The sequence below is a fragment of the Myotis nattereri genome, assembly GCF_964212035.1.
Source record: "Myotis nattereri genome assembly, chromosome: 3".
NCBI lineage: Eukaryota > Metazoa > Chordata > Mammalia > Chiroptera > Vespertilionidae > Myotis > Myotis nattereri.
In genome coordinates, this window is record NC_138077.1 from 11,426,961 (window position 1) to 11,571,139 (window position 144,179).

Sequence of the window (144,179 nt, forward strand, 5' to 3'; positions counted from 1 at the left end):
TACTGTATTCTTTTATCAGCTAAGAATCAAATTCAACCTTTTGAGGAATATTTAAATTTTAATTGTATTTACATTTCATGTTACAAAAAAATTAGATGTTCAAATTATTTCTTCACAATATAAAATTTAAAGAAAACATAAAACTACCAGGAATAACATTCGAGCTGAACTAAGATTCTATGAGAATTAAAGTGCTAACAACTGACATTGATTTTGATGTTCATTGAACACAATCTATTGCCTAATTCAAAATATACTAGATTATTTTTAAACCTGATTTTATCTAGAAGACTAAATACTTTGTAAACAATGTAAAAATATATATGACTTTGCCTGAAATTAAAATTGTATTCTATGTGGCATTACAGGGAAGAATTAAAAACAATAAATATAAATTAAATAAAAACAGATTATATATTAGCATGTCTCCTAATAATAGAATTCTATAAAAATGTAATAAACTGTCCCATAAAATAATGACCTTCCCGTCTCTACAGGTGTTAAAAGAGAATTTAGAAAACCACAGGTTAGAGAAATTCTGTCAAGCAGAAGCTGGATTAATTTATCTCTAATGATTCACAAATCTTCTGTTCAATAATACCACAAAATATTGTGTAGACTAACACAAAAATTATGAACTTATTATGTAAATAGAATACCTTTTATTTTAAGTCATTTCACTTTCATAAATTCTTTACATATGGGCATGCTGAATGCTATGCTCAGTCACAGATTTTGGTTGTAAATGAAACAGTAGGATAACAGGACACTTTCAGTCCAATTTTCCTTTTGGTTGCATCTCATGGGGTAGAGAAGTGCATTATAATGGCTCTCAGGATACTTATTCACATTCATATCACTGTGCTGCAGAGTCACTGAGGAGACTGCTAACCGTTCTACCATCAAACAAATATATTGCAGGCCAGCGATCCTTTCCACATCAAGTTCACTTGTAAAACATTACTGAGGAATGGTAAGGCCATTTTCCAGAATGTCATTGGTATAAAAGTCCAAAATGTCTGCGCTCGTGCAATTTGAGAAGGTGAGAAATTTGACACAAGGACTGGAATGCATTAGCACCATATCGAGATAGTCATACATCCTCATCTTCTAAATGTGAAAGAACCAGCTACAACATATCTCTTTTCTATTTTTTTTTCTTTTCTGTAGGTAATTACAATTCACTTTATGTGTTATTTTCCTTTTTTGTACTATTTTTTAAGTTGAAGCATAGCAGACACAAGCTGATATTGAAATATAGAAAAATATTACTTGATTGTGATTGCTTTACATTTATTATTTTGAGGACATAGTTGATGTATTTACAATAATGAGTCTTCCAGCTTATGAAAAGATCACGTTATTTATTTAGTCATTTTCCCATTTTTCTCCATAATCTTTATATTTAAGAATCTGAATAGAAGTTTTTCGCATCTTTCATTTGTTTTATTCATAAGCATCTGATTCTTCTTTATACTATTGTGAGTGGTATTATAAATACAATCAGCACTCCAGAAGAAACCTGGTACAAATTCTCAGTAATTAGCCAACCAAGGTAACTACTGTTATGATTTCCAGCATCATTGGATAGTGTTTTGTGTATGCGTGTGTGTGTATGTGTGTGTGTGTGTGTGTGTGTGTATGTTTGGGGGGGGGGGACTCTATGTAAATGGCATCAGAGAGTATAGCATATATTCTGTCATGATTGACTTTTCACAATCAAATTATAAAGCAACTCATTCAACCCTAACCAGTTTGGCTCAGTGGATATAGCATCAGACACAAGACTGAGGGTCCCAGGTTCAATTCCGGTCAAGGGCACATAGTTTGGTTACAGGTTCCCCAGCCCTGATTGGGGTGCATGCAGGAGGCAACCAATCGATGTGTCTCTCTCACATCGATGTTTCTCTCTGTCTCTCCCTCTCCCTTCCACTCTCTTTAAAAATTAATGAAAAAATATCCTCAGGTGAGGATTAACAAAAAATAAAAAAATAAATAAAACAACTCATTCAAGTTGTAGCCATAAAAGTAGTCTTTTTGGAGGGAAGCTTTATTACCTTACATTTCACATTTACCTTTTCAATGCATCTGGAATTAGTTTTCATATACAATGTAAGATGTGAGGAAAAAGTTGAACTCAATTTTTCTTCCATTTACATATCCAGTTGACCTGGCATCATCTACTGAAAATGAAAAGGTTTACTTTTTTCCTGTAGAAACACCCAATTTATCCCGCATCATATACTTAAAATATGAAGCTTTCTTCACTACATTTCAATGGCACTTTTGTTATAAATGATGTGATTGTTTATATGCATGTATCATTGTGGGTCCTTTGGGGGGTTCCACTGGACTATTTGATTGTATTAACAGCTTTTACTGTATCTTTATGGTAAAACATAATACCCAGTAATTTAAATTCTCCAGTTCATTCTTCTCTAAGATTATTGCTACTCTTGACTGTTTGAATTTCCATATATAGTTTTAATCTACACACACACACAAAAAAAAAAACCTTCAGGGATTTTGATTAGTATTGTATTTCATTTAATATCTTTAAATGATGAGTCTTCCAATCAATAATCATGTACATTAAGGCATTGATTTGTTCACTTTCCTTGCTTTAAGCAATGTTTCTTTTATAATTTTTTGTTTAGATGTTTTGTACATATTTCATACTATTTATTTCTAGATACTTCCTATGTTTGATGCTATTTTAAAGGATATTATTTGAATTCTTTATTTTATACTTATTAATTTCAAACGCATTGTAAATCATCTAACCAATACAATCAATAGCAAAAAATATGTATTATTTTAGTCATTGAGTGTTGAGGTGATTTATTAGGCTGCAATAACCAATGGATACATGCCTCTTAACAGTTTAATAAAATTCCCCTCTACTACCAGTTTGCCAATAGATTTTTTAAAAAGAAATAGGTGTTGATTTTTATCAATATTTTCTACATCTAAGCAGATGATTCTATGTTTCTTCATTTTTTATTAATGCAATAAGTTATAATGATTGATATACAAATGTTATACATTACTAGAACAAGTACTACTTTATACATTACTGGATTAATTTTGTTGGTATTTTATTTTAGATTTTCGTGTCTATGTTCTTGGAATAAAAAATGCTTGCAAATTTTTCTTACTTGAAATATCCATGCTTTGTTTTGGCATCAACGTATGTTTGTCATTAAAAGTTAGGGGAAATATTAAATTTATTTCTATCCCTAAAAGAGTTTTGTTTTGTTTTGTTTTAATGACATGGAGTTTTCCAGTGGGACAATGGGTGGAGGTGGAAAAAGGTATATGGGGGATAAATGATGATGGAAAAAATAATAATAAATAAAAACAGAAAAATATATAGAACAAATTTACATTTAACCTTCCATCTTGTGTCAGTTTCAGTAATGTAGTCTTTAAGATATTGGTTCACTTAATATGATTATAGTCTTCATGTATTTTCATATTTATAAGACATAGACATAGCCTTTGTATTTCTTTAACAAGTTGCATTATCTCTCTCTTCTTTAAGTCAAATACAGGTTTGTTAGATTACCAATTTTAATAGTATTTTCAAACAAGCAAATTTTGTCTTTATTTTGTTTCATTGATTTTTGTCATTTACTTTTTATTTCTTTGTTTCCACTTTATTAGCATTTTTCTTCAGCTTCTTTGCATGAAAGTGCTTATTGTTAACTTTCATGTTTTCTTATGAATGTATATGTAATAATTTTTCTTCTAAGTACACCTATAGCAGCATTCTAAAATTATGTAATATTGTCATTATATTTTAGCTCAAAAGGAATTTTTGTCTGCTTTATCTACTAGTTATTGAAGGAAGTGTATATAAATTTCAAATTATGATGGTGAATTTGTCTTACCATCTCTTTTCATCAGTTTTGAAAATATAGTATTAGCTATATACATTTTAATTCCATTTATTCTCCTCAACTTTTATACTACCTTATGGTAACTTTGAATTATGCACTTGTGTGATTTAAAAATCATACAAATATTATTATAATTATTAATTTATTATTATATTAAGTAGTCCATTTTAATTTATATTTACCCACTTATTTTTCATTTTTCATGTTCTTCATTTCTAACTAATTTGCTATGCTCCCATCAAGATCTATTGATGGGTCTATTGGAAGAAATTTACTATAAGGAATTGTCTCACATGTTCATGAAGGCTGAAAAGTCCAAGATCTGCACTTAGCAAGCTGGAGACCCAGGAGAGCCAATGGTATCATTCTAGTTCAAGTTTGAAGCACTGAACACCCAAAGAGCTGACGCTGTAAATTCTAGTCTTAGTACAAGTCCCCAAGTGAAGGTTGTGTTGGCTGAAAGACAGTCAGGCAGGCAGAGAATTCTTACTGAGTCTTTTGTTCTATTCAGGTCTTTAACAGATTAACACCCACACAGACGGGCCAGAAATAATATTCAATCAAATATCTGGCACCTGTGGTCCACTCAAATTGACATATAAAATGAACCATCAAACCAGGATTTTTCTCTTTTTTTTTTTTTTTTTGGTATAATTACCAAGGTTTTGTTTATTGGGGTGGAACTGGATCTGGAGAGCACAACTCTTTTATATTGCTTTGCTTTGTCATGTTTTGGGTTGTTTTCAGTGCAGGTTGTAAAATTGTTTGTTGTTCTGTTTGTTTTCCCTGAACAGAATGTGATGAGCGCATTGATCCATAATGCACTGTGACGGAGGTTTCAGTTTTGCTTCTACGTGTCATTTATGAGAGTACAGCTGGCCACCGATCAGGGCGTTCTGTGCACTGCTAATTGATTGCTACTCTTTCTGTTTTGCTACTAAGTTTTCATGTCACCTCAGGGAAATATTTGGGTTTTTCTGCAAAGCAAACTCTAAAGATCTGTTTTCAAAGACCTAATTAAGCAAAATGTTTACCAAAACAAAACAAAAGCAATGTTGTAGTAATGGTAGTCCATTTGCTAACATTATCTTGCCTTAGTAAAATAGCTAAATAAATTTGGTTAATTTAATTTAAAATAGACTAGTTAAATAAATTACTTTTATATAAATTATCAGTCTCAATATTGAAAGTATTTCATATACACATGAAATACTTTAGAATATATATCATATGTAACATATATATTTAAATTATGTTATACATATAAAATTCAGAATATTATTCTTCTACTGAAATTAAGCAAATTTCTACACTTGATAATGAAGATTCCTTAACTTATGAAAGGAGTTATATCTCAAGGCTGTCTCTTAAAAATATATTTGAAAGGATAAAATATTCCATGATGAAATCACATCAAACTTTGCACATTAGGAATGACAGATCCTATGTGAAACATTTCTGCAAAAATTCCAGACTCTACTAAAATGTCTGGTATTTCTAAAAACCCAAGTAGATATTTTTGGTATAACATAACATTATCTCAAGGCATTCCACAAGCTGTCCCTCCCCACATCTGTTAGCAAAGTTCTTGTCAAACATGGATCATGAAATGTGGCTCTGAGTCCTTTAACTCTTTCACTCAAAACTGGTGGTGTAAAGTTGTTATATAATATTACAATTGTGTCCCCAGGGAAATATTATTTCAATTCTTTTAAATTCCAGATGAAGAATTAGATTCAGGGAAGTGAGGAGATGTGTTCGGTTCAATCAACTAGTTAGTGGCAAAACTTGTCCCAAAACAAGGCTATTCATTAGCTCTAAAACAGTGGTTCTCAACTTTCCTAATGCTGTGACTCTTTAATACAGTTCCTCATGTTGTGGTGACACCCAACCATAAAATTATTTTTGTTGTTACTTCATAACTGTAGTTTTGCTACTGTTATGAATTGTAATGTAAATATCTGATGTGCAGGATGTATTTTCATTGTTACAAGTTGAACATAATTAAAGCATAGTGATTAATCACAAAAACAATATGTAATTATATGTTTTCTGATGGTCTTAGGCGACCCCTGTGAAAGGGTTGTTCAACCCCACCAAAGGGGTCGCGACCCACAGGGTGAGAACCGCTGCTCTAAAAGCAGCAAAGAGCGTGCCTTGTCCATCTCTAGGTCCATGATACCAAGTTTGTTGGAGCAATATGGCTGCCACTTGACACCACAATAGGATAGGTTGTGTAATCAGCAATGAGCCAGTTTTCAGAGCAACAAAACGAAGAAAACTTTCATAAAAAGCTTGAGCATAGAAGAAATTTGGCTGTATTATCAAAACCCTGGGAAGGATAAAAATAATGCTGAGTGAGTGGGATCAAAGTAGGGAGTGGGAGATGGGATCAGAATAATGTACACTGTACACAGGAGAATGAGGTGACTGACATCTCAGGAAAACAGAGAATGACAAGATCTGGCCATTTAGTCCTGTGGCCAGTGATGATGGCCTATCCTCTATTTGTTGGGAAGGGTAGTGTTTTCAGGCAAATGAAGCACATTGGTTGAGATGTGGAGGATGGCAGCTGGGCAGTCCTCTTTAGAAGACCTGAAGGCCCTCCCCTCTTACTAAAGTATGACCCCACCTCCACCCTAATATATTAATTGGTCCATGTTCTCAAAAGTAATTTCAGTCTGGTGTATTTTTCTGTAATTTTTACCAATTACCATATTACAGTAAAGTTAACAGACTGAGAATTGATATCTTTTCAGGTGACATTTTTATGTAAAATTAAATTTTATTCATTGTAAAGTTTTCTATTATGTTTAAAGTCAAACATGTTCTTGAAGAACAAACACATTTTCTGAATTTATTATAGTGGTTCTTAGTAAAAATTATACAGCAAAGCACTATATGTTTTCATATATGTAGAAGTATATGCTTTGTGGTAATTGAGTCTGTTTTATTTTGTACTAGAGGCCCAGTGCATGGAATTTGTGCACAGGTCGGGGGGAGTTCCTCTCAGCCCAGACTGCACCCTCTCACAATTTGGGACCACTGGCTCCTAACTGCTCACCTGCCTGCCTGCCTGATTGCCCCACGCAGCCTGCTGTTCAGTCATTTGGTTGTCCCTCACTAACCCCCCTGCCGGCCTGGTCACCCCATGCAGCCTGCTGTTCAGTCATTTGGTTGTCCCTCACTAACCCCTTGCTGGCCTGGTCACCCCACGCAGCCTGCTGTTCAGTCATTTGGTTGTCCCTCACTAACCCCTTGCTGGCCTGGTCACCCCACGCAGCCTGCTGTTCAGTTGTCCATCTGGTTGTTTTGGTCATGACGGCCCTTGGCTTTTTATATATTAAGATTGTATTTTTTAAAATCGTTAAAGCTCTTATGTTTTAATCTAAGAAATAATTTTAAAAATGTTTACCATGCTCAGTGATTGAGCATAGACCAATGAACCAGGAGGTCACAGTTTGATTCCCGGTCAGAGCACATGCCAGAGTTGTGAGCTCCAGTAGGGGGTGTGCAGGAGGCAGCAGATCAATGATTCTCTGTCTGCATTGATGTTTCTATTTCTCTCTCCCTCTCCCTTCCTCTCTCTGAACAAAAAAAAAAAAGTTTAACTTTGGGCAACATTATTTATTTAAATATGTTAGTAAATGTAATACTATTAAAAACATTTTAATTAGCATATATTTGAATAACTATTCATTAACCTGCACCACTACATAATAAATTTTTTAATTAAAAACTCTACCAGCACTTAATAGTTTAAGTTACCTCTTTTAGCATATTGAAAGCTACTTAGACTAAAACCCTAACTCAATGAGAACGCAAATATTTGGATGGCTAATAACAGCAGAGGAAAAATTCGGTTTGGATACCTCCGTTTTTTCATTTATTTAGACAAACAGAATGACAAAAATAAAGTTCTGTCTGTGCAAATGTATGGTTATTAACTCATTTTTAGATACTCTTTGAAATAACTGATTTATTTATTTATTTTTTATTTTCTCTTTCCCATCACCATTTATCCCCTTTATGCCCTCTCTCTTCTACCTCCACTTCCCCCTCCCTGAAACCACCACACTGTTGTCCATGAGTCCTCTCTCTCTCTCTCTTTCTCTCTCTCTCTCTCTCTCTCTCTCTCTCTCTCTTTTCTTTTCTGCTCAATCCCTCAACACCTCCCCTCCCCCCGCAGCCCCTCGACCAGAGCCATCTGCCTGCTCTCTATCTATGAGTCTGTCTCTATTTTGCTTGGTAATTCAGTTTGTTCATTAAGTGAATAACTGATATTTTTTTCTTTCTTGAAGGGGAAAAAGAAGAAAGAATTTCACGTTATGTAAATTAACAAAGCAAAGTTCACATATTTTTGTAAAAGGAAAATAAATGAATTTTTGCTTTGGATAGGTAGTCTTGTCTCCAGTCAGTGGCTGGAACCAGTGATTCTGAATCTTCCTATGCCTCCCCCTTTGGCACTGTTGTACTTGATCCTACACATACCATATTATTCTACCTTTGCTATTTTCATAGATCTTGTTAATAACATAAGAGTTGCATCAGAACCTAGTTCCAAAATTAGGGTGGTAATTGAATATCTATTTCAATAAAAAATGAATGTGAAAATAGCATGATCATAAACGTTCTTATTGCATTCCGAAGCACAAACTCCCTGCCTTAACTAGTTAAGTGGAAGTTATTTTGAAGTATTCAGGAATGAGTAAGCTCTTTTTTAAATTTGTGTTTTCTTACACTTTGAAGGGTAGAAGGATCTTCTTAGATGCTGCTTTAGTATGAATGCCAACAGGAATTGCTTGTGGCTGAGGCATTCCTTCCCACACAAGCCCCAAATGCTAGGGCAGCTGTCTCCATAACAGGTTAACATGTCCCTACAAATGTTCCCTTGCTCTGAATGGCCAACATGAAGTTTAAATAGTCAGAATAGGATGTGGGAAAGCGACTGTACCAAAAAAATTTTTAAAGTCCTGTAAACAGCTTCCAGTCTCCACCTAATTTCAAATGCCCCATTCGGGTTCACTGCTTCTTTTCCAATCTTTGATGAGAAGAAAAGCTGACTATCAATGGGGTTCTTTCAAGGAAACATGGAAAAATTCCCTCCTCAACCATGGGCATGTGCTGTATTGTTTTATGTATATTTTATAGATAGGGCATCAAAGACCCAACTATATCAGCTAAAATAAATTTTGTTGTAGAAATTTCCTATAGAAGGCAACATAAAAATATTTTGCCTTCTATTTTTTGCTTGTGTGTCAGGATGGAGTTTGTGCTGGACTAAGTCTCCTAAGGGGTACTCCATGGTAAGTTCCCAATCCTATCTTCTGATTGCCCCCCTGGAGAAAAGCATGAAGATAAGAGAATAAGTATTCCCAACAGTCAGCATAGCCTTTGTCTTTTAGGTAAGATTCAGCAGTAAAATTTCCCCCATTTGTTAAGGTTCTCAGGCCCTTTGCCTTTTTTTTTTTTTTAAATCCTCACTCGAGGATATGTTTTTATTGATTTAAGAGAGAGAGGAAGGAATAGAGGGAGAGAGAGAAAAATAAACATTAATGCAAGAGAGAAACATCAAAATATCAGTTGCCTCCTGTATGTGCCCTGACCAGGGATCAAACCCACAACCTGGGCTTGTGCCCCAAAAAGGAATGGAACCCACGACCCTTCGGTGCATGGGACAATGCTCCAACCAACTGAGTCACACTAGCCAGGGCTCAGACCCCTACTCTTTTTTTAAAATTATTTTATTGATTTTTTTACAGAGAGGAAGGGAGAGGGATAGAGAGTTAGAAACATCAATGAGAGAGAAACATCGACCAGCTGCCTCCTGTGCACCCGCTACTGGGGATGTGCCCGCAAGCAAGGTACATGCCCTTCACCGGAATCGAACCTGGGACCCTTTAGTCCGCAGGCTGATGCTCTATCCACTGAGCCAAACCAGTTTGAGCGAGACCCCTACTCTTAATTTAGGTCTGAATGTTCCTGGGTACCCACTGCATTTACTAAGATCCCTCAATTTAAAATTAGGCAAGTGGATTGGGTACCAAAAAACATGTCTTTGTACCATAACTTAATCATGGGAAACCTTTGCATAGTAACTATTAGGCTCTAGCAATTGGTACCTTCAAAATAGAAACATTTCATGAACTCAACCAGCTTTTTTTTGTTTTCTCTACACCACCCCCTAGTCTTTCAGTAATAAACCAGCCACCACTTAGATTTTTCAAATTGCATGTCGAAAAAAGTCTCTTCCCTGAGTTAGTTGATTCTGAGTAAGAAGGGTAACTGTTGTCTAGGCTACGGACTTTGGCCCAGCCTCTGTCAGCCTTTAAAAATAAGATCACTATTACTGACTGCTCTGGTTTTCTAAGGATGCCATGACAAGCGCCTCAAACTAGGTCACTTAAACAGCAGGTATTTTAGAGGCTAGAAGCCCCAAATGAAGATGTTGGGAAGGTTGGTTCCTTTGAGAACAGTGAGGAAAAATACATTCCATGCCTCTCCCTTAGTTTCTGGTGGTTTGCCAGAAATCTTAGACCTTCCTTAACTTATGGCAGCATATCTCCAATCTTCACATGGTGTTCTCCTCGTGTGCCTGACTGTGTCCAATCTTTTTCTTTTCATTAGATCATCAGTCACATTAGCTTAGGGGCCCACTGTACTCCAATAGAACCATATCTAAAATCATTGCATCTGCAGTGACCTTCCTTCCAAGTGACGTCATCTTCTGAAATAGTGAGGGTTAGGAGTTCAACACATGAACTTGAATTTATGGGGGATAAGATTCAGCCCATAAAACTGACCCGACCTAGCCAGTTTGGCTCCATGGATAATGTGTTAGCCTATGGACTGAAGGGCCCTGGGTTCTATTCCAGTCCAGGGCAGTAGCTAGGTGACAGGCTTGATCCCTGTCCCTGGTCGGGGCACATGTGAGGGACAACTAATTGATGTGTCTCTCTCACATCAATGTTTCTCTCCCTCTGTCTCTCCCCCTCCCTTCCACTCTCTCTAACAATCAATGGGAAAATATCCTTGGGTGAGGATTAACAAAACAAAACAATAGAACTGACTAATAAGTCCTTCGGGGTACCAACTCCTTGATTCATCATTTAATATTTCTAGTATCCTAAATTCAAGTTTTTCCATTTCTGTTTTTTCTTTATATTTTGGATATTCAGAGCTCTAATGAATTTTTATCTTCTTTTTGAAACCAGAGAATTTATTTGGTAATTCAATAAGCATATATTTATTAAGCACATATTATCTTTTAGCCACAGGAACACAGTGTAAAACAGAATGTAGACAACTCCAGCTCAAATGGACTTACAGTCAAATTAGAAAGAAACAGGCAAAAGAAAATACAGAAATTTATAATCAAGAAATTGTAGATATTAAATGAAATAAACTATTCTTCAGGTATAGAACACTAAAGAAGTTAAGAATTTGTTTACTTTTATTTATATGGCTCTCCAAAGCTTAATTTTTCATATTTAATGATCAGTTTAAGCGACAACCTGACATTCCAAAGGAATTAGCTCCTAGCATGAGGAAAGAGACTTCACAAAAGTTTATTTCAAGGGCTCAATGAGCATCTTTGGGCCAGCAACCACAGATATTTTTTTTATTATATCCTTAAGACTTTGAGCAAATATTGCTCAGAAATATGAATGGAAAAGATTCATTCTAGAAATGACTTTCGCTTTAAGCTTTGTTCTTTGCCTCAAGCAACTTAAGCAAATGATTCTTCAAGAGGCACAGTTGGATGAGATGTACATGGACCACAGAGTAGATGGGAATCATGCAGATGGGAAGAAAGGGGAGGAACCCATTAAGTACCAAAAATAGCAACAAGATTACAGAGGAGCTAGATAAAATTCTCTCCCTTCATGGTCAGTGTCACCCAGGTGAGCAGAAAGATCCCATTCTTAAACCAAGAGTAGGTAGTTTAAGACTACTACTTGTCATGTATTATTCATGTATTGTGCAGGAACATCTACACAAGAGATATGCTTCATTTTAATTTTTGTTGTTATTTTATTTAAAAAATGACACCTTTTAAACAATTTTTATTCCTTAAGAAAGATCCAGGAAGATCCAGGTGTCTGACTGCAGTGGAATTGGTAGTTCCAACGCAAAGATATCTTTCCAATTTTTAAAAAGGTCTAGTGCAGTAAAGGGCATTCTAGGAAGTGACACCTAAAGCCTACAGCAACCGAGGCTCAGAGCATTGGAGAAGTGATTGTCCTCAGTGCTGTCCTCTTGTTGAAAAGTCAACACTGGGAAGAGATAAAGCCATAGCTTAACTTGACAAGGAATGGCCATGTTGCTCTGAAGAATCAGTATAGCAGTCTTCACTTCCAACAGAAATGCATGAAGGTTCCTTTAATTCCATGTGGTTGGGGACATATGGATACTTCCGGGCAATGAATTGTGGGTAGTGCTGTCATATGTCATTTATCTGCCAATACAAAGACCCAGGCCCCATCCCAACTCCATCCCCTCCCTTACTCTCTGCCCAAGCTGGGTCCCTGAGTGTGTTTAACAAAGGACTGCTGCTGACACTATAACATACCTAAACAGAAGTGACGAATAAACTTTCAGTATATTTAGCCACTAAGTTTTTGGTGTCATTCATCTTCATAGCTTACCCTAGCCCAGTGGTCGGCAAATTCATTAGTCAACAGAGCCAAATATCAACAGTACAACGATTGAAATTTCTTTTGAGAGCCAAATTTTTTAAACTTAAACTACATAGGTAGGTACATTGTTATTAACTTAATTAGGGTACTCCTAAGGCTTAGGAAGAGCCACACTCAAGGGACCAAAGAGCCCCATGTGGCTTGTGAGCTGCAGTTTGCCAACCACAGCCCTAGCCCATTCAGACAGATGAACTCCATAATCATAACCTTAGACATTAGCTATATTTGCTATTTTTTACAGTATTAGATATATAAATTTATATTTCAATATTGTTTTAATGTGCATTTTTCTAATATCAAATATCCTGCATATCTTATCATATGATTGTCAGACTTTTGTGTTTCCTCTTCTACGTTCCTATTCATAGATACTGCCTATTTTAAATAGAGGTAGGCAAAAGTAGGTTTACAGTTGTGATACAAATAAATAACACAATAATTAATCCTATATAATAAATAGGTAATATGCAAATTGACCGTCATGCCCTCACACAAGATGGCCGCCCCCATGTGGTCAAAGATGGCCGCCACAAGATGGCTGGCAGAGGAGGGAAGTTGTGGGCGATCTGGCTTACAGGGGAGGAAGGGAAGTTGGAGAGGACCCGGCTTGCAGGGGAGGGCAGTTAGGGGCAATCGGGCTGGCAGGGGAGCAGTTAGGCATAGATCAGGCTGTCAGGGGAGTGGTTAGGGGGTGATCAGGCTGGCAGGCAGAAGAGGTTAAGGGCAATCAGGCAGGCAGGCAGGTGACCGGTTGGGAGCCAGCAGTCCTGGATTGTGAGAGGGATGTCTGACTGCCGGTTTAGGCCCGATTCCTAACCTGGCAGTTGGACATCCCCCGAGGGGTCCCAGATTGAAGAGGGTGCAGTCCGAACTTAGGGGCACCACCACCCCCCATGCACAAATTTCATGCACTGGACTCTAGTTAATAATAATACAAGAATAAACTCTTTCACACACTCACAACTATAAACCCACTTTTGCTTACCCCTGTATTGCTGTCTCCATACTATTGATTTTCATGAGTTTTATTCATGTGTTTGTTAATCCTTCTTCAGTTTTACATATTACAAATATTTGTTCCATTCTGGCAATTTGTCTTTAACATCATCTGCGGTGTCCTTTTTGAAAAAGAAATCCTTCATTCTTATATTATCAAAGTATCAGTAATTTTGCCATTGATGTTTTAAGAAATCCTTCCCAACCTCTAGGTCAAAAAGATAAATTTCTACTTTTTCTTTTAATAACTCATAGTTTTTTTTTAATATTAAGTTGTTTTGCTATTTTACTTTTAAATAGAGCACCTTATTATCACCCAACATGTATTCCATGTTGTAGACTTTTACAAAAAAAGAAAATTGAGGTAACTATCTCAGAATCAAAGAAAACTAGTAATTGCCTGACGTCTAAGTTGAATTCATGTCTGCTGACTCTAATATTAATGTAACATTAGTATTGATTCCTATAAGTCATGTGTCAAGGCTGTGTTTCCAGTAAAGCATGAAACACTATAACTTAACATCCAACTTGTATATACAGTCTCACAGAAGTTCCTTATAAGGCCTGTAAGTGATCTTTAGTTTCTGTGTATTCGCTCCTCAAATACTTCTGCCAAGTGAGCCATGAGATAATACTCAACAAAATGGGATGTTTGTTTAATAATTACCACAAAGAATCTCTCCTAGCGATTCTAACTAATAAGGAGAAACAGAAAAAAAAAATGTGCCATATGTTTGCCAGCTGAAGAATATGTTGTAAAATTGCCTGCTTTCAAAGAGTAAGTGATATTGGGGGTGAATTGTGAGACTAATATTTCTCTTATTAAAATGTTTTTATTTATTTTTTAGAGAGAGAATAAGGGAGAGGGAGAGAAACATCTATAAGAGAGAAACATTGATTGGCTGTCTCCTGCATGCCCTACTGGGAATGAAGCCCACAACTCCGCAATATGCCCTGACCAGGAATTAAACCAGTGACCTTTTGGTGCATGAGATGACACTCAACCAATGGAGCCACACCGGCCAAGGCTCAGTAATATTTCTTGTGTATTGCTCTTACTTATGTATTGCTTTAAGCCATACTCTGTTTTGCTGCCAAATATATATGAATGGCTAAAATACATTATCTTTGGTATCTAGAAACACACACATGCATATGCACACACACACACAATCACTGATTATTAGTGTATAATTGGTGGTAATACATCAGATTCTAAGAATGAGATTCCTGGAAGCACACCAGAAATGTAACATGGGTTCTTGCTATTTCTATCCAAAAGATTTATTTGTAAGTGATTCAGAAAGCCCCAAATTCTTAACTAAGGAAGGGTGAGACAAACAAAATCTGCCAGAAACATTGTTTAATAACAAGTCTTTACTTCATGCTGACTACTCTTGAAATCCAAGGACAGAATGCTGACAGGGCCATTAAAGAAAAGACTTAGGATCATCTGATAATATTGCAGAAGCCTGTAGTTATTCCAATGACTTGTGTTAAAGGAACAAGGTCATCATTTTAAGGGGTAGAAATGAAATAATTCTAACCCATTGAAAGTTTATGTGTAATTTCCAGGTGGTATTCACTTAATAGCAATTAGAACTCTACTTTTCATTTCGCTTCTCCTTTTTTAACTAAACAACAACAACAACAAAACACACACAGGTATTTTAGTGAAAATAAAATACTTTACTCAAACCAAACAATATCATTTCTATCCTTTGTTTTATATATCCAAATTTGGTGGGAGTAGAATATACTAAAGCCCAAATGGGTATTATTCAGGAACTATATATTATATATTCTTCTGTTTTATATTTTTGGATTAATCTCAGCTATATTAAAGTGACTTTCTAAATTTCTTTTTCTCTTGTCAAAACTTCTTAGATTGGTTGCTTGCACTCTCTGAATCAAAAGCAGTTTTAAAAATAAGTTAAATATTTCATTATCTAAACAAATTAATCCAGATTTTTCCCAGCAAAGCTCATTAAATATTCACCAGCTTTGAAAAAAGTTAAATCTTCTTTCTTTGTAAGAAAATAAATGATTCTTTTTCACTGTATACAGGATATGTATCCTGAACAAGTTATATTATTTGTTCTGGGCAAACTTTATTCAAAGTCCACTAATGTGTTTCACAAACAGTCATTGGTTACTAAGTATGTATTTCATATTCTAATAGGAATAGTGGACAAAAGGTAAAGTCCTTGTCACCATGGAATTTACAGTATAGGAAATTAGTCAAATATATAACTCATTTTCTATGATCAACAAAAATGTTTGCTTTTATAGTATAACTAGAGGCCCTGTGCATGAGATTCGTGCATTGGGGGCAGAGGGGTGTGCCTCAGCCCAGACTGCACCCTCTTGTTGTCTAGGACCCTTCAGGGGATGTCCGCCTGCAGGTTTAGGCCCAATTCCCCCAGATACCAGGCCTAAGCTGACAGTCAGACATCCCTCTCGCAGCCCGGGGCTCTCACAGTCTGGAACCCCTTGCTCCTTACTGCCTGTCTGCAGCAGAGGTGAGAGAGGTGAGCCTGGCTTCTGGCTGAGTAGCACTCCCCCTGTGGGAGTGCACTGACCACCAGGGGGCAGCTCCTGCATTGAGCATCTGCCCCCTGATGGTCAGTGTGTGTCATAGCGACCGGTCATTCCACCATTCGGTCTATTTGCATATTACGCTTTTATTATATAGGATCATTTACTATACTTTAAATCAATGTGACATAAATCATTATGACAACAAGATAACATAAATCATTATGTCAAAGTAAGACACAGAATCTCACAGTGATTAAAGCCTTATCAATGGCACAACCACCTTATACTTCATAAACTGCTATCTCATGGCCAACTCCTGCATTCTGTCCTCCCTATTGAGTCAGCAGGCACTGGGCGTTAGAGCTGAGAAGCACTGGTTAACAAACTTATGCAGGCTTCAGGTACACTATTTCATAATACATAATCTGTACACTGTAGTGTGTGTTCACCACCCCAAGTCACATCTCCTCTGTCACCATTTATCCCCCTTACACCCTTCTTCATATCCTCCCACTCCCTTCCCTGGCAGTCACCACACTTGTGTCCATGTCAACATGTTTTGCTACGTGTGAAAGTTTTTATCACCATCCATCATGAGATCTGATAATTCACTTGAAAAGCAATTCATGGAGTCCATGTACGGCAAATGTCTACATATGAAAGTATTTGTAATTAAAGCAAGTAACCCTTTACTTAGAAATAACTGTATGTTTGAAGTGAAGGTATCACTTTAACTTGAATCATCCAAATAATTAGTTTATGTTTCCATTCGCCTCTGTTTTGCCAGTGCATACAGAAAATTTGTAAATAAAACCATTTATTCAGATTCCAAACACACACCGATGTACACACACAAATACATACATTCATATATATCCATGACCCCTACAATTATAACAAGACTCTTCCTTTTAAAATAATTGTAGCCTTTACTGTAACCCAGCAGAGCAGTAGTAATGTGTGTGCATGAGGTAGAGATAGAGCTGATTTCCAGATTTGTGTGGTTTTTATAAGCCAGTGCCATCTGTTTACCACTGAACATTTCCTAAGGCCTACTTCCCACCACTTTTAAGACACTCCATCAAAGCCAATATCCAACGGCTCTTCTAAAATGCGAATGTTACAAATCATTCCCTTAGCAAAATATTTTGTTCTTCAAATTCCATGTTTTAAAAGCTGCATAGCAAGGGCAGAAACAACAACCCAAAAGGCATAATTTCTAAGTAGCGAAAGTAACAAGTTTTCATTATTGCTCTCATTTGCCCATTCAGCATAATTCTTTCCCCTCTACTTCACTAAAGCTCTGGCATTTTAACCTTGAGCACAAGGTTCGGATTTTAGTGGGAGATTAAATGGATTAAAATCCCTTAAGACTCACAGAAATAAATATCCTCTGGAGAAATTTCAAGCATCGTAGTCATTGGTGAAAGAATATTTGGATCAGGAACTTTCCCAGAAACCACATTCTCAAAACATTCCCTTGCTTGACTCCATCTCACTGAGCTGGAGGGAGAGCCTTGTTTTAGCATCAGAAGGAATTGGGTTCCAACAGCAATTCCCATCTTCACTACAACTATGACGATGGGCAAATCAATTTAGCTGAATGCATAATGGGGATAAGAATATTTCTTCCTTAGAGATATTATTACAGTTGAATGTTAGAATGCATAGCAAGTCTCAGGCAGGTAGGTACTTAATGAATGATAGTAATTAGCCGTAGAGTTTGCCCATTTCATTTTCATAGTAGAATGTCAAAATATGTTCTATTTTCTCATAATTTTGGTTCTCTCAATAAAGTTATGACCTCAGTTTAATATTCTACTCTTTAAAAAAAAATGAGGTATTCATAAACTAACGGGAAACTTGTAGCTTTGTTAATGTGGAAATTTTTCTCAATAGTAAAAACACATTCATTGCTAAGTGCTTTCAATTTCTACTCTGTAGTGGCACTTTTTATTGAAATGGAACAATTTCATTTACTACTTATATTTGAGCAGGAGTGACATGGTAATTCTACATGGTTCTAAAATCCAGTGTTTTGGGTATAATGTGAGAAGAAAGTGAGAGAGGGACTGCACACATATAGGATATGTTGTCAAAAATTCAATAGCATAAAATCGTGCTCCCTAGTCCATAAATACACATGCTAAATACTTGAAAATCACTTCTTTTGTCTAAGTAGGAAATAAAAAACGGAGAGAATAGGTTGAGTAAATGATTTTTGTTTGTTTTTTAAAAGTCTTCTTGGAAATAGCAGTGTCACACAAAAAAGAAATTACTTACTATTTTTGAAATACATTCTTAGGAATTGTTTCATACAGCATTTACCCATAAACTATGGATATCTGACTATATTAGAATATGAGCCCAATTTAGATAACTATTAAGTTATACTTCAAAGTGATGGTAAAACTAATATTTGTTGATATTAAAACTTTGTTTTATATTTCTATTAAGTCATATTTTGAAGATCCTAAAGTTATGGAAGTCAGGTTGATCTAATTTCTGCGAATTGATTTTTTATGCATTTTCAGCAAGAACACACATAGCTACCTCTTTTCTTCTGCGTGCCTGATATTGCTCTGAGAACCTCATTTAATCCTTAGAACGACCTGTAGGATAAGCATTGAGGTCCTTATTTTAAAAAAGAGAAAATTGACTGTTTTTAGAAGTGAAGAACCTCCATTTTTCTAACTTTGCAAATAGAAAGCCAGGACCCAAACCCAGTCACAGTGCTGCCAAAGCCTCCATTCTCAGTTCCTCGGACAGCCATGAGTGTATGCCCAGGGGATCACATTCATCTTTCAGGTATGACAGCTTTTAGCAGGGCTCTCACCGTCTCCGGGGAACTGATGGTAGGTAGAACTGCCTGCATCAGTTCTGATGAGAGTGGCCAAAGGTGCTTAATCACCCAAAACAGCTTCATAAAAGCCTGCCATGGCTCTCTGTGTGAAAACTATTAGAAAGTTGGGAAACAAGGTAAGGACAGTATATTAAAGCCAGAAAGGAAAAGGAAAAGAAAAGGAAGGGAAGGGAAGGGAAGGGAAGGGAAGGGAAGGGAAGGGAAGGGAAGGGAAGGGAAGGGAAGGGAAGGGAAGGGAAGGGAAGGGGAGGGAAAAAAGTAATAAATATTTCTAGTGCATATTCTTTTATCAGGTTAACTAGTCGGCATCATGGAGAGGGGACTTCCTATTGGAAAGACATTTCCACCAAGGGAAAGGGTAGCAGTAATGAGACCTTTCATCTCAGAAAACACCATAGTGGCCTAACTATCAGGAGGAGCAGACCTAAGACAGTAAAGTTGGGTGCTATAGCAACTGAAAGAAAAGGTGATACAAGTAAAGCTTGACCCCCTTATGTCGTTATTAGGATCATCTCTACTCACAAGGAACATCCTTGCGAGCTGACAGATTGTGTCAATGGTTATATAGGTTTAGTTTTTATGAGAGACTTTGGTGTGGGTGTCAGAACTCAGGAAATTAGGTAAACATAATGAAGACATGTTGATTTTTTCAATAATTATGGTTTACACTGGCATAGGCTTGAACTCTCACAGTCATCCTGCAATGCAGATAGAGCCAGAATGACCCCTAAATGATGGCATACATAGCAGACATGAATTAATCAATTGACTTAACCAAGTGTACCTTGATTGCATTTGATCATGTTGATAGAATAAAGGAGAGGTTCTCAAATTTTTAATGTGAATAAAACTTAACAAGGGATCTGTTAAAATTTAAATTTCTACGTACAACCCTAGAGTTTCAGTTTTCTAGAGTGAGGCTCTGGGATCTACATTTTTAACAATACTCAACTGGTTTTGTGGCAAATGATTCAGAGAAAAATTAGCTGACGAATTTCTTGGTTCACAAATGTTAAGTTGATTACAGACAAGCTTGAGGAATAATTGTGGCCTGGAGTCTCCTGGAGTGTTGGTCTCCCCTGTGGAAATATTACAGGATCTAACAAACTTTATAATGGCTTAAATCAAGCCATCTGCCAAGGAAATAGCTATCCAGGCCAGGGCAGTGAACAAAGGAAGGAGCCTCAGATACTAGTTCCCAGGAACACCACAAGGAAGCTCAACCACAGAGAGAAAAGCACTAATTGATCATATTACCAACTAGTCTAGACAGGCAAGACCACCTGCTTGGGCATTATCAGGTTGTGGGTGTATCTAGGGCCAAGTCCTGGGTTTGTGGTCTTTTCCATTTTTCTATCTTAAAGATTGCTTCCTCTTTAATAAAAATTGTGCTAAGGGAATGACTTTGGTGTTCATAAGAAATGCTTAGAGGAGAATTAGACCAAAAAAAATTTTTTTAAACATTTGATATCTTCACTTATAATGCCTTTCTTGATCCTGCCAGCTAACACAATCATCCCTTCCACTTATTTCCCTTTGCACTGCATGCTCACCTCCAATTGACACTGTGATTAATCTGTGGGGCATGTGCTTTATGTGCCCTTCCCATCTGTGGGCTCATTAGGGACAAGGTCCATTGTCAATTTACTGTTTTATCCCCACACTGCGTGTGGCACATAACTGGCACTCCTAAGCTACTGTTTCCTGGGGAGTTGGTTAGTGAGCTTGTCATTTGCTAGGGAGTGACTTCTTTCAGAACTGCTATTAATATCTATGAACAGATCATTTGGGAAGCTTGCCAAGCAGGTACCATTCCAGAACCCATCTCTGCCATAGAAAAAAATAGAATGAAAAATTACCTGTATCAGATATGTTTTTCCTCTGATCTGAGACTTGTGATACAATTTGTGGAAACTGAATCCAAACTTAAGTACTTAGGAAGGAAGTCATTATCATTAGGGAGACTAGGATTCCAGAATCTTAATTCCCTTAAGGGGAAGAGTCAGCAGAGTTTCCTTGGACATGGGCTTGGCAAGAACTTGGTCAAAGGTCTTGAGTTCTTGCCAAACCTTAACCTGAGCCTGGTTAGAGGGGAAGGCAGTGCACAGACCATTGCAAGGCTAAGTGCATCCATTTAATCTAAAGGTATGTTGCCAGGAGAAGCTGAAAGAGATCTCTTTTGGGTATTGCCAATAGTAAAGGCTTGTGGATTGGGCCCAGTGGTTTGAACTTATTTATCCCTTTGCACATTTATTGAAGATTTATGGCATCTAGCGCTGTTGTTGCGCAACTAGTCAGGCGTCTGACTTCTGTTTGTGGCCTGTTTGGCATAGAAATGGCATGTGGATGTGGTTTGGTCTCAGTGGCACCTTGGTCCAATAGTGTATCTTGGCCCGATGTGATGTATTTTGGACAATTTGGTTAATCCCTTTAATATGTTGTTCCAGAGGCAAGAGTTCATGGTGTCTTAGCAGTATTAGAACCTAGTAACAGTTTGTTCTTCAAAATTTAGTCTTGATAGAGTTTTTGCTGGTTAGTCAGGGCATGGTGGAAGCATATAAATATCTAACTGAACTTGTTCTAATGTTCCACATGTGAACTATTGATTTGGGCCAATAGATAGGCTTTGGAGATGATTCTGTAACATTATGTATTTGGGAGGCAACATTAGCATTCTGGTGTTTATACTGTTTGTAGCCTCAGTTCTATGGCCCATACTGTATGAGGGTTCAGCTTGGTAATTAGATAATAGTGGAATGGTGAATTTAGGTCTTCAAGTTAATGGATAAAGCCTGTGGAGTCATAAGAAAGCTTTCAATTCTTAGAGAATTCTTGGTGTCTACTACTGTATGCACATGTGAACTTGTATTTGAAATGTGGGAAGAGATACCAAAAACTCTCTCCATGTTTAGGGCTGCTGTTCCATCACAGACTGTAACAATGTGTGGATTGCCATGGTAATTCCATTATTCTCTTATCATTACTGGGGTCTGATGGTAGAGCAATGTGGGTGCTGCACTTGGGGTCTGGTAATGATACCCCAATAATTACATACCACATTGTTGTGTGGGATGGAGTAATGGTAGACCTTATAGCCCTGGACACATGAGTCACTTTGGCGCTATAATTATACAATTCCATGGTAAAAACAGAGTACTGTATTGGCCCTATTTTATATGGATGATAATTTTTTAGGAGGAAACTGATCATGGGGAGCTGATGTTTTCCTAGGATAATATTTACCTGGGAGCCTGAATTCCAAGTGCTGTTACATGATGTGTGTCCTTAGGCCTCTACCTATCCTTTTCAAAAATCATATTCCTAGTATAGAATGAAATATATCCACTTCCAAAAATATTTGCAACATAAGTTCTGGGTGCTCTATTCAAACTCCTCTTACTGAGCCACTGTATTCTGCTGCTAACAGTTTATACCATCACCCTTCTCCAGAAGATGAGCATTGGATAATGGGAACTGACTCACCCGAACATAAATGGAAGGTAAACCTCTAGGCCCATGGGGTTGCTGCATAGACAGTGACTAATGAAATAGGGCCTAAGGGTTCACCCCCTTTGCCTCTGGCTGAACAGCCCCTGTGATATAATTCACACGTCAGAGTTTCATGTGGATCAACCTAGACTTTTTCTGAGCAATATGCTTGCCTAGGTTCTCCTCTGGTCCATTCTAGTTTCCTTGTTCCTTTAAAAATCCTTTCTGAGACCACTCTGTCAATAAGTCACTTTCATAGGAATCCAAGTTTCAGTTCTCTTTCTAAAGAAATATTATTAGATGACTTAGGAAAGTAATGTAGATTGTATACCTTGAAGGGACATTAAGAGAGAAAGAAAAGAACAATAAAGTAGCAATGACAACAACAAAAACCTAAAAGGCTATTCGCAGAGAAGGATATTAACCACTGACATATAATGATTGAACACAAAAATCTCTACAAGTTTTTTATAGCCAATACCTAGAACAGCACTTGGCTTATAATAATTATTGAATGAATAAATTAGTAATTTAGTGAACCAGACATCCACCTTCTCTATTGAGAAACTAGTTGCCTGAAAAAATAAATGGAGAAACTGCATCACAAATGGGGAAACAAATACAAAATAAAATTTAAAAAAAGAATAGAGGTAGTTAGACAGCCCTGATACAGAAATTGGAAAATAAAAACTTTATTTTGGAATAAAATAATGCAATCATGGTCACCAAGGCTCAGCCAGCCAGCTCATGCTATATATTTATCCTTTTTTTTTCCTATTAGACATGTTCTCTGTAGACATAGACCTACAAGATGGATAATTAGCAAAAGTTGTATTTTTTAGCAAGTTTTACAGAACACAATTCGAAATGTTTAGTAAATTAGACCTCACCCATACAGTTACTAGAATTATTAATCAGATAAAAGTAGTATTTATTGGTATGAGTTTGTTTGGCAAGTTAAAATTTATGGCAGAGTCAATCAATGAGAAAATAAAGCTGTGTTGAGTAACAAAATAATTTAAGTGTGGGTTATTCCTGTGTCTGTTTCCATTTTATACGAACCTTGGTATTTTATTTCTCTGTCGTGTTTTGAGAAAATATGTATACACACAGTTTTTGAGACAATATGGGACACACATAAACAATTGAAACATCACCAGTTTTTTAAGCGCCTTACTTTGTAAATCTCAGAACACTCTAAACCAACTCAAATTCATGAAAAACCTCATAGTGACAAATTTATGATTCAAAGCTGAATCACTTAAGGTCTCATATTGGCCTGGTATATCTATAACAAATGCTTGCAGTCACTACCAAATTGTCACATTGAGAGGCTATGAGATTAATATGTGAAATTAAGCTGTGATCCAATTGTCCATTGAATAGATGCTCCTGATTTTCTCTCTGATTATAAATATCAAAAGAGTATTTTTCCATATTATTTTACTTTAGTCCATATGCATCAGACTAATTTATTTAAAAAAATAGTGCAAAACTAAACCATCTTAAACAATAATAAATTTATTAGATATTTAAGTATGTATAAAGGTGAAATCTGCAGCAACATTCATAGATAGCTGAATTAAGGGTAATGGTACTTTTTATTGGGGGGGCTTGAATCATTTAAAAATATATATAAATTAAATCAAACACTGATAGAAGTCAGAATCAATTTTGTTGAAACCTAGAGTTTTACAGAACACAATTTAAAAACCATGATGTAGGGGTAAGAGTATATCTGACCTTTAAATCTGCCCAGGGCTTGTTGCCTTCCTTATTTCTTCAGCAGTGCATAGCTCTAACAAAAACTCAGGAAGGTGATTGAGGGCATATAATATTTAGAAACAGAGATGCAGGGACTAAGAGGCAGAGAGAAGTGGGTGTTGTGTAGCCCCAGAAGCAATCACTTCAACTTGATAATACTGTATCTCAACTGCCCCACCACACACCAACATCACTTATGGAACTTTATAAACACACAGCACCAGCAATCATCCTGTACCTACTAAGTCAGAGTTTTTGTAATTGGAACCCAGACATCTATATTGTTTTTTAGGGGTTTTTTTTGTTTGTTTGTTGTGTGTGTATGTGTGTGTGTGTGTGTGTGTGTGTGTGTGTGTGTTTAACTGCATGGATGGTTAGAATGAGCCAGGATTGAGAAGCAATGTGCAATTGGCTTAGCTTTCAAATCACATTTACCTCTAACATATTTTAGTTCCAAAAATAAAAATTAAAAATATATGAACTTTGCCCTAGCTGGTTTGGCTCACTGGATAGACCGTCGGCCTGAGGCCTGAAGAGTCCCAGGTTTGATTCTGCTCAAGGGCATACACCTTGGTTGCAGGCACATCCCCAGTAGGGGGTGTGCAGGCGGCAGCTGATCGATGCTTCTCTCTCATCGATGTTTCTAACACTCTATCCCTCTCCCTTCTCTCTAAAAAATCAATAAAATATATTTTTTAAAAAATATATATATATGAACTTTGAGTGATTAAAAAAAATAAAAGAATGGATGACAAGGTAACACTTAAGCATTCATGAAGCTTAAGAAAGGTTAAATGGCTTTTCTAAGAACCAACCCCAAATTTGCACTTGAGTATTGAACTTCTTAGCCTGTGCTCTTTCACCAGAGGTTCTCTTAATGGGTATGTACGAACAGGGGATGAGTGATGCCTGTAATAATTAGATCTGAGGATTGTGATCCAAAGAGATTTGGACGATAACTGAATCTATTCTCCGAAGGCTGTTTCCTGGCAGGATAGTCCTTCTCAGGCTGATACACTGAGCATTCTGTTCCCCATACTCGATCAGGGGCATGAGATTACCCTGATGTTACAGTACGTCCATCGACCTCATGCAATAGGAAATATCAACCAGCAAGACCTGAGAGAGGTAGTAGGAGTAAGTGAACTACCTAAGCGCTGAAGTCACCTAGAACCATCCAGCCCAATAAGTTTGGTCAGCGCCGTGTCCCCTTTGTACCTTTGCTAAGCAGGAGTCTTCGATGGTCCTTTCGATATGTCCCAGACAATCTTCTATCAAAAAAGAAGAGGTAAGTAAATTTAAAGTATTTACTTCTGTAGCCTTCTTGTAGGGTTGCCTAAGGCTGGCTACATTGATCACTGCTCCTCTTCTTTAGGTGACACTCTATAGACTCTCTCCTTCCCAGACTGTGGAAGTTGATCCCACTTCTTTCCCTGCCACGCATGCCCTACTGTTACCATGCCAATTACCCCAAGTTACCATGCACCATCCCTTGATTCCCACACCTTGCCCACTCATTTGCAAACAATCTCTTTACTAAAGCTTCCCTGGATCATCATCATCAAATGTGTTGTTTCTTGCTGGCTGGCTGATTCACGAACAATACCACGCTCACTTTCTACGGACTTTTAAAAGGTAACTGAGGTGGATCCCTGAGCTCAACTTCCAGGGTTATATTGGTGCATTGTCACAGTTAAATGGATTTGATTGTGTTCATTAGAAATTTGAAAGCAAAAATTGAGCTGTGACCGCTGGATACCGATTATTTTTAATCTTGTGGAGATTTAAGTCTCTGTCTTTGGGATAAAGACAAGTTAACTGGGGCTCATGAAGCACACAGCACAATTCTTCCATCTCTCAGGTAGCTGTGTGGAGGCTGGATGGGGGCAGAGAGAGATGGATACAGAGAGTCCTGTTAAAAGAGACACAGCGTGAGGGCTGGAGTGTGACCACAGTGTGCTGATGGTGGCAGAGGGACACTCAGGGAAACACACCCTGTACAAGAGTTCAATTGAATGATGATCGGATAAATTAAGTTGAAAGGGAGAACACCATTAAAACTTAGAGCAAGCGCTAGTAACTTCAGACATCAAGATTTAACTTCAAGTCAGAATGTGTAGTGTATGTGAAAAAATGAAAAGAATCCCCATGAATTGTACTTGAGGACTAGCATTGTGTTTATTTCTGGAAAAAGTCTCTCTCTCGAGGAGTGGAAAAGGAGGCAAATTCCAAAATAAGTGGGTCTAAGCAATTAGGAACACAATATAAAGAACTTGTTCCTGATTGCTTTTTAACAGACTATGACATGTGTTACTTGTTAGTTGTTTGAATGGACCTAACTTTTTGTTGAAATGGGCAAAAGGGCGACATTCATTTCTATTAAAGGGTAATAAGAAAAATATATGTTGCCAACCTTTCAATTTTCTGGCCCATCTGTGTTTCAAATCTGATTCAAAATTTTTTAGCAAAGTTAAAATACAAAAGGGGAAACATTTCTGGATTGACAAAGCACAGGTTAACCAATAGCATACAGATATTGTGAATACAAAATAATTATTAGAAACTATTTTTATGAGTTATATACAAGTAAATAAGAAACATATGGGCTGCATTTCCCTGGAAATACACTCGGATTTTAAAATTAAAAAGAAAAAATAACCATCTTGGCAAAAAGCTCACCAGAGTGTGCCAAACCTCAACAGTTGGAAAAATAGCTTTGAAACATTTGAGGAACCCAAACACGGATGGGTTTGCCCTAGTTAGAAGGCCTTTTACGGTCAGATGAATATGGGTAACAGTGGAGGAGGTAGGGTGGAAAAACAAATCATGAACAACACATGGTTGGTTTGGCATTTTTCCAGTCAATTTAACGGAAACTCAGATTAAAATATTCCACAGAATGTACTTTACTCAAATGTTCACACCAAACAAGATCAAGATTTCCCTGAGTAGTTGACCCAATTTGAAGTTGTAAGTTTTAATAGCTTAGAATATCTATATTGCCTGGTATCTTATCCTTTCAAACATCTATCCTACATTTAATGACCAGAATTTCAAACAGTGCAGAAAAGAGTATAAGAATGACCACATGAATAGGAACTCTGGAAGGGAGGAAGTATTAAGAGAGCAGATGACATAAAGAAGTGAAATTCTAAGTAATTAAAAATTATGTCCATGAAGAAAAAAAAATGCTGATGTGCTTAAGGCAATTTATAAATCTGAGCTAAATGCTTTTAGGTCCATGAATATTTGCCAAACAGCAACATAAAAGAGATAAGCAGTGGTTCCTAGGGGAAAATTACAATTGAAAAGTTACTGAAGAAAGTGAATGGAAAATGAAGGCTTTTGAGAAATGTTAAGAACAACAAAACTTATTTAATAACTATTTATACTCTGAGTAAGATCCAAACAGATGACATACATAATCAATTTGTATAAGATTAGAAGCTGGGGTTCAAAGAGCAGAATAAACAACTCATCTAATATATTACTTTCATTTTCTCTATCAAAGACAATAATTTTCAAAGTTAAATAATTCATTTAGTTAAAATTGAAGCCTGAAATAAGGAAAAAAATAGGGAAGGGCATTAACTTTTCAGTGTATTACAGTGTCTAGTCCTGGTGAATTGTAGGGACTCAAATGAAATGTCAGAGAACAAGCCAAGTCCCCATAAGTAATCTTTGATAATTCATGGCAAACAGGAAAACTAAAAGAGATCATATATATATATATATATATATATATATATATATATATATATATATAAATTTTTATTTTCAAAGTGGTTGAGAATAAAGATTTCAAATTTGATTGGATGGTAAAGGTATGTGGGGTACATGCAATATATTAAAATATTAATTTAAGATTAGTTCATATACTGAATAATTTGAGGATTTAACTTGATTTGACTTATTGGAAGTTTTTTAGGAGAACCTGAAAAACTGTGCATAGGAAGTTATCACTGGATAACTTCTCAGATTCATGATTCTCAGAGGGAGTTAAAAAAAAAAAAAAGAACAAATGTGGAAAAGATGTTAAATAGTGATAACTAAGATGAGATAATTCAAGTAAATAATTTTCTAATGTGCAAAAAATAAAAGAATCCATTTCAAAATTTCATGTCTTTATACTTATTAAATACTTGAGACTCAGTATGAGCCCCTCTCTTCTCTTAATCATGATTTTCTATACCGATGCTCAAGGCATCATGACTATAAATCAAGATTAGGAAAGGGAAAATGATACAGTAGTGCTGATCTAAGATTGGAAAATGGCATGCATGATCATAGAGACTGAAATATGTTAGTGATGACATTAGGTAAGAAACTAACCACAGAATTTAAGATTCACAGAAAGTCAACTATTGCAGAAGGCTCATCAACTGAGACATCGTCATTTGTTTATTCAGCATATTTGAACTGAGAGCCCATTGTGTGTTAGAACCTGTCATAACTACTAGAGCACTATGAGGGTCCGTTTTGTGTATCAGCTCGACTAGGCTATCATCTCCAGTCATTCAATCAAACAGTGATGTAGGTGTTTCTGTGAAGAATAATTTGTAGGTGTGGTTAAAGTCTATAATCAGTTGAACTGGGTAAAGGAGAGTATCCTTAATAATCAGGGTGGACCGGATTCAATCAGTTGAAAGGCCTTAATCTTACCAGACCTGAGGCCCTGAACCTAACTGTCCCTATACCTGGGCTCCTGAGCATTAAAGAGAAAAACCAACATGATATAGAAAAATGTTAGTTACATGCAAACAAGTGGTTAGAATAAGATGGAACTTGGAGACATTGTAGAAAATAGGTCTACCTTTCATCTACCTTTCATCTAGCACCAATATTCCACCTTTGTGTGGAAATTACCAAAAAATCGGTACAGCAGTCTGGTAGGGTTAAGAGTAGAACTGAGGTATTCCTGAAGAATAAATTCTGCCTGTGAACTAGTTTCAGATTGTGCTTGAGAGTTCCAGCCTGCACTTCCGGAAAGCCTGCCTTATGGATTTTAAATTGACAAAGCCAATCCCCATAATTGCATAAACTAGTTCCTTGCAATAAATCCTATATAATAAAGAGCTAATATGCAAATGGTTATCACACCCTCATGTCCTCACGCCCTCGTGCCCTTGTGCCCTCGTGTCCTCGTGCCCTCATGCCCTCATGCAGGAACTGCTCAGACACTCAACACTGGGGAGAGAGGAATGGGGACCAGCCAGGCTGTGGCCCAGGAGAGGTTCAAGCCACCCTCCCCGCAGTCCTGGGCGGCTGCAGCCCGGGCAAAGCCACCTGCCCATGGTCCCCTGCAGCTGTGGCTGGCCCAGGTGAAGCCGGCCCAGGTCCTGGGTGCCTGTGGCCAGCCAGAGGGAGGGAAGCCTGTGTCCCAGTTGCCTGCAACTTGTCAGAGGAGGGAATCCTGGGTCCCAGGTGCGGTGCAAGTCAGAGGCAGTTAGGGGAGATCAGGCCAGCAGGGGAGTAGTTATGGGTGTTCAGGCTGGTAGGGGAGCAGTTAGGGGTGATCAGGCAGGCAGAGGTGGTTAGGGGCTATCAGGCAGACAGGCAGGTGAGCGGTTAGGATCCAGGGGACCCAGATTGTGAGAGGCAGTCAGGCATCCTCCGAGGGGTCCCAGATTGGAGGGTGTGCAGGCCAGGCTGAGGGACACCGCCCCCTCCCCCCCCCCCCCCACCCTGCCATGCACAAATTTCGTGCACTGGGCCTCTAGTATCTTAATATATGTATATTTTATTTATTCTGTTTCTCTGGTGGAAATTTCACCATTACAGATTTTGTTACCAGGAAGTGGGATACTTCTGTAACAAATAAGTAAATACATGGAAGTGACTTTGAAATTGGATAATGGGTAAAAGGTGAAAGAATTTTGAGACACGTGATAGGAAAAGTCTAAATTGCCTTAAACAAACTGCTGGTAGAAATATAGATGTTAAAAGCAGTTCTGCTGAGTTTGGAAGGAAATGAGACACATGTTATTGGAAACTAGAGAAAATGCAATTTTTGTTATATAATGGCAGTAAATTTAGATGAATTGTGCCTATAGTTCTGTGGAAAGCAGAACTTGTAAGCTATTAACTTGGATTTTTAGCTGAGGAGATTTCAAGCAAAGTGTTGAGATGCAACATGTGTGTGTGTGTGTGTGTGTGTGTGTTTTACTTTATTTATAATAAAATCTGAGTTAATTAAGGAAAGAACTATTAAACAAAAAGAAACCAGTATTTGATAATGGAGACATTCTCAGCCTATCCAGATTGGGGAAAAAAAATAAATAAAAGCTAAAATTTAGAGATTCACCGTTAGAAAAGTATGTTCTGGGGGCAAAGGTCAAATGGACAATGTTTTGCTAGTGCTGAAGAGAGTAGGCATGTGGCTGGTGGATCTCCTCAGCTATCTCAGCGGAAGGCAGGACTAGACATGGAATCACACAGGAGAGGTCTTCGCAGGCCACCTTTGTCTAATGGAGTGAATCCCCATGACACACTGGAGAGCCAGGGCATTTTTTAAAGAACGTTATATCTGTCAGCTTGCACTGAACTTGAAAGAGGCGGGAGAAAATGAAAGAAGGTTGTCAGAGTCCCAAAATTCTAGAATCAAGAAACAGATGGATGAAACCACTCAGCTGCAATCACGTGCTGCCATTCAAGACAAAGTGTAACCCCAAAGCCGGGACTTGGTCCTGGAGGCCAGAGCCCTGGGCGCAGTGGCTAAGAGAGTAGACACAGGGCGGGCACCATAGGCTCAGAGGGTGGAGCCACAGAGGCCACAGCCTCTAACCCCCAGAGGATTACTCCCAGGCCCTGAAACCAAATGGAATTTGTCCACAGGATTTTGAATTTGCATAAGACCAGTGACCTCTGTCTCCCCTCCATATTCTCCTTTTGGGATGGGAATTGCTATAACTATAATACTATGTCTGCCCCATCATTATATTTTATGAAGAGGTAAATTGTTTTCTATTTTATTAGTCCACAGATAGAAAGGAATTTTGCTTCAGGATGGCTTAGAAGATTTAGGTGATGAGATTTGGAACTTTTAATCTAGTGATAATTAAATGAGATTTTGGACTTGTCGCTGTAATGTGTTGAGACTTCGGGAAATGATGGGATGGTGTGAGTGTATTTTGTGTGTGGTGTGGACATGAAACTTTGGGGGCCAGAGTGGATTGTCCTGAATTAAACAGTGGTCCCCAAAGATAACAGGCTCTAAACCCTAGAAACTATTAATGTTACCTTATTTAGGGGGGAAAGGTATACGCAGATGTGACTAAATTAAGGGTTATTTAAATCCCATCACATTTTTCCTTATTACAAGCGGGAAATGGAGAGAGATTTGACACAAACAGAGGAGAAAGCAAGGTAACTACTAATAAGAAGGCAAGAGATGGGGTGATGCAGCTACAAAACAAGAAATGCTGACAACCACCAGAAGCTGGAGGAGACAATGACAGATCACCTCCTCATGTCCCCTGGGGAAGCACAGCCTCACTGACACTTGGATTTTGGCCTAGTTATACTAATTTTGGACTTTCCTCCTTTAGAACTGGGAGGAAACAAGTTCATTTGTTTTAAGCTATCAAGTTTGTGATTATTTCTTAAAGAAGCCACAGGAAACTAGTGTAGGTAGAGAGAAGAATAAAATGAGGATTCGTCCGGAGAGATTGTCACAGTCTCAAGGAGGAGGCAGAGACCTGTCAAGAGTAAGGACAAGCCTTTGCAATGACAGTTTATCTGAATAAGAAACGTCCAACCCTGTAGTTTATTTGAGCCACAATGATGACATATGTCAGGGAACAAGATCTCCAATGCTCTGGATAATAACAATTTGCAGTTTCTTTTAGGCATTTATAATGAAGGAGGTAATGTAAGAAAGTTTATGAGAAAGTGGGAGAAGGTAAGGCGGGGATTGGGTTACAGGATGGTTAAGATTACTGCTCCCTTGAGGGTGGTCATCCTTTCAAAGGAAGTCTCTGAAAAGGGACATTTCAAAGGTGCATTAACCTAGATACACAAGAACAATGGACAGGGCTGGCTTACAAGCCTTTCACTAAGGCCTGGGTGTAACTATCCACCATGGCCTACCCAGTGAGGAATGTCTGATTTATTAAAGCACCTCTTTATTGTCACAGTAAGTAGGTACACAAAAGAAGAAAGGTCAGTTTCTCCTTGAGTCAAGGTACACACCACAAGGTGTTTGCTATAATTACAGGTTACATGCATATTGTCCAGATAAATAAGAGAATGGAGGTCATTAAACTAGCAGGGATAAGAAATAAAGGGTGTTTGGGAAAAGACAATAGTGTGGTGAGGGCCTGGAAGAGGCCGGTGCAGGGTGGAGGGGGTCAATGTGGAAAGAAAACGGGGCGGGGGGTGACATTTGCAACGCTTTCAACAATAAAGATAAATTTATAAAAAACGAATGGAAGGAAATTCTATTTGACCGGCATCTGGAATGAATGAAAGGCTAGGAATGAAGTAGGAAGTGATGTGGGACCTTATTGTGTGGCCTAAAGATTATCGATTTATTCATGTAAGAAATGGGAGCTCTCAATAGTTAATGTAGTAAATGATCAAGGGTTCATGAGACACATATTTGTTTTTTAGTTTTTGTTTTTTATATGTATGTATTTTAATGTGTTCACCCTAGAAGCTATGGAGAAAACTAGGGTGGGGTGAGACAGAAAAGAGATCAGTTAAAAAAACAATGGCAACACCCCGGTGAGATAACATGACAAAAGTGAACAGGAAGGAGGAGATGGATTTAGAATTATTTTTTAGGTCCAGTTGCCAGGACTTGCTGACCAAATAAATGTCAGGAATGAGGAAGAATCCACAGGTTTTTTTCTGCAACAGATGAACGAATGCCAATGCCATTAACTGAAAACAAATGATAGGGGGGACTCGTGGGCTGTTGACACAATTCATTCATTCACCTAATAAATATTTACTCATCCACCTACTTTGTCCAGGCTCTTGGCTAGTGATGTTCAGCTTGGAGCAATTCCAGGACCTTAAGAAGGTCAAATAATACAAGAAGGATGAGGAGGGAAGTAAGTCGCACAGGGAGTGTTTAACTCTGTGTTTATTTTATTTTGTTTTGTGTTTTTAGTGTCTTGGCAGAGTGGCAAAGGAAGATAGGCGAAGAGGTGTGGTTTGGGAGGGTGGAACTTGTGGAAGTGAGGAATGTGAAGAGTCGTTAAAATAAGGAGTAAATCAGCTGTCAATAAGAATGTTCTTTCTCCTTGAATACAAACGAAAGCTGGAAACTTTTCAATGATTGGTTGACTTTGGCATGTTTTGGCTTTAAGCATAAATGATATGCCATATGCATCTCCTCCTCCTGCTATATATGCATATTTTGGACTTTATCAATGTGTGAAAATGTACAGTGGTTTATTGACATGTACATTTCATTATATTTACAGCTATAAGATAACCACTCAGTACTGTACTTCATTTAAATGCCACGCTCAAACTTAACCTAGAAGTTAAAAAAAACAACAGCCGAAACCAGTTTGGCTCAGTGGATAGAGCGTCGGCATGCGGACTGAAGGGTCCCAGGTTCGATTCCGGTCAAGGGCATGTACATGGGTTGCGGGCACATCCCTAGTAGGAGGTGTGCAGGAGGCAGCTGGTCAATGTTTCTCTCTCATCGATGTTTCTCTCTATCCCTCTCCCTTCCTCTCTGTAAAAAATCAATAAAATATATTTAAAAAAAAAACACAACAACAACTGCATTTGTAATTCAGTGATTCTTATACAGGAAAAGCATCGCTATCTTTGTATACTATGAGATACTTATTACATTTATATGTGATCCAAACACAATTAAAAAAAATAACGGCCGAGGAAATAAACCAGAATAGTCTTCTTTTTATTCCCACCTATGCTGCAATTGTATGAAAAGGCAGATACAAAAAACAATGATTATTTTTCTTTTTTGCTTGAAAGCCAGCATCATTCTTAGTTCACAGGCATAGTGATTCCTTTATCTCCATTACTAGGCACCCAGTGCACGAATTCATGCACCTTTAAAGGAACTGTGGGTCGCGAGGCTGCAGTGGGTAAAGGGGCGGGTGGGCCTCGGCCCATCATCTGCACCCCCTTCTAACCCCTCCTGCTGCGGCCCCTGGTCTCCTGTCTGCTGGCAGCCCCACTCCCGCTGCCACGGCTCCCACGTGCTGACGGTGCTGGCCCCGCTCACACCCGCTGATAGCGCAGAGTGATTGGGGCCAGTGCTGTCAGCGGGTGCAAGCAATGGCTGTTGCCCTGATTGCCCCTCAGGAGTAGGGGGAGGTGGAGCGATTAGGACCAGCGCTGGGCGCCAGTAGTGGGTGCGAGCAGCAGCTCCGGTGCCAGCAGCAGGTGGGACCACGGCATGTGGGAGCAAAGAATTTTCAGTAACCACCAGAGGCTTGCCCCATTGACGGCAACCCGCCTTGGTCTGGCACCCCACTCACCTGCTCCACCAACCCACTGCAGCCAATGCCCACCATGTTCTGCGCTCTGCCACCTGCTGCGGATGCCCGCCATGTTCCACGCGCACCCCTGGTGGTCAGCACATGCCATAGCAACCAATTATTCAGTTGTTCGGTTGTTCCACCGTTCGATCTATTTGCATATTAGGTGTTTTATATATATAGAAGATTAATGAACATCCAATGCTTCACAGGCCAATAAAGGTAGTGGCCACATGCAAAGACCTCACAAACTTGATACCTTAGTTTAAAAGAAGATAAACCAAAATAATGGAGAAACTTTTCATAGCAAGAGTTACATGGTATTTGGCCTCCTGTATGCACTGAGAATGCTGCATTTCATGGGTGTAAAATGTTCCTATCCTTAACCTGAGCAGAGTTTAAACTTCACCATAACATCCTGGAGAAGATTCCGCCACATGGCTAATCTGTAATTCTGCAGCAAAGCTATTTCTAATAATTAAAGGCCTCCAAAGTACCTGGTGCTATATAAAAATGACTTCTACTCCTCCCAACATTGCCGAAACGGAAATGTTATTGTAATAGATGTGGAAACTGGTCATTTTCTCAGTTTAATAGATGAGGAAAATATTATTTGGGATATTTTATTGGATGAGGAAATTTACCTGGCAGAGTTGAGATTCAAGCTAAACACGTGAGTCTTCAACCCAAAAGCCATGCTATTCCTAGCACAGTCAACTACCTCATAAAAATACTACTTAAGATCCCTAACTATTCAAAATATTTATTTTGGGGATGTGGGTTTGAGCCAAATTTAGTTCTTTGGAGAAAACATAATTTTTCTATTATAAGTTGGCTTTAGCATACTTATGGGTACTGCCTATAGTTGGCTAGAAGGAGGTAAGTAGAGAACATGTTTACTTTAACTAGAGGTGCCCCCACATCTTTGGAATTCAATATACTAGTATATTTATTTATTTTAAACCAAGGTATACAATTTTCCCAAATATTTAAGCTAAATGAAAGCTCATTGCATAGTCATAAGCATTTTTTTTTATATATTTTATTGATTTTTTACAGAGAAGAAGGGAGAGGGATAGAAAGTCAGAAACATCGATGAGAGAGATCGATCAGCTGCCTCCTGCACGCAGTGGGGACGTGCCCGCAACCGCGGTACATGCCCTTGACCGGAATCGAACCCGGGACCCTTGAGTCCGCAGGCCGACGCTCTATCCACTGAGCCAAACCGGTTCGGCTGCATTTTTAATATAATAGACTCTATCCTCTTAAAAATTATTTCTGTTGTTCTTATAAGCATGCAAAATTGACAGCAAGAATTGTTATCTTCACCTTACCTTCTCAAGAACACACTGAAATGGAATGATTAACCAATTTATTCTCCTAATCTCTAGTTTACTCTCTCATATTCTCTCTCCTCTAACTTCCAACATCTTCTTCTCCTTCTTTAATCTCAGCCAACAAATTTGCTTCCTATATATTGGGGAAATAAAACCTTCACAACCTACTGGTTTCATCTAAAAATTTTGTTTAACCTTATTGGGTACATATAGGGGAAAAAATGGGTAAGAGGGCTATATAAAAGATCAATCTTTAGCTAGCATATGACGTTATTGGGTGGTGATTAAGATTGGTAAATCAAAAAAATAACATTGTCCTGGCCAGATTGCTCAGATGGTTGAGTGTAGTCCCATACACCGAAAGGTTGCGGGTTTGATTCCCAGTCAGGGCACATACCTAGATTGCAGATTTGGTTGGGTTGGGTACAGGAGGCAACTGATCAGTGTTTCTCCCTCACATCAATGTTTCTCTCTCTCTTTCTCTCTGTTTCTCCATTACTCTTTATAAAATCAATAAACATATAATCAGGTGAGGATTAAAAATATAATAATAATAAAGGAGACATATGTACTACTCTGTAATATTTTAAGCAATAAAACAAAAATTTTAAAAAATTTTAAAAATATATAATAATAATATTAACATACTATCTAGCAATATGGAAGTAAATATCAAAAGCAACAGCTAAACATTTTGAAATAGTTGCTTCTGAGGACAAGAACTAATGGGTCTGAAATCATAGGCATACTATTTTTAACTCTAAGGCTTTTTGCATTTAAAAAAAATCTATGTGATAAAAAATATAATTCATAAAATTATGTAATTAAAGACTGGAATAAGATGCACAAAAATTATAATTGCCTGACTGTTAAGATATTTTTTGGGGTGATAATTTCATCATGCTTTTCTCAACATTTTTAAATGTTTCATAATTCAAATAATTTACCATTACATCTTTATGAAGAATAATTTGGGGTTTTTTTGCTTGTTTGTTTTTAAATATGTTTTTATTGATTTCAGAGAGGAAGGGAGAGGGAGAGAGAGATAGAAACATCAATGATGATAGAGAATCATTGATCAGCTGCCTCCTGCATGCCCTGCCCTGGGGAATCAAACCCAAAACCAGGACTTATGCTCTAACTGGGGGCCTAAGCCATTAGTTGGACATCCCCCGAGGACTCCCAGGCTGCCAAAGGGATACCTGACTGCCAGCTTAGGCCTGATCCCTCAGGGAGCGGGCCTAAACCAGCAGGTGGACATACCCTGAGGGGACCCGGACTGTGAGAAGGTGAAGGCCTGGCTGAAGGATGCCCCCCCGCACCCCCCGCCCAAGTGCATGAATTTTTGTGCACCAGGCCTCTAGTATTTTATAAGTAGGAATGAGATATGGATCAGAAAACTTGGATTAGTGCCAGCTCTGCCACATACTAGCTCTTTGGTTTTAGCTAAATTACACATTATTTTCAAAATTTTAATGTATGTATAAGCAAACTACAACTTATATACAACTTATAATGTCCTTGTCATAAGATTGTTAAAGGATGAAATACAATCATCTATCCAAAGAGACTACACTAGTGACTGTCACATAGTAAGTGCTCAGTAAATATTTGGTTATTGGCCTCAACTGGTACAAAATGAAAGAATATATGCAGAAACAGGAATAACAAGGACTTATGTATGTATCCTACATTATTATTATTATTATTATTATTATTATTATTATTAATTTTTGACAGGGAATGTTTGAGACTGAGAACCCTAGGCAGAGAGAGCTGTACAGGCTGCCAGGAAGCCATCTGAAGTCAAGGACCCCAGTGACAGGGTCCAAGTATGCATGCATCTCTGAAAGTAGGGCCAATGTGTGGCCTCCTGCCAGGACCCTGAGTAATTGGCAGAGCACTGAGCAAGTGAATCATTATAAGTCAAAGTGCTGTAAGTGAGGAAACCACCTGTAGTTAAAACAAGTGCCTCATTGAATTTTTTTAGAGCATAAGAAAACTTAGGGAAAGAGTGATGTCTTTGATACAAAATATGTAGGCCTCAACTCTGACTTGCAGTGCTTTCTAGGAATTCCCTCTTGCCACACCTATATCTGGTCAAAGCATCTCTTCTAAGCTTCCTTTTTGAAGCTGAAGTCCCCATGTCATTCATATATATAGTATATATGGGGAGGGGAGGGAGGGAGGGAGGGAGAGAGAGAGAGAGAGAGAGAGAGAGAGATTTTAAAAGGGAGTTATTTCCTTTTAGCATCATGTTTAAATCTTCCTAGAAACCCCCGTGTTACTTACTCTGAGTTCTGGTCCACATAAACACACTCAAATTTTAATTCAGTTTCCTAAAGCAAAACATCATCACCATTCACAAAAGCTGTTTATTTTCTCTTTCCCTTCAGCTTTCCCAGATCAATTTTCTCTTTTTAACATTAAAGTTAAGTTCTACCTGGATATTGCCACACATTACCTAATGTTCCGTCTCTTCTCTCTTCACTATTAAAGCTTCAGAAACTCACTAGCCCTCTTCATCCCTCTAACTGAGCCTGAATCAACCTTCATTTTCTCTCATTTTTATTTTTCTATACTTACATTTCTGTTTCACTACTAAGCTTCTGGGCTCCTTAGAACTCCCCTTTCTTTCCTGTCCTCTCTATGCTCTTAGCAATATTAGTCCCCCATTTTCCAAATGTGTTTTTCTTGTGGTTCACTGAAGTTGTAGGTGTTTGGAAAAAAGACTACGGAAATAAAAGATTAAACGTCATTCCCATCACATCACATCAAGGGTACATGTTATCAACATTACTTATCATTGGCATTGCTAACCTTGATCATCTGGTAGGGTAGTAGTGTTTGTAAGATTTCTCCACTATCAAGGTATTTTCCCCCTCTCTAAACTCTATTCATTGGATTCAAGTCACAAAGAGCAACCCAACTCAAGGGATACAGAGCTAAGCTTCATCTTTTTAAGAGAGAAAATATTGACACTTTATGTGAAATTCTATATGGAAATTTGCTCCATTGTATTTATTTATTCAATAATCCTATATAATAAAGATGTAATATGCAAATAGTCGTTATGCTGTGGAGCGTAACAACTGACCGCATAACGACCGGATCACGGATCAGCAGGAGGGTGGAGCAGCGAGCTACAAGTGCGTGGTGGAGAGCTACAGGATGGGGCAGGGCAGCAAGCTATGAGAGGGGGTTGGGGGGGAGGGCAGGGCAGTGGGCGGAGAGCTACTGGAGGGTGGCAGCGAGCAACTGGTGAGCTACTGGCACACAGATTCGTGCACAGGGCTACCAGTATAATTAATTAGTATATACTCTTAGATAATTATTATGTTCTTTGGGTTATAATCCAATAATACTTTATTTATTTTGTTGCTCAAATTATTCCATCTTTGGCCACTGAGCACTCTTTCAGGTTGGCTTCTAAATTAAAGTTATAGTAATCTCCCCCACTGTGTTATTTTAGATAAATGCTTTAACAGAAAGCATGCAAAATGTTGTTTTTCATTTATGTTGAAATTCGAAATATTGATCAGCATATCATATCAACCTTGCATTCATCATTTTACCTTGTATCCTATGCCTTTCCTCAGTGTTGACCTTCCTTCTTGCTTATTTTCATCTTTTAACAGTTTCTATTTAAGGGCCTGTTGGTTGATGGTAAAATTTCTTAGTCTTGGAAATTTTGTTTAAATATCTATTTTGCCCTCATTCTTGGAAAATAATATAGCTGGGAATAAAATTCCAGGCTTACAATGATTTTCCCTAAGTCCTTTAAAAATATTAATCCAATATTTTCTGTTAAAAAATTTTTTTTTTTTGCTGACAAAGTTTACTAAATCTGGGTTTGCCCCACTCTGGTGATCATTAAGATAAACTAATATTAGAAAGGTTCAGCCTGATTAGTCTAAATAGAAATTATTTAGAGTAAACTTTTGATCTGATGAAGTCTGAAAACATATCAAATATTTTCTATTCGTTGATTTCTTTACCATTTTTTCTATTCCCTATTCTGTTAGACCTTCCCTGACTAAAGCCCACAACTCTTACCATCTCTTTTATTTTGCTCTCTGTGATGCTTCTATGGTCTGCATGAATGTGTCCTCCCCAAATTCATATGTTGAAGTCCTAATGCCACATGATGATATTAGGAGATGGGGGTCTTTGGGAAGTGATTAGGTCATGAGGATGGGGCTCTAATAAATGGGATGTGCCCTAGTAGAGGATACCCCACAGAGCTCCCTAGCCCCTTCCAGCATATGAGGACACAATAAAAAGTCAGTGACTCAGAAGAGGGCCTTATTCACCTATGCTGGCATGCTGATCTTGGGTCAGCAGATCTGTGAGAAATAAGTGTTTGGTGTTTATAAGCCACCCAGTTCATGGTATCTATAATAATAAAAGGGTAATATGCTAATTAGACTCGACGTCTTCCAGACATCATTCTGGACATCCTTCCTGATGAAGCCCGGGCTGGAGGGAAGCCAGCCCAGGTCCCGGGTGCCTGCAGGTGGCCCAAGGGAAGCCAGCCTGAGTCCCAGGTGCCTGCAGGAGGCCTGAGGGAAGCAGCCTGGGTCCTGGGTGCCAGAGGGAAGTCGGTGCCGGCAGCTAGGGGAAGGAAGGCCTATTCTTGCACAAATTTTCGTGCATCAGGCCTCTAGTTCTGTTATAATAGCCCAAATGAACTAAGACAGATGCTCTCTATATAAATTCTTCAATACTTTCTTCCAAGTTACTATCTCCAACTGTACGCAGTTTATTGGATGTATTTCCTATATTTTTCATTTACTATATATTATGATGTTTTGACACCTTTAAAAACCTTTCCGGTTGGGGAAAAACTGCTCCTTCCAGGGCTAGCCAATTCTTAGAGATATAAAGAGATTCAGTTGGGGAACATGCCCTGACATGCAAACATGCAACCCAAAGCCATACCGCCTCTATCCGGCTTGCGCACCACAGATGACAATATTCCTCTCCCTTACTCATTCCAGGGCTGGGTGCGAGGCAACTAGGAACCACATCTACATCCCTAGAGTCCACCACAATTATTCCAACTAGACAATCCTAGGCTATTTACCCCACACTGCCTCGCCTCTTTCCTGTAAACAGCCCAATAAAAGCCAGGGCCTACGCACTCCCCAGCTTGTGCTCTGCCTTCCTGATTGGAACCTATGTCTCTCTGTGGACCCACGATGCTAGCTGTGTCTGGCATTTCTAGGGGACTTGTGAGTGAATCAAACATTTTTGTTCAATGGCAGTGACCTTTCTGTGACATCACTTAGTCCCCTTCATTCATTAAGACCTCAGCCTAGAACAACAGAATTAATTAAAATAGTTTTATATTTTAAAAATAGTTTTATTTTCATGATTTCTAATTTCTCAGTAACATATTGCCTACATTAGCATGTAAAAGGTTATTATTACTAAATACATAAATATTTATTTTTTGAGTTCTATTTTCTATTAGGGTAGCTATCAATATATATGGTCACGGATTGAGGACCGCACATAAACCAGAGTTTTTTGGCATCCTCAATAATTGTTAAAGGGATAAGCGGACCGCAACATATTTGAGATCCACTTCTGTCTAGAGGACGCAAGTTTATTTTTCCTGTTTCAGCAGAAACATGAAGAAAAAGTATAAAGTGTTCTACCCTCTATAGATGTCAAGAAAACATTGACAACCCACACATTTTAAAATATCATCTTAGCACAAAGTATTTGTGAACATTTTTTAAAGAAAAAATAAAAGAATTGGCCATGCCTCATATTCTTTTTAATGGAATGTCAATAAACATTAAAGGAGTTCTCATTCAGGTTCCTTAATGTTCGGAAATGACAGAACAGAAAAACAAGTGAGTCTTAATCCCAAAATGTGCTACCCTGCCACAAAAGTGGATGAGTCAGTCTATCCTTGGCCTCCTTAAATCCTCATGTTTGCTTACCCATCTCATGGATGAATGAATATTTTGGAAGGCATTTTCACTTATTGAACATGTTATTCCCCCTCTATATAAACTCCATTTCTTCAAAAGAACGCTTCTGGAGCAATGATCCAAAGAATGCATTTGTTGACTTCCCTTGTGTCAAAAAATAAAATGCTTCTGGATGTTCCAAACCAGCATTTGCTCCAGGCACGCTCAGTCCAATTGCCTCTTCTTGCCTTCAGTGCCTATAGCTTGGTAGGAGTGTTTGCACTCTTGACTTTCTCTTCAACCTAATTTCCATGGAAATTCACAGTTGGTGCTCTTTGTGTGTTAACGGCACATTTCATGATCTTGCAACTTTTCCAAATGTTTATCTCTTCGGTGAGCAAGCTCTGCATTGCATGAACCACTTGGGGTCGCCATCCCTTTTACCTCCTTTTCTTATATAATGGGACCTTGACTTACGAGTTTAATTCGTCCAGAGACCAAGCTCATTAAGGAGCTCATTAACTCAAATTACTCTATCAACTCAATGCAAAAGATCGGCGGAGAGATAGCTGGTATCTCAAAAAACTCGTTAGTCGGGACACTCGTAAGTCAAGGCCCCACTGTACCTCTGGGCAGCATAAGTAAAATGGTTTGCATGGTAGATCTGAGCCATACTGAGTTCCCTTTTGAAATATATTCAATTTCTGTTCTGCCTTAAAATACAAGTGTCATACACTTTCACTTCTACACCAACAAAATACTTACCTCCTCTGAAGAAATGTCCCTTTTAAAAAAGAAGAAGAAGAAAAAAACTTTAGCTTTATGGGGTTTTATTTTATGGCTCAAAACCACAGAAATTTATTCTCTCATATCTTGGAGGCCAAAAGCAACGTGTCACTAAGGTTGCACTCCCTCTGAGGACGCCAGGGAAGAAGCCTTTCTTGTCTCTTCTAGCTTCTGGTGGCTGTCAGCAATCCTTGGCCTTCCTTGGTTTACAGCTGCTGCATCGCTCAGAACTCCATCTTCACATGCCCATCTTCTGTGTGTGTGTGTGTGTCTGTCTGTCTGTCTTATAAGGACACCAGTCATTGAATTTAGGGCCCACCCTAATCCTGGATGACCTCATCTTAACTAATCACATCTGCAACAACTCTATTTTCAAATAAGGTCATATTCTGTGGTTTGGGATGGTCTCTTTTAAAGAAACAAAGAATTGTGGTTTTAGGTTTTGCTTAATTCTTTACCTTAGCTGTTTGTTATGTGACAATGGGTATTCAAAACAAAACAAAGCAAAGCAAACAAAACCCAGAACCAGAAATGCCAGGCAACTGCACAGGCAGACACATTTCAAATTACACATTGCTATATATCTACTAGTAAGTTTTTCAGGAGCCACCCAGCGACTGGAAATGGGAATTGGACCATATCCACTAATCCTAAGGGTTGAATATCTTACATCATGTGGATAGAAAGATAAGAGTTACTGAGTCTACAAGTGCCAAAAGCCAATATCTTATCACCACCTGAATTCTCTTCTTGACATGGGCCTCTAGAATGCACAAGTTTCTATCCAACAGTTACAGATAGCATGATTACTGTCATAAGCCAGAATTCCTTCTCTTTTTCTTCAATTCAGACCAAGATCATAAAAAATAAACAGAAATTGAATAGCTTTTGTTTTGTCTCTCCTCACCCAAAACTTCTGAGATTAGAGGAAATTGATTTAATTAGAATTAAGCAAAGTTTTGTTGCGAGGCAGTGCCCTTTGTGGTCCCGGATCTGTCTCCTGCTTTAACAGTGTTTGGATGGAACAGACCCAGGGACGCCCCTTCTCCCAGCCTCTGGCCTCCCTCCTGCGTCTCATCCAGTCACCACCTTCAGAACCACCTCCAGGACCAGCCAACACACCGATTTCTTTTCTACCTTAACTCCTTATTGCCAAACAACCACCAACCACGAGCTCCCAAATTCGTCAGAATAATTCCACCGAGGTGGAGGCTGCTGCCCACCACCCTTCCTCCCTGCCTCTGCGGGCCTCCCACTCCTACCTCTCTTGGGGCTTCTATTGCAGTTGTGAAGATGTGGCTCTGGAGGGCGTGGCCACTTCTTCCGTGAGCTGGCGGAGAAGAAGCCGAGGGCGCTGAGCTTCTCTTAAAGTTGCAAAACCAGCATGATGGCCGCATTCCCTTCCAGGACGTGCTGAAGCCTCCCAAGGTGAGTGGGCAAAACTCAGGGCCCATGGAAGCCACCCTGGCCTTGGAGAGGAGCCTGACCCAGGCCCTTTGGAGCTGCAGGCCCTGGGTTCTACCCCAGACCCTCAGCTCTGTGACTTCCTGGAGAACCACTTCCGGGGTGAGGAGGTGAAGCTCATCAAGAAGATGGGCGACACCTGAGTCACCTCCGCAGGCTGCGGCCCCCCAGGCTGGGCTGGGCGAATCTCCCTTTGAAAGGCTCAGCCTCAAGCACAACTAGGAGCCTTTGGAGCCCAGAGGCCTTTGAGGGGCCCCTCTGCACCCCCTGGTGTCTGGCTTTTACCTGAGCCTTTCCCCCAAACTAATAGCCATTCTTTTAACCACCCTGAAGCCCTCTCCCATGCATTGGACTAAATGAAACAATAAAGCTTTTTGCAGAAAAAAATTTTTTTGTTGTTGCAAGACCATAAGATCTGATGTGCTAGATGCTGGAGGCCTGTGTAGAAGCGGGTAGCAGTTCTCACACTCTGCGATGGCAGGAGGGAGAGAAAGACAAGCACATAAATGACTTTACTTCTACCCAGGAGTTTAAGCACCAGAGGACATGACTGGGACAAATAAAATGGTTTTGAACACTCCTCTTTACCGTTCACATAGACATCAGAGATGATGAGCATTAGAAGGTGCATCTCTCTAAAACCTTTTGAGGTTTCTACTTTGCATCAAGCTTTTCTCCAACTTTAGCACCAGGAATGTCTCAAATATCTTTATTCTTCACAGCCGGAGTGATTCTCTTTCTAAACCTCCTATCAGAACGAAGTCTGAGATACATTCTTTCAGCCAAAATATAAACGGACATGAAAGAGTTAAAACGAAGTCCTCAGCTGCTAACATGGAATCATCATCATCATCATCATCATCATCATCATCATCATCACCATTGTAATAACACATTCATTATTTCTTTGCTATGAACCAAGTACTTCATACATATTTAAACTCTTAATCTTAATAAAAACCCTACTGGGTATGAGAGGCCAACCCTCCTAACCTGACCAGTAAGGTAGGTGTTACAATTGTCGCACTTTGCAGATGAGGAATCAGGTGCACAAAGGGTCTACATAACTTCCCCAGGATCACAAACAGTACTAGGTTGGCATATAAACTTGGGCATTTTGACTTGTTGCCATGGTTGTTCTTGGATGGGTGTGCCCAACCATATAGGAAGTTAGCACAGTGTACATCTTTTGCTACTTCCATGCCTTACTGTTTGGTGGTGGTGCGGGGGTGGGGTGGGAGGTTGTCATAATGTTCAGCTCTGGCTTTCTGCTTTAGCTACTAAGAGCTATGTGATCAGTGCCTTTGTGCCCCCACTGGGTTAGGCACAGAGAAGAGGCAGGTGAGCTACTTTTCTCTTCAGAGCACCCTGGAAAGTTGTTATGTTCCAGAATTTCACATATTTGCAGTATTTAATAAGATTAAACAAACTCAGAATAACAGAAATACAATGAAAATCTCCATTTTAACTAATCATAAATATAAAAATTCTGTAATTAGTATATCAACCCAGATAAAATGTGTTGGCAATTTTGATATAAACCAACATGAGACATGCACAGCTGAGGCACACAGAACAAAATAACAGGATATGCAATAATAGAATATTTGGTGTGCATTTATTAATTACTTGAGATGACAACTTTTAGGAACAATGTATGAGATAAGTTTGATAGCTAACATATTAACAATGAGTATTTATTTTTATAATCTTTGATTCAAAAAAATTATTTAGCCTGGCCAGCGTGGCTTAGTTGGTTGAGCATTGTCCCATGCATCAGGAGGTTGCTGGTTCAATTCTGGGTCAGGACACATGCCCAAGTTGTGGACTCTATCCCCAGTGGGGACCATGCAGGTGGCAGCTCATTGATGTTTCTCCCTCAAAGATGTTTCTCTCTCTGACCCTTCCTCTCTCTGAAATCAACATTTAAAAAAAATTATTTAAACTGTCTACCATATGCAAAGCATTGGGCTTGAGACTAGACAATATGGCAAGCATAACAGGAATGTGCTCATCCAAATCCTATCCGTTTTTGCTGACAAAACTAATTAAACCAGCATAAACAAAAATGAGTATTTTATTGACATTGCTGACTCAAGGGTTTTAATGGTGTTCTCTCTCTTTATTTGTTCTTTTTTTTCTTTCTCCCTCTTCCTTACTTTCTCCCTCTTGTTCTCTTTCTCACCACTGCTTGGCTTTACTCTTAGTCTTGTTTCTATTTGGCAACATCCTTAAGGTAAATAAATGGTAATCAGCAGAGACTAATGAGGTGGGGTTTTTTTAATCCCCCTTTCTTCTTGAGCTAACATCTGTTCTATATTCCCCTGATGCCTTCCTACACCTGGCATCTTGGTGGGGCCATTTGGCTAGTTTAGCCAATGGACTGCAAACAGAAATGAAGTATGCCACTTGTAGAATGAGGCAAGTAAGAGAAGGTGACTTGTCGACTTTCCCTTTCCAAGTCTGCCTTCGAGGAAACAGGTAGGGGATGGAGTAGGATCACAGAATGAAACAAGCTTGAATTCCTGAATGATTGCATAGACTGCTATCACCCCACAAAGAACTGTACTATGAGCAAAGAATAAAATTTGATTATGTAAAACCACTGAGAATTTCATGGTGTTTATTACAGCAATTAACAAAACTTCAGTTGTGTGAGATCATTGAGGATTTATGGGTTTTATTATTGCAGTTAGATTTCTGTTGTAATGCATGGTCTTATATCTGCCGATCATGGAGAAAGAGTACATTTGGCTACTGACTTGGGGAAATGTCCCAAGTGGGACTCCAGTGGGCAGAGCTTTTCCTGGAAACAACAGCCATGGCCAAATCGGTGGGACACTCAGAGTTGCCAGGTTTGGTATCAAGTGACCAGACCTATAGGAAGGGGGCAGGAATGGGATCAGCTTTATTCAAATATGTGGATTGGATTTCCCTGAAGAGGTATGACTGTATTATTAGAGAAAGAGTGGTTAAGTGTGATAGACAAATATCAACAAACCTTTAAAAAATAATTAACCTAAATGTTTTACCTTCTATTTGCCAATTACTGAGCTGGAAACTGGAGCTACAATGGTGACAAAGGCAAGCATTGTTGCTGTTCTCCTGGGGCATGCATTCTGGTGGGAAGAACAGATACAGAAGAAAGGGAGAGGGAGGAGAATAAAAAAAGAGTGTGGAAAGAAGGAAGAGAGGAAGGCCAAGAATAATTCTGAAACATTATTTTGAGCATGCAAAACGTTTACCTGTGTGGGAGGAACCCAACCATTGGACTAGTCAATGACCAAAACAAAAACAAGGTCTATGATGAAGAGAGAAGAGGGAACACAAAAACACCTCATCATCCCAAGACATTGTTTTGCATTTGGGGGATGGTAAATTGTTTGACTGGAAGCTAGTAAAGAGGCCAATTGGGATAGTCTTCCCTTTCATCCTCTGACTACCAATATTTTTTAAAAAGTTCTGTAGAGTTAGCTGTGTGATACACGTGAGAGTATCCCTGACAGTTTCCCTCTGTTAATGCCCCCACCTTCTTTAGTGTCAATCTGCGCCTCATTTGATTTTTCTAAAAGAAAGGCATCTCTTCAGCAAACAGATGAATAAAATAATGACCTGTTTGGTTAATGCTATGGCAGGAATGAGTTGGGATCTGAGATGCTTAAAAACAGGCTAAAGATGATCTAGTTCATTATGTTTAGTAATTCACAACTAGCTATAGGCAATTAATTCTAAAGTCACGAGTTAAAAGAATTCTTCCAGATCTCATTCAACATTCACCTAAAACATCTGGGCCCTAACTGACATGGGCCGACAAGGGCCTGATCACCTTTGTGGGCAGATGCAGTGAGGGAGGGCTCCTTCTGCAATAGAACCACGTCCTCATGCTTTCCTACCCCCCTCTGTTCTTGAAAGAATTTGTAGCCCCCTATCCCATGCCTGAAGGACCAGGGGAAATCTTGTTTCATCGCTAACATAGACTGGAAAGGGTGTTGCTGAGTTGGAAGGGTTTCCCAAAATGAGAAAGAGAGGTGCAAAATCGAGAGTCTGGCTTCTGAGCAGAATAGAGGAAACTGGACCAAGGTTAGTACCTTGAACTGTACATCGGTCAAGTCCCACATCCTACTGGCTTCCTGCTGCCTCACGCTCATCTTCCCCTATCTTCAAGGGTCAGAGGTGGCAACCTCGTTGGGACTTGGAAGCACTTCAGCTAGTGGTGAAAGGGGAGTTCATGATGATTGCCCCACAAGGGGTTCCTTTCTGGGATTTAGAATCAAATCTTCCTTCATTCCACCTGCAATGGTGGCCTTGTCCCTTCCTGTTTCCAATATGATTCAGCGGTAGGGAGGAGGATGATAAGAGGAGTGACACCACCTAAATAAAAGAAAAAAAACCTGCAATGCCTTTCCCTGAACCTCCATCCTCATGTAGGAACATAACCTGGATGACTGCTTTTCCACCTGCTAGTACCTGATCAGGGAGGTGTGTATTCGAGAGATATAATAGTCTACGGGTAGTCATGGGAAAAGAATACTGTGTATCTTTTTCTTGAACCATGTAAGCAACTTGCAGTGACCCCAGCGTCATGGGTGGGAGGCAGCCTTATTGATTAGGCCGATACTGTTTTCATTTTCTTACCTGCAGGGGTAAATGAGGTAGTCGCCAATGAGGTTACTTTACTATCAGAATAAGGGAAATGCAGTTCATAGGGAAAGATTGGATAGTTTCAAGGAAGACTGTGATACTCCTGAGTTAAGCACCTAATTGCAGGGCTGCGAACCAAGAGTTCTTACCTGCTACAATTATAACTACGACTACTACTCATTCAGTAATCTGAAATCTTTGCTTGAATTTGCCATCATGTAGGAAAAAATAAAAACCTCAAACGTTTCGAATTACTCTAGGCTGGAAATTCCTGATTTTCCATGTGTTTCCAGTAAGGTTTGATTTTGAGATGATTTCCGGAAAATAAAGGGAAAAAGCAGAACTGGGGGAACTCATAAAAGCAAGTAATATGCACATAATTGCGTGAGAAAAGCTAAAACAACATTTCACAGCTGGTCAGCATAAAACTGACTTGTCGGTTTGGCTTTACCAAGAGCACCTGTATGTCTTAAATAATACACATGTACATTATTCATTCGAAGACTTTTAGACAGTATAAAATTCCTGTGTATAAAAAAATGAAAATGTAGCTTTTCCAAAATTTTCTTTTCTTTTATTAGGTAAAACTGATTCCGAAGCATATGTTATCCATCACCACAGAGGGCCTGCTTCTAAGCAGATAGCAGGTAAAATGTTGAGAGTTTTATCAGGAATGCAGGAACGGTCCCTGGAAAAATAAAATGTCCACACTGCAGGTCCCAAGGAAGTTTTGTTTGCAAGGGGCAAGGTAGAGTTGGTAGAACCCCCTTTCCTTTTATCTCAGCTTTGATCAGGACTTTCTACTCACCATCTGTGCAGCCTAGAGGGGAAACTGAGTTTGGATGAGTGTGTGTGAGCACACCCATACTGACATGCCTGGTGTGTCTAATGTGTGGGAGATTGTGGGCGTGTACCAGTGTGTCAAGATCAAGATGCATGTTAGGCCCAGTCAGTGTGGCTTAGTGGTTGAGCATTGATCTATGAACCAGGGGGCAATGGTCTGATTCCCAGTCAGGGCACATGCCCCATTTGTGGGCTCAGTCCCCAGTGTGGGGCATGCAGGAGGCAGCCAATTAATGATTCTCTCTCATCATTGATGTTTCTATCTTGCTCTCCCTCTCCCTTCCTCTCTGAAATCAATATATATTAAAGATGCATGTTGGACCACTGAGGAACATTAGAGGAGATACAGATGGAGGTAAAAGGCTGGAAAAGAAGAGAAGGACTGTTCAGATATAGTTTCACCTTTTACAACATCAGGATTCCTATCAAAGCTAGCATAGTTCATCCATTTCCTTTTCTTATTCCCAAAGTGTTATGTTCCGTTTGGTTTGGTTTTGTAGTAAGAACCAACACAAAATCTACCCTTAGGAGTGTTTGAAGTGTACAATATAGTGCTGTTAACTGCAGGCGCGATGTTGTACAGATCTTGACAACTTATTCTTCTGGCAAGACTCAAACTTTATACTCATTGAGTAACAACTCCCCACTTCCCCTGCCCTGGCCCCTGGCAACCATCATTCTACTCTCTGCCTCTGTGAGTTTGACTATTTTGTGTGTGATGACATGGTGGCCCTGCAAGATATTATAAGTGAAAAATAAGCCAGTCACAGAACAAACACTGCTTGATTGCATTTATATGAGGTCCCTAAAATAACCTGTGGTTTTGAGGAAAGTCTTATGAAAACTAGAATTGGCAAAGCTAAGTGACAGTGGAGGAAAAGGCTGGCCCAAGGTCTCTCGGGCGGCTTGCATGGCCTCAAGCCCTGGTGGAGTGCTCGGCTCCCAGCTTCTACCATCCTCCCACTGAGGAAGATGATGGTCACGAGCTGAAAATACTGCAAGATCTATGGAAGAGAAAAAAAAACAACAGGTAGAGATCTTGAGAGACTGCAGCTCTCCTACATGGGAGGTAAGGAGCAGGTGTTGTTTGGAGGGGAATGTTTTATTGTCTGTTACTTCCTCACTCTTCCTGTTAAAATCATAGATGCAAGAGAGGAAGGAAATGATACTTTGGCAAATGGAAATTGGAGAAAATACAACCTACAAGGATGCACAAATCCTGTGGAGTGAAGCTGTACTGGAGACACAAATCTTGGAGGACCTGCAGGAGCCATTCTCTTGCTTTCTTCCCTCTATACTTGTAGCTTTCGGCTCAAATTCCAAGTCTCTCTTGGGAAATTGGCTCCATTTCTGAACCATGAGCTGCTCTGAACATTAATCATGGCTTATTCATCTTTACACGCCTTCAGAGACCCTCACGGCGCACTTTGCAACGGTCCCTCGAAGGATATTTGTTGAACCGGATAAGTTTTAAGAGGTGTTGTAGACTGAGCACCAATCAAGGAGGGAAGAGATTTAGGTTCGGAGGAGCTGGCCACTTGTGGGCTCTTTAAGCACTTCGGTCTCTACTCTCAGTTTCTCACTGGTAAGTGGAGGCAGTTGCCTTAAATAGCCTCCAAGATAACTTGCCACTGTAACAGTCGGCAGCAAAAGTCTCTCCTCCTTTTGGAAAATGTAAACTTATGTCTCAGGTTTGATCAGACACTCTGTAAACCCAGTGGGAATTCCTCATTAAATATGCACAAGTAAAACTGCTACCCGGAATAATGAAATAACCTAGCCATTAGTCCACTTGAACGTGATTGCTAATAGATTTTGTCGTTCTACTGTCAAATAAATAAATAAATAAATAAATAATTGCAAGCTACTTTCATTCAGTGCAAATTACTTCCTTGGACTGAAAGGCATGAATTCTTTTTGGAACATAGCAGTTCATCCTAACCCACTAGGGTTATATTTTAAAAGTATCACCAAATGTACTTCATAAAGTATCCAAATTACTTTTACAAAAAATAAAGTTAAATCCAAGTAGAAATTATCTGAATATGTAAGAATTTCTCATTATATTTATAAACTGGAAGAATTCCTTACCTTGTGGATATATGGTTCTATAAATATTTAGTTCTTGATGTTCACATTTGGAGCTCTATCTGCTTCTATCATTTTCTTCAATGTATTTCTAAACATTTAAATAATCTGTATGAGTACAAATGCATTATTAAATTAAATTTAGAGTTAGGCATAAAATTCAGAGACATGATTCATGTGAGAAATGTAGTGTTTTAGAAAGAACAGAAAAACGTTCACTAAGAAGAAAATTCAGTTAGAATTTCTTTACATGCTAAATAATCTCTTATATAATAAAAGCCTAATATACTAAGTGTCCCATCATCTGGGCCTCTGTTCAACCAATCAAAGTGTAAGATGCTAATGATATGCTAAGGCTGCTCAACCACTCACTATGACATGCACTGACCACCAGGGGGCAGATGCTCCAACTGGTAGGTTAGCTTGCTGCTGGGGTCTGGCTGATCGGGACTGAGCGGGATGGGCTGGACATGCCCTGGAGCCCTCCTGCAGTCCCTACCTGGCTGGCCCTCCCTGGCCCTGATAGTGCACTGGTGGGGTCCCTTGGCCTGGCCTATGCCCTCTCGCAATCTGGGTTGAGGGACACCCCCCCCCCCCAGTGCACAAATTTTGTGCACTGGGCCTCTAGTTGTAATTAATAAATGTAAACCACTGTCATTTAAGCTGCCTATCAAAGTGCTCCCTTGAGTAACAATGATGAAATTGTTAAAATGACTGAAATTGTTTTAGAGATGGTGTTTAGTGTCAAATATTGGACTACTTTTCACTGGCATTGGCAGGAGAGACATTGCTTTCTCTAGGCACAAACCCACAACACTTGAAGGCTATTGGCGGCACAGAGAAGCCTGCAGAAACCTAGGTTCTCCTTTCTATACTTATCCTGAATGTCTGTTTCCTCAAAATATTCAACTGGTAGTATTGGCCTTGGGCAACTCGCTGACTGAGGAGACACTGAGGGGGTGGTTGATTAAAAGACAATGGCCTTCAGCAACAGCAACTTCCTCCCAGTTCTAGAGGTATTTCAGAATCCACTGGGGGTTGTTGGGTAAACCCCCACCTCGGTGATCACTTCAATTATAAACGTGAACTAAACTCAGGACATGTTTCACTCCCATGCCACCCAGATGCTCCAGAGGCTGCACCAGGCACAGGCCATGGGAACCATCGCTGGGCACTTCCAGGATTCCATCCTGGGGTTCATTCCCACTCGGAGGACCTCACATCAGCCCAGGACTCCTGATCCTCTCCGTGAAAAGCGATCAGCTCGCTTACCAAGGATCTAGGAATACCACCAGCAGGTTGGGGGTCCATTGAGACCTCCACATCCCTGTAAGTTAAACACACAAGGAAAGACAGAAGTGTGCTAATAATGCCGGATCCATTTTTCACCCGTTTATTCATTTATTTGTGTGAGGAATAATGGCGGGAGGAGGATGTTCCTGCGCCTACAGTAGGCCTTCTGACAGTTACCAGGTAATGGCTACAAAGTCATTGGATATTTTTTTCTTCCTATTAGAGTGGACAATCAGAAGCAACAAAGAAGGGACAACCAAGGCACAGTGACAGTACCACTGAGGTACTAAGAAGCACTAATCTGCATCACCCTACAGCCCACCCCAACCAAGTCTTCTTTTTCTCCTGAAAGGAATTTCTGAGAATGATAGCAAGTCAGAGCCTAGGGCGATAACTAGTTGTTTTAGGAGAGATAAATGCCAATAGCAGTATTGATCATTTTATTATCACTTAGGCTGAAAGAAGAAAAGTGTGGGTACACATATTTAAAAAATGAGCGCAATTCCCTTCAAGAGTTAACTCCTTCTGGCCCAGCCTTCTTAAAGCAAAGCAAAAGAAGTTCCAGACATCCGGGATTAGGTGACAGATTGTGGGCACTGATGCAAAGCACGCTTGAGAAAGGGGGGAGCCCAGGGCTCGCACACAAAGGCGTGGAGTTCCCAGGCCGAGGGCGGCCCAGCTGGGGGCACAGAAGCGCTCTGGGCGCAGCGACGCGCCAGGAAGCGCCTGCGGCACTCGGGCGGTCCGGCCCCTCTGCTGGTGGCTGGGAGAAGTTAGTCACCCGGAGCCCTAACCCGGAGACTGGCGACTGTCGGGAGCCTCAGACCCGGGAATGGGGGTGGGAGGTGGGGGGTGGGAGAGGGGGGAGAAATTCGGTCCCGGGACGGCTGGGAGGAGGCGAGTGGCGCGCGGGACCAGGGGGCGCACGGGAAGCTGGACGCGGGGGGCGCATGGGAAGCCGAAAGCCATTTGCTGGTGGATGGAGTGGCAACGTTTAAGAGGCCGGAGCGCGCGGGTGTGCAAAGGGGAAAAACTTTCGGCAGGAATTTCCTACCCAAGGAAAGAAAAGCCGGAGAGAAGGAGGCAGGGAGAGACTTGAAATGTCTCAGTAACTTTCAAAACACACCAAACACCCCTTCAGGAGATGAGGTAAGCCGAGGTTAGCCAACCCCAATTCGTTGTGAAATATCAGACGAATCCGGAGCTGCTGTGGCTTTAAATGAGGCCAAGGAAATCTTCTGTTTTTCTTACCCAAATACTTGCTCTCCCCCCGCCCCCCACCCCCCGTCCTTGCTCCCTCCTTCCACCTCGCCGGGTTCCTTCCTCCTTCCTGGTCTCCCTTTCCTCGATCACCCCCCTCGCCCGCCCTCCCCCATCTGATTAGGCGCGGACCGGGAAGGGTGGGAGTGGTGGGGGAAGCTCTCCCTTTAAGAGGCAGCTTGCAGTGACGAATTGTTGAAATTGCCATTGCAGGATGGCATGCCGCTATAAATTCATTGTTCCACCTCCTCGCATCTTCACAGCGCTCGCGCTGCTCTCGGCGCTCGCAGCGGCCGACTGGGGATGACCGCGGCCAGGAGGACACCGCACCCGAGGGGACACGAACGCGCCGCTTCGCTGGCTCGCTGCAGGCCGCCCCCGGCGTTTTTGTTTTAATTTTTTTATGGCCTTTTTCTCTTTCTTGCTTCCTTTCCTCTTGGTTTCCTTCGAGTCGAAGAAAGCCACCCAAAAAGCAAGAAAGTGAGCTCCGGAGCGTGGAGCCCCCGCTGCCCACGGGTCCCGGGGGCGGGAGGCGGCGCACATCACCTTCCTTACTTTTCGTGGCTGCATTTGGGGAGGATTTGGGTTCCCCCTCCTTCCCCCTTTTTTCTCATATTTGCTGAATCTCCACCATCCGGCTTTTCTCCTTTTTATTATTTCCCCCCCCCCTCTTTCCGGAGCACGAATCCAAACATTTTACAAACCAACAAAGAAAAGTTCGCACGCTGGCACGGCAGCCCGGACGGACGGGCCGGCGCTGCTGCTGGGTCCCCCTCCCAGGACACTTGACTCAACTTGCAAGCGAGTGTGTGCCCCCCCCCCCCCAACCCCTCCCGCCCCGGCACCTTCCAGAGCGAATAACAAATACCCATAAAGTCCCCGCGCGCAGCCCCTCCCCGCGGGCAGCGCACTATGCTGCTCAGGTGGGCGTCCCTGCTGCTGTGCGCGCTCCGCCTGCCCCTGCTCGCCGCCGGCCCCGCCGCCGCACCTGCCCAGGATAAAGCCGGGCAGCCTCGGGCTGCGGCAGCGGCTGCGGCCGCCCAGCCCCGCCGGCGGCAGGGGGAGGAGGCGCGGGAGCGGGCCGAGTCTCCCGGCCACCCGCACCCCCTGGCGCCGCAGCGCAGGAGCCGCGGGCTGGTGCAGAACATCGACCAGATCTACTCCGGCGGCGGCAAGGTGGGCTACCTCGTCTACGCGGGCGGCCGGAGGTTCCTCCTGGACCTGGAGCGGGATGGATCGGTGGGCGCCGCTGGCTTGGTGCCCTCGGGAGGCGGGCCGAGCGCCACCGCGCGCCACCGGGGCCACTGCTTCTACCGGGGCACGGTGGACGGCAGCCCCCGGTCCCTGGCCGTCTTTGACCTCTGCGGCGGCCTGGACGGCTTCTTCGCCGTCAAGCACGCACGCTACACCCTGAAGCCCCTGCTGCGCGGGCCCCGGGCCGAGGCGGAGGTCGGGCGCGTGTACGGAGACGGGTCCACGCGGGTCCTGCACGCCTACACCCGCGAGGGCTTCAGCTTCGAGGCCCTGCCGCCGCGCGCGAGCTGCGAGACCCCCGCGTCCCCGACGGGACCCCTCGAGCGCCCCTCGCGGCGCAGCAGCCCGGACCCGGACCGACGCTGGACGCTGGCGCCGCAGCTCCTGGACCGGTCGGCTCCGCCGTCGGACGGGGACCAGGGACCACAGACCTGGTGGCGGCGGCGGCGCCGCTCCATCTCCCGGGCCCGCCAGGTGGAGCTGCTGCTGGTGGCCGACGCGTCCATGGCGCGGCTGTACGGCCGGGGCCTGCAGCATTACTTGCTGACCTTGGCCTCCATCGCCAACCGGCTGTACAGCCACGCCAGCATCGAGAACCACATCCGCCTGGCCGTGGTGAAGGTGGTGGTGCTGGGCGACAAGGACAAGAGCCTGGAGGTGAGCAAGAACGCGGCCACCACGCTCAAGAACTTCTGCAAGTGGCAGCACCAGCACAACCAGCTGGGGGACGACCACGAGGAGCACTACGATGCCGCCATCCTCTTCACTCGCCAGGTAGGTCCAGCCGGGTGGACGGAGCTCGGGCCGTGGGACAGCCATACTGGTTGCTGGCGTCTTCCATAAACCACCTGCCCCTCTGGACATGCTGACCTGCTTCTTGCAGGACACCCACTCTGCTCCTGTATTCAGGGTAACCCCAGCAGCCGCCCCAGCCTTAAAGAACCAGAGCTGCTTAGACAATCAATCAATCAATCAATCAATCAATCAGGCAGTCAGGCAGGCAGGATGTCTCTAGTCCAAGATATGGTGTCATGGATGCATCAATAGGATAAGAAGGGACTAGAATGCTGGGGGAAATGAAGATAGCTAAGTGGGAAAGGGGAAAAGCAAGTGTGTCTTGGAAATCAGGGAAAATAGAACTTTGTCCAACTCCATGGAATGGGCTTGATGGGCCATCCACTGTAGTCATTTTTATCCATCACCTTCCTTTGTGATGTTTATACATTCGTACTTAAGCCTCTTCCACATTCAGTTGAGGGAAGAGTTTCCGAAGCAAGGACTCTTTAGTCAGTCTGGCTTCCGGATGAGGTTCTTGCATGTCCACCCTGTTGGAATCTCATTCCTGGGAAGGAAAGAATGCAGGAGGATGAGGAGGATGTAGAAACCCAATTTTGTGAGGTTCCTTGGTTAGAAACCCAATCTTGTGAGGTTTCTTGGTAACGCCTTTGGCTTGGATGCCCAGTGCACCGCCAGCATTGCCTGCTCAGTGAAAGGTCACACTCAGCTTACATTTTTTGTGTTTGGGATGAATGTTTCTGAAGCTCCAGTGTGGAAAGATCTGGGCAGAGTTAAGACATGGGGCAGAATGTTTTCTCATGTTTTCCTCCTTTAAGGAAGACGGTTACAGAAAGGGAAAGACATTGATCTTTATAGGCCCAGAGGTTCTATTTGCACAATCTCTATTTGCACAATCATCAGACACCATGTGAGTGTGACATGCAGACACCAAAGTCTGGGCTGGTTCTGAGCCTGGCTTGCTCAGCTCTGAGCCTCAATTTGCACAACTCTTTTCTAACTGGTAGTTTTAAGTTGTGCCTCTCAGATACCTGGCTAGAAGCGACTTTTAAAGCTCATTCTTTAAGTGTTTGCGATCCACCCAGTATAGATGAAGGATTAGAAACTTTGAAGGAGTATGCAAAACCTTGGGACGAAATGGAGCAACCAGAGCTAGGATAGGACATTCAATGGTGGCTTGCAGGAGGTTTTAGAATCACAGAGCTCCACTACCAAATTCCCCCCCTCCCCTTTTTTTTTTTTTCACTAAGGTACCCTTGGCATGAAGAAAACGTGTTGATAAATTTGGAGTGGAGAAAAACTTGTGGTTTCTGGGGTAGACATAAATGTAAACCACAAGTAAACAAAGACAGCAGAGGGCAGCAGCTTAGGGAGAACCCAGCAGGACACAGTGCTATGCACCATGGAAAATCTGTCTCCTCATGAACTGATCTCCTGGAAACATCCTTTCATTTCTCTGCACAACATTCACCTTTGAAACGGAAGAACATTTGTTTTGCATCCTTCAGTGTGAAGTTCTGTAAAACTATTTCTTTCTTCTTTGGTTTCCAAGTTCTTTCTTTTCTTTCTTTCTTTTTTTTTTTGAGCAACTTTCCATGTCTGGATTTCTTGCTTTGCTACATCACAAGAGGCTGCCAAGAAGGAGGCTCCAGAGAGTTTATGGAAGGAAGTTCTGTAAAGACAAAGGGAAAAATACTTTTGTAGGCAAACTGCTCCAAAGAGTAGGTCATTTTAATGCTTCACTTTCCTTTTTAAATGCAAATGCACATTCCATACTTTTTAAAAAATTAATAGAAGACTGTTACTTCTTACCTCTTGTCCCACAGTTTTCCTAATTGCTTCCCTGGAAAAGGGAAAACCAGTCAGTGATTCTAAATGATGTCTGTTGCTTTTTCTGGATTTGTTTTTAGTTTGGGTAGCTAACATTTCCTATTTCCCAAGCTCTGAAACCTACCAGTATATTTTAAATAGATGAACGCAAGGGAGAAATAAATGAACAGTCTATCTTATTGCTCATAAGTATCATAGTAACACTTATTTCTTATTTGGTCCACACATGGAAAGCATTTTGCATGGGCCCTCTCTGGCCTCCTCACCAAGCAGAATCACACTTTTAGTGAAACAGTTGCCATTTAGTTTGGGGCTGGCCTTCTGGTATATACATCAAACTGGATGAGAACCAAATATCTGAAAAGCATGTGTGTTATGCATACATGCACCTAATTTAAAAGAGTGCTATTAATTAAGGAGCTGAGAAAAATACTCTGAGACCCTTATGCAGCATGCACTTGAGTGTACTTCAAAAATGCAAAGTTAATCTCCACCTAATGCTTCAGAATGTGGAAAACTAGAGGAGAAATGATCTGAGCTCTCCTATCCCAGGGAAATCAGATCTCTTAAGACCTAGAGAAATGTGTTCGCAGCTATTTCTTTTCAATGGGAACTACCCAGAGTTGGCACCAGGATCCTACTTTTACAACTCTGTTTTGATGTCATAAATCCGTTGCTTAGCAGCCAGACGCCAAGCCATGAAATCCATGTTTTGATGGGCTCTGAGCTCTGTTCAAATTTTGTGTCCAGCTGTCTTCTGCTAAATTACTTGTTTTTTGGGCATGAAGCAACTGTGTGAGGATGTGTTTTCCACCCCTGTTTACTAGCCGAGGCCACCTTGAGCGTTGTGTCCGGGAGTCAGCAGAATAGCGCTAGTAATTCATTTATCAAACTGACACGCTTCATTGTCAGGACTGTCCCCCAGCACTCAGTACTGTACTAATTAGAGAAACTTTAGCACCAGTCAGTTTTCTGGCCCAAGAGTCGTTTTTCATTCTGGAATGGCACTTATGCTGGAATTCACACCACTTGTGCCATCAAGCAGCCGAAATCCAATCTCCCCAGGATTTAATTGTACTTTCCAGAGTTCTTTCCTTATTCCTAGCTTCTTCTTTTATTTGAAAGTAGTTTCTTTAAAGATAAACTCTTAAGCCCATTTTGGAGACCATGCACTCTTCTTTAGAAGCAAAACCCCTACCTGCTTGATGAGAAAATTGGCAGTTGTTTAACATCCCCCAACTGGGACAACACCAATGAAAGCTTCACTCATTCGTGGATGGAAAGCATTGGATTGCCATTGAACCAGCTACGAGACTATGCAATATAAAAGGTTCATTCACTTTCATTATTAATTATCAGTGTGGCAGTCAATAGGCAGTTGCCTCTCAGCTAACACCTCTTTATGTTGTGTGTTATAATGCTGTGGTGGGGTCTCCACTGATAGCGTTTCTTCTTTCCCATCTGGCTTCTTGTTAGGTTCAGACAATAGGGGGCCCTACAAGGAGGCCAGATGCTTGAAGGAGGCAGAAGGATGTGCTTTTTCTTATTTGCTTGCTGACTAGACTGGCAAAATCAATCTCATATTTGAGTTCAAATCCCACTTAAAACCAAAATGAACCCTTAGCAAGGATTTATAGCCTATAATTGGGTCAACCCCAATTAATTAAAGGCAAAATAACTCAGAAATGGGAAGATTGGGGCAGATTGAGCAGCTCTAGTTGACATTTGAAAAATGATTGATGAATTGAAAGTTGCTAAGAGAGTAGACCTTAAAAATTTTCATCACAAGAAAAAAACTGTCATTGTGTGGAAATGGATGTTAACTAGACTTACCGTGGTAATAATTTCACGATAAGTACATTTGTCGAATCATTATGTTGTATACTTGAAACTAATATAACATTATAAGTCAATTATATAACAATTAAAAATAAAGACATTGTGAAGAATATTCTGAAAAATCTAAAATCTATTAGAGACAATATAGCACAATACACAGAACCTATTTCATTGTCTTTCTCATAGAGTACATGCCAATACTGCAGATTGAAAATACCGGTTCCTTCCCACCAGGTCTTATAACCAGGGGAGATGAAGCAGATAAATGTATAAGTCACTCTAATGTTAGGAAACTCTAATCAATGCTACAACTGAGCTAAAAACAAAGTCTGCAAAAGGAGAGGAGAGGGAACAATCAATTTTATCTATGGATCTTTATACAGGCTTCATTGCACATGTACAATTGAATTGACCATTGAAGGATGGTTAGATATTTTTTGGAACCACCCAGCTTTCAATGAGCATTTTTTACATACTATCCATAATCATTAACAGTTTTACAATGAATCTCTCAACAATCTGCAACCTAGTATCATTGTTGTGGTTTGACAGAGAAGGACCCTTATACAAAGAGAAATAGAGATCATCTTTTAAGAGCTACAGATGACAAATGACAGAGAAGATTGTCTGGTCTATATCTAGTGTTCTCTAACCTAAAACTGTTATAATTAAAATATGCAGATATTCAATATGTTCTTAATAGGCAGAGAGGGATTCAGAGGCTTAAAAAGTGGCCACTTTCCTAAGAATCCTTTAAGGAAAGAGATAAGGAAATGGGTCATTGCTGTGCAGCATGATAACTTTTATGATAGATGAGGTCATTAGATATCATGCAAGTACATAAGGAGGTTGACTGACCCATTTGGTTCAATTTGGAAGAAAGAGTAGGAGTTAGCCAGACTCATAAGGAGGAGACAGGCATTGCAGACACACCAAACGATCATGGCCCAGAGGTAATATGGTGATTTTGTGAAATGGAGGGGGTGATATGTGATAGGACAGACAATATCAGAGTGGACGGGTGATAGGTTAATCTAGAGAAGACAATAACAATCAAATTATAGAGGGAGAATGAGAAGGAGAACTATAGTATCTCTTCCTTTAGGACACTAATCCTAATGGATCAGGGCCCCACCCTTATGTTCTCATTTATTCTTAATTCTTAATTACCTCCTTATGGGCCCTATCTCCAAATACAATCACACTGGGGATTTAAGGATTCAACATACAAATTTGGGGCTGGGGGAACCCAAGTCAGTTTATAGCATTGTGCTAAAGAGCTCAAATTGTAAACTAAATTCAAAGAATATCTATGGAAGGAAGCAACAGTGACCAGAGGTGTGTTCTGGAAAAAACCTTCTGGCCTATATGGTTGTGTGGATCCAGTAATCTTCAAGAAGAGACTTGGAGTGGTCTAAATGAAAGCAATGGCACCAGGAAATAGAGAAGCAGAGATCAAATTAAGAAGTGTAAATTAAGGTGGATGTGAGTTAATTCATCCTTTTTGGCAGAAGGAATATTGAGGTTAAGATTTGGGGCCAAAATTGATGAGATATGAAAGGAATAATGGATCATGAAAGTGCAGCTGAGGCTGACAGGAAGCTTGGGTTGCATTGTGCATGGATGAATGGAGGCTAAGATTGTGTCTTTTAAATTTTGGAGGAATGGAGGAATCTTATAAGATCCGGGGTCTATTGTATATATGTACCACAACCTTTTTATACACTCCTCTGCTGATGGGCACTTGGATTGCTTTCATATCTTGGCTATTGTAAATAGCGCTGCAATGAACATAGGGGTGCATATATTCTTTTGAATTAGAGTTTTGGAAATATCAGAGAACACTTAGTAAAGTATGTGATTGTCTAACCACTATGGTGTATGTACATATGAAACTAGTACAAAAGAATATTGAATGTAAATTGTAATTGAAAAATAAAATATATTAAAAAAAGATCTGGGGTCTAAACATATAGGTAGGGAAGTTACAAGAGGCAATGGGACCAGCCTTGGGTGATAGTCTAGTCAGGAAGGAATAATAGAATGAATGAGAAAGAGAGGACAGTTACAGGAGACTTTTGGTAGATGGAGTCAGTGACTTACAGTGACCTATCAGATATGGCAGGTGAGAGAGAGAGGAACGTTAATGATGTCACTGCTTTCTTATCCTGCACTTCTATATTCTTTCCTGGAACAACTTTGTGCACTTTGTATATTTAGTATGCCTCTAAATTGTTGAATTATACCAAACAGAACATAGAGATAAAGACTATGCTGTATTATCTGTTGCAAAAAAGGAATTTGCTTGACCAAGCACAATTTATGAATGCAAAAAATAAGAGTAATGTCAAGAATAACATATATGGTGATCTAACAGTACCATGGCAAAATAGGTTCAGGAATTGGAGTCTGTAGACATAGGTTGAATGTCAGCTTCACTAGTCTCAAGCTTCCCACTTTGAACACTTATTGCCCCTGAGCTTTAATTTCTCCATCTATAAATTGAATGTTTTCATTGCATACTAACATATGTATAGTTGGAAAGCCATATAGATCACCTGGTCCAAATTCCTTATGTTAATGATGAAGGAACTTTGTCTGAAAGCATATAAATGACTTACATAATGATTCTTAATAATAGAGTTAGTATTAAAAAGCAGTGACCTTCCATTTGTTACCTCCAATTAGCTTTCATTCTGTTCTCCAAAATGACTCCTCCAAGCATCTACTCCCTCAGTCCCCAACTTGCTCCATTCCTCTCCCCCTTCTTCTTACTACACATTTATCAGGGAAAATTTCCTATCATGGAACTCTGGGTGGACCCAGACTATTTTTCCAGCTTCCCCAAGTCCCCTGAATCTAACAAATCCTGTCTACTCCATCCCCAACAAACTTTCTGTCATTTCCAAAACAGACCCTGCCATTCACCATCTCCTGATGGATTCACCAATCTTTCCTTGTTAGAGTACCCTTCCTCTGAGACTGTCAGCCTTCTGTTTATCCCTCAAGATCCAATTACCTCCTTCCAGATACCTTTATTGATTCCCCCAAATCCTCTTCTGCGCTCCCTCAACAATCTATTCATAACAGCATGTCACAATCTGCTCCTCTCATAGCGTATCTGTTTTGCCACCAGATCCTCATGTTTCTTAAGGGTCAGGATCAGCCCTTATTTTATTGTGTACCACAGTGTCAGCACCTAGCACAGTGTCTGGCAGATTGTGGGCACACCATAATTGTTTGAGGAATAAATGCACTTGGATCTCTTGGCTCCTAATCCAGCTGGGCTCTGTGTGTGTGTGTGTGTGTGGCGGGGGGGGGGGGGGGGGGTATTACTTAGTTGCATCAGAAGCATGGATAGGGATTGTATAAACATGGGTTATTGTAATGGGTGGACCAACAGACACAATTAATGTAGTCTCTACCGAGATCCAAATCGAGGCCTTTATAATTGGGATAGCCAGAAAGCCAAATGACACATCAAGAGTTGGATTCACAGGTATGGGGGATTGTGGTGTGTAAATGTATGTTTGTGTAATACTATGGCTAAAATATGTTCCACATCAGACTAATCTTCTATCAATCCCTCTTCCTAGGAATTGGGTAGAGAGATAGATAGACATCTGAGGCTAGTTGAACTTTTCTTTATGCCCTCCCCTTGAGCTCCACACTTGCCCTTCCCAGGTGGTGATTTACAGAGAAACAGAAGCTGCTGTTATTTTTCTCTTCTACAAGGTATTCTTCCTTCATCCTGGCTGCTGTTACTGCAGTTGTGATGATCTGTGCTCTTATCAGCATGTGTTTCCTTTAGCTCCTTTTCTTAGCGGTACAGAGAGACCTGTCTCCTGAGCAAGGCAAGAAATCCTACATCTCCTGTCATTTGTTTCACTTTGCATGTTCACACACCGGCTTGGTTCATTTTTCTCACCCAGTCCTGACCACCACGATTCCCCAAGTTGTACTGTCTTCTCGGCATCTGCTTGTTAAGGTTTTATACTTTGCTGGCTCCCAGTCCCCAACTCCAACTGCAGGAATAGGTCTGGGGAACAAGTAGTTCTTCTAAATTCCATAAGTCACAGATATTGCCATATTCATAATGGCCAAACCATTGAATGGTCGCCATGCCAATGACCTCCCTGTCAAGTCTTCATCAGTCTTGCTGACTATTTCAGCTCTATTTTTGAGTTAGATACAATGTCCCGGTCTTATCTCCTGGCCAATGCCACACCACAAGCCCACTTGTTAAATCTCTGCATACTCTTGCAACCCTCACTTTTTAGTTTTTACTAAATCTCCCATTGCATTACTGTCTGTTTACACCATGGTGATAAAATATTGATCCTGTATGAAAAGAACCCCTTTAACATAACAAAGATGTAATTTACCTTCATATCTACACTAATCAATCAGAAAAACTCTTGTCAGCACTTTTAATTCATTTATCTCTTGGGTGAATACTGTATGTGACTCACATTTCTTCATTATCCCCTCCCCAAATCCAGATAGATGGATAGATAAATGCTATTGCCCCAACAGTATTCTTCTGTGAATAATAACACACATTCCTATAAATTTCAAATAAGATTCTCACCTATAAATATTGCTATAAATCACCACAAAAAATAGACGTGAGTGTGATGTGCTATACTCTTACTAATTTGATGCACAAGTTGAGTTTTAATACATTGGAATGAACCTTGGATCACAAAGAAACACATGCATTTACTGTGAATCTTGAGGATGAAATCATAACGGGGCTGCCAGTGTTTGAAACTGTGTGAATTAAATGGAAAGACTGCCAGTTTACATAATTATAGTTACAGAAATATAGTGTGACTATGTCATCAAGGGGTTTAATCAGTGTGTTTTAAAAAAATAGCTGCTTCTGTTCATTATTTTGTCACATGCACACATTTCCATGGCAAAGGGCCAAATGCATTTAATGCAATTCAAGGATGACAAGGAGGACTGATGGCCTCTAATGAGCAATTGATTACCAGCACACATATAGAAATTAAAAATCCAGATTAAACTTTGTTCAGAACAGGAGGACCATTTCCATTTGCTGTGGCTCTTCAAACTTGTTAATGAAGTAAGGGGCAAGAAGGGGAAACAATATTGAATTTTAACATTCTACTTGAAGATAAGGAATCTCCGTTGTGGAGATAAACATAAGTCTTGGTTTTAAAAAGTATGTGTGTGCAGAAATAAACTTAACCTGGACTTTTGGTCTTAAAGCTACTAAAAGGATGGGGGGGGGTGGATTAAAAAATGTATTGTACTATATTATTAAATCTAAGACTTATTATTATGCAAAAGTGTGTTCCAGTTTCAATTTTAAAAACTACTAATTTGTTTTCAACAGCTGTAATTTGAGATCCCACAGGATGACATATAAGGTTACACAGGAAACTTTGGTAGGCTACTGTTGGTTTGGTGATTTGATTCACCAAGCCTCCTTGGCCGAGATTTCCACTGTCTGGAACTATAATAAGATGGCAGCCACAGTGTAATTCATCACAGTTGGGATTTCATAATGCATGGAACACAGTAAAAAATGAAAATGTACTAGAAAATGTACTAGAGAGATCATAGGCTATATCATTTAAATATTTTTCACGGTGGTTGGATTTTTATGCAGCAAAATAGAGAAGAGTTAGAAGAATATGTTGACAATGAGGAGGTGGCATTAGTTATGCAGTAATAACATCTTGTGCTGGCTTCCAGAAGTCCATTGAGGTCTTACTAGCTTAGCTAGCGTATAGCTTGTTAAAGGTGTGTGAGGTCTACATTGCGTCTGACTGTACATCATAATTCACCTCAATTCAGAAAATGTTTGTTGAGCTCCTATCATAAGCCAGATATTGTGGTAGTGGGGATACTAAGATGATAGCTGTACTAGAAACTGTGCATGTTATTTCAACTAGTACATTGTCATCTTTCATAGTAATTAATAATTTTATAAAAAATCTTTTCTCCAGTTATTTACCTATGGCTTACTAGGGTACTATCTTGCTTTTTTGGATATAAATGTGCACACTGTCAATTAATTTTTATTGACAACCATAGGCAAGCACAAGAAATTCTAATGTATATTAATACTCAAATAGCATTTAAGGGAAGGTTCATCATGATACATCTATCAGGCAAAAAAAATTGGCTTCTATTTTCTCTTTACACTTCTCCATTTTCAATTGTCTATTGATGTCTCTTTTATCTAAATCTATAACTTGTAACCATTAGTGGGGGATGATCATGTTCCCCTTTAAGAATCTCTTAATATACAACTTCCCACCAGAAAAATGCATATGCTCACTTATATAAACACAATATATAACATGTATTTTCCGAGTACGGATCTGGTTGAGAAATGCTTCATTAAATGCATACATTTCTGAAGACATGAAATTACAACTCAATTTGGAAATTAAGAGTTGCTCTTTCAAGGAATCATGCTTTTAGATTAAAATTTAGTTTCCTATCCAAATTACTGATATATTGATATTCTGCCACAAATATGTGGTTGTAATTTGCCCCTGTGATGGAAAATACATTATTAGGCGGGGCTTCTGATAAAGTTAGCATGCATCTAGGTCAGACTATTAAGGCTTTCCTAAGCATGACTGTATGTGAAAGTGGTCCATGACATATGTGTCTGCATACATGGGCTCCCGCTCGGTGAAGGCTCCAGCTGTTACTATAATGGACAAGCTACCATCCTCCGATATCTTTTTAAATGTAATTGAGTCCCCTCATCCTTCTGTGCCTCTGGGGCTCAGAGAAGCTTAGAAGAGTCGATGCCATTAGTTTGTCTTTGGCTCATTTCCAGAGCCGAACAGGTGATACCATAAACATACCCCCGTGCTGCCTTTTGCAGTGAGCAAGTGGTTCTCCAAGGTGGACCCTTCTGGCTGGTAATTGATTTTAATGATTTCTTTCTTTCTCCTGGGAAGGATTTATGTGGGCATCATTCATGTGACACCCTGGGAATGGCAGACGTTGGGACCATATGTTCTCCGGAGCGCAGCTGTGCTGTGATTGAAGACGATGGCCTCCACGCAGCTTTCACTGTGGCTCACGAAATTGGTATGCAGCGCCCTTTCTCTTCCCTCGCCAAATCAAACACTTGTAACAGCTGCAGCAGGAACTGAAATACTTGGCAATGAATTCCAGATTTCTCCTGGTTCAGATGCGGCCTTAGGGATTAAATTTGTTTATATTTGCACTTTCGGGGTTAACTAATAAGGGAGACGGAAGGCAAAGTCAGGCACACGGTAGATGTTTCCTGTCTGACACTTGTCATTTAAAAGCATAAGAGAAATTTGCTACTGCCACTGTCTTTTAAGCATCCTTAAATGACTCGTAGAGGAGATTTGTCACAGTTGGCTAGGAATGCAGAGATGTTCCTCTTAGGAGTTACTCAAGACTCTACTGACTCATCCAGGGCTAAGCGGTTTGCACACAAATTTATCATGTTTTCTTCCACTGTGGCTGATAAAAGCTTGGTCCTGTCAAAGGTAATCAATAGCTTATGGTAAACATGCCTGTCTTGTTTTTAATAGCAAAGCCAAGCTCAGTGGTCAACAGAGTTTGTTTTAAAATGTCACTTAGCTGGTGTGTTTGTCATACGAAACACACCTAAATCCTAAAACTAGAAGTTTAGGGTTGAGTTAGTTGTTGAAAAATATCCCAGCAGTTAGGAATATGTGTTTTCTAACATTGATATAGGCTACTAGGTAGGTAAATGAGAGGTTAGTTAAGTACTTAGGATTAGATGTTAGAATTAGACACGTCTGGGCTCACTTCTTGCTAAAGTACTTTCTATCTCTGTCACATTGGTCTTACTATTTAAACTTTCTAAGCTTCAGTTTTTATATCTGAAGTATAGGAACAACATTGCCTATTTCATGGAGTTATTTTCAGGACCAAATTGGGTAAATTATAGATATCAGCTGTTATCGTTATCCACATAATCATCTGTTTGGCTTTTTAGTTAAATAGTTCATTTCCATTTTTAAATGCATGTATCACCTTTTAGCATCATTTTTTTTTTTTTTTGGAAGGGCAGAGTATGATTTGATAATTGTTATTTTTTGCTGTATTTTATTAAATAGATTTCATTTTTTAAGCTGAAACTCTAATTTTTAAATAGAAATTAAAAAATTTTTTTCACATTCCCCGTAGGGAAAGAATATTCCACAAGGTGTTGATTTCTTGCTTCTATGTGTTCTTTAAATACTTCAAATCAAAGGTGTAATTAATTGCATGCATCAGTGTATCGCAGCAGTAAAATAGAGATCTGTAGTCAAATTTCAATTCTTGTGTGTTAATCATGACTTTAATTTTCTTAACTGACACTCTTCTTATCATCTAAACAAAAAAAGGAACAAACATAAAGTATTTGTTGCCTAAATAACCACTCAGAGGCACTGCTGATAATAATTCAATATAACATCTCATGAATTGAGCATCTTTAGCTTAAGGAACCCATGATCTGAGATGAAATCCCAGTTCTGTCTTAGTATTCTGTGTTTTACGTCAGGTGCGTCATTTAGACACTCTCAGAATCCATGGCTTTCTGTTGTGCTGGGCTAGAAGAGTTGAAAGTATTTTTAAGATCCATATGCCATTTGAGCTTCAGGGATGGGATTATGTCTTCACCTGTCTCTCACTCATGCGTATTAAAGTAATTAAAACTACAGCCTCGTCTTGGCTGGGTGACTTGGTTGGTTGGAGTGTTGTCCTATGCACCAAAAGTTTGCAGGTTCAAGCCCCAGTAGGGTCGGGTATATGAGGCAGTCTCTCTCTCTCTCTCTCTCTCTCTCTCTCTCTCTCTCTCTCTCTCTCTTTCTCTCTCTCTCTTTCTCTTCCCCTTACTCTCTCTCTCTCCTTCCCTCCCTATCTCCCTCTCTCTCTTCCTCTTTCTCTCTCTCTAAAATCAATGAAAATATGTCCTTGGGTGAGGATTAAAAAAAGAAAAACAAAACTATAACCTCATATAGATCCTAACTCAATATTTATTACATGTCTCTGTGTCCATGAGTGAGTAAGAGGCAGAAACATGAAAGCTGCCCAAGAATTGGCAACCTTCCAATTCTGCATCAGAACCTAAGAGAGATTAGTCCAAATACTCAAGAGGATTGTAATTAAACAGAAGATTTAAAAAGCAACACCAGTAATTAATCACCATTATTCAGAGTGAGAGAAGCCCCATAAGATTCTAAATCCCTGGGAAGGCAGGGGGTGGTTCTTCTCTGTCTGGGTAGAGGGATGGTGAGGAATAAGGAACAGAGCTGAATTTTGGCATCACCCATCTATAAGACTATGAGCCAAATCCTGATCTTCTAAAGAAGAGATTAGAAACTTCTTGAAGGAAGGGCTATTACTTCCTTCAATCCTGTACTGATCCCTTTTCACACTTGGACAGCATCTGGGAGACTTCCCTGGAAGAGCACCCTGCAGCAGTAAGTGTATCTTCTTTGGGGCTGCATTGACTCTCAAGCCAACTGGGCTGGGATGAAAAGGCGCCCAGCATCACCTTTCCCAGCCCTCCTGAATCCTAAACCAAGGGTCTGGGGTCACACAGACAGATGCAACCGTCTGAAAGGGGAGCAGCCAGATACCAATGAAAACAGATGTTTTATTAAAACTAAATGTGTACAATACAAACTTTTCTTAATGGGACAAGAATATTGAACATCGTTTTACAAGACAACGATGTAGGAGAAATGTGGGTTTCTATGTGAAAAATCAAACCTGAATTGTTGACATATGACTACACCTGTCCGTCCCCCCTTTCATTTCTTGGTTGAATCACCTCTATTTACTTCTTTAAACTTCTCTATAATTCATTCTCCAATCAAACTCTGCCTACTTAATTTTCCTTTTTGCACGACATATGGCCCCATCTGAGACATATAAGATCTGGGCATGGAGGAATATGGATTTAATTCCCATTTCATAAAGAGATCTGGCTTTCATTCATTTTCTAATTGCTTTATTATTCTTTAATTTCACTTTTTGCCTAAAAAATTGTGAACATGTGTTATAAAGTCTGAGCCTTACAAAACTTAGAGAAGATAACCTTACAAAATATTTCCTAATCATCTGTATGTGATTACAGTCGCCCCTCCACAGCCAGTGTGTTCTTGGGTCTGTTTCCAGTGCTTTATTTTTAGGTTGTTGCATGAGGCCATGTAACGAGCTATTCATGCTCTGGATTCTAATTCTACTCCATCCTTCTCATGTAATTTCCTCCCTTCCCTTTTATTAGACATATACTACCTCCCAGATTTGGAGGTTAACGATACGGGCTATGTCTGGTGATGAAAAACCTTGTGAATCCCCGGGTTCGCTAAGAGTGTTTTGAATTTCCTTGAGCCCATTTCAGAATGTGCAGTTTGCTTCATGTACACAGACTGTGAATATGTTACTAGCTTAAAACATAAGCTGTGGAGAAAATGTCCAGGCTGTTTCCATATGTTTTCTTTTTTATTTCTTCTATAAGCTCTAAAGCAGTGGTTCTCAACCTTCTGGCCCTTTAAATACAGTTCCTCATGCTGTGGTGACCCCCAACCATAAAATTATTTTCGTTGCTACTACATAACTGTAATGTTGCTACTGTTATGAATCGTAATGTAAATATCTGATATGCAGGATGGTCTTAGGCGACCCCTGTGAAAGGGTTGTTCGACCGCCAGAGGGGTCGCGACCCACAGGTTGAGAACCACTGCTCTAAAGGATATATTTGGTTCAGAATAACACTTTCATGAACCGACTTAAATTTTCTCATGGAGTGCCCCACTGCATCCTCTTTTATACATAGTGGTTTAAAACACAAAGCCATTGTACTTGAATCAGAATTTTCTCTGTTCTTTTCCCTCCTCCATCTGAAACATGTTTGTATTGAGAATTAACAGGAAAGATAAAGAGGCCAGCCTGAAGTGCCTTCTGGCACCTGTTCTATCCATGGTGTTAAAGTCAGAAAGAAGTGGGTTAAGTGAACAATTGGGAAAGTGACTCTTTTCATGCCCCGCATGTTAACTGGAATACTTTTCTTTCCCTGCTAATTCTTTCTAAGAAAGAGCTAGATGTTGGAGGTACCTACTCAACTGGTGCCCATACAGGCTTCTGGAAAGTAAATTTTGATGACCTTAGATTCTCCATAGGCAGCAAGTCTTTGCCTTCCTCCTGTCGATGTTATGTGCATGTAAACACTGACTAAATTTTGAGAACATTTATGAAAGTTGCTTTAAACCATCAAGAACCCAGTCCCCATCTCTGTTCCTTGAGTGGAGGCAGGAATGTGGTTACAGCCATTTTACAATCCAAATGTGAACTGGAGAAAGTTCCAAGTGAATGTAGGTTTATATTTTGAGTTTATATTTTTAACTTGTCAAACTTTTATTATCGGCTTGTAATAATAAAGATTTCACCTGCTGCACACATGCTTGCTCAAAATAATAATTTTATTGATGTTGGGCCAGCTTCTAATACAGCATGGGGGACAATCTGACTTTATTTAGACTGATGAAATCCATGATTTGCAAACTTGCCGAAGCTTTGCTTTATGGTAGTTAATTATAAAATGTGCTAAGTGACTCTCTTCACCATGAAAGATTCCAAAATGCTTCCTCAGCTGAAAGCAGGCAACTGAAAAAGCTGAAGCCAAATGTTTGGCTGGAGACCTAGGAAGTGGTTGAGACACAACAGCATAGCTGCCCGCGTTTTGCTGTGGTTAGAGTGCGTTCTCTGGTTGTGCTGATCTGCGTGGGACTGTGCTCCCATGGATGATTAGATTAAACAAGGCCGTGTTTTGAAAAGCTGCAGAGACCCTGGAAACACCATAGACCAACGCCAAGTGCACAGAATCAGATGTCAGGACTGGCTGTGAGATGTGAAATGAAAGGAAGCTAGGATTAAACTTGGTATTTCCCCCCAAAACCATAGCTTTAATCAACACAAACTGAGCATTTTTTCAATCCAGTTTGGGCCAGTGCCACACTGTGTCTTTCTTGGCCCCCAGATGAAAGGTGGGAATAGGACTTTGTTGTAGGTCTGGCAGCATTGAGAGATTTAGTGTTTAGCATCAGTTGTTTGTTTTATAAATCAAATCCCAATTAATATTTCTTTAAGGGAGGCCTATAGATTGTCTGCCATATGTGGAAACCCAACTAGTTGAAGGTGGCCTAAGAAGTAAATATCTCACATACTTAATGCATGATTTTTTTCTCCTTATGATAAGAAATGTCCTTTTCTCTCCCAAATCAAGAGTGTCTAGAAATGTCAAAATTCATCAAAATGACTGAGTATTGGAATACTCATAAGTAAAAGTATAATAAGCCCAGGATGTCAATGAGAACAACAAAATAGCTAACAATTACTGGGCAATAGATATTTGTCAGGCCTGTATATTGAGCACTTTGCATCTTTAATATCATTGAGTCCTCACAAAACACCATGAAGTAAGCACTTTTAATGAGTCACCCAAGAGACAGGAAACTGACATACAGAGAAATTTCTAAACTTGTCTAAGGTCAACAACTAGTAAACTGGTAAAATTCTAACCCATTTCATCTGACCACAGACCCCAAGATTTTGATACTATCCTCTAATGGTTTGTTGGTGCTCATTTTGAAGGCGATAATCTTGAATTTGATTCAGAAGGATATTGACACAGCTAGTTATAAGGTAAAAAAAAAAATTAAGTTTTGTTCCTTCCAATTGATGCAGTATTTGCCATTTATGTTTACTGTTTTGAAATGGGAGTTCTAGAGTTTTATTATTTTTACATAAAACTGCATTTGAATGCACATGAGCTCTCCTGCTATTGGAGCTCCTAGATGTCTTCCTCAAGGATTCTAGATTCTGATCCCATTTGAGCTATTGACTCACTTTTCAACCCCTTGGCATGACCTTCTTGCACCTCAATAATCCAAGCTGGAAAATTAGGTAAAATAAAAACATGATTTCATGAAGAGACAGATGCTTCATTTGACCAATGCTTTCTTAAGTAAACACATTACAGAGTTTTGTGACACATTTTAGGAGCTTGCTGTGTCCCCTTGTCCATTGGTCACTCTGGGGTCAAGAGCCTGAAATTCTGTTTAACTTGCAGACCAAAGTTTAGAAAAACAACCAATTTCCTTCCTGAGGTTAATGTTATAAGTCAGCCCTGGTTGTACAGTAATACCTGAGCTGAATAAGAAGCTGAACTAACATTTTCCTTTAAAGTAGCATGTCTTTACCCAGGTGAACATTGTCTCAGGTTTTCTAACAGCAGATTCACTTGTGAATTTAGAAAGGCAAGGTGGTTTAAAAATCTATATTTTGAACATTAGAGATGAAATTTATTTAATACAATCACATCCACTTGCCAATTTTAAAAGACGGTTATCATACTAGAAAAAGTATCATGTGACTAATTGTTTGCTATCTGAACTAACAGTATAACTCAAACTCTTACCCCATAGTCTTTGCTTTGACATAATCTACCATGAAATGCATTCCCTTAGCATAATTGAAATAAACTCCTTCTTGATGGGTGATGGGCACTTCATAGCATGACTTTTGTATTTATGATGCGCTTTAGTGTCTCTTAAGAATAAATAGATCAGTATTTTCTCCAAAAGCACTTACAAATTACACCTTGATTTTAAACAGCAAGATACAGTTCTGGTGGCTGCCTCATTTGAGCAAATACCGGATCAGACAGTTACATGATTCTCTAAATTTTACTCTGACCTCTCTAATACCTTTTCTTCCTTATTTAGTGTATAAATGCAAATACCATTAGCAAGTGCACCCACTACGCAAGTGTATTTGGTCCTTAATTGCCTCAGGATTTTAGGTGAGAAGTTTGCAATTACATCAATTGAGAATTAGAGATTCACTAATAAAAATAGTAATGTAAACAAGATTGCTTAACTTAGTTCAAGCAAATGAACTTCTTCAATCTTTTACAATATACTAATTATAAATGGTTGCGAATACAAATACTAATTTTTCCATAAATCAAGACTCCGGAACCTCTACTCGAAACCCTAATAGTGAATTGTTGCCCTAAATCCACTAGGAGTTTTCACTTCCTGTTTTACTGAGGGAACTTGGTTAAACTTTCTCTAATATCTTCTTTTACCCTCCAAAATTGCTTTGAGACCTCTTTCTCTTTCTTTTCCTATACTTTGACTTGAGAAAGATGTATCTCTCTCTCTTTCCCAGGGTAACAATGGCTTTTCTGTGACTTTCTGGAACCCATGCCCCTGCCCCCTCCAAGACTTCACCCCTCAAATAACTTCGCTCTGTTCTAAAAACTCATCATAAAATACATATTTGATGAAAACAACAATGAATCACTTTAAAGAGCTGTAAACAATTTCTCCAACATTTTCTTACATTGGCTGTTTTATTCTCTGGGGCACATGGATGAATATCAGCCATGCTAAGCCTGCTGGAGGCAGCTCGTCAGAGAAATGCTTAATCTCCCATTCACATCTGTAATTTAAAAAATCTCTGTGAGTGATTTATGAGCAAACTCTCACTGGAAAAGGCAATGTCCTAGGCAGTCAATGACATCATGATATATTCTGATTCCCCTTCACATCATGTACTTGAAATATATTGTTTTCAGCTGGGACATTGCTTTTTAAATTTCCTAGATTCTGGATTTTACTCTTTGAGTCAGCTTTTAGTATTCTTGTGTGTTGTCTTTACTGAGAATGTCCTTTTAAAATAGGTAATGCTGCCCTGGCAGGTTTTGTTCAATGGTTAGACTAGAGCATCAGCCCACGACTGAAGGGTCTGGGTTTGATTCTGGGAAAGGGCACGTACCTCAGGTGCAGGCTCAATCCTGGTAGGAATGTGTGCAGGAGGCAACCGATCAATGTGTCTCTCTCACATCGATGTTTCTCTCTCTCTCTTTCTTTCCCCCTCCCTTTCACTCTGTCTGAAAAAAAAAATCTATGGAAAAAATATCCTCAGCTGAGGATGAACAACAACAAAATTTAAAATAGCTTATGCTTTTATATGTACCTTGCCATTTTAGGGCTCAAAGGTATTGGCAAATATCATGCCTGGCATTGGATGTCTTAGCATAATGATTGGAGGGTCCCATTTGCAAATCGCCACTTTTCCTGCTCACAGCCTTTGCTATGTGTGTCACGTCTTTCCTGACGGGGATCCAACATCTCTCACATTGATCTTCCATTTTCATTCCTGTCCAGCTCCTGCGGGGAAGTCACATGGGTTTCTCTCACTGTGCCCTGGCTCCAGCTACTGTGGAACTGGCTGCCCGTTTCTCTGGGCGCTTAAAAGGTCTTCAGATTGCCCATGACTCTCATTGCCCTTGAGAGATCGTGCCTGTCCCAGCCAGCTGACATACTTTTTCATGGAGGAGGGACCATTCCTCTGCCCTCCGAAGAGTCCGCCCCTCTTTCAATGGATGCTCAAGCAAGTCCGCTCCTGACCGACTCTTGAGGATCTTACAAAATTCCCATCTCCTTTTAGCTCTCGCTGAAGTGGGACTCAGATTCGTTCATGCTCAGAATGGCAATGTTCTCTGAGGGCCAAATAAGAATTTCTTATCTGTATCTTCAGCAGAAATGAAGTTGCAGTGCTAAATTAGTAAATGTAGGGAGTGCACAAGTCACAATAGTATGCCAAGTAGCATGCCAAAATACTCATAAAATTATACCAAAGAATTTTAAAATCAACTGCTTTGCTTATATAACTGAAATCTTTAAAATGATATGCCTTACCACTATATGAAAGAAAAAAAATTGAGGTACTCTCCCAGGCCCCTCAAAGTTAAATTGGTATTTGCCACATGGCCTGCATTTTAAATCCGAAACCTAATACCTACCCTCCATATGAAGTGACAATCCCTTAATAAAAATGCACATGGCAAGTGCTATTTATGTATGTAGATTTGGAGGGGGGAAAAAAGCTCTTAGTCCTTTAAATAAATATGACTATGAAATAGAATGCAAAAGGTACATGCTTTTTTTAAAATATAAAATAAATATTATGTTGCAGAGGTCACTTTAAGCCATTTCCCCTCTCATTTATGCCAGGGGGAAAAACTCAAGTGTGAAATTTCCCTACAAATCCCAGTGTTCGCTGAGAAACATTGTGCCTTGGAAAAATTCAGGCAGTACAGAGTGTATTCTCAACCCGTGTTTGATGTACTAAGTAACTTTAAGCCACGTTCAATAGGGCATGAATGACAGATTCTGTTTTTCTGTGAGCTGAGCTGTGGGTTCCCTGGAAAACTCAACATTCCCCCCCCAAAAAAACTGGAAGAACCCCTCCAATCTCCTGTTGCATGTGATTTGGGGTGCACTTTGCAGACCGTGATGGGCTTTCATGTTCCTTACCAAATAAAACGTGACTGCTGGTGGGAGGTTTTCCCTAAGAAAACTTGCTAGCCTAGTAAATGCTATTGAAGTAAATAACTGCTTAAATAGCATGAACATGTTGAGCCTCGGAAGGTCACCAAGTCCTAGCTACTTCATTTCAGCCACAACAGCAACCAGCTGCTCAGTGGACAACTTTGTTTTGAGGTGTTGGTGATTTAACAAGTTGGCCAAAAGTAGTTGGAATGCGTGAAAGACTTCATCTCTGTTGGGTTTTACTGGTACACACTGGACTCTTTTGGTGGAATGATCCAAGTTCTTGCCTTTGGCATTCAGAAACCCACAGAAAAAGCAGCCATCATTTTTCTATAGGATGTCCTGCATTCCTGTGTAGTGGTTTGCGTATGATTCTATAAACTTTTGCAAAAAATGCTACCAGGAGTATCTATTTCCTACTTTTCAGAGTTTCTTCACTGCTGCCCCGAATTTATTTTTGCAGAACATTTTAGATTTATTGGACAATGACTCTTTATCTGTAGACTATGTAAAAATTAATCTGATGTGATAAATAATTCAGTGGGATTACAAGACCGTGGTTATGAACTCTGTGATATAATATCTGTCTTGTAGAATGGAGATGGCAATGACTGGGAGCCAGGGAAACATGGCTGAGAGGGATAAGTACAAACATCACCTAGCTGAGTGGCTTTAGACAATCACTTACCTTCCCAATATTTTTCTTTTCTCTTCAAGCTCTAACACTCCATGATGAGCATCTTGGTATTTTGGGCTTTTCTTAAATGTAAATGAAACTGCCATTTATGTGTGAGATTAGTAAACATTCATAACTCCCTAAATAACAAAGAGAAATGAAAGGGTGAGACAAGCTTACATTTGCATGCAAGCAGAAAGTTACTCATTTCACTTCTCTTTCTTTCCCACTCCACCCCCACTCATCTCATACAGCTACTTGGCTAAGGAAATAGAAGCCATCTACTAAGTGTTTACAACTTGCAGAACATTGAGTTAAATACGGAGGATTCAACAGTCAATGGAGGGAAATGTTCTCTGATCTCATGGGGATTTTGATTGACCAGAGAAGATGGAAAATTAGACAAATAATCACAATAATATGTAGTGAGGGCTATGACATAATCCCACAGTTGTCTTGCAAATTCTTGATTCTAAATAAGGCCTCATTTCTGCATATCATTGAGCATGTGTGATCCAGATGCATTATGGGAACATCTACTCCTTAGTGTCATTTTCATATTTCCCCTAAATGTTTACCCAAAGTGACTGCTTCTAACTATATGCAGCTTTGATTTCCCCGGGGGTCCGGTCTCTGTGTGAGACAGGCAGTTACAATGAACTCATGTACAATTGTTGGGGAGGGGGAGGAAATCGAGTGCTAGTGTAATTGACACAGAAAAGTAGAGTCGCAAAGTCACTCTGATCCGCACTTCCTGTAATCTCTCCGGTAGGACATCTCCTTGGCCTCTCCCATGACGATTCCAAATTCTGTGAAGAGAACTTTGGCTCCACAGAAGATAAGCGCTTAATGTCTTCCATCCTAACCAGCATCGATGCATCCAAGCCCTGGTCCAAATGTGCCTCAGCCACCATCACAGAATTCCTGGACGATGGCCACGGTAGGTATTGTCCAGGACAACAGAGGCTCAGAAACAAAACTTAGGATTATTACGAGTTTTCCTTCATGATATCCTCATGACATTCACCTTGCCGTCTAAGACAATGGATGTTTAGATAGTGTGAAGAAAAAAAGAAGCAAGAGAACTGACTGTCTGTTGGGCTATAATGCCAACATCCTTGGTGGCATTATAGCAATGATATTTTTGCTTTTGAATTGAAAAGTTCAAAAGAGAAGCCATGTGGGAGACCACACAGAAGGCCAAGCTCGTGGCCTGAAAGCCTGGCTTTTATTCCTTCTTTCACCACTGGCTTCCTGTGAGAATGCTGGCAGACATCTTATATCCCTGCTATTAATACGACTCGCAGGATTACTTGTTACATGCCTATTATAGGGGTGTGGTTCAGGTGTAGGTGACAATTCTGTCAGATTCTCTTTATGGCAACAGAAAGGCAGGAAAGGTTTACATTCACTGGATGAATTTGATTTCATCGTAATGGCAGATTCTCCTGAAAGTGGAGTAAAAACTGAAGAACAGAAATAGAAAATCCATCTGAATGGTGGGAAAATACTTCAAGAACTTCAAACGAAAATCTTTGGCTTTCTCATTCAGACACAGTTCAAGAGCACAGCATGCTTTATTAAATTGTGTAAACCTAGGATTAGTGAATTTTATGAAAACGCTAAGGAAGTAACAGTTTTTAGAAGTAAGTTCTGACCCATAAGTAATCTGAAACAAGAAGTTGCAAATTTCCTAGCATTCCTTATTATTTTAAAATACTAGAAACACTGGAGAACAGGTCCATTAGAGCTGAAAGAGAACTTCAGAGACCACTTAGTTCAAGTTTCTCATATTACAGAAAAGGACATATTCTCATTTCTTGTGGCTTTTTTCTCTCTTAAAATTTGTCTCTTTGTAAAACTCATGGTTGAATTGAATATGACAGACATTGTTGAGCATAATGATTGTCCATAAATTTAACTTATAATGATTGCTTCAAAGTTGGATAAAGAGAATCTGTAATAACTGCTTTTTCCTAGTTCCACAAAGTTAGGGTTTAATATTTTTGTAATTTCTTAGTGAGATCACCATCTTCAACATTGACTCCATAATGTCAAAACAATTAAAAATTTAATTTTTTTTCAGACAAAAATAAAATCTGTTCCATGTCTTTTGGTGGCTTATAGGCAAAATCTGTTCATTAACTCATTTTTCTTGCTCTGTTAGTGGAAATGCTTTATCCACTTGGGAATTTTAAAATTTCCTATTTCTGAATATAGTCCATGCCCAACTTGGTTTAAAATTTTCCTCAATACAAAATACATGTTCTTTGTTCATTGAAAGGACATCTCAATATCTCAAAGATTTGAGATAATACTGAGACTCAAAGAACTAGGCTTTTCCTTTAGATTAATAATAAAGTGGTAATTTTCTGTTTAGCTCAGTTTACAATGTTGATTAAATATTGATAAACTCCCAAAATTAATGTTTATTTAATTATCTGCCTGTCTACATGGATCAAGTGAATGTCTAGTAAAGTCCCCCTTGGGTGGAATCATATTCTCCTTTCTTTCTTTCTTTTTTTCTTTCTTTCTTTCTTTCTTTCTTTCTTTCTTTCTTTCTTTCTTTCTTCTTTCTTTCTCTCTTTTTTCTTTCTTTCTTCCAAATGCCTTAAAAAAAAATATAACATAGATATATTATTGATTTCAGAGAGGAAGGGAGAGGAAGAGAGAGATAGAAATATCAATGATGAAAGAGAATCATTGATTGGCTGCCTCCTGCACGCCCCACACTGGGGTTGGAGCCTGCAACCCAGGCCTGTGGCCTGACTGGGAATCTATCTGTGTGACCTCTTGGTTCATAGCTCGACACTCAACCTCTGAGCCACGCCAGCCAAGCATGTATTCTCTACTCTTACTATTGCTTTTGCTGGGATTTTTTTTTCTCAGGCTTTCTGAAAATGAAATCACATTAATATTTTATTTCAGCATCACACGTTACACATTCCAAAATGTTGAGTTAAACTTTGAATCACTAAATGGGTGGATTTAGTTGCTAAGGCAGCAAATACTTATGGCTAAAAAGGGACCAAATTTTTTTCCCTGTGCAAGTATTAGGTCAGTTAATTACAATGCTGTGCAGAATTTTATTTCTTATTGCCATAATTTTGGAATGATTCATTTATTTCACATTTGTGGAATCCATGATCTTACTTTCTGTGCAGTAAATATGCTTTTAGTATTATCTTCATATTTTAATATTACTTCTGTATTTGAAAGAGTCCAGATTTGTTAAATTTTTGCAACTAATTTACATGTTTTATATATCTCTATGTCTATTCCAAAGGATCTCATGGGATATAACAACCAAGAACATATTTTTAGTGGAAACAGACCTACTTCACTTGCAATGATAAAGTCTTATCTGAATTTCTCATTTATATGTTAAATAACTAAATTCATTTTCCTAAATTGAATTTTGATAGCAAATTCTCTTAGATGATTTATTCATTTCATGAAACTTAGACTCTCACTTTAAAATATATTGGTTAGGCAGTCTTGCGTTTTAACAACAAAGCCTTTTTCAGTAGCCTATAATGAATCAAGTAATTTCAGAATAAGGAGAGAGAAAAAAGAAAGAAAGGCCCTATGATACAATGGCAAAGCTTTCAACTATGTGCATTTCAAAATAGCATGCAGAGCAGTGCTCTCTGTAAATGTGAATTCAAATAATATAATAACTTTTAAATTGCAACCTGGAAAACTGACTTAAGTGGAAGTGTGGCAGTCGGAACTAGTAAATGCAATTTCCAGATGAATGAGATTCTGACACTTCCACTTCAGAGCTCAGGAGAGAACCAAGAAGAAAGTTGAAGTCCAAGACAATGGAAAAACAAACAAACAAACACATCTTTGTCAGAAGGCTGAACTGATATAATGAAATCATATCATAAAATCCTTTCACTTTACTTATAGAGAGCTACTCAGGCTTCCCATCAGAGCCCACTTATTCATATTTAGTAGAAATAATTATTTTTTCTCTTTTTCTTTTTTAAAAAATATATGGTTTTTATTGATTTTAGAGAGGAAGGGAGAAAGACAGAGATAGAAACATCAATGATGAGAGGGAATCATTGATCACCTGCCTCCTGCACACTACCCACCAGGGATCAAGGCACAACCCAGGCATGTGCCTGGACCAGGAATCAAACCATGACCACCTCATTCATAGGTCGACACTCAACCACTGAGCCATGCTGGCCAAGCTACTAATTTTTGTTCTAATTTTCTTGCCCACCAAATATTTTAAACAATAATATAATCATGGCGGGGGTGGGGTGCACTTCAGACAGGTAAACTGAAAGCAAGAAATGATGTCATCCTATATAATAAAAGCTTAGTGACTGAAACAGCAGAATGACCAGAATGACCAGAGACCAGAATGACCACGGCCCCTTGCCCCAGCTGGCCCCACCCCACAGGGAGCAGTTAGGGGCAATCAGGCAGGCAGGCAGAGGCGGTTAGGGGCAATCAGGCAGGCAGGCAAGTGGTTAGGGGCAATCAGGCAGGCAGGCGGCAGGGGAGAGCAGTTAGGAGCAATCAGGCAGGCAGGCAGGTGAGCAATTAGGAGCCAGCGTTCCCAGATTGTGAGAGGGATGTCCGACCACCCCCCCCCCCATGCACAAATTTCGTGCACTGAGCCTTTAGTTTGACAATAAGGGAGAAACCAGAAAAGCTGTAAGATGTGGTCCTAAAACATTTAAAGCTTAAAGATCTGGCACCATTTTGCCAAAAGTAAAAAAACCCTATCCTACCAGCAAGATCCGTGAAGGTACCTCTGTATCAGCATGATACAAAAATTGATACTCCTTTATTTTAAGAAGATTAAAATTTGACACCAATATAAAGGCAGTAAAGCAACTGCTGTTTTAAATAGATATTCTCACAAAATTTATACAATTTTTAGATGGTGCCTAAGGAATTTATTATCTGGAAAAATCTATTTATGGGTAAAAAAAATAGCTCACCTGTCTCCCTCCAGCAATGCTGGAGAAATGAGGTCTTAGAGTGTGATTACACGCAAATCATTTGCTTTATTTTTAAAATTATTAGCCATAAGCAGCCAGACATTTATAGCACTCAACCATTGCCAAATTAAAATTCATTAATACTGAGTGTTTCCTGATTTAGTTCCAACAAGAACTATGTAGCAATTCGGTTATGATTGAAAGTCAGTATGCACACTTGAAAATAACTGTGCCTGCACATTTGTGATTCAGAAAAGGAGAAGCCATATCTCATGGGGATCCCCAGCCCCCACCAACCTGGCCGAGATACTTGAAGACATTCTGCCGTGTTTATACAAGTTAGCTCCAGGCAAGCTGGCTAGGGTGTGATCCTCAAAAATAAAGGGAAGCACTGGCAGAGAAATTGTGCAGTGAAAGCAGGTTATTGAATTTCCTTGCTTAAATGCTCTGTAACCTTGAAGCCAGAAACAATAGCTCAGTTCCCACTGTATCCCTAAGTCTCAGTGCCAGGTGATGAGAAAGGCTGCCACCTAAGTACTAGTAGCCACAGCTCAAGTGTACACCCATGACACAGGCTGCCCAGGAAAACCGAGAGACAGCTTTGAAACATTAACCTGGAGCATATTTGAAGGTCTCATTTACAGTCACTTACTGAACCACAGACTTTTGGAGATAAAATAGTATTAGAAAATCAATTGCAGAAATCCCTTGTAAATATAGACGATAAAGCTAGTAATATGATCTTAATGCTCAATTTCTTTTCATCTCGATCCAAATGTATTGGCATAAAGTTGTTTATAACATCCTCATTATGTTTTTAATATCTAGTGCCTCTGCACTTATATCCTGTTATTTGTTTGTTTGTTTGTTTGTTTCTAAGTTCTTTTTTTAAAAATGTTTTTATTGATTTTAGAGAGGCAGGGAGAGAGAGATACAAAAAGTGATGAGAGAGAAACATCATCAATGGGCTGCCTCCCGCATGCCTCCTACTGGAGATTGAGAGAAACCTGGGCATGTGCCCTGACCCCTGACCGGGAATAGAACCAGTGACTTATTGGTTCATGGGTCCGCATTAAACCATTGAGCTACACCAGTCAGGCTAGGCTCTTTTTTAAATTTAAATATAGTTGCTATACAATATCATGTTAGTTTCAGGTGTACAGTATAATGATTCGGCATTCATATACCTTTTAGAAACCATCATTTATATGCACCAAATCTTAAAACAAAAGAAAGGAAAAAAAAAAAGAGAGGGAGAAAAAAGAGGGAGAAAGGAAAAAGCAACTTGGCAGTTTGTGGAACACAGCAAACAGACCAATGTGGGCAGCCAAGCCCAGATAGGATTTCAGACAAAGGTAAATTAAAAAGCGCATTAAGTAAATGTAACAAAGTGGCTGAGAATAAAAGTAAAAATGAGCAAGAAAAGTCAACTGTAGACTGAATACCTTTAGAGGTTAACATGAATGATACTAAAAGTTTGATCAATTCCTCTTTCATCCCTCCCCCAAAACGTACACAATTTTTAAGATGGAAAATCTATATCCAATCCACTATTACTGAGATTTTAAATATTTTATCCTGTGAGATTCAGAATAAGGCTTTTTATTTTGTATTGTTCTGTGGCACAGTCTGCCATTTGGTAGAGATGCCTGTACCTATTTTATAGCTAAAGGATGTAATTCAACAAATAAATGAAATCGACAGACTGTACATTTCAGAGTAAAAAGAAAGGAATGCAGCATCAAATCCTAATGTTGAGAACATCAGAGTAATACATTAATGTCAATTCTGAAATAAGTCACTTTAAGCAAGTAAAGGTCACCCCCCGTGACCTCTACCCGAAAACCATGCAGCAGAGATACCAAATTTTTCATAGCAAAACAAATGTGTTATTCATTTTTAAAATTCATACTTTGGTGTTAAGTGTTATAAAGAGATGTCACCTCTTGAACTTGCCTTTTTGTAAGCTGATTTCAAACTGTTTGCATTATACATTTCTTTTCATTCATCATCTACCAGTAAGGTAGAAAGGATGTCGGTGACTGCATGTCCACAGAGAGGTGGGGAGTTATTTTGGCTGGAGCCATGCCAGGTAGACCATTGCCACATGCACCCGCACATGTAAAGACTTCCCAGCTAATATTTAGTTACCCAGTCTTATGGTCTGTGCTTTTTAGTAAAATTAAAATGTTTTTTTTAAAGCAGTACTTTTGAAGAATTGGAAAGCATTCTTGCTGTCTCAGAGATCCGTGGACAGTCTCCTAACATCAGCAATCTGTTGAGCTTTTCCTGGTTTACACAATGCTCTTTCTATGTAGCAATGAAGATAGGCTTTCCAGGGGGTTCCAAAGGGCCCAATCTTCCTCCATCTCCTAAACAAAGCTTCGTGGGGTTTTACTATCATTCTTTCCTATTGACTTGATGTTGATGTTTTTCTTTTAACTCGATGTTTTTCTCCCCAAGTTCTCTTTGGCTGGGTACTTCTTTTTTAATGCTTTTTCTGGCTTGCCTTAAGAAGTTTTACCTCTTCAAACATTCTGGCCCAGAAGTTAAATAGGAACTTTGCTCTTTATTCATTTTCATATAATGCCTCCATCACAGATCGACACATTCTAAGGTATTCACTTTGAAGAAATGTGAGTGTAGTAGTTGTAAAAACATTTGCAGTATATTTAAAATGTGCTGAGTATTTAATTTCTCGGTGGAAAGTAGGATTTAAATATCTCTATTTTGTTGAACAAAAAGAATAACTCGAATATTTCTAAATGGTTGTTATAGATGCTGGACCTAATAGCAACTACCATTGTTTTGTATTTTTCTGCTGGCTTCTTATATCTCTTTTAGTTAATTTTACCCTTACGGTGTCACAGTGAAAAGAGAAACATTTCACAGAGCTTGAAAAATAAATTAGGGAGAGGTTAACTAAGTTGGCCAAGAACACTCAGCCCTTAGTGTTTTGCCAGAGTTAGACTTTAGACCTGGTGTTTCTACCAGGAGGCACAATACCCACCATTTAAAGGATCCCTACCTGTGCTTTCCCTTCAGCAATAAAATCAGAAAAATCTATCCACGTGCAAAGCAGAAGTAAGTTGGTCAATGATGAGACAATAGAGTCTGCTTGGCAGAGTTCTCATGAGGATTAAGTAAACTAATACATTTAAGTAGCTGAGAATAGTGTAAATGTGTAAGAAATCTTTGTTATTTTTAGTGCTCTTAATCATCAGCAAGTAAATTCTAAAATCAAGTAAATAAAAAAAAATACAGAAAATGGTGGGCAATGTGCATGCACCCAAATCACGGGAGATAATCAATGATATTACTCCCTGAGGAGGGATTCTTAGAGAAGCGTGTTGCAGGTAGGCTTTAGCTTCTGAGATTGCATCATTCACGTGGAGTGGTGGCTTCTGTTGACCCCCAGCTCACTATATACTCCCCATATTACTCTGTAATAAGGGCACCAACTTGTTGGGGGGCAGACACACTCCAAGAAACAAATAGGAATTACATGAAAAACTGACACAAAGGGGAAAAAATGGAGAAGAGTAAAAGTTGGGTCTCGGCCCAAATCATCAAAGATTATTTCTTGATTTTTCCCACTCCTCCTTTATTCTGTGACTCTTGAAAGCCCTTTATTCCAAGTCTTATCAGTCTGGGAGAAATACGTTATTTAGTCTATTTCTTTCACTTTATTGGGAGGCCTTGAAGGCTGGATCTGGGTTATTTTTCTGTTTTCCCAAATCTAGTATGTTTACTAGGACATTGTAGGTGCTAACCAAATACGTTGGGCATCATACCCATTATCATTGTTTTCAGTGAGTGCAAGAATGAAAGAGGGATCCACTTGTTTATTATTTATGGAGTTAATGAGAAGGGGACAAGGGAAGGCACATGAGGAAGAGAGAAGTTGAAAGTGGACAATGGGGTATAAATAGAGTGCCAAGGGCACACTATTTCTTACTGATGTAAATGTTTATATATTGTTGTTGCTGTTATGTCCATTATTTTATTTCCTCTAGATCTATCCCAGTGTCTTTTTAAAAATATGTATATATTTTTATTGATTTCAGAGAGGAAGGGAGAGAGAGAGAGAGAGAGAGAGAGAGAGAGAGAGAGAGAGAGAGAGAGAGAGAAGCATCAATGATGAGAGAGAATCACTGATTGGCTGCCTCATGCACATCCCACAATCCAACCTCCTGGTTCATAGGTTGACGCTCAACCACTGAGCCATGCCATGCCAGCCGGCCAGGCAATCCATTTCTTTTAGTCTCTTAGCACAATGGCTATTTTCACAACAAATTATTACAAACTGCATTTATTAAATCATGCCACTGCCATCATTATAGATACCCTAGAGTTAATACATTACATGGAGGAACGCAGCCTCACACCATGAAGTCCCTTCCCGAGGGCATCACACTGCAGATCTGTGGGCGCATCATGTTTCAACATCAGCTGGAGCACTTCATCTTTTAAATCTATTTTTATTGATTTCAGAGAAGAAGGGACAGGGAAAGAGAGATAGAAATATCAATGATGATAGAGAATCGGCTGCCTCCTGCACACCCCCCCCCCCAAATGGAGAATGAGCCCGCAACCAGGGCATGTGCCCTTGACCGGAATCGAACGTAGGACCCCTCAGTCTGCAGCCTGAGGTTCTATCCATTGAGCCAAACCTGCTAGGGCTGGAGCACTTCATCTTTAGATCCGTGACTTTAGTGGTTTAAAACCTACACACGGAGCACTGGTCAATCTTGGTTATTCTTTCAGGTAACTGTTTGCTAGACCTGCCTCGCAAGCAGATCCTGGGCCCCGAAGAGCTCCCAGGACAGACCTACGATGCCACCCAGCAGTGCAACCTGACCTTCGGGCCCGAGTACTCGGTGTGCCCTGGCATGGACGTCTGCGCCCGCCTTTGGTGCGCCGTGGTGCGCCAGGGCCAGATGGTGTGTCTGACCAAGAAGCTGCCCGCCGTGGAAGGGACCCCGTGTGGGAAAGGGAGGATCTGCCTGCAGGGAAAGTGTGTGGACAAAACCAAGAAAAAATATTATTCGGTAAGTGGTTTTCCTGCCACGCGATGCCTGGAGACCAAGACCTGGAGCACGTTCCCCTGACATGTGTGGGGCTGTCAGCAGGAGGCTTCATTTCCTAGTTAAACTGTGTTTTCTTGAGAGAGCTATTTCCTGCTTCCTCCTTTAACCACAGCAGCCAGGTCCAGCCATGGAAAAACTGGAGGAAATGCAGGCCACAGGTGCTCTGCCCAGGTTATGTCCGGTGACAAATAAGGGTGCAGCCCAGATTCTACCTGCCTGAGACCCAGTAGGACCCACTGTGGGGAAGTTTACTTTCAGGCTTCTCTTAGCCATGTTATGAGACTGCATTTTTTGAATTCATTAAGGAAATAGCAATAGACCTGACTCATGGTCCTCACACATACTCGGGGAGAGCCCAAATCGTCCTACTTCCCCTGCTTAGCAAGTTCATCTATCTTTAGCAGCTAAAGCAGCCCACACCTGCTCCAGGGACACACTCCTCCCTGCCTCCCCGCCCCCAAATAGTCCACCTTTATGTCAGCAACTGCCACCTTCATTTTTTTAAAGAGGAAACTCTCTTGTTGCCTTCCCCTTTTATTTATTTGTTTATATTTTTTATTGATTTCAGAGAAAAAGGGATAGGGATAGAGAGATAGAAACATCAATGATGAGAGAATCATTGATCAGCTGCCTCCTGCATGCCCCAGACTGGGGATTGAGCCCGCAACCCGAGCATGTGCCCTGACTGGGAATTGAATCGTGACCTCCTGGTTCATAGGTCGATGCTCAACCACTGAGCCATGCCAGCCAGGCTGCCACCTTCATTTTTAAGGCCCAAAGTTTCTGTTGACACTCACCCACAGTCCCTAGAAAAGCGGTTTTCAACCTTTTTCATCTCCCGGCACATATACACTAATTACTAAACTTCTGTGGCACAACATATTTTTTTCTCTATCTGACCAAAAAAAAAAAAGTATAATTTTTTTCCTGTTCTTAAATTTTATTTATTTTTCACTGTTGACACTATTACAGATGTCCTCCATCCTCCCCCCCCCCCCAACTTTGTCCATCTCCACTCAACCCCTGCCCCCTTCATCTGGCCTTCACCACACTGTTGTCTGTGTCCATGGACTATGCATATATGTTCCTTGGTTAATCCCTTCACCTTCTTCCATCCAGTCCCTCGCAACATCCTCCCCTCTGACAACTGTGAGCCTGTTCCCTGTATCCATGTCTCATACCAGACGGCTATTATTGTGTTGGCTATTGCCATGTTTTATTTGACAAGCTAAGGGAAAAGAGGCCACCCCTGACTAAATAGACAGGTGTTGCATGTTTTAAAACCTTATAGCATACCAGTTGCAGATGGCTGCCCTAGAAGAATGATGCCATATGCATGTGGCCTGTATCTTCAAAGGCTAACACCTTCTCAGATCCCCTGACACAGGCAGCCCACGAATGCTCTTCACAAGTCCCCTCCACAAAGGAGTTTGTAATATTCTTCCTTTAAGAGTCACAGCTTCCGTGCTGCAATGTTTCCAGCATAATAGGCCTGGGGTGTCATGACAGGGCTCTTCGTTTCCCGTGGTGTGTGTGCATGTGGTGTGTGTGCACCTCAATATCCGCCACATTCCCTCTCTCAGCCCTGAGACCCTAATCTAGTTAGGAATTCAGCCACCCCCAGGTCAAGTACATGGATGCATGTGGCAGAGGGTCTGTCACAGACAGGATGTGTGATGCCAGAGGCACTGCAGAACTTTCGTGCGAAAGAGGGAGAACAGGTACACAAGCATGAGGAACTCACACCTGGTGCCATGCAAAATCTTTAGCATCATACCTTTTGTTAAAGGTAGGAGATCAGAGTGGATACAACATCAAGCGGGGTTCAGTGGGGATGGACAGAAATGTGCAGTGTCGGGATGCGTCAGTTAAAATGGTCAGAGAAGCCAGGCGGTCATTCTTGCAGTGCGCTAAGTGCTTAGGGTGAAGCACTCAGAACCTCTAGTGCAGCGGTTCTCAACCTGTGGGTCGCGACCCCTTTGGCAATCGAACGACCCTTTCACAGGGGTCGCCTAAGACCATCCTGCATATCCGATATTTACATTACAATTCATAACAGTAGCAATATTACAGTTATGAAGTAGCAACGAAAATAATTTTATGGCTGGGTCACAACATGAGGAACTGTATTTAAAGGGCCAGAAGGTTGAGAACCACTCCCTAATGCCAGAGAGAGGGGAAGCAGAGAAGATGAATTGCTTAGAATCAGAAACACGTTGTAATTCCAGAACATTCACTGACAATTTAACTCTAAATGAAGTGTCCATTGTCATATATGCAAGTGATGTCCAAATGTACATTTGAATGTTTTCTTCCCTTCTGAGTTAACATGTCTTCTATTTTCTATTTCAGACATCAAGCCATGGCAACTGGGGGTCCTGGGGGTCCTGGGGCCAGTGTTCCCGCTCATGTGGGGGAGGAGTACAATTTGCCTATCGCCACTGCAATAACCCAGCACCCAGAAACAGTGGCCGCTACTGCACAGGAAAGAGGGCCATCTACCGATCCTGCAGTGTTACGCCCTGCCCCGCGAATGGTACGCCGCTCCCAGGTGTCAGCAACCGCCATGTGTCACCTGCAAATCCTATTCTAGCAGTCATGGACAGGGCTAGAATAGCCTATTCTAGCTATTCTGGTGAAATAGCCTGTTCATCTTGAACTTCATCATTCTACCAGTGTGCAAATCAATATCAACTACATGAGTGATTTTTAAAATTATTATTATAAACATTTGAGTATCCAGGAAGTTGAAAGAAAATAATTGCTATTTTCAAATCCATGTATAAATAAAAGTCGTTCGACACTGGTATGTAAAGAGGCTCTGAAAGAAAACAGCCTCTTCTTAAAATTATTTAAATGCACAAGTGCCAGGAGCTGGTCCATCCTTGCTGTTTCAAGGGACCTGGCATATATGGCATACTGTTCTTAATATGTTTGCTCACCTTCTTGGCACTATGTGTTTTAACTAAGGTCACCTCTCTGAGAAAGGTTGTTTCCCCAGGTAGGGATTTTCCCCTGAAGTTAGGGAGGGAATAAAACCCCTTAACTAAGTGCCAGGCGGGTAATTAATCACCTTAACTATGAACAATCATGCTTAAGGTACATAATCTTTACTCCCTGGAATGGAGGTAAGAAACGCCCTAACCTTTGGAATAGAGATTGATAGGATTGGAATCGACTGGTATAAATACAGATGTAACAAGACAACAACACACAAAACCTAGACACAGAACCTAGACTCAGAACCTAGACACAGAACCTACACAGAACCTAGAGACAGAAGAACTTCGCTGGAGAGAACATGGCAAAAGATCCTGGACAGAAACTGGCCACAGATCCTAGAGACAGAACCTAGCGAGAGAACATGGCAAAAGATCCTAGACAGAAACTGGCCATAGAGCCTAGAGACAGAACCTAGCGAGAGAACCTGGCTGAAGAACCTAGAGACAGAACCTGGCTACAGAACCTGGATAGAACATGGCAAGAGAACCTGACTAGAACCTGGTGACTGAACCTCGCTAGGTTCTCCAGCCAGGTTCTGTCCAGGTTCTCCAGCCAGGTTCAGTCACAAGGATGTTTGTGAGTTTCAGAACAGTAGAGTAATAACGTGACATGTTTGTTTTTTAGGTAAATCTTTTCGTCATGAGCAGTGTGAGGCCAAAAATGGATATCAGTCTGATGCGAAAGGAGTCAAAACATTTGTGGAATGGGTTCCCAAGTATGCCGGCGTCCTGCCGGGGGACGTGTGCAAGCTGACCTGCAGGGCCAAGGGCACTGGCTACTATGTGGTGTTTTCTCCAAAGGTAAGTAACTGTCCAGACATAATAGGCATCGCTGGTGGAAATCATTTGGCAGAAGGAAGCCTACAGACACCAACTGTAAACAGTCATTATTTTGGGGGGGAGGGGTGTCTAGATTTAGAAGGACTTTATTTTCATCTCTATAATTTCTATCTTCAAACTTTATACAATGAATACAAAATTTTTATAAGCAGAACCAGTACATGTTTTAAAAGCTGCTTTTGAAAAGGGTGACTCATCAGATCAGGTCAGATGCTACCTTAAGTTCAAAATAGCCTTGAAGACAGCTGGTATTCCCAAGGCACATTTGTAAAGGGGACTACATAGCAAGAAAGCTTTTCTATCCCTTGATCATTTACTTAGGAATTTTGGTAGTGATTCATGAAGATAGTCCTCAAGATTATTGTCTCTGAACTAGACTTTTAAATGCCTTGCACTCTTAGTATGAGTCAATGTCCCTCTACTTGTACACATAATATATGCGTGTGGAATTATCCCTTATTTTTCACTGAAGAACATTTTCTAAATTACTGCAGCTTTACTTCTCACAATCAATATTATGCAGCAATTTATCTAATACTGTTTATCTAATTTGCAAACAGATGCTACATTCATTATTTTTTAATTTTTTTCAGTAACAGTTACATCGATATTATTTTGTATTAGTTGCAGGTATACAGCATAGTGGTTAGACAATCACATACTTTACAAAGTGTTTCCCCTGATATTTCTAGTACCCAGCTGGCACTATACATAGTTATTGACTATATGCCTTATGCCATATATTACATCCCCATGATTATTTTGAAACTACCAATCTGTACTTCTTCATCCCTTCACAGCAGGTGCTACATTTAAATCCACCTCTGTACCTGACCTTCAGATATTTCTGACACATTATTGAAAAATAAGTTCATTTCTAACTAATGTAGTTTAAAACTATATTTTTTATTTCAAAAAAATACATTTTCATTTTTAAAAATAGTAGAGGGAAATAAAAACAAAAACATCACCTGGAAATATAGCCAACTAGACAGCAGTTAACCTGCTGAAGTATACCCTACTTCAGTATATACACACTCACATACACACACATGTATGAAGACTTTTGTATATTCACAAATACAAAATCTCTCTCTCTCTCTCTCTCTCTCTCTCTCTCTCTCTCTCTCTATATATATATATATATATATATATATATGACATGTTATTTATCTACACTCACATGCACAAACCACAAGTAGTCCATGCACATTCTATTTTATAACTAGCTTTATGAATATACAAGAGACCTGGTGCACGAATTCTGCATGGGTGGGGGCCGGCTGGACCACCCCTATGGGGGCCCATTGGGCTGTGCCAGTGGGAGGGAGGGGCCACAGGTGATTGGCTGGCTGGCCCTGCCCTGATCGGGGTGTTGGGGGCTGGTCAGGGGCAGGGCCAGCTGAGGGGAGGGGCTGCAGGTGGTTGGCCAGCCAGCCCCACCCCTGATCGGGGTGTTGGGGGCCGATTGGGGGCCAGGCCGGGGGGGGGGGGGGGGAGTTGTGATCAGGGCCCAGATCAGGCTGGTTGGCTGCTGTGGTGTGTGTCATAACCACTGGTTGTTCTGGTCATTCTGATTGTTCTGATCATTCTCCCGTTGTTCCAGTTGCTGGGCTTTTATATATATAGTTAAGTCATTTTCTTCTAGTAAGTAGTTCACAGTGACTTCCCGAGATCCCTTTTCCTACACTAATTTGTTTGTCTCAATTTCAGCATCTTTCAGTTTGACACACCAGGGACTGTTTTCCAACCATTACATGGTTTTGAAGGAGGCCAGGTTTAGGTTTTCAGATTTACTGCTATGTTAATAATTATGCGACAAAGAAAGATCTCCTGCTCATATTCTGCTCTTGAAGCAAGTGACAGTCCCACAGGCTGAGTGGAAAGATCACTTCGCTCAGGGTAATAAGGAGAGGCTGTACAATGGGAACGTGATATGCATAGAGAAATGGAGATGAGTACCTTGGGTGTCTCAACACATTTGGAGTTAAGCTCAAGAGAGAAAGTGTATAACTGAGACTTAGCTCAGATCTTCTGCCAACATGTAAATGATTCTTCAGTTAGATGCTCCTGAAAACTATAATTTTTTGGTTCTTTGTTTATTTCTCAATGTACTATCTATTCCAATCAAACTCAAAACTCAGCAATTAGAATGTGGTCCTTTACCAAAGAAAGCTAATACGTGGGCACAAGTTCTGCCCACTGCTAACGTGTTTCTCCCACGCAGGTGACCGATGGAACGGAATGTAGGCCGTACAGTAATTCCGTCTGCGTCCGGGGGAAATGTGTGCGGACGGGCTGTGATGGCATCATTGGCTCAAAGCTGCAGTATGACAAGTGTGGCGTGTGTGGAGGAGACAACTCCAGTTGCACGAAGATTATTGGAACCTTCAACAAAAAAAGGTAATGTGATGGAGCAATTGCCCGTATGTGAATTGAATGAAGCTTTAGACTCTTGCAAAATTGATAAAGGAGGACTCATGTGACATAATGAACTATCTGTGACAGGAGGGCTAGCAGGGCTCTAACACATTACGAATATGAGAAGGGAAAAAGAGGAGATGAAAACATTTCTCCCCAGTGGAAACTCATGGCACCTCTGGAAGCAGGTGAGTTGTGGTGGCCATGAGGTCAAAGTCTTGCAGTATGAACACTTAAAGAAAGGCAGTGACATTGCACTTGAGCCATATCCTGCAGGTCTGTCATTCCTGAACCATAATGTAGGGAAGGGTGGCTGGTTTCCATCTCACCTGCTCTTCTTTCCTTTTGACAAGCCCGCTCTCATTGGGCTGTATTTTTCTTGAGAAAACATTTCTTACTGAAAAATGGTAATTGCTGTGGTATAGACAACAGTCCAATTTTAACTTTCCTGGTTTCAGCTGACTCGATAAAGAGTAATGTCTGCTTCCTGATTCTTCTCATGGTCCTTGATTACACTCTTGCTTTAAACATGTAAGTTTTTAAAGTACCAATTTCTGGCATAAAATATGCTATCAGCTAGGATGGCTGAGTCAGCTAAAGGGTCTGCTGGATGCAGGACTGTTTTTCTTCTTCACCAGAACACTCTTATCCTGAGTGCAATTGGGAAAGCATGCCTATTGTCTTTAGGTATGTGCTGTGTTGTCTTTAACTGGAGAGTGATAGGCAAACAAACGAACAATAAGGTTTTATTAAAGCAAGTGTGTGCCATATTGTTGTAAAAAATTATCTTGGATATGATAAAAGTTTGTATGGCTGAAGAATTTATTCTGAATTAATATATGCATTGCTATTCCTATTTTCTGGTGATATAATTATTCCTCTAATTGTGTTGGGCCATCTAGGTTGAAAAACCTGCAAGTCTAATTATATCCTACATTTTTATACATTTCAAAGGTGCAAGACAGCTTAAAAATGATCAAGTCTAGCCCTAGCTGGTTTGGGTCATGGATAGAGCATCAGCCTGCAGACTAAAGGGTCCCAGGTTCGAATCTGCCAAGGGCACATGCCCAGGTTGCGGGCTCAGTCCACAGTAGGGGGCGTGCAGGAGGCAATCAATCAATGATTCTCTCTCATCATTGATGTTTCTATCTGTCTCTCCTCTCTCTTCCTCTCTGAAATCAATAAATTAAAAATAAAAATTAAAAAAAAGATTTAAAAAATGGTCAAGTCTAACCCTTTTTTTTCTTTACAAATGAGGGAACTGGGACTCTGAAAATGTAGGATTTACCCAATTTTACATGGTTGGTGAATGCCAGAGTAAGACTATAACTTAGCTCATGGGATGCACAGGCCATCTGTTCAAATGAAAATAAGAAGGAAGGAAAGAAGGAAGGAATAAAGGGAGGAAGGAAGGAAGGGAGGAAGGAAAGAAGGAAGGAAGGAAGGAAGGAAGGAAGGAAGGAAGGAAGGAAGGAAGGAAAGAAGGGAGGGAGGGAGGGAGGGAGGGAGGGAGGAAGGAAGGAAAGGAGAGGAGAGGAGAGAGGGAAAGAAATAATTCAGGAACCAAATGAGAAATAACATTTTTTTAAATATACCTTATGTCCTATATGTTATACATTCTTCCTATATAAACTTATAAACTACTTTTTGAATGCTAAATTTAATGTTTTAAGTTTTTTGTAATGACAATCAATGTCTGCATATTTGACATAACATAAAAAGATGAAGAGTTTCATGATGCCAACAGGTGGATGCAACATGACCAATCACAGATTGCTTTGCCCAAGATGATATTATGTGATACCAATGGCCTGTTTAAGTCTCCCAAATACATCATCTTGGCCTGGTGTGATTTATTAAATAAACATTGATCTTGGAGCTGGGATATTTGCACTCAAGCTCTGGCTCAGTGACTCACTAGCCATGTGACCCTAGAAGAGACACTAAATTTCTTTACTATAGAACTCCTGACGGTAGAATGGAAATGATACTAATTATCTTGCAAATTATTATTGCTTTGAGGATCAAGGGAGGCGATGCATATTAAAATATTTCATCAAGTTCAAACCTCTTCAGGAATATGACCCTACTCCTAATTCTACCCTCTTTCAGTTCTCCTCACATCAGCAAATGCCAACTCAGTCCTTCTCCAGCTTAGGTGCAAAAGCTTGAAGTCATCCTTTACTCCGCATTTTCTCTCTCACCCCACATTCATCCATCAGCATGTCCTGTCAGTCCCACTTCCAACATATATCCAGCATTTGGTTGCCCCTCACCACCACCAAGATCACTACCACCCCAATCCAGTGATCATTGCCTCTTGCCTGGACCAATCCAACAGTATTCCCACAGGTCTCCAGTCACCTTGCCCTTCTAGCCTCTTCTTCACAGAGCAGGGAGAGCCTTCATTTGTTACATGTCAGACCATGACATTCCTTGGCTCAACACCCTCCCATGGATTCTATTTCACTGTTTTGTAACTTATAAGGTCCTAAAAGTTTTGGCTCTGCCCCGTTTTGCATCTCTTCTATCCCTTCCCTTCTCTGGCTCTGCTCCACCCTCACTGGACTTTCCGAAGCTTCTCAAACATGGCAAGCGGGTGAGTGTGCACTGTGTCCTCTGCCTGGAACCCATTTCCCCAATTAATGAGCCATGCTTCTCCTAAGAAGCCCTGGAGGTGTCTGTCAGATGTCACCTCCCCAGGTAGTGTCTGTCCTAAATGAAAACCTCCATCCCCATTGTTACCTTCTTACCTTGCTCTGTGTTTCTTCACAGCTCTTATCAGTAGATACTGTCACATATTTTGTTTGCGGGGAGGAGCCGGGGATCTGACTGCCCCTCACTGGAACGTCACTGCCATGACAGCTTGCCTAGTATGGAGGATGAATCTGTTCCCCTATAACAGGCACTGTTCTGAGTCCTGTGGACCTAGCCCTGCACCAAACAAGAGTCCCTTGTCCTGCCTGCCATACTTCCCAACAGTTAAATGAAAACAACTGCATTCATTCATGGTAGCCAGGGGAGATGCTTGATGTCCGAAGTTAAATGATGTCCAGCACGGTGTAAAGAAAATGGAAGAGTACAAAGAGAATTATTTTTTACCAAGGCACCAAGAAATCACGGCACTAATTCATGTACTGGTCTTGTGAGCTTAGTTTGGAAGCCTGTTGCAATGCTGACAGTCCCCAGTGATTCTCATGAATATGACACAGACTGTAAAGAATGGGATTAAAAACAAACAAAATCTCCTACCTGATTCCCTTACCTTTCCCTCTTAATCTCCTTTATACCATGTCTGGTATCTGAATATAACCAGAACTTATTTTCATTTCATTGTTATAAAATACAAATGGCAGAGGTAAGGGTTATATGCATGGGGAGATGATGAAAGGAGCACAGATTCAGGGTCAGGAGGCCTGGATTTTAAACCCAGCACTACCATGAAATCAGTGCTGGAGCGAAATTGTTCAAATGCTATAATCTATGCCCACTTGCTATGCTTTTTACACAAGACAAGATATCTCCAGCAGCCCTCCTAGCTTTGTTTGTGAAGCTACTATAGGTTTACACATCATCTCTACAAAAAAGTCCTGTAATGAAGTATAATCCAAAGTGTATTACAAAAATAAAAATAATGGCTTAAGTTGAATGGATAAGCAGCATCATCAGCATTGCATCTTCTGTCTTCAACACAGAAGTCTGACACCTAGTTGCCAGTCACTATAGACCAGATGCCCAGGAGATGGGAGCTTCCCAGGGGAGGAGCCTCCTTTCCAATTCAGAAAAAAAAAATTCAGGGGGAAACACAAGGTGGAGTTTTAGTGTATGAATCAGTTGCCCCAACAATCTGAACTTGAGTAAGAATTTGAAAGTAAATAATTAAATTTTACACCCATTAGTCAAACTGCATAAGCAATTTACTTATCTCTATTCAAATAACTAGGAAAGTAGAACAAAGGGACACCTTGCTATGAAATTACTTATAGAGGCAAAGATTTGGACAATAGATGACTCCCTCTCTCTGGGGTAGCTCCTTGTTGCTTAATTAGCATTCCTTTCTTAGCCTCTGCCAGTAGCTTATGGGGATTAGCACCATTTATGCCTTTGCCCATTTCTCTGGACCGATAATGGATCTTTGGCAACCTATCTTTCTTGCCACCCACCATAAAGCCTCGCTCACTCTATCAGGATGCTTCATGGACGCTAAGCATTTGGGAAAATTTGCTCAGGCATTAAAGATTCATTTTTTTTTTCTTTTGATGATACTCGTAAGCAGTGGTCACCCAGTGAATCCAGAGTTCTAGTAGAAAGGGCAGCAGAGCCTCCACCCTGTCTCTAGTCTGTGAAACTCTTTCCCCAACTAATCTACACGTTTGGAACAACGTGAGGAGCTCCAGGTTACTGTTGCCTCTGTCCTGTCCTGAAGGGCAGAGATTGAACTGGTCTGGGGCCTGGGGATTGACATTTTTAAAAGATCCCCAAGTGATTCTGATATGTAAACAAGTTAATTTAAAGATTTCTAGGAGATTGAGGGCAGGTTTTTGTTAGTTTGTGTTTACATTTATCCCAGGTTGTTCCGGAAGAGTATCCAGGAGCTTTGTAAAGACGACAGGATTTAATGAGGATGTGTTATGTTTTGTAAATTTTTAAGTGAAGTGAGTATACATTTTTAAAACAAAGGCAGGTTGCTAACATTACCCTAATTTTGAACATCTAATAAAAAATGTATATAATAGTCTAACCGCAATTCTATTTTTTTTAAAGAAAATTAAATTTTATTTATTTTTTAGTTAATCTTCACCAGAGGGTATTTTTTCCATTGATTTTTAGAGGGAGTGGAAGGGAGGGGGAGAGAAAAAGAGAAACATTGATGTGAGAGAGACACATTAATTGGTTGCCTCCTGTTCACACGCCAGCTGGGGCTGGGGATTGAACCTGCCACCCAAGTGCATGCCCTTGACCAGAATCCAACCCGAGGCACTTCAGTGCACCGTCTGATGCTCTAACCACTGAGAAACACCAGCCAGGGCAAAAAAATTATAATTTTTGAAACCAATTTTAAAGTACACTCTTAAATACATTGAAACTTTGTGTTACCCTAAAGTAAGATTTTTTTTTTTAAGGTAAGACTTTTAGAGAATCTCTTTTGGTTTATCCATTTATTAAGTGTTTGCTTCTTTTTCTCTCTCCCTCTCTCTTTCCGTCTCCCCTGTGGACATTCCTGCCTCCAGTAAGGGTTACACTGACGTTGTGAGGATCCCCGAAGGGGCAACGCACATAAAAGTCCGACAGTTCAAAGCCAAAGACCAGACCAGATTCACTGCCTACTTAGCCCTGAAGAAGAAGAACGGTGAGTACCTCATCAACGGAAAGTACATGATCTCCACGTCGGAAACAATCGTTGACCTCAACGGGACGGTCATGAACTACAGCGGCTGGAGCCACCGCGATGACTTCTTGCACGGGATGGGCTACGCCGCCACCAAGGAAATTCTCATCGTGCAGATTCTTGCGACAGACCCAACGAAAGCACTGGATGTCCGCTACAGCTTCTTTGTCCCCAAGAAGTCCACGCTGAAAGGAAACTCTGTGACTCACCATGGCAGCAATAAGGTGGGCTCGCACGCCCCGCAGCTGCAGTGGGTGACGGGCCCGTGGCTCGCCTGCTCCCGGTCCTGCGACACGGGCTGGCACACCCGGACGGTGCAGTGCCAGGATGGGAACCGCAAATTAGCGAAGGGATGTCTTCTCTCCCAGAGGCCTTCCGCGTTTAAGCAGTGTCTGCTCAAGAAATGCTAGCCCGCGGGCCTGCTCTGACGCAGAGCTAACTGGGTGAGTCATCGCCGATCCGTCGTGGTGGACACGAGGTCCGCCTCGGGCGCAGAAGGTCACGCTTCACAGTCCTTGTCAACAGGGGTCCGATTATGGGCAGAATCTGCTCTCTGCGACACACGAAGGTGTGCACCATTTCGTGGGACAGTGGCGACCCCGGAAGACAGGAGAAACGCGGGAGCTGGCCAACATCCCCTGGGCCGATGAGCATGAACAAACATGATGAATGTAGAATCAGGCGACATTTGAAGAAGGCAGAACAAGAGCCTCCCCCTTGTCACCGACCTCTTACAGAAGGTCTTCAAAGGCACTGTAGTCATTTTCACCCACAGTACACAGTAGCTTCTTTGTACTGTTTGTAAATACATTCTCCCTTGGTATGTCACTTTATATCACTTGGTTCTATTAAAAAATACATATGTACATATATATATATATATATATATATATATATTTCTATATAAAAAAAAAAAGTGCTTGACCAAAGTAGGTCTGCAGCTATTTCAACTCCTTCCAGTTTCTGGAAAGAGCTGTGGATGTTTTACTGGAAATTTAAGACCTTGCTGCTGTTTTAATAAGACTTAGTAACCTTTCAGACAACGGAGATCACATTTTAGTCAAAAATCATTTTGACGGCAAGCATCTTCTAGAAATTCCGAAAAGGAAAAGGATCTCAGTGTATCTAGTCATTTAAAGACATACACGGGTCCATCTGCGTAAACATTTGATGGCCTGTATTTTTTCAGGCAGACAGCCAAATTATTGCATAATTAGGTTGTAGAAATAGTGTTTGCGTGTGTGTATGTTATTGGTATTCACGAGCCTAAAAATTAGTTCGCTCCTGTTAGAATTTAAAAGGGGCCAAAAAATCACAGTCCACCATATTTTCCATGTATATTTTCACAATTGCTTTCCCTTTCCGTGGCTCTCATCTGGTATCTCACAATGTGTAATATATATGAAATACACCCAGCAAAGAGTTTTCTAATCACATTCAACACTCTCACTACTGGTATGCCTCTTACCAGCAAGCCTTTAAAAATGTGTTTGTTTTTGCGTATTTGTTTTGTTCAAAGGTTGGGTAAGATCTTCAAGGCTTTCTACTTCTTGTTGACTTAGTTTAATAGGAATATTAAAGATCACTTGGTAGTTAGCTACATCTAGAAATGATTACCATTAATGTGGCTAGTGCAAGAAAAAAGTGGTTATTAATAAGACTGTTTCCACACCATATAGGCAATAATTTCTTGCATTTTTACAAAAAATCCAAGTATACTGATACTGCACTTAAGATTTTTCCCAATCGGAAAGCATTTGGTTGTACAAGTACATGTTTAAGTGATGAAATATGATGATTTTTGAGAAGTGTGTTGCTTTTATTTTCATAGCCTGTCTAGACAGGTTGTAAGTTTTAATAGTTAGACATGGAAAATTTTTGCAATCAGATGCCAGAAATCTCTTTTTAGATAGTAAACTGTATCCCTTCACCCCATAGCTCAGAAAATCTAAAGTGTTTCATTTCATTTGGATTTTGTTTTCTTTGTGAAATATCACAAAGCCAATTGTTTTTATAAAATTGTATAATAATAATACCAAATGTGCCTATTGTGGAGATTTGCATATAAGGATATTAGGGGACCATTGTTTGAGTTCCCTTAAGCTCATGAGAGTTTATTTTTATTAGAAGATATTTTTAATATAAAGTAATTATGTAATTCATCTTGCAACATCACACTCATTTCAGTGGGTCTCACTGTTTTAAGTATTTTCTTAAGAAATTATTTGGTAGAACAAATAATTATTTTACAAAACTGATCACCATCATTTGGATTTTTATAAACTGACTTTGCTTTAGATGTGGTAATATTTTCTTAATAAATTATCAGTTGGAGAAATGAGGCCTATACAAGCCAGGTAACCTACATTTGATGGAGATCAACCTGATATCAGGGACAGGGAACAAAACTATTCAGAGTAGTCAGGAAAAAAATTAAAATCATACTGACCATTTGACTATGCAGAGAGAATTATTAGAGAGGCCAACATTATTTTTTACAAATTTCAAAATAATTATAATCAAGTAATTCAATTTTGACAAAGTTTGATTTTATCTTTTGTGGGTATATTGACAGCAACATTAAAAGATAATTGAAGAGCAAACATGATTGTCTCCTACTCTGCTTCTCTATACTGGATTCATAGATTTTTAATATGATTTATCAACGATTCATTTTCCCCCAAATAATGAACTTTTACACTTTTGATTTGAACAATCCTAGAAAGCTTAGAATGAATAAACCACTATTCCATGATTTTAAGGAAGTTTCTTTATTTTATTTTTTTGGTGTTTATTTTTTGTTGTTGTTTTGTTTTGTTTTTACATGAGTATCAATAGATTGACTAAGGAATGTATGTCTAAACTCCTGATATAAGTGATATAGGATATAGACTGGAAACTGAAGTCAGATAAATTGAGTATTTGGTGGATATAAGGAATGATAAGCAAAGGGAAAATCCTCTATCACACAACCTAGTTCAGCCCAGTTTGACTTAGGACTATTCCTTTCACTTATGGTAGTTGCATATTGAATAAAGAATCTGGGATTCATGATGCTAGAGGCTGCTTCCTAAAAAAGTTTGTCTGAAAATGCTCAGGTTAGTAAGAATCTAACCTCACTCATAAACTAAACAGTCCAGATTAAGTTTTATTAAATAAAAGGTAGCCCAGAAAAAAATAGCATTTATTTCTTCTAGAACAGTAAAGGCCAAATTAAACCCTGCTTTGTTTTTTAGGGACTTAAGGGCATTGGTTGAATTTATTCAATGAATTCAATTTACTTTGCCTTCCTGTGGAAACAGTTTTATCACATTAAAGTAAGAATTAAGGGATTAATCACAAACAAACAAAGTTGCAGCACTGAAAAAAAGTAATTTATTGTTTTTGCAACTGGTATGTGAATTTGTGTGATAAAATTATTTATTCTTATTTAACAAAAATATGTGAAAATTCTATATTTAAAATGTTTTGCTGTTGTCCTCTTTTTTAATTTATGCTTCATGTTTGTGTATGAAGTACACTTTGTGAGTTTACATAATATACAGCACTGTTTGCTTTTGTATTTTTTTTTACAGAGAGCTTTCTGTGTGAAACAGGTGTATATGTATATATTCCTCATGCATCTTTATTCTGATACTATAGCTTTCCCTTCTAAGACATTAATTTAATATTTCATGATCAGTAGTGTTCATTAGTTGTAGTTATATTAACAAGTCTTTTGGGTTCCATAAATACTGATTTTTCCAAGTCACAAATAAAAACAAACACTTATTTAAGTAACTTTGGTCCAAGTTTTAAACTTGGGTACATAGATAACCTGGAAGCTCCCCACTGAAGCTGAGACACAGTTGAGAATCCCGTCTATCATTTCACTGATAAACTTGGACAAAGAGTTGTTGATGAGTTATATGAAAGTTGTATACACACAACCTCCAAGTGATATCAATGATAATAAAACCAAATATTGCCTTTTGCTGCTTTAAAAATGAATATCACTTAGTCTCTAGTATCTATAGAATTCTGTAGATGAGAGTAAACAAATTGGATTTAATTGATTCCACTGTTAGCAGTCCTAACTGGTTCTACAAATATGGGGTCTAATTTGATAAAGGGTGACTTTTTACTACTACCAATGTCTCTCATGGAGTGCTAACAGGGCTTGGGACAGGCAGGGACCTCTCAGGTCACATCAGCTTACCCCTGATTATGACTTCACAGTCTGGTCACAGCAATAAGGCAAAGCATCCTTGGACACACAATTGGCCAGATCAAACTCTGGCTCTAATGTTTTTCCCGTTGACTCCTTCCATATTATCAGGGACATTTGTTGTGGTTTAGATGAGGATAGCAGCCAAATTTAACAAAGCTCAGGACTTGTGCCATGACTTAGAGTTCACTGTTTGTGAAATAAGATTGAATGTGATAATGACCAAATTTTGCTGATAGTTTGTGGCTGAGTGTGAAATCTCATTGGCAGGATTGGTAAATACTACCACCCTATTTATAATTAAACTTGAGACCATAAGAATACCTTATCTTTTTAACATTTCAAAGCTACAAAATAAATGAATAACCATGAGTACAGAAATGAGGATCCAAAGCTGTAATAGAACCAAGTTCTGGGTCAAGGTGACTTATCGTTTAGACACGCAGAAAAGGAACTTGGATGTTTTCTCTATTATTTTTTTCATTCACCAACAACCTGTAGTTTTAGATTGTCTAACAAGTAGATCAACTGAACTCACTAGTCCACTGGAAAAAAAGCAGTCTTTCTAAGAGCTTCCTGCTAGCAGGAACTACAGAAATGACTTCTCAAGTTATATCATCATGAAACACATCAATCGATAGCTCAAAATTGTGTTCTGGTCAATTAATGTATGGGAACATAATGAAATAAAACCCATGCATTAGTGAAATAATACAAGGAAATAGACATGGTGTTCAGACCAGAAAAGCATTTAGTCTGGGAAATGACTTTCTGGTGCCATAATACCGTAACTCAATACAGATTTTGTGGGGAAAAAATACATATTTTGTTAGAAGATGCTGATTTTACAAGAGAATAAGATTTAAATGTATGTGCTAGCTAACGCAGTTAATTGCACCTTCCTAATATACTAGCACTTTAGCAATAAGTCTGCTGTTTGTGGTCCTTGTGCCATAGCTCCAACTGGTCCATGCAGACAGTCATAGGTGGATGAAAAAGCAATAGTGGCCCATCGCCCTATAAGGCACTGTCACATCAGAGTGAACTAAGTCTAACACTGTGAGAAAACTGTGATTTAGAAATAAAACAGGGCATTCTTTTTTTTCCATTTTCCTTTGGCACATCCAATAAACAATGATAATTTCCTATCGAGGTGCTAACATCTTCAGTGATCAACTATCAAATGTGGTATTTCTGAGTTACTATTTATTCTACGTGATGTTTCTGTTTTCAAGAAAGAACTAAGTTTTGTTTTGGCTTTTCTGTTTTTGTCAAGGCTGGGCATACCTTGATACTCAAAGTTAAGGGAGTTGCATCTAATGGTCATTCTGATCAGCAGGGTACAGTGACACAAGCTGTATGTACATCGAAAATATTTCAGGTGACATCAAAACTTGAAGAGTAGCAGGCTGGAGTAGCTGACTTTTAGAGGTCATGTTTCATCCTTTACTAAGACATCAGAATTCTTCTCAAACATTCCTTTTCAACATACTTATTTGGTTCTTAGACACAAACAAATGTCTATGTATATTTCACCTGACTTTGTTTAAGCTTTGCAACATTTTTTGTCTATAGTAAACACATGGCTACTGTATCTCAGTCTTAGCTTTAATAATTCGCAATATATTAGAAACACTCCGCCCCACACCGAGAGCATATTGAGACTAGATCACACTCTGTGTACTTTGTGAGACTAGACTTTTGACTAAGAAATGCCTAGTCCTCTGGATGGTGTGTTTGCATTATACATTTAGCATGACATAAATGTCGGAGTTGACAAACACTGCTTACATTTTAGTATCACATGTCTGTCAGAGAAAATCATGCACATGCTTTGTAAATAGATTGCCGATAACTAAACAGGTTGTAGAAATATGTTCAATTTGATGTGAGCAGTGGCACAAATATTTGGTTTCTGTATTCAAGTCTGTGAATAAATTCAGGTAATAAATCTACGTAGGTAGAACTGAGTATTTTTAATTCTTGAAAGGTGCTTGCAAGGTAGAATAAAACAGTGAAGATTTACATGTATATAAGCAGTAAAATACAAGCTGCTTATGAGCCCTGTTTTTCCAGAAGTAATGACATCTTTCTGTAAATATAATGCAGTTGAAAAAGCAAAAAATCTTTGAAATCTAAGACAGATCTCATTTAAAATGTCTCTTCAGCTTTGGCAAATTTCAAACCGGAATCCACTATTGAAAGCATTACTATGTCCTATAGCCTGCATTCCACAATAGCTCTGTTATTCGGGTAAAGCACTTGAACTGAGTCATTTGGGACCTATACTGTAATATTTTTCATTGAGGAACAATATCCTATTTTGTAAAGCATTTCCCTATGTGTGACTTCAAACTGTAAAATTAAACATTGGCTTTGTGGTTTCAGTGAGCATAATAAATGTAAACTGTAAACTAGGGTAAAGTATGTACTGCATATAATATGTTTTAGAGCTGGAAACTATTGTCCATTTATTTTAAATATTCTTATAATAGCAGTAGAACCCAGCTAGGTCTTAAGGAAATTCTAGGCTCTCTATAATTTCTACCATCCCTCATCCACTTCGGCACAGACAAGTAATACTTTCTCTGTCTTAAGGTTCTATGGAACTATTGCTGCAAGTCTTCTTACCAGGCTGCCATCCCCTAGGTCTGTTTAGTATCAAAGTGTTGGTATTTAATTAAAAGAGCAAGCAACATTATCTACTTGGATCACCTACACTTTTTCTAGCTATGCATGCATGGAAATTCAATAAGAATTGACATTCACTAGCAAAACCCTATTTATTAACACAAATGTGTGGTATTAGGTTCCTAAGGACATCATTTCCTTTTAAACCTGAAATCCTAACTATTCAGTATGCATTGCAAACATTCCATTTCTCTCTCATATCAAACAATATTGCAGAATTGTGTATTTTTTCTTCTTAGTAAGATGTCTACTTTTTATTTAAGACACCTATACTTTTAAAAATATCATACATAAAGAACCATCCTAAATGGCTAAGATTTGTTGAACATCTCTTTGGGTCAGGCCCAGAGGTAAATACCTCACCAACTTTCTCCCACATGTTTTTCTCCATGACCATTTTGACCTTAGTCTTAAGAGTCCAATATCATGGATGACTATCACATCATAATAACTGTTAATGGTCATCTAGCTGTTGCCAAGTGCCAGGCACTGTTATAAGCACTTTAGACATTTATTTTCAATTATTAGCTTTTTTAAGCACTGAGAGTCTTAAATCCTTAGAGACTGTGAGCCTGATGGAAGGATTGTAGGTTGGGTGGAGGACTGTGTTAGTTAGAGAAATGAGGGGAAGTGTTTAGATGCCCTAATGTGTGGGCCTTCTGTGTAAAACCAAGAGGGGTCCTAAAATTCCAATAAAAATGGCAAGGAAACTCTGGAGAATCAGGCAAAGCAGCAAGACTAGAGGCAAGAGCTTAGCGTGTACAAAGGACTGTTGTTTAAGGAGAGAGAATTTGATTTAGAAAACTAGTAAATTTCTCGGAAGGATTAAAACAAAAACTTATGGTATTTAACCTTACAAACTCCTTCACAGCTAATAATGAGCTAGTTCAGACAAGGTCCAAGGCATAAAAATGGCCCTGGGGGTAGATTTTAGATTTGGAGTAGAATGAACAAAGAAGATGGTTAGAAAGGGAACTAGAGATGTTTGGAAAGTCAAAACTGTCTTTAATTCCTAGATTGTGTAGGGTGTTCCTTGATATATTATTGTTTAATCTGTTCAATTAAACTTATGTTTTCCCACAGAATGAAATATTATGGGTCTTAATGTAGACACAAGCGAAGGGGCATTGCTTTTCCTTAGTTCCACTCCAGGGCCCTCTCATAGGTTAATAGCATCAAACCCCAGAATGATTAATCCTTTGGGGCAGTTCCCAGGGAAGGAGGAAGATAGGAAACACTCCGAGAACCTCCTTGTAACAGGAAGTTATAATATTTGTAATATAGATTTCTCTTTCCACTTCTAGACGCCTACCTCATTTTGTCCCCCTATTTCAGCTTTCTATGGCGTTTGTCTTGAATTGTAGCTACCCACCTTTTGCTGTTCTTGTTATTTATTATTAAAAACATCTACATATTGGAGAGCAGGAAAGTATCTTTTTAAGTTGCTTGTAAGTAGACTCATCACAAAGCAGTGGCTGAACTAGTTTGGGGTTAAAAATATATATACATATATATATATTTCTAGAGTTGGGAATGCTAATTTATTCATATTCCAAATACTGGTAAGTCTGGCTCCTCCTAGACATTATAAGGAATGTATCCACATTTTTTCTTTACTCTCCAGCTCCTCTGCTCTATATGCCCATTAAAAATGTTTTGTCTTGCTCCTCAGATCTTAGTTGTATTGTTGTGGGCAGTTTTGAGATGGGAGCTCAGATTTGAGAGCGGGAAAGGATCAGGCAGAAAATACAAAAGACATAAGAACCTATATAAGTGAAGAAGGGACTGGAGCCGTGACCCACTGCAGGTAAGTCAGACAGAATATTCGTGTACAGGAATAAGCAGTAGCTGTCCCTTCCTTCAAGGTTATGCTGAACAGCCACTTCGTAGCTTCTGCACGGCTGCCACCGTAGTCCAAGCCATCAATCTTTCTACCGTGGACCACAGCAAATGCTTCGTAATAGGGCCTCCTGTTTTCTTCAGCAGCAAGACACATTAGGTCCATGTCAGATCATTTAACTCCTTTGCAAAAATGTCTCCCATCCCTTCTTGTCTTAGTCAAAATGAAAAAGTGTACATTCCATGACCGTAAAGCCCCATGGGACCAGGGTCCCGCCTCCTATCAGACTTCCTCTCCTATTTTCTCCCCCCTGGCCCAGGGCTCCAGTTGCTTTATCTTCTTGCTGTTTACTTACTGTGCTAAGCAGGAATCCTGTCCAGAACCATTTGCCTAGAACAGTGGTTCTCAACCTTCTGGCCCTTTAAATACAGTTCCTCATGTTGTGACCCAACCATAAAATTATTTTCGTTGCTACTTCATAACTGTAATGTTGCTGCTGTTATGAATCGTAATGTAAATATCTGATATGCAGGATGGTCTTAGGCGACCCCTGTGAAAGGGTCGTTCGACCGCCAAAGGGGTCGCGACCCACAGGTTGAGAACCACTGGCCTAGAACATTCTTCCCCAGAGAGAGGCTTGCTTCTTCTCTCCCTTCACACCTGTGCTTAAATGTTATCTCTCAGAGAGGCCATCCCTGACTAGAACCATTCATCCTTCATTGTTCCTCATGATACTTAACACTTGAAATTTCATTATATGCTCATTTTTTATGTTTCATACCACATATATGCATATATGAACACAAATATATATATTTTTGAGGGCGCTGTTTTTGTTTTGTTTTCTGTTTTGTTTTTTTCACTGCCGTATTGCCAGCTCCTAAAAGGTGCCTGACATATAATAAGTACTTACTAAGAACTTTTACAATGTATGAATGAGTGAACGAATGAATGAATAGATAGCAGTCCAGGCAGATAATCATTATGAAGGGAGTTCAGAAAATGGTCAACAGTGTCTTTTCAAGTGGACAAAATGGGATATTGAAAATATTTTAAATGTGTGACACTGACATTTAAGACAAAAAGCAAACCAGGGTTAGGCCAGGAAAGTAGAGAAACCAGAAGAGATGGGTGGTAGCAAGAACTCAGATCCTTGATTTTTTAAAAATATATTTTATTGACTTTTTACAGAGAGGAAGGGAGAGGGATAAAGAGTTAAAAACATTGATGAGAGAGAAACATTGATCAGCTGCCTCCTGCACACCTCCTACTGGGGATGTGCCCACAACCAAGGTACATACCCTTGACAGGAATCAAACCTGGGACCCTTCAGTCTGCAGGCTGACGCTCTATCCACTGAGCCAAACTGGTTGGGGCTTGATTTTAAGACAGATCTTCAGTTCCTGAGATGATATGTGGTGGAAGCAGAATTCCAAAGAATTTCCTTCATAATTCTCATCCCTTCATCATTCAATCAAACACTAGTCCAGATACTACTGTGAAAGTATTTTGCAGAAAGAATCAATGTCACTAAACCAACAAACCTCAAAATGGGAAGTTTTCCTGGATTAACTGGAGAGGGGAGGGGGGCAATGTAATCATATGAACTCTTAACAGCAGAAGAGAAGTGCAGAAGGAGAAATCAGAGGCATTCTGAAGCATGAGAAGCATTTTGTACTCCACTGCTGGCTTTGAGGATGGAGAAATGGAGCCACAAGCCAAGAAATGCAGGTGGTGTCCAGAAGCTGAGAACAACCCCCAGCCAACAGCCAGCAAAGCAACAGGGATCTCAGTTCTAGAAATGCAAGGAACTAGACTACAACAACAATATGAAGGTGCTTGGAATCAGATTCATCCCCACATCCTCCAGAAAGGGAGGCAGCCCTGTTGATATCTTGATTCCCACCTGGTAACACCCAGAGCAGAGACCCAGCTGAGTCATGCTGAGCCTAGACATCTGTAGAACTGTGACAGAATAAATTGGTACTGTTTTAAAATGTAAAATGTGTAGCAATGTGTTACAGTACTTAACAGAAAATGAAAACCAGGAAAGATTCCAATTTACAGTGGAGTATTAGAAAGGCTATCAAATTAGGTGCGTAAGCAGAACGAACAGGGTAAGACGCAGTTACTAGGACTGCTTACAGTACAGAGGGAGGGGGGTACAAAAGAAAAACACAGAATCTGAGTTACTAGAACTGGCGCAATGTCTTGGAATAAGACCCTCTAAGCTACCTTTGATAGGGAATCTCTTGGGCTGCTAGACATATAAACACTCTGACTCAAGGACAGATTAGTAAAATCAGAATCTGTAGCCAGTGATATGAATAAGCAAAAACAAGGTTGAAAACAGGGGCAAAAGGAATGGGAGTTTATGGATGGGGGGGATCGGTTGCCTGGATTAATGTTTTCCAAAATGCAACTAAGAAATCTTTCTTTGGCATTAAAGAAAGGTTTTGATCAAATAAATTAAAATGGTAACAAAGGTGTTCTGATTATGCATTGCTCTTAACAAATCACCCCCAAACTTAGTAGTTTAAGATGACATTTTATTGATTTCCTGTGTCAAGGCTCGTGTGTCTGCCCTTCACATCGCCTGGGGTCATTTGATGAGATTCATCCGGGAGCTTGCCTGGGCTGAAGGACCCAACACAGGTTCACTCATATGTCTGGTGCCTTGGCCATGACTGAGAGAATGTCAGTCTCAGCTATTCCCCTCCCTTTTCACAGAGTCTCAGCCTTTTCCCGTGATCTCTTCAGCAAATTGCAGTCAGTCTTCTCACAAGGTGGCTCAGGGTTCCCAGAGCAGGTGTTTCCAGCCCGGCTGGCTTGGCTCAATGGCTGAGCATCAACTCATGAACCAGGAGGTCAAGGTTTGATTCCCAGACAGGGCACATGCCCAGGTTGCGTGTTTGATCCCCAGTGTGGAGTGTGCAGCAGGCAGCTGATCATTGGTGTTTCTATCCCCTTTCCTCTCATCATTGATGTTTTTAATCGCCTCTCCTCTCTGAAATCAATAAAAATATATTAAAAAATATAAGAGCAGATGTTTCAAGAGAACCAAGTAGAACCTGAAATTCTTATGGCAGAGACTTGGGAGCCCTGGAGTATCCCATTTTAACACAACTAATTAAAAATGTACCAGTGTGTAAACCAGTGACACTCAAAGATCCTTCCTTGATTTTCCGGAAGTTAAAAGATGCCATTTTTTGCACTTTGGTTATCAGCATTTTAAAGTCTATTTTTCTTTGCAAATGTATTTCAACATTCAAATCAATGGAAGTATTCATTTTAAAAACAACAATGTTTAGTAATATAAAAGCATAATAGTTAACAATCAAGTGGAAATTATTACCCTCGATATTCATTTGAGTACAAAACAAGCAAGCCACAGGCAGTAAGTCAGACAGTCCTAATTCACTTGGTGCACCAGCCCTGACTCTAGGGAATCTTCTTCCTTGGGTGGGGAAGATGAATTGATTCTCACTGTTATTTTTCTTGTTGTTTTGTTTTCTGAGTCTGCATGCCTTTCCCTGAAAAATCATTTCAACGTGCATGGGTCAGGAGTGTCTGACTTAAGGCGGCCTCCAATTTAAGACCGCAAAGAAAGCTTTTGGTATCAGTTGTACATGTGGAAATTGGACATCTTTATTTTCCAAAATATATTAAGCTGAGTGTATACAATAGCATAATAAATTGTTTAGTCGCCTGCAGGTCATTTCATAAGAAACTAAAATCCCTCTAATTAGGAGGATGAAGACTTAGGAAATGTACCACAGAATAAATGTGTCTACCTCCTTAATTTGGCTCTTTATTGTAGCTGTGGTCAAGTTCCTGTTCCTGTTTTTAGACCTCACTCCTAAATCCTACCAGTTCCTCTACGTTGGTCCTACTGTGGGCCAGTCAAATATTTGCTGAATCTGTATAAATCCATCAACATAGAATTTAAAAGGCTTTTGCTGAAAATGGATCTAGAACCCATAGAAAAGACAGTTATATATTGCATCTTTATCCTATTGAAAGAATAAATACATTTTAATTTTGGGAGTCTATTATTTTTAAACTCATAAGCCAATAGGAATTAGACTCCTAAACCGTTTTTTTGGATTTTGGCATTAACTAGTCTCCATTGTGGGAACTCAGTGATAGAATTTAATATGAAATCAGGATTGTCACTGAACATACTTTTTTTCTTTTTAAAACATTTTTAAACTTTTAAGAATGGAAATCTCTTCAAATAGAGGCTTTTTCTGGCTGTCTAGATTTCCCAAACAGTTTTCTCCTCTCAGAGTATTTTTCCTTTGATCTTCTATTTCTCCTTTTTTGAAAAATCCATATTGTATGAAGAACTTACAATTTCTTGAGCCAAATACCTCTTTAAGAACCTGATTAAAGCTGTGGTTCACTTCCTAAATGCACATGCACACAAAATACAATATACAGTTTCTAGAGAATTCATGGACCTCCACAAGAAATTCCAGTGTAGCAGAAGGAAAAATAAATATGTTGTAAATAGAAATTTTCTAATAAACAACTTCTTGCAAGTGAAAACTTTGCTCTTAAGGTGAGGACATATTTATATACATGGATAATTTTAAAATATTTTTAGTAATTACTTATGTATGTAAGCTTTAATAATATTAGGGTGCAATAACAAATAATAGAGGGTTCCAGTAATCAATGATCTCAAGATAGGGAGAGACAAATTATATTGCAATGGAATAGTTTCTACAATATAGTTAAATACAGTGGCTGTCATGTAATATAGTATGAAGCAATTAGGCTTTTCAAGTGTATTGATGCAGTTACATACACACTGTATATATACAGTGATGCTCTTCCTATTATACGGTGATAATATATGTTGCAGATCCTGCTGGTGCTAACATCCTTTCTACCCTCCCTTTTTACTCTGTATGAACAAGTGTAGGACAGATAATCAGCGACAAACTGGGTCCTGGAACAGCTGAACTAATGTTAACAATCAACCATCTTTGAAATTCTTATTTTGTGAGAACATATTTTAAAGTTTTAAATTCGTACTGAATTTTCTCTTTCTTGCAAACAAAAGCATTTCTAATTGATTCAAGTTCTCATTTCAACCCTGGGAATCATAATTTAAGAATAATATAAATAGATTGTCTCTATTAGGGGAAAGAAATGAGAAAGATGAAGGAACTTAAAACTAAATCCTATATTATAGGATAAAAAGGTTGGAAAGGGCCTTTAGAATGATAGAGTATATGCTTTCAAATAGTTGATGGACTACCATGGGGAAGAAAAGTTATAATTATTTTATATAACAGAAGAGTAGAATTAAAATCAGTGAGTTGGAAAAAAAAATAAAACAAAATCAGTGAGTTGGTCAAAATAGTAACCAATGTAGAAAAACTTTCTACCATTCACTTTTCTCCCAAATACAGGTGCTTCAGAAATACTGTAACTGTGGAGATTTATTTTTACCACTCCCTTCTCTAGTGAAAAGTTTTCTAAAAGTGTTGATCTATGCTTTGTGTGCATATACATTACTTTTAAATATATTTAATTAATACTTGTCTTATTCCTTTCCATGCTGTAGACTGCTATAGACGTCATGCATTGAGTACGCAATGCTGGCCAATTATGAAAGCTATTTTACTTTTCCCCTACTACAATCCAGTTCTCATTCCAGAGAAATTGAGTGCCCCTAGGAGATAGCTGGCAATGTTTGGGGCTATTTTTTATTGTCACAACACAGGGCCGGGGGTAGGGCATGTAGTGGGTAGAATCAAAGGATGCTGCATTGCAGAGGACAGTCCCTACCACAAAGAATTATCCCCATCCTAAATGCCAGTAGTGGTGAGGTTGAAGAACCCTGCCGTAGTAGACCACGCCTTCCTGCTCTGCCCGTGTAATGCGCAATCTCAGGGGACGGCTTCTTACCTTCCAATTAGCTGTGAGGCAACATGCCTGGGACTCTTTTCTCCTTGCTGCTGTGGCAGTTGGAGCAGCAGGCACAGGGGGCCAGGGCTTCATTCTTGGAACATTGGCACTTGGCGTGTGTTTCCTCACACAAGAACCAAATAACCTCAGAGAGGTTATGAGCTCTGGACATTGTTGGGACAATTGATGGATTATGCAGGTGAGCATGGCATAGACTGATGACAGGCAATTACTATAAATCACCGTTAGTCTTCCAGCCACGTGCAACTGATTGCAAAAAATGTACGGAAACCAGTCCTGGCCCATCCACTTTAGAAAATTAGTATTGCGCCCAAAGCCAGGTTTGCACATTTTCTGAATGAGCTCAGTGGAATGTTTTCCATATAGCCAAATGAAGAAATGGAGAAGAATGAAAGTTTTGTTCCTTCAAGAGCATTTTTAAGCAACATTTTATTTTAGGTGCAAATAGCACTTATTTTTAAATAGCAAGCACTGTTAGTGAGCATATTTTAGTTTCTAGAGAATTCTAGAAATACAAGAACTCTAAATAATACTAAAATACAGTCATACAATAAACAATCCCAGTCCAACTTTCATATGAGTCACTAGCTATAGATATTGGGCTTTTATTTCCCTTTCAAATATTTTTGTTTAAGAATAAGAGTTAAATACGGGCTTTATAGAGCCAAATTATACATTCTTAGACTTGGCCATTAAGAACACCCCTAATTCTATTCTAATTGACAAAAGAGAAAAAAGTGGGGATTTTCTTTTCTTTATTTCCAACCACAATATTCTAATGTAGTAAGAAAATTGCCAATAATCAATAGATGGAAATTTGGTCAAAACCCAAAAGGAAACACAATACACAGTATCTTAGAAATTAAGTAGAAGAGAGAGAGAAAGAGAAAGAGAGAGAGAGAGAGAGAGAGAGAGAGAGAGAGAGAGAGTCACAAGTGTCATGGTTAAGGTCAGGTAAGATCAGGGGAGGACACACAACAAAATTTGCTTACATTTTTATGAGGTTATTATTCATTTTAGATACATACAGTGTACTTGCCGCTGGATTCCATCATGCCAAACCAGAAGGGTTCCTGAGGTTCTCGTTTATTGCTGCTGTCTACAGCCATTACCTTCCACCTCCTCCCAGACTCAACACCACAGCTTTCAAGTCAAAGCCAAAAACGCTACATCTCCAGAAGCGAGTGTACGATTTGAAAAATGATTGCTCTTTGATGTGCTTTGTTTTTCTCTCACAGAAATTCTTTTCCATCCTAAGAGTCAATCCTGGCTTCATTCAAAAACCTGTTACACAGTGAATGGTATCACTCCTGAGCCACCCAACCTGAGGCCAATCGCTAAAAATGTGTCACCTTTGTTCTGATTCACTGTGCACGTGACATAGATGGGGAGTGAATAGTGGCTTTTGTCATTTCAAAGCTAAATTCTGGAGGCAGTGTGTTTCCCTCGATGTTTAACTAAACCTTCTTGGCGAAGTTTACCAGGTCAGAGCTACCAACTTCCCAAACACTGTTGCATTTAGAAACTCAGTGGATTCTCATTTGTGGGGACTCCAAACTTTAAAGGGTGTTTACAGCTCTGTTCCTCACCCCGGAGGACCAGACTCTGGAATCCAGCTGATGATGGGTACTTATAACATTCAAATTCCTACCAACTTTTCCAGCCACAAGTCTGACTATTGTAGCAAATCATGCACACTTACGATTCTGCCACAAAAGCTGTCTCCTTTCCTGAATTCCTGAATTTTCTCTGTATTCCCAAGTCTCTGTGCCTTTGTCACTTCACTCCTTCAGTTTGTCTTTCCATCATCTCTCCTAAAAACACTCTACGCAATTAAAAGTCTCATTTTTCATGAAGACTGCCTAAATCTACCTCATAGAGGTGTGTGCATGCACATGCACACACACACACACACACACACACATTCTCTGTCAAAAGCCCTATCTTCTAAATACCCATATTATGGGTACTTGTATTATTATACTCTTCTATTTTGCCTTGTCTTAAAATTAATTGCATGTGTCTGCTTCTTCCCCTACCCCACAGACTTCACCATCCCACATTAGATTATAAATCTTTTCAAGTCCAAGACTATATTTCCAACATCCTTGTATTTGCAATCACTCCATGTTTATTGTATGAATGGTTGATAAACATGCATTTGAATATTAACCCAGTCAAACACTATGAGTATTAATTTGCACTAAGCAAATCTAAATTTTAAAATGCAGCCTATTTTTATTTGATTAGTGATATTTTGCTCATCATAGATATTTTGTACTAATTTTGATTTTTTTTAAAGTGACACAAGATTTTTTTTAAATTACTGAGTCTTTTGGCACCTCCCCCTCCTTAAAGCTGGTGCTACGTGCAAGTTCTTCACTCACCTCATTGCGAATCTGATGCTGGAATATCCATGACATTTAAAGTAACTGCTAAAACGTAAGTAGAACATATTTTTTGTTTTATTTGTTGTCCTTAATGCTAATCAAATTCTAATACTAAAAATAATATGATCATGTATAGATCAGACTTAAGGAAGCTTTAAATCATATCACCTTTCCTCTTCATGGATAAAACACCTGAGGGCCAGCGAGTTCGGAAGAAAACAGTCCAGGAAAACACTTTTACTTCTTTTTTGGTTGGTGATGCTAGATCTTCATGGCACTCTTTGGGTTCCATGACCATGAACAGAGCCCAGCCAGCTTCCCTGTGTAACTGTCCCAGTTCGAGGTCCTTGTCTTCATTAGAACTGCTCTCTGTTAGTCTGAACTCAACCAATCTTGGAATGACAACCTATAATAATAAAAGCATAATATGCTAATTAGACCAGATGACCTTCTGGATGAAGCCATGGCGGTGGGGGGCCAAGGCAGAGGTGGCCACTGGGGCGGGGAGGGGGGGGTGCCAGGCAGAGGCAGCCGATGTGGTGGCAGGGGCTGAGCCTCTTGCATGAATTTCATGCATCGGGCCTCTAGTGCATTCTATAAAAAAGGGGCAAAGAAGTAATCTCAGGTCATCATGAAATTTCAGCTTACCTCACTTTCTTTTTGGCTCTGATGTTTTAAAATGGTGTGTATTGCCCTAGCTGGTTTTGTTCAGTGGGTAGAGGGACGACCTGTGGACCAAAGGGTCCCAGGTTCGATTCCGGTCAAGGGCACATGCCCAGATTGCGGGCTCAATCCCCAGTGGGGAGCATGCAGGAGGCAGCCAATTAATAATTCTCTCTCATAATGGATGTTTCTATCTCTCTCTCCCTCTTCCATCCTCTCTGAAATTAATAAAAAATATTTTTAAAAAATAAAATAAAATAAAATAGTGTGTATTTTCTTGGAGCATTTTATAATATACGCATTACAGAAGAAGCATTTCCAAGAAGGTAGGAGAAACACAATGGTTCACTGAGAGTTTTCTTACTGAAGGTTTCTCTTCTGCCATATCAAGAAAGTACCATTCAGTGAGGGGAGCACAGTTGTGGAGAGATGTTCTTGCTAAGTCACATTCTTAATTTTGGCTGCATTAGAGTTATGTGGTACATTTTAAAACATACCAATTCAGAGACCAACCTCCACACTAATAATTTCAGAAGTTCTGGCATTGAGGCCCAGGTGTTGGTATGTTTTTTTAATGCCTTCAGGAGATTAATCATGCAAAGTACTCCTGCATGCCTTTGTGGCAACATTCTTGGTTCTTTTTTTTTTTTTAATATATTTTATTGATTTTTTACAGAGAGGAAGGGAGAGAAGTAGAGAGTTAGAAACATCGATGAGAGAGAAACATCGATCAGCTGCCTCCTGCACATCTCCCACTGGGGATGTGCCCGTAACCCAGGTACATGCCCTTGACTGGAATCGAACCTGGGACCTTTCAGTCCGCAGGCCGACGCTCTATCCACTGAGCCAAACCGGTTTTGGCATTCTTGGTTCTTATTCTATATTTTCCTATCAGAGGTCACATGCTTTGATTTGGTTTAGTTTTTAGTGGCTCATCTTTGAAGTCACCCATACATGATTTTTGCAATGTAGAGGATGAGCAGCCTCTCTCACAATCCATTTGAATGTGGATTCAATGAACCTAAAAGCCAAGAGGAGGTGCATAATGCATTGCTCATCTGGTGAAATATGACAGGGCACGTGGTGAACTGAGTTTGCATCTTCTTCGATGCTAACAGTAGGTTGCTCTGACAATGCTTGAATCAGATACAGTTCACAGCTCTTCATATCTTCAGTGTGCTACTAGCAACATTTTCCCATCTCTATCTACATTCAGCCCCCTTTAATTCCTGGCCTTTAGTACCCTGAGACTTGTAATCTCTCAGTGAATGTTAAGAGAGAAATGGATACACATACAGAAGAAAGGTAGGAAAGAACCAGGCTCTGAATTTCATGAGTTTGGATCTGAGTACACTTACCACTCAGAAGTCGATGCCTATGTGTCCAGAAGAATAGCTCCTTCAATCTAAGTCAGCAACCTGTAATGGAGAGGTAAACATGTTTGCCTAATGGCTTGGCTGGCTTTTCTCTTGTCCAAGTTCAGAGGTTGGAACCCAGATCCTATAGCTAAAGATTATGCTTTTCAAATCTGCCACACCAGAGATACAATTAGAAAAAAATCTGGCCTTGATCTCTTCTTGTGTTTAATTTATCGTGCAGCAGCCTCTCTGTTTGTGTATCATTATGATATTTTAATGGGAAGTTAAGATGAGGTATATTATTAAGTATGGCTAGTATGCTAACCCAGAAATCCTATTAACTTCGATAATGAGAAAAAATAACAAACTAGAATTCTGGTGTTTGCCCTATGTTCTCTAACATCATAGTTCATGAGGTCTTCCTAGATGCAGGCTAGAGGCCTCCATTTAATATCCCTGCCCCCAATCTCTGTGCCTTCTGCCAGATCTCTGGTTCTAAAGTATCTCTTGCATCTTGTCATTATTGAAGGTTAGGCTTTCATTCAACAAACTGGGATTTGAATGCTAAATTTATAGATCTTAGCAGTTTTCAACGTTTCTGAACTCAAGTTTTCCTATCTGCATAGTGGGGAATTTGACATAACTATAAAATGTATAGCATAAGGAATTGTTCCATAGGCATTTAGTCTTTCTTCATTTGTTTTCTTTTTCTAGCTTACCCACTGCCTTTCCATGGAGCTTAAAACTGTCAATGTCTGCCATTGGCCAATTATTCAAATAGAACTCGTAGTCCTGGCATTCTGGGGTGATGCACATGACTAATTTCCTAACTTTCCTCTTTTGCTTTTGTCTTACACTATAAGGTCACTCTCACTCATCAAAAATGACTTGACCACATCTACATTCTTGCTTTCCATGATCCCATTCCCTTGGTATGGGAGAACTCTACCCCATCCATTTGTTATTGAAATCATACCCTTTCTCTAAGAGCCAATTTAATTGCCCCTCCCTCACAGAAGTTAGAAGGACCTCACTCCAAAGACATGTTTCCAAATTTAGGGACTGAAATTCATCCCTTGCTTTTTAAAATCAAAAGTCAAATAAACCAAGAACTTATTTGAATTCACATTGGAGTCAACAAATGGAAGAAAAAAATAAATGTACCAGAAAAAGAGAAAACATGCTAAAATATGTTTTTAATTAAAAATCTGATGCTTCATTCATACGCTTTACATTTCTAATTTTTAAAAAAATAGATAAGCTATAGTAAATGCTATTTGTTTCAGTTTAGCTAAGTCTTTTCTCACTCTAAAAGAAGGACATGTGTTTACATAAATTTTCTATGTAAATGAAATTCTTAGATCATTGAAGGGTCTGGTATACATCCTGTTTGCAAACTAAGATTTCTTTATGAATGAAGAATAAAATGTGCAAATTCAGGACTGAATCAGAAACTTGCTTTGGGCCACTGCTATTAGTTCCAATCTTTATAATCGGCATCTCTGAAACGTTCCACTTTTCAAAGTACAAAGACTGTTTTCACAGTTCTCTCTCGTGTTTTCCTAATGCACTCTAGTTTGATGCCAGTAATTTTCTGTTGTGTTTATTATATTTTGTCTTCTCTCCACCCAGGCCCCCACCCTCAAATCCCACATTGTGAGCAAGTCTTTGAGTAACCAAAAGCTTATTAGCAAATTTTCCAGCAAATAGAATTTTTTTGGAATTTTTTCCACCTTTGGTTGATGGACTCCCACTGAAATAAACCAGTGGTGTTTGTGCTAAACTTCTAAAGGAACTTCACTTCCAGTCATTTTAGTGAATGAATGGCAAACTGAATATACCAACAAAATCAAGTCATGAGTAAAAATAGAGACAGAAAGACATTGAGTAAAACAGAAAGAATGTGAGAAGGGAAAGTTGAGAAAGAGAATGAATGTTTACTCCTTTGACTTCTGTAACAAGAACTTAAAAACTATAATTTTCCCTAAATTGAATATGAATATATAAATATCTGAGAGGATTACTTTAAGAAGTCATAACCTTATTTTATTTTCATGTAGATCTTTTGCATAACTATTAATCCCATCAAATGGCATCTTAACGTTGATAAGTGTATTGTTAATGTGAGTGTTAAAATCATAAAATGAACATGAGATCACAGTTAACTGAATTCAAATATTAAGTAGACATACCCAGGTGAGTTGAGAAATGCCGATGACAAAGCCTAATGAAAAACATCAATCGGAGTGGGATCTAGAATTCCTTACTTTTGAAAAGTCCTGAAGCCTCAAGTACATTCACTCCTTGAGTTTTTGGTCCCATACTATATCCTTCCATTTAATTTTCTTTCATGTAATTTCTCTCTGTATCTTTCTTATTAGCTTTTCAAAAATAGCAAAGGATTAGCTCTGTCGTCAGCCTGTGGACTGAAAGGTCCCAGGTTGATTCCAGTCAAGGGCATGTATGTACCTGGGTTGCGGGCACATCCCCAGTAGGAGATGTGCACGAGGCAGCTGATCGATGTTTCTCTCTCATCGATGTTTCTAGCTATCTCTCTCCCTTCCTCTCTGTAAAAAATCAATAAAATATATTTTTTAAAAAAGTATTAGCTCTGAAATAAGATGAATAACTTAATAGCAATAGGAAAATGAGAAGAAAAAACACAGAGAAATAACATCTTCCAAGTGGAAGAACCTTGCAAATGGTCCCATTTCCATCCTCTAAATCAACTTCATGTCTTGGCTCAACCGATAACTATTTATTATTAATTTCACTGAATGTGGTCTCAAGGATCTGAGAAAACTTGAGATGATCAACATGTACATCCTGGTCCCAGATAATGCTAACACCTAACATGTTCTAAATACCTCAAGATAATTCTAAACCTCAAGTTTCTAGATAAATGATAATAATTTCTTACACATAAAATAGTACTGTGTAGTTTTTTTACAAATGCTTTCTAATATGGCATCATATTCTGTCTTACTGATGTAATCACACAGAAATCACACTTCATTTCTTTAATATGACTTTTTCTTCTTTCTCTCCTTTTGATTCTGGGCCCCATTCAGCTACCTGCCTCGCCATCCTTCTCTCTTGCTTGTGCACTTCCTTAATCATTAAGCTGTCAGGACAATGAGGTTCTTTCTGGGCAGCATCGAATAATCTTAGGAAAAATGCCTCCAGTCTGTTGACCAAAGAGGCAGAGTTTCAGTCTAGAGATAACATCTAGGCCTCGGTTATGTTTCAGCTCCTGAGCCAGAAATGCAGAATGACCCCAGTGACCACACCCTTGCAAACTCACAGAGTGATGTCATGGCTGACCTCAGGATCCGTTAACAATATTCAACTACCCTCTCCCCTCGTGCTGAACAGTCCATAGAGACCAGGACCGCAACCATGACCCTAACTCCCGTAGTCCCCTGTCTAACCCATCCCCTAGAAGCCCTCTGGGAGCCAGGTCTCTGAGCAGGCGCTCACCTGTGACGCTGGGCATGGTGCCACTTCCTGAAAAATAAACCTTTACTTTCTTGGCAGCAAACTCCTGTTTGCCTTTGATTGGGCTTTGATGGGCCACAGGCAAACAGACCCCTTTAGTCCAGGACAACACAGACCCGAGATAGCTAGATTGAGTGCTGACTCAACGCTTGCTTAATTGGATGAAAATACGTTGAAATCATGTGAGAAACACTCATGAGTATTACGGACCTGAGAAAAAAGAAGTCAAACTAAATATTCGGGTGGAGACAGTGCTTGGTGTGCATGGAGCCAAATCAGAACCAAGGTCCAAGCTTGTTGGAAGAGTTGACACGGAACAGCTGGAGTTAGTTTATTTACCTGCGGAAGGAAACACAGACACAGAGAGGTGACCAGACGCTGATGATGCCAACACCAATTAGCAAATGTGTGGTCACCTGTCCTGTTGCATTTTTATGGGTCGAGATCAATAATTCATGACTGGAAGTCAAATTACCTGCCAGTGCTGTTAACAGCAGTCTTTCATCTATTGACTCAAAGGAACTAAGTCCGCATTCATGTCCTCACAACACTTCATATTTCCGTAAACTTCACTATGCACTTCATAGCAAGCGTGGTACCATGCCCACCTCTCTCGTTGCTTTTCCTGCCACCAGAGGCATCGACCAAAACCAACACCTCTTTGAGATTCAGGGACCCAGCAGTACACAGGATCTCTAGTCCTCACTAGGAGATGTGGAATTGTACCACCTGGAAAGCCCTGTGCTGCCTTTGTGATGTGCCAGTCTGACTTAGGGCAAGAGTAGGTAGATAGGACATAAGGAGTGAGAGTAGATAAAGGAATCAAAGTGAGACTCTGACCAGAGCTGGCAACATTGGTTATACGTGTCTTTGAATGGAAATGAGGGCTCTTTAAAGTGCTATTTGGGGACAGACACTATTTAAAGTTTCCGAAAAACAACAACAACAGTGAAACTCATCCTTATCTATTATATGCCAGGGGGCACTAATATTTAGTTGTCCCTTTTGTGTATGTTTACTTGCATGGCGAAATGACTCAAAAAGAGAGCAAATAAGTTTACATTCAGCCCAGCCGGTGTGGCTCAGTGGTTGAGCATCAACCTATGAACCAGGAGGTCAAGGTTAGATTCCCAGTCAGGGCACATGCTGGGTTTGCAGGCTCGATCCCCAGTAGGGGGCCATGCAGGAAGCAGCAGATCAATGATTCTCATCATTGATGTTTCATATTCTCTCTCTCTCTCTCTCTCTCTCTCTCTCTCTCTCTCTCTCTCTTTCTCTCTCTCTCTCTCTCTCTCCCCTCTCCCTTTCTCTCTCTATCTCTCCCTTTTCCTCTCTGAAATCAATAAAAAAATTTAAATATTAAAATAATAAGTTTACATTCATACAGGATTGTGTGTGTGTGTGTACACATGCCAATATTCTAAATTTTTTTGTCTTTCTGTTTATTTGCTTTGGAATTCAATGAAAAACTATGATTCTAGTATGTAAAATAACACAAAGAAATGAAACATTCCCAGCAGTACTAATTCAATATAAAGAATATGAATTTAACTCTAAAAACTATAAATGAGAAATTTAAAAAAACATTTGGCTGCTTTGAGGATGCTTTGGTGAATTTGCTAAAAGATTTTAAGCTTCAATGCCGCTATCAAAATTGAAGCCATATTATTATTCTGACAGTCAGAGATATGGAAGAATTCCCAAAACATGAAAGTTTCTATTACTACTTCCACTTTCAACAGTATACATGACAAATGTGGATTTTGAAAGTATACTATCATGCATTTTGACACATTAAATTTCAAAACAGATATTTAAAAGTTAACAAAGAACTGAGTCTTCTTCCTGTGACAGTCACAGAAACTGAACTTGCCTTCCCATGATAAATGAGAAAACTGACAAAATATGTGAAACCACTATTTCCAGGCATTGGACAACTGGCAGTACAGGACCATGATACCTGAGAGAAAGGAAACAAATGAGGTGAACTATATGATCAGTGCAACTTCCTTCCTGGAAGCACTTCCTAAATTTAAGCCAGGGAAGAGAAACTCAAGCAAAGCATGGCCGTCCCACTGAGATCATGGGACAGGTATTGAGTTTAGAGAACAGGAGGCAGCTGGATCCACAAGGTAGGGTACCAATGACAAGGAAACTGCCAAAGATATAGGTCTATGCACCTGCATGGTGCCCCTTAAGACCTTAGATGAGCACTACAAGCATAGGATAAAACTAAGCAATGCAGAGAGTAAAATGCAAGAAGGGGCAAAAATAAAAACTACTCTGGAGCTATAAGCTGAATAAACCCAAAACTCAACAAGGGTGGGAGACTATTTGTACAAAACACCCAAATTGGAGAAACCTTGGTGAATGCCTGAGGCATTCAATAGAGACCCCAGAAGGGGTCTTCATTGCAGAGCTAGTCTCTATGCCACCCTAAAAAAGCACAAAGATAAATTCAAAATAATACACAAGTAAGTAAATTTACTGTCAAAATATACTTCAGTATCCTTTAAATGAAGACAATAAAATCCGTACCCTTATCACTATAACATTTATAATATCTCTAATTATATAAAAACTACTGACTGTGGAAAGAAGCAGAAAAATGTAGCTAGCTCATAATCAGGAGAAATGTTTAACAGAAATAAACTGAGAAATAACAGAGATGATGAATTAGCAGACAAGTACATTATAAGAATATAAATGTTGTCAAAGATTTTAATATAAACAAGAACTTAATGACAAAAGAAATGAATGATTTAAGAAAACAAACGTAATTGTTAGAGTTGAAAAGCATAATATCTGAGAGGGAAAATTAACTGAATGGACTTCATAGCAGACTAGAGACTGAACAATAAAAGATTAATAAACTTGAAAACATAGCAAAGGAAATGCAAACTATAGTACTCGGGGTGAGGAGTTGAAAAAGAAATAAATAGAACTTTGGTTACCTATGGAAAAATTGGGAGTGCCAACAAAAGAAGAAGAAAAGGCAAATAAAAAGAAAAAAAGACTGGTCAAAAGTTTTCCAAATTATTTTTAAAACTGCTTTTAGAGGTATGATTGACCAACAAAAAGAAGCACATATTTAATGTGTTACAACCTGAGTTTGAAGATAAGCATGCAACCTTGAAACCATCACCAAACCTATGCCAACATATATAACACCTTCAAAAGTTTCTCCCACCCTCTTTACACATTATTATTGAGTGATAAGGCCAGAAAGATTAAATAAGATTTAATCTCTCAGCAAATTTTTCAGTATATAATACAGTATAATTAACTGCAAGCACTGTGCAGTACAGCAGGGCTCTAGCAGTTATTCATGTTACATAACTGAAACTTTTTGTATCCTTTGGATAATACCTCTATAAATCCACAGATCTAAGAAACTGAACAGACAGGATAAAGACAAAGAAAACCACAAGAAAGCATAGTTTAATCACATTATTGAAAACCAGTGGAGGGGAAAAAGTGTCCAGCAGAAAATGTACTTGTTCAAACGCCTTCACTGGTGAATTCTATTAAACATTGAAGGGAGAGAAAAGCAATTTTACATAAGCCCAGAAATCAGAGGAGGAAGGGACAATTCCCAACTCATGAGCAACATTAATATGTTAATGAGATGTTTTATGTTCAATTTTTTTCATTTAAAGGAATTAACATTAAATTTAAAATTATATTTATCTGTCTCACTACATTTCAGGAGCTCAGTGGTCACCCCTGGCTAACAGCTACTATATTGGACAGTGTAATGCTAGAACCAAAGAATAATGACAATGTGTGACCTTCAGGAAAACACTCCGAATTAATGAATGCCTATATCTAATGCTTACAGTCAATGAAATTCTTACTCCTCTTTGAGAAGTGAAGGATTTTTAAAAATCTACTTGTTGAAAGCTTCTTAATGGCAGACGTTGCTGCAGATGCCAAAACAATCATCACTTGCTGAAGAGCATTCTGAGTTAAGCTGTTTTTATTTAGAATTTTGGTCTTTCTGGAATGTTCCATGACTTCTACTTGACCTTGCCCCTCAGTTTCCAGATGGGCTGCCATATATTAATGATGTCCTCAGTGTGGCATGAATAGACAGACAATGAACCCATGAGGAGAATTCAGAGAATTCTAAATAGTTTTGGTACAAGTGTCAGAATGAAAAATCTACTATAAACTTCTCAAATTCCAAATAAGTGCCATTGGTATTATCCCACCCAAATAAAGTCACAGTAACACAGGAAATGTAAATTCTCAAAATAAGGCAAGATTGTAAAACTTTCTTATGGTAACATTACAATTTCTTCTCCCACTCCACCCCTGAAAAGTCCCACAAAAAACAAACAAACAAACATACAAAGTCAACTTTCATACTGGAATAAACTCAGATTTGACAACATTTTTGAAGTTGGGAATTTATTCCTTTGTTATTAGATCAAGGACACTTATTATCCATGAAAAATTATCATGAAATACAATCATGAATGCATGTAATTTTGTAGGCATTTCCCAGGGAATACATTTTTTTTTTTATTTTGGTAGATAGCTCAAAATGGCTTCTGGTCCAGTAACTTCCATTTCAAACTTGTCCTGAAATAATCCCAAAAATGCACAGAGAGCCATACAATTTTGTTGTCAATAGTAGGCTGAATTAATTGCAAGAATTTGCCCAAGTTGAATTACCAACTCTTCATTACCAACATGCCCTTCTATATTCCATATTAGAAATTATAATGATTGCCATTTATGGGATAATATCTCAGCACTCACCTTAATCATATCCTCCTCCCAGACTGAAGTAAGAGCTTATAAAACAAATAGAAATCTATCTTGAATTCCATTCCACCTCCACCTACCAACTCATCTCATCTGTCCTACGAAAAGTAATCTATGCTAGACAAAGGAGCTAGTGCAGAGTGGCTCAACCATGACATCACTGTCCCATGTGAAATGGGTTGGGATAGCAGCATTACGATCATCAATGAAAGTTTTCCTCTTAGAATAGCTTAGTAGGATTGAGACCCTTAAATTAATCTTCATTAGAACTGTCAGCTTTATGAATTATACATGCATAAATACATTACATCCATACATGTTTCCACATACACAGATGTACACACACACACACACACACACACACACATTCATAGCTTTCTCTAGAACCATCAAATGAAAAAGCAACTGGTAAAGTAAAATTTCTGGATTTTTTCTGCATCAACTAATATACATAGTTATTATAGCTCTGCAAAAGACCATTTGTTTTCAACTTATGGATGGTGGCTGATTCTATAGTTGAGAGTTGGCATTTAAATCCAGGCGGTCTGGTTTACATCATTGACTACATTGTTGACCACAATAGTGACATAAATAGTTCATTTTTGAAAAAAAATTTAAAAGGTTGTCTAATACAACTTATAAACTTATGTTTAATGTCATCATGAATCCTTGGCAATGTATGAATTCTCCTAGCCATAAGAATAGGGAAACATTTCTGAAGCAAAAAGAATAAGTCAGGTCTTTTTTCTGTGTGACAAATTAAAATCATTTAAAGTTAATCCTTAGCTCACACATCCGATCTCTAAATTTTGAAGACTACCTCTTCCCATCTGCTGTTCCATAATCATCTTTTCTACATAAAGAAAGAAAAAAACCACACCCATGAGATTTAAAAATAAGTGTAAATAAATGAACTGAATTCATTATTTATTTTCTAGGCCATCTCTATAGTTTGGGAAAAGAAAAACAGATTTTTGAGAGTAACTTAATAACCTCAACTCTATAGATTTATTAAGCCAGTACATAATATGTCTAATACAGTAACAAAACCACATTTCTCACAGAAAATGCTAATTAGGTTTTTAATAAAGTACTTTTCACCCATCATATGTATGTCTCATCTGGATTCTACCCTAGCAAGAAATGCAGGCTTTCTCAAGGTTGAGCTCGTCTACGTTTACAGTAAAAAGAGAAATTGCTGTTTACTTTTTCAAACGTGTATTAGAAATGAAAGAAAACAGGAACATCATCAAAATGGTGGCTTCAAATAAAATACAATGTAAAATCCCTCCATGGTTTTCAAAAATCAAACATAAAAGTAGTCCCTTTATTTTCTCAAAAGGGGTGGGGTAAGGGATCTCCAGAGATCTCTAAGCAAACTTCAAACAGGCCTGCAGTCCTATTTCCCACATTTCCATAAACATCCTTCCTGGTGATTTGACTCTGGAGCACTGGGACTGTCTGCATACCAAACAAAGCCATCGTTGGCACAGGTATCCCCCTAGCTCTGGAGGGAGATTAGAGATGGAAGAAATATCAACATCTACTAAGACCAGTGGAAGTAAATTTAAACTCTCTCTACCACCAAACAAACAACCACAACCACATCTTAAAAGCCACCACTGGGATGACTGAGCTGGGCCCCAGGGCCCTGAAGTGGCTTTTTGCATATCTTAGTCCTGTAATTAGTGTCGGGTGTTCCCTCCCAACACTCCAGAGAGAGATTTGGTTTAAATGTTGTTCTAAAGTTTATCCAAATAGGGCTGGATGTTTCTTCTGTGTGTGTTCCTCCTTTTTCTCACGTTTTCTTTCCCACCCCACCCCCAGCCTATTCAATTTCTCCTGTAAAGTTGATATATTTCCTTCCAAGCCTAGGACTTCTTAGGGTGTCTCAGTTTAGTGTTTGTGTTCTATTTTTCAAATGTCCATTTTGCTCTCTAGATGCAAAATAATAGATGAAAGTTGCCAAAGAGAGTGGCTAAGTTGAAGATCCAAGTTCCTTTTAGCTAGAAAATAAAATTCTTATGCCTATACTTTATAAATCTTCATTTTTATGTCTAAGACTTTTTTCTAAACAGCATACAACAGAAGTTATGATCAGCTTAAAGTGGACATTTGTAATATGTGGCTGACTAGCCTCCATTTTTTTTTCCTTCCTAAGAACACCATGATTTTTAAATGTTTGAGGAATTACCCCTTCCCTTCTTGTGGGACTATAATTAGGGGCCCAACCCGGCACTAGCGAGGCAGTGGAGGTTACTCAAGATGAGCAATAATTTAGAGCTCTCTGGAACTTGAATCTTGAACACAGGAAAAGAGCGGAAAGTTGTTGTGGTTTGTCCATTTCTGCAGTGGCTTCCTGACTCGCCCCTTCATGCGATAGGACACTTCCTGCGGTTCCGCCTGTTCTCTGCACCTGCCTCCCTTACTGCCTGTTTCCAAGCCTGTTTCTCCAGACGTTATGTCATGCCTGAGGGCTTCCAATAATACACCACAGTTCTCTTTGGTTCGTGTTAGTCCAAGTCAGTTTCTGTCGCACACAATCAAAGAATCCCAATTGGTACTCAATTAAAACATGTCAGTCATTCTTCGGTGGATGGCACTGGGTGCTAGATTCACGGAATTGTTTACAATTGAATGAAGATGATGGATCCTGTTTTGTGTGATCAGTACTGTTTCCAGTGCTGGAAAATGTATAAGAAAAAAAGGAAGACATTGACTTACTCCCAGAGGGTTTACTGTAGACTCAAGATTCATCTATAAGCAACAGTTACTTTTCCCAGGCATACAAAGAGCTCAGAAGGAATGCATTCACCATCCAAGCAAAGACTTGTCTTGTCATCCACCTAGTTTCCCAAGCCTGAAACTGAAATTTATCCTTGACTTCTCTCTTCCTCACCCCACACATCTGATTAGTTACAAATCATTCATTGATAAAATATGTATTAGCAAACCATGTACTTGTGCTTATTTTAGAGCTCTTACTTCCTTCCATCACCAAAGCCTCTCCTTTAATTCAGCCCCACCTCCCACCCCCCACCCCCCACCCCCCACCCCCAGTGCATTTATCAACCAACTAACTCTAGCAACTTAGTAACTGGCCCCTCTGACTTTGCCTTTGCTCCTTACCATCTATTCTCTAAGATGACAGCATTTTCCTCCTACAGTGCAAATCGGATGACGTTGCTTTCCCCATGAGGCTCGCCAACGTCTTCGAAGAGCTCCAAATGGCTTTGGGTGGTATTCTCAGCCCTTCAAGGCACTTGAAAACTTTTCTGGAACGAAGTGAGCTGTAACTAAACAAACAAATGAAAAGCAAGGCCTATCTTGTTCTGGCTTCATGTTTGTCTCTTGAGCTTCATCTCTCACCATCCTGTGCTACCAGCATATTGAACTACTTACAGGTCCTTCCAGCACCATTATCTCCTCCTCTGCTCTGGGCACCTGCTGCTCCTTTGCCTGGAATGTCCTTCCTGCTCCCTGACTGCCTTTTACCTGAAGAACTCCTACTTTCCTACCCCCCAGGCCCAAGAGAGCAGCTTCTTCTTCAAACTGTCACAGAAAACACTCTGGCCAAACCTCTGTGCACACATCTCTCTGTATTATAATGCACACATTTTCACTCTATATTATAATTTTCTGTTCCTTTGTATGCTTTCCTTTTCAGAAGGAAAGTTCTATTCTTTGAGTTTGGAAAGTCTGTCTGATTCATTTTTGTATTCTACATGCTTAATAGAACACCCAGCACATGAAAACATTCAATAAATGGTTATTGAGCTGAATGAATACACATAAAATAATTCATATAGTATCTTTTTTTTTTACTGACCCAATTACACAGAGGATTTGCATAGAATGCATTTGAAACATTCTACTTGTAAACACAGGAAACATCTTAATACTTAGACATTGTACAGATTCAGGACTCGCTAAAGATGCCAACCCTAAATTTAACAAATTTATTACAACAAACAAGTAAATTTTCTAGAATTATGTAAAGTTTCTATTGACTCAATCGATCTGTAAACTCACATAGAAACATTGACAAAACTATAGATGTCCAAAAAGCCCTGGATTGTGTAGGACAACATTTCATATATTAATGCATCAAACATAATTGAAGTAGAAGCCAAACCAACAGAATTGGTTTTATAGAAAAACTAGGGGCCTGGTGCATGAAATTCGTGCACTGGGTGTGTGTTGGGGGCGAGTGTCCCTCAGCCCAGCCTGCCCCCTCTCACATACTGGGAGCCCTCAGGCGTTGACCCCCATCACCCTCCAATCGCAGGATCGGCCCCTTGCCCAGGCCTGACACCTCTGACAGAGGTGTCAGGCCTGGACAGGGGACCCTCATTTCCCCTCATCACTGGTTCTGCCCCCAGCCCAGGCCTGATGCCTCTGGCCCAGACCCCTCCGATTGCTGGCTCTGCCCCTTGCCCAGGCCTGATGCCTCGGCCAGAGGCGTAGACCCCCATCACCCTCCGATCGCCTGATCGGCCCCTTGCCCAGGCCTGACGCCTCCGCCAGAGGTGTCAGGCTTGGACAGGGGACCCCTATCTCTCCCCGATCACTGGCTCTGGCCCCCGCCCAGGCCTGAGGCCTCTGGCCCAGGAATCATGCCTGGGCAGGGGACCATCATATCCCCCCAATCCCCGGCTCCACCCCCGACCCAGGCCTGATGCCTCTGGCCCAGGTATCAGGCCTGGGCAGGGGACCCCCAGCCCCCCGCCCAGGCCTGATACCTCGACCAGAGGAGTTGACCCTCATCACCCTCTGATCACCAGTCACCGGATCGGCCCCTTGACCAGGCCTGAGGCCTCTGGCAGAGGTGTCAGGCCTGGGCAGGGGACCCCCAGCTCCTCGAGGTTGCAGGCTCCGCCCCTGCCCAGGCCTAACGCCTTTGGCCTAGGCGTCCGGCCCGGGCAGCAGGGACCTGCAGTGGCAGCGGGGGGCGCCGTGATCGTGCGGGCTCCACCCCTGCCCCTGCAGGAAGCCTCTGGCTGAGGCGTCCGGTCCGGGCAGCGGGGACCCGCAGCTGAAGCGCCCCTGCGATCGTGGGCTTCACTTTAGGCCCAGGCAAGAGACCCCTAGCTCCTGGGACTGCCAGCTTCGACCGTGCCCAGCTCCCATCGCTGGCTCCACCCCTACTTCCTGCTATCACTGGCCAGGGCGGCAAAGGTGCCTGATTCTCCGATCATGGCTGGGGGGCAGGGCAAAGGCGGCCCCAGGGCCGCCTTTGCCCTGCCCCCCAGCTCTTAGCACCCCCCTGGGTTTCCGATCACTGTCAGTGGCAGGGGGCTTCTTCCTGCTTTCCCTTTCGCCTCCCTGCATTGTGCCTACATATGCAAATTACCCGCCATCTTGTTGGCAGTTAACTGCCAATCTTAGTTGGCAGTTAACTGCCAATCTTAGTTGGCAGTTAATTTGCATATAGCCCTGATTAGCCAATGAAAAGGGTAGCGTTGTACACCAATTACCATTTTTCTCTTTTATTAGTGTAGATAGGACAAATTAAGCGAGTGTGTTACAGTCAAAGAAATATGTAACATTTTGGACAATATTTTCTGAGTAAATGAATTCATACAAAAATAATGGAAAGCTATACAAGGAGCCAGAGGATGACTGAGCTATTATGGCAGATACTCTCCTAGAATAGAGTCAAATGGAATAAAAGTTTACATAGTTTCATAGACATTTATAACAAAACTAGAGGCCTGGTGCACAAAAATTTGTGCACTCGAGGGGTCCCTCAGCCCAGCCTGTGCCCTCTCACAGTCTGGGACCCCTCAGGGGATGTCCACCTGCTGGCTTAGGCCTGCTCCCTGGAGGATCGGGCCTAAGCTGGCAGTCAGACATCCCTCTGGCAGCCCAGGAACCCTCAGGGGATGTCCACTTGCCAGCAGGGACCAGGCCTAGGCTGCAGTCGGCCATCCTTAGCACTGCTGAGGAGGTAGGAGAGGCTCCAACCACCACCGCTGTGCTGGCAGCCATCAGCCTGGCTTGTGGTTGAGCAGAGCTCCCCCTGTAGGGAGCACACTGACCACAAGGGAGAAGTTCCTGCATTGAGCATCTGCCCCCTGGTGGTCAGTGTGTGTCATAGTGACCAATCATTCCAAGGCATTCTGCTGTTAGGGTCAATTTGCATATTACCCTTTTATTATATAGGAGTGCCTGGCCAGCCTGGGTGAGGAGCTGAAGGCCATTTTCAGGCTGGCCACACCTCCTTCAGAGTAGGGGGTCCTGCTGGGGTGCCTGGCCAGTCTGGGTGAGTTCCTGATGGCAGTTTGTAGGCTGGCCAAGACCCCCAGCAGGGATTCTCACCCCATGAGGGTGTGGCCAGCCTGGGTGAGTGGCTGAGGGCTTTTTGCAGGCTGGCCACAGCACCTTCAGTGTGGGGGTCCTCACTGGGGTGCCTGGCCATCCTGGGTGAGGGGCTGAGCGCTTTTTGTAGGTTGGCCACAGCCCCTTCAGGGTCGGGGGGTCCTGCTGGGGTGCCTAGCCAGTCTGGGTGAGGGGCTGATGGCTGTTTGCAGGCTGGCCACGGCCCCTAGCCACCCAAGCTCCCAGTGGAGGCTGGCTGGAAGCAGGTATCTGGGATTTATTTGTCTTCTATAATTGAAACTTTGTTGCCATGAGCCGAGGCTGCACCGGCTCAGCACAAGTGGGAAGCTTGGCTTCCTCCATCGCCCAGGCAACCAAGCCTCCTTCTTGCTCCAGTTCTGTAGCTGCCGGCCGCCATCTTGGTTAGGTTAATTTGCATACAGTTGCTCCGATTGGCTGGTGGGCGTGGCTTGGGGCATAGTGAAGGTACGGTCAATTAGCATCTTTGTCTTTTATTAGTGTAAATGAAGCAAAATGGTCGCTATTGCTCAATGGTTGAGTGTTCACTCATGAACCAGGAGGTCAGGGCTCGGTTCCTGGTCAGGGTACAAGCCAGGGTTGTGGGCTCCATCTCCAGCAGAGGATGTGCAGGACGCAGCCAATTGATGATTCTCTCTCGTCATTGATGTTTCTATCTTTCCCTCTCCCTTCCTCTCTCTGAAATCAATAGAAACATCCTATATAATAAAAGGGTAATATGCAAATTGACCCTAACAGCAGAACGCCTGGGAATGACTGGTCACAATGACACACACCAACCACCAGGGGGCAGATGCTCAATGCAGGAGCTTCCCCCTGGTGGTCAGTGTGCTCCCACAGGGGGAGCTCTGCTCAGCCACAAGCCAGGCTGATGGCTGCCAGCACAGCGGTGGTGGTTGGAGCCTCTCCCACCTCCTCAGCAACACTAAGGATGTCTGACTGCAGCTTAGGCCTGCTCCCTGCTGGCAAGTGGACATCCCCCAAGGGCTCCTGGGCTGCCAGAGGGATGTCTGACTGCCAGCTTAGGCCCGATCCTCCAGGGAGCAGGCCTAAGCCAGCAGGTGGACATCCCCTGAGGGGTCCCAGGCTGTGAGAGGTCACAGGCTGGGCTGAGGGAACCCGCCGAGTGCACAAATTTTTGTGCACTGGGCCTCTAGTAGTTTTATAAAGAATTCTATGATAATAGTGATTGCAGAAGATAAATTCCCCCTGCAACCTAGCACTCTATTATTAGAGAGTGTGTAAGGCTCTTTCAGAGAGGACAAAAACCTCTTCATTAGGAAGGCCATTTGTGTATGGGGAGATTATACTTCTTTACTCCTGGCCTTTCCTTCTATCTGGAGAGTATCCCACTGTCACACTCCCAGCTTCCCTCACACCCTCACTCATCCCCACACAGCTTATCTAACTGGTGAGCTTGGAAGGAGGACCTGAGCAAGTTACAGCCAGCATCTTCTTCTCTACAGAAATAGCTTTACTTCTCTGTGGGTCTGTGTTTGCTGGGAGAGCCTGCACAGACCAGCACTGCTGTGACAAGGTGAGGAAGGCTAAGTCTGGGATTCAGAAGTAAGAAGCCCTCATGCTCCCAGATGCAAAACACTTTCTCTGATTTGAGTTTTAACTGTAATAAGGATTATTTTTTTTTGTTCTCCATATGTTGACTCATTTAATGTATTTCTTAATTGATAAAGAAGCTGAGTGGGAAATGGGATATCATTTATTGCTTCTCCCAAATAACTGCTAGGGATAGTATATTGTTTTTGTATTATTTATTTAAGCATATTTGTCATCAGTATTTATAATGGGCTTTTTTCTACTTTTATTAGAGTACAGCTACTACTTGGGAATTTGGTGATGCTAATATATTTTTGGTGAGTTATTAGAATGTGCAATTACCACTAAATTTTTTCATAGAAAATTTTATTAGCAATTTGAAATAAATGTGTTAATATACCTTGGTTATTTACATAGAAGCCAAAAAAAAAGCAAAAAGTAAATATCAGTTTTAACATCATATTTTCTACTAGCATTTTCTATAGCCCATAGACATGCGATAACGTATACATTTGGAGTCAGATAAGATCATTTGTCCATTCAAAGCTTATGGTAGAAACATGACTCAAAAAAAGCAAATGAGCCTACAAATGCCAATGTCTCGTGATGACAAAAGAAGGGGCCACTTGGTATTAAAAGCTAAGAGATATTACATGAAACATACATGGCCACAAGACAAACCCTTTTTCAAATGTTTTAGGCTGGACTGAAATAGAAGTCCTACTTCAGCACCACTAACTGCTTAATATTTACAAGCTGGCAAGGGGACGACGTATGCAGTTAAACCTAAAAGAAGGCTGAAGTTTGCTACCATCTCTCTCTCTTTTTTTTCCCTTGAAGGTCACACAATGACTATCTGTTTTTTAGTGCCACCTTTTGGGTGGTCTTGTTATTACATAACATCAACATTTGAAAACTGGAAATTCAATGAGTGTGTGTGTGTGTGTGTGTGTGTGTGTGTGTGAATTGAGGTCTAGCATATCAAGTTTAACCCTTAGCCTTTCACGTGAATTATACAGCTTATTAAACAAGAACTCTGTTCAGTTATGTACTGTAGTAAAGTAGGCGTTGTAAAGTTTCCTCATTAGAGTTTTTGAACCAAGATCATCTCCTGTCTATCCCATCTGCTCTATCCTTATACCCTGACACAAATCCCAACACTCACATTCCCATCAATGTTGATTTAATGATGTCTTCTCTTTCCCTTTTAGAAAACTTACAAGTCAGTGGCCAACTGTGTCTGCTCGGAGGAGCTGTGTCATTGGGACAGCCCAAGGCAGAGGGTTTTCTGATGCCTCCACATTTGTGAGTATGGAGTTCAAACCCAAACCCAAGTCTCGTAATACAAATTCCATGAATGACATCAATGCACTGCAAAGAACGTATTGGCTGGAACAGACGTCCTCTGCTTCTTATATCTTAATAAAGTGGTTTGAATTCCAGGTGAGATAAGAAATCTGCTCTCAAAATTTCACAACAGACGGACTTGCCCACTCACATCTGATAAGCTAAAAAATAAACTTCTAAATATGACCAGTAATGATCTCTCTGTTTTAGGATAGAAATGGAAAATATCATTGACTATTACCCAGTACCTGCCATCGACTCAGATACGTCATTCATTAAAGAGTATAGTTGGCGTATTACCCACCCATTTATCTTTTTTTTTTTTTATCCCCACCAGAGGATAACTTTCCATTGATTTTTAGAGCCAGTGGAAGAGAGAGAGAAAGACAGAGAGAAATATCGATGTGAGAGAAACACATTGATTGGTCACCTCCTGCATGAGCCCCTACCAGGGCCCAGGCCCAGGGAGGAGCCTGAAACCGAGGTACGTGCCCTTGACTGGAAATGAACCCGGGACCCTTTGGTCCACAGGCCAACTCTCTATCCACTGAGCCAAAGCAGGTAGGGCCCCACCCATTTACCTTGACTCCCAAAGTCCCATTCCTACACCAAACTAGATTATTAAAAACCATAACCCCCCAAAAAGTTAACTTAGCTCACAGAAAAATTTCACAAGCTTATAGTATAATTTTATGTCTTAGCTGAAGCAATTGGTAATCATTGTCAATGGAGAGGTAAAACAGAAGAAAAAGACAGTAAATGCAAGATAAGTAGAGGAAATATATGTATCCAACATGCTGAGGTCACAGGCAAGAAGGCTCACAATCAGACATAACCAGAGCCAAAGATTAGCAAGAGAAGGTTGTCAGGAGGTTTTACAAAACTTCAAAAAAATTAATAATATCTTTGATTTTAGTAACTTTGGAACCTCTAGTGTAAATATTAGTTTCAGTTTGCTGTCATTGTTATTAATTTACATTTAGTTTATTATATAAGCATATATATGAAAATACTGTAATAATAAATTCATATATGCTCTGAAAAAAGTGGAATTTATATTCCATATATTTATTATAGTATTATTTGCACTTTATAGAAAGATGTTTCCATGACTGCAAACTATCTGAGCCATCAAAAACACAACTTATCTACTTAAATAAGAATGACACTCTGATCTGAAAAAGTGGAGAAAAAGAAAAACTTCACCGATCTATGGCATGGGTATATCTAAGGAATTGTGGAATAGAGTGCTACCTTATTAAAGATTTTTTTGGAAATGGAATTTGGAACCAATATATGTGGTTTTTCTAACTGATATCAGGGAGGATATAGCATCCAAGAGGTAAGAGGTCTCCAACTCATTATACTCAGGAGTAGTCAATTCCACAGCTTTGTACTGAACAAGGTTTTCAAGTCAAAAGATAAGGAAAACTAAAAGAAGACCAGAGAAATAAAACAAATATGGCCAAATGATTAGAGAACATTATCTCTAAGACTTGGAATTATTTGCTCTAAAGAAAGAAAGCTACAATCAATCTTCAATTCTAAGCTTGGCTACTACCCAGAAGATGCAATCACTAGACCTACTGAATGTAAAACAGATGGAATTAATTGCAACAGTGGAAAGATGAATGTGAAATAAAGAAATGAAGTCTTCCTGATTATGGGAGCTACTTAGCTGTTGAAAGTGCAACAGTGTTTTTATTTTTAGCAAATAAGAAAAATATTGTGCATTTTTATCATGTCTTTGATTGTCTTTATATTATCTCCACATATGCTAGCATCCTTTAATATATGTCCACTTCTAGATATTTCTAACTTCATATAAATAGAATGATACTGCATACGTTCTTCAATCTACTTTTTGTTTTCATAAAATTATATATTTAATCTATGTTAGGATTGGTTTTTTTGTGTGTTTTTTGTGTGTTGTTTTATTTTGTTTTGTTTTGTTTGGAGAACTACCTTGTTTTCTGGTACCACAAGATATTCTAAGCATATCTAATATTTTCCCTGCTGAATAAACCACTTCACCAAGGAGCCCTGGTTCCTTTTATTGCAGAATGGTATTTAGAAAAATATCTGGGCTCCAAATGTGCTTATTGCTACTGGAGTGTCATTGCTTTCATGATAACCACATAGGCAGGATCAGACACTTTTCAAGTGAAACGTCCCAGGAGCACTAGTGTCCTCATGTTGGTCTATTACATCATTACCAGCAGGATAGAGAGCAATACTTCCAGGGGGGCCTGTAGCCTAGAATACGCAAGGGAAGGGTGTGACTAAGTTTGCCCAGGGCCTAAAATACCAAATAGTGCAAATTTTATACATGCCAAACCAAGAAAATGGTTCATTCTTTCCTGATTTTGGGTTCTTAAAGCAGAGGACTGATCATCAGGGAAACCAGAAAATTCATCATAAATCCCAGCAGAAATAAATGGGGAGCAATTTCCCAAGTTAAAGATGATATAGGGGCTCAGAGTGTCATTGTTTTTAAATCCTCTCAGCATATAGAGCACAAAAATATGTGTATGTATACTGACCCATGTGTACATACACATTTTATTTATTTCTGTATCCATTTATCTATGTGTATATATCAAAAAATATAAATAAACATATGGCATAAAATGAGAGCCAAGTTTGTGTGTGTGTGTATGTGTGCATATACATACATTACAAGTTCATACAAATATCTCCAACTCCAATATAACACCACAGGGTCCACTTATGCTGGAAGCTACCCATTGTCTACACTATCATGAAAGTGCAGCAGGGAACACAGAAGGCTGATGGACCTTGGGCTTTAGCAAGGGATAAAAGGTATGCACTGATTGTTCTGTCAAGACAATGGTGGCTCAAGGCAATCCCCTAACCTGGTAATCCTTTTACTGTTTACCAAACTTTACCTTTGATATGCCTATTTGCTTTGCTAAAGGGCAAATGTATATTCTAGTAAATAAAAAGCTGATGGGTCCAGAGATTCAGGGAACCTCTCCACTAGAGAGCAAGGTCTCCACCTGGCTCCCCTTATGCCTTCTAAATTTATATTTCTTGTCTAGTATATCCATTTGTGCATCAACCCTTTCTCCAGACCTTGAACCTTAGCCCTGTTGGTCATGGCTTCACATCTGATAGCTCACACACTTACCTATCCCCCTTTACTCATTTGTAAGGTTTTTCTCAGCCAATGAGAAAAAAACTTGGATTTCATTTTCTACAATATCTGTACTTTTTTTTTCAATTATAACGCATACACATAAAGTAGTATCAGAAATATTAACCCATACCTCTATAAGAAACACATTTGCTGACTATCATGCATTATTTGCATATTGCTCATTTTGTATTTGGTTCGTTTTGTGGTGTACAGTTCTATGGGTTTGAAAAATGCATAGAGTCATGTAACCACCATTATAGTTGTGATACAAAAGAGTGTCATCTACCCCCAAATTCTCTCATGCTATCCCTTTGTTGTCAACATCTCACCCTACTCCTTACCTCTAGGAACTATAGATCCATTTTCCATCCTCACCATTTTTCTTTTTTCATAATAGCATACAAATAAATTAAGTAGTATTTTGAGTGTTTTCTTCTACTTAGCAAAATGTATTTAACATGTATCCATGTGTAAATCAATAGTGCTGTCCCTTATATTGCTAAATACATAACAATTTACCAGTTAAAGGACATCTGAATTGTTCCTAGGTTTGAACAATTATAGATAAAGTTGCTATAAGCATTCATGAAAAAGCTTTTTGTTAATATAGATTTTTAGTTATCTTGTGAAAACACAGAGAAATAGTATTGTTGGGTCATGTGGCCAATATATATTTAACTGTATAAGAATAGAAGAGGGAAGAAATAGATTCACATATAAATGCTCATTTAAGCCTGGCAGGTGTGTCTCACTGGTTGAGCATGGACCTAGGAATGAGGAGGACACGGTTCAATTCCCGGTCAGGGCACATGCCTGAGTAGTGGGCTCGATCGCCAGTGGGGCCATGCAGGAGGCAGCTGATCAATGATTCTCTCTCATCATTGATGTTTCCATCTCTCTCTCTCTCTCTCTCTCTCTCTCTCTCTCTCTCTCTCTTCCTCTCCCTCTCTGAAATTAATTTAAAAATATATTTTTAAATGATCAAGTTATGATAACTGTGCTAATGTAATTCAGTGGGGAAAGGGCATTCTTTTCAATATGATGCTGTGGTATTAAAGATGGCCACACATTTGTGGATACTCCTTCCATGGAGATGTGGTCAGGATCCCTTCTTTTGAATCTGAGCTTTCCTGTGACTGCTTTCTCCAGTAGAGTGTGCAGGAAGGGACATTCTACCAGTTCTGCACCATAAATGGGGTATCTACTTCCACCTGTTCTCTTAAAATACAAGGTTCTGTGTACGGAGTCCAACCAGTCAATGAGAATCCCGAGGCACACTGAGAAACCCTCATTGGGGGTGAGATACAAGGTGGAGATAAAGATAGCATGACAGAGAGAGAGATCAACAAGCCTGAGCACTAGACCTGTGAGTGAAGAAGCCATCTTGGAAATAGACGCTCCAGCCCCAGGTGCTCCGGCTGGTAACACCCATCATCAATGAACCACCTTGCCAAGCCCCTCCAGAACTGATGATCCAAGTAATCGTCATGGGGAAAACTATAAAATCTGTCCCTCCTTCTATTTACATATCCAAACATTAATTTGAAATGAATTATGGCTTAAATATAAAAGGCAAAATTAGAAAAAATCTAGGAAAAATAGTGGAGAAAAACCCAATGACCTGGGATTATGTAAAATTTCTTCAGCAAGGTTCAGAAAACTCTAATCCTGAAAGGGAAAGTTGATAACTTGTATGTCATTAAAATTAAAAAGTTCTGTGTTTTTTTTTTTTCTTTCCCAAAACAACTCAAGCATTTTATTTAAAAGACTGTAATATTAAAGGTATTTTGAAAAGAAGCTCTTTTCAAAATACCCCCTTTTACCTAATCATCTCTCATGCCTTTTGGATTCTCTTTTTCTACGATGTTATAAAATTTCCAGAAGAGCTCCACCTCCAGGCCTAGCTTCGGTGCCCTTTGTCCATCTGCCCTTCTTCACTTCTATCACCAGTCTAAGGAACTGGTTATCAGACCCTGTCTCAAAGAGCTGGGAAGGGAAGAAGCCAGGTAAGCAAACCCAGAAACTTGGGGGAGTAAGGGGAACAGAAAAGCCTGGAAATAACAGACATATGCTTACACCCTTATATATCCCTTCCTATCAGCTCTATCTTTACTGATCTCTGTCTCTATTTCTGTTTCTATCTCTAGCTCTGTCTCTGTCTCTATCTCTGTCTCTATTGAGGACAAAGCTAAGAAAGCAGGAAATAAGAGCTAAAGCCCTGATGGTATCAGACTCAACTCTTGCCTTATATCTGAACTCTACCTGTATAAACTGGTAAAATTCCTTCATGTTTAAGCCATTTTGAGTCACACGTGTGTTCCTTTCATCTGGAAAGACTCTAACTATTCCAAGGTATAACCAAAGGTTGGGTCTGGCCTTTGACCTCTCTTCCCCGCCCATCTTTCCCAATCACTCTCCCTATTTTTAACACCCCTGGAGTTGTCCCCTTCTTTCTCTCTCTGCAGTATCTTCTTTTCTGGACTTGCTTCCTTCCTATTTTTTACAAGCTGCCTTTATCTGAGAAGAAAATGTAATATGCAGATTTGATGAACATTTTCATGACTTTATATGAGATGTCTTTCCTCACATATTTCAATCTAGCTGGCTTATTCTTACCAGGCAGGTCTGCAGAAAGCTTCCTTTATAAAGTTGTCCTCTCCTAAGCCATTCTATTCCATACCTTTGTTTAGGAAGCTTCTGCTTTTCTAAAGATGCCATTTGGAACTTCAAAAAGTTTGTGACAGATTGGGATAAGTATTTATAACACATAAATTTTGTTAGAGTTTTTATTGCATATCTTTTTCCAACCTTTATTATATATATACTAGAGGCCCAGTGCACAAAAATTTGTGCGCTCGCGGGGGGGGGTGGGGGGGTGGAGGGGTGTCCCTCAGCCTGGCCTGTGCCCTCTCACAGTCTGGGACCCCTCGGGAGATAACACCCTGCTGGCTTAGGCCTGCTCCCGGGTGGCAGAGGGCAGGCCCAATCCCTAGGTGCAGCCCCTGGTCGGGCTCAGAGCAGGGCCAATTGGGGAGTTGGGGCGCCGCCCCCTGTCATGCACAGAGCAGGGCAGATTGGGAGGTTGCGATGCCACCCTCAGTCACACTCAGGGTAGGCTGATTGGAGGGTTGGGGCACCGCCCCCATCACACTCAAGGCAGGGTTGATGGGGAGGTTGCGGTGCCACCCCCTGTCACGCACAGAGCAGGGCCCATCAGGGGGTTGGGGAGCTCCCTCCTGTCACACACAGAGCAGGGCAGATCAAGGGGTTGGGCGCCGCACCCTGTCACACTCAGGGCAGGGCCGATGGGGAGGTTATGGCTCTACCCCATCAAACACAGAGCAGGGCCTGTGGTGGGGGGGGGGGAAGGTTTGGGGCACCACACCCTGTCACACACAGAGCCGCAGGGAGATCAGGGGATTGGGGAGCTCCCCCCTATCAGGCAAAGAGCAGGGCTGATTAGGGGGTTTGGGCGCTGCCCCCGTCACACTGATCCCGGTGCTGGGAGGCATATTACCCTTTTACTATATAGGATAGAGGCCTGGTGCACGGGTGGGGGCCAGCTGGATTGCCCTGAAGGGTGTCCTGGATCAGGGTGGGGGTCCCCACTGGGGTGTCTGGCCAGCCTGGATGAGGGGATGATGGCTGTTTGCAGCTGGTCACACACCCTTCAGGGTGGGGGTCCCCTCTAGGGTGCCTGGCCAGTCTGGGTGAGGGGCTGAGGGCTGTTTTCAGGCTGGCAGGTGACTGAAGCTCCCAACTGCTCCTTTTTTCTTTTTCGTTTTTTATTCTGGGCCAGCTTTAGCTCTGAGGCTTGGCTCCAGCTCTTAGGCCTCCACAGCTGAAAGCAGGTATCTGGTTTGTTTGGGTTCTATAATCAAAACACTGTTTCAACTCCAGCTCTGAGATCCTGGCTGGCTGAAAACAGGTTTCTGGGGTTTTGTTTAGCTTCTATATTTGTAACAATGTTTCAAACTGCAAGCTCAGAGGCCAGCAGCGGCAGGTGGGGAACGTTGGAGTCCCCTGTCACTGAAGCAAGCAAGCCTCATGTTCACTTCAAGCTGCCTGGCTGCCGGCCGCCATCTTGGCTGGCAGTTAATTTGCATATCTCCCTGATTAGCCAATGGGAAAGGTAGCGGATGTATGGTTAATTACCATGTTTCTCTTTTATTAGATAGGATATATATATATATATAATACGTGTTACTTTATATGTCTCATATATAGCTTATGTACATGGTTCCATTCTGTAATTATTTTAATCTGATAATCTGTGTATTTTTTTTCTTAAATTGTCTTTTCCATTTTCCATTCTATGGACTATGTTATACTAGTATTCTTGGAAATTTCTCCATGATCTCTCTCTAGTTCACAAATTTGCTCTTCATCTTTGTCTAATCTACTAATAAACCCATTTTTATTCAGAATTTATATTTGGCCTTTTTTATAGACTCACTTTGGACATTTATTTTCAAACCATGATTTTATATTCTGTGTTGATCATTCAAATATCTAATTAATTGCAGGTTTGATTCTGGGTTTGTTTCTTTCTGCTGGCTCTCATATAACATGGCCTGCTTTTGTTTTGCTTTGATTTTGTTTTCACTGTGAGCTCATATTGCTGTAGATATTATCTGACCCTGAGCTCTGGTGTTTTATGACAAGAGAGCTTTTGTATGGCCCTGCCAGGTCCAAGGGCCACTACTAGCCAAGGACTACTTTACACTGAATAATTGTATGTTGAGTCTTTAGACCACCCAGGAAGTATGAACTCAGTCAGTAAAACTGAAATCAGATGGTTTGTGGTTACCACCTCCTCTTTGTGAAACCTGCCGACCCCTTCATGCCCTAGGACAGTGATGGCGAACCTATGACACGCGTGTCAGAGGTGACATGCGAACTCATCTTTTTGGTTGATTTTTCTTTATTAAATGGCATGTAAATATATAAAATAAATATCAAAAATATAAGTCTTTGTTTTACTATAGTTGCAAATATCAAAAAATTTCTATATGTGACACGGCACCAGAGTTAAGTTAGGGTTTTTCAAAATGCTGACACACCAAGCTCAAAAGGTTCGCCATCACTGCCCTAGGACAAGATTAATGGCTCCATCTTTTTTTCTAGTTTTTAGTTTTTATTGTTGACACTATTACAGATGCCCTCTTTGCCCACCTCTACACAGCCCCTGCCCTTCCTTCCCCTCCCAGGCCTTCACCACACTGTTGTCTATGTCTATATGTTATGCATATAGGTTTTTTGGCAATTCTCCTCATCTTCTTTCATCCTGTCCCCACTCCCCTCTGACAGTTGTCAGTCTGTTCCAAGTACCCATGCCTCTGGTTCTGTTTTGTTCATCCGTTTTATTCTACCCCCTCTACCTTCGCCATATCCCTGTGTACCTCTAAGGACATTCAAAAGCTACTATTTGAATACATTTGTAGAAGACACCCAATTATGCCTGCAGTGAAGGACTTGGAAGTTTTCAAAAGCCATCTATAGTAAATAATATTCCTGTAAAATAACAAGGTTGTTGTACTTCTTTTAA

At 40.1% G+C, this 144,179-nt stretch overlaps 1 protein-coding gene across 1 annotated transcript; it reads left to right on the forward strand.

Annotated features, from left to right (window-relative positions):
• Nucleotides 1-55,196: 55,196 nt before the first annotated feature.
• Nucleotides 55,197-99,716, forward strand: ADAMTS5 (ADAM metallopeptidase with thrombospondin type 1 motif 5). The gene is made up of 8 exons (XM_081085318.1): nucleotides 55,197-56,384; nucleotides 67,028-67,160; nucleotides 77,911-78,078; nucleotides 86,873-87,156; nucleotides 89,548-89,731; nucleotides 90,823-90,998; nucleotides 93,265-93,440; nucleotides 98,690-99,716. The coding sequence occupies exons 1-8, from the start codon at nucleotides 55,269-55,271 to the stop codon at nucleotides 99,255-99,257; spliced, it is 2,805 nt and encodes a 934-aa protein (XP_080941444.1). The 5' UTR covers nucleotides 55,197-55,268; the 3' UTR covers nucleotides 99,258-99,716.
• Nucleotides 99,717-144,179: the final 44,463 nt, after the last annotated feature.

What these genes read in the sequence shown, in the direction of transcription:
- ADAMTS5 (XM_081085318.1), top strand. Translation starts at nt 55,269, where the DNA reads ATGCTGCTCAGGTGGGCGTCCCTGCTGCTGTGCGCGCTCCGCCTGCCC. An exon ending in CCATCCTCTTCACTCGCCAG is followed by an intron (nt 56,385 to 67,027) that starts GTAGGTCCAGCC and finishes TCTCCTGGGAAG; the next exon opens with GATTTATGTGGGCATCATTC. An exon ending in GGAACCTTCAACAAAAAAAG is followed by an intron (nt 93,441 to 98,689) that starts GTAATGTGATGG and finishes TCCTGCCTCCAG; the next exon opens with TAAGGGTTACACTGACGTTG.